Genomic DNA, 119,973 nt, shown 5'->3' with positions numbered 1-119,973 from the left:
GCGTTACCCCGCGCTGGGGCAGCGGCGCCGCGGCATCGCCCCCGCTGCCTGACCCGCACGCCCCCGGGGCGCCTGGCATCCCGCGGGGACTTTCGCTCTGTTATTCTGGCGCTCGACGAGGTGGCTGAGGAGCACACCTTGACACGCGGGAAAGGAAGCAAAGTGACTTAAAATCCCTCAGCCCTCAAGTCCGCGAGATTTCACTGGCACCGAGGGTCCTGGTGCTCCCTTGCCTGAAGCCTGTGCTACAGTGGGAGCCTTGGGTGCGCCTTGATGGCACAAGCAAGACTACGTGTTACATTCTGCCAAATACCCGTGGCTCTGCACGTCACACTAACGTGTGTGTGCACGGACTGTGCCCTTTGCTGATTAATACCACTACCCAAATACTCAGTCCTTCATCAAATGCTGTGGTATGTACACCGCTGCTCCAAAAAGCTCCCACAAGTTAAATTTGTATTGCGCCACCAGGGGTGTAGAAGTGACCAGATTCTGCACACAAATGGAGCAACTTTCAGTGTCCAGCAGGCAATAGATGGGGTCTACAACCAGAGCTGTGTAGGTGCTTTACCTCAGGGTATGGGACAGATTAGACAAAGGAAGAGGAGAAAGAGGAGAACCCTGAACAAAGCCACAGAGTTTACATGCGTGTGCCAACTTCTCCAAGTGCTGTAAAGTGCCTGTTTTTCATTTAGTTTTGCTGTGCAACATCAGTGAGAGCAACAGTCTCTGCCTCTTGCCCCAGCAAGAAGTCTGCTGTGCTCTGACACTTTCTTGCAGCAGCTCCTTGCAGCATTTTGTTTTATTCCTCACTTTTAGCTTGTTGTTTACGGGTATTCAGTAACCACAGGCTACAGCACAAGATCCTCGTGTTTGGTATGTTAACATGTGTTTGATACTGTGCTGATGACCTGCTTTCAGGAATCAATGGGATTAGAGAGGTCCCAGGGACCTGGTGAATCTCATTCCACAAACAGGTTGCTCCCTCTAAAACCTGCTGTGCTTCTTTGCCCCCAACCTCAGTGAGGTGCTGCCTGAGCAGCTTCTTCACAGCTTTTGGGCCACTCCACACTACAGATGATGCACAGGTAATGAAGTAAGAGTGGAACGTGGGAGCAGCAGCCACTTTATGCCACAGCTGATCATTTGCAGCATAAGGTTTTGTTAAATTCTTCGACAGGGCAATGAAGAGACAGAGAAGAAAAGTGCTTTTTCTCTGCTACAGCACCTGCAAATCTGAAGCTGAAGATTTGTGTCAAGTGGCGGTCAGCCTAATAAATCTGGACTATCACAGCCTGGTAGCTGGTATCAGCTTTTGCTACTGCAAGGGAGCTGCTTGCTGTGTTACAGATAAAAGGGATCCAGTTACAGATGGGATCTAAGCTTCCATGAGGACAGAGAGAGGTCCTGGCCATCCACATCCCAGCTGCTGCCACTGCTTGACTTTTAGAGGCAAATGAGCAATCCTAAAACCCATGTTTTGAATCAGTAGTCAGTACAAGTGGGGAAGACCTGTGAAGGGAGGAAACAGAGGAGTAGTGAGTAAATCATTCACATCCCGGTGCTGCCCCAGACAAGGGAGTAAACCTGGGCTTTTGAAGGAAGCATTACTGCAATTTACACTCTGAAAGCTGATGCTGTGTTTGCTAGTCCAGCTTGTGCCTTTGCTGGCATTAAGATGCCATACAGATGCAAGGGAGACTGTAAGGCAAACCGGTTGCCCCGGGAGTATTAGAGCAGCATCCTAGTCAGATGTTTAACATTTGTGCAGCAACCATCCTTCTTTTGGAGAGCAATCTTATGCTCTGTTACACCTGTTCTGGATGCAGTGTTGCTTGGAGGCTGCAAGGGTCCAGCGCACAGTGATGCCTCCCAGGACACAGCACAGAAAGCCTCAGCAGCAGAGCCCGCGTGCCTCGTGGTGTGTCGGATACAGATCCCCACAGACACCCTGGCAGCCTTTCTGTCCTACTTATGAACCAGATTTTAAGATGTTGGTTATGACCTGCTTAGCACTGACCGGACTTGACCATTTGAAAGGTGTAGGTCCCAATGTCACATCCTAGCAGCCAGAGTTTAACAACAGCAAATAAAGAACATGGATAAAACACAAGTTCTGTACCTGTCCCACACCGTTGACTTGATAGTGGTGATCTGCCAGACTCTTTCCTCGGGGTTTCAAAGTCGCTTGCCAGCAGGTATTGAATCCAGTTGGCCAGGCAGTCTGGTAGCCAAGCTTATCTGCAGGCAAAACAGCAAAGAGCATCTCTGCCTTTTCCCTGACTGTAGAAGGTGGCAGCATCCATTCCTCCAGGGAAAGTGCACAGCCTCACAAGGCAGCACTATTGCCTGTGGCCAATGACTTGTGTTAGAGAGGCTTATTAGCCAGCAGTAGCACCCAGGAACCCAAGCTGCAGCACATTGTCTGGTGGGGGGTATTGCTTTCTGCTCCTGTGAATCACAGGTGCTGCAATCTCTGACTGGTTCCTGAGATATGGTCTGGTGTTCCCACTTTCGCCTCAAAGGTCACAGGTGGTGCCCACTGGACTGACAGCTACCTTGCTGTCTTGCTCAGGGGAAATTGGAACGCAGCTCTGCACCTTTGCTAAATTACCACATTTTTCTTAGTGGGGAAAATAACAGCTAACAGTCATACACCCACATGCCTGTCTGGCTGCAAACACATACCAAGTGCGGCACAGTCTGCAATAGTCGTGCCTCAGATACTAGATCTTGTTTTGCTCTGCTTGATGTATGTTAAAGTATTTTTATCTGTAGTCTGTTCTAGTGCAGCTGCCTAAAGGTAGACAAAATAACAGAATCAAATGAGTAGATTTTTCTCGTTAACACAAATTAAAGCCTACTTTATTATACAGCAAGCCAAATTTTTCATCTGAAGTCTGCAGATGGATTTGAGAGCAGAGAGGTACTAATAAAATCATTCGTGTACCTAGATTCTGTATGTCGATATGAAGACTTGATCTTCATTAGGTTAATCTATTATTTTTTTCTGTAAATACTTTGGGTTCATTGCACCTTTTTAAAAAAGCCTGTGGTTAGCATGGTGAGCTGCCTGCAGAGCTGGGGGCAGGTGTCAAAAACCACAGTCTGAACCCCAGTGGTTGCAATGGGTCTTTGTGGAGTCCCACTGCAGAACCAGTCTCATCTGTATTTTGGCTGAGCACTAAGCTTCTTAAAAATCAGAACTTACGCAGAATGCTTTGCCGCAAGTTCTTCTTTCTTGTACTGCTGCCAACTGGGTTTGAACAGCGGAGCTTCACTTGCCAAATCTCCCCTGAGGCTACAAGAAATTGGGCCACTCATCTCCTGCGCTGGTATCACCCATAGAGTCTACTCACTGCCTCTCTCTGTCCCAAGCAGCCAGAGTCTGAGCAGCACAGAGCTTTTAACGGCTCTATTAATTGGATACAGGTAATTTTTGCAGGTTGCTCTGCCTGAAGTGAAAGCATCTCATTGTGCCCATGCAGTGACCAGCTATCCCCACCCAAAGTGACACCCCTGCTTAGGTTGGGCTCTCGCTTCATGTGCTGTCAGGGCATCCTACAGTGGTACAGAAATGCTTTCCTTCTCTTCAAAATATCCCAAACTTCCTCAGCCCTTGTCTGCAAGAGACGTAATTTAGTAGGGTTTTGTGGTGAGGGCTGAGTTTATGAGAGGGTGAAAAAAAGGCTTTTTCATCACTGGCAGATCCTTCTGAAATAATCACTGACTGCTGTCAGGATTCATTTTGTTGTAATATTAATGATCTCTCTGGGCAGCTTGAGTTTCATATACATGTCTTTTTAACTATTCAGATAAAAATAGCCAAGGTATAGCTGCAAAACGGTCATGCTGTGTTTTGGTTTGAATTTAGAAAAGAGGTTAATAACTTTAATGACATACAAATATACAAATACATAGGAAATGCAAAACATCCAGAATCTAAACTACTTCTGTGCTATACATAAATACCTATATCTAAGTCCACATTAAATGCAGTTCCAGCAGTTTCCCAGGGTTTACCTCGCGCTTTATGGTAAACAAAGCCACTTTCTGAGGTGACACATGCTCTGAGGCTGCCCCAAATGATGTAAATAACTCAGGGCTCCTTGCTTTTGCCCCCCCCCCCCCCAAAAAAAAAGGAAAAAAAGCTTTGCATAAGACCTGCTTTCTGCAGGTTGCAGTACTCAGACTGGCAACTGAGTATAGCTCTGTGCAACTCGGTTGACAGACCTACAGTCTCACAATTCTTTAGGGTTTTTTTAATTTTATTACACATTTTTACAAGCTTTTTGGACAACTAACAACCCTCATAATGTCATGGGGGCAGTTACAGCCTTTTATAGTCAGATCATTCATGTAAAACTTTCCCAGTAGCACAATAGTCTTGGGAACCAGTTACAGATTGCAATGCAGTGGCTCCCAGCTTTGTCTGTTCTTAAGTGCTCTCCCATTTACAGCATCCACAGAAGAAGTAAGATTTGCAGTACATATTGCTGTGACATGCTTAGCATCTCAGTTCATGTTTGATAAATCATAGAGATGCATGAAGTTTTTGCAGATTTCCTTATGCAGATTTCCTTTACTGTATTTACTCTTTTCAAAAGATTATACACAGTCTTCAGATTTTACCCCGTTAAGTAAGAAGTGTTGTTTTTTGTAGGAAAATGAGTTGTTTAATGCATCTGTCCTAGATTAGCTAGCAAGTAGCCTAAGGTGGTAATGACAGATAAAAGTGCTAGCTGCTGCAGACCCTGAAAAATGGAGCAATGTACCATTAGCGAGCACAAACCCTGTCAGTCCAGGGAAACAGGACCACAAAATGTGGAGGAGATCATTCCAGTGTGACACATTTGTCTGCAAATCAACTCCCAGCTGAAGGCAGTGGCAGGAGAACCCTACCAGAGGCTGTGTCCCTGAGGCCAAGGCTGTGCTTTCATCTCCCGAGAGCTCTGGAAGTAGAGGGAGGGGAAGGACAGTGGCAGAGCCGATAGCCTGCATCCTCTGAGAAGGCAAACCGTTGAACACCATAGCTGACAGCAGGATTTTGGTTTATTGTAAATTGGATTCTGGAAAAAGGTGCTTATCAAGTAGTCCTGTAGACAGAAGTGGTTTTTTTCTTATCTGCAGATAAGATTCAATAAGGGAGAGATGCTGCACGACATGCATGGGAATGCTGTCCTGCCTGGACAGGCCATTTGAAGTTTCTTCCATTACCTGCCATGAAGTCCTTGAACCCACGTAGCTTATTCCCTTTCTCATCCATTCATGGGACATCATCTCATCTGACTACAGTTTCAGAAACTCTGGCATCTAGGTTCATCTAGGGTCTCACGCTTCCTCTGGAGAAGGAAAAAAACAAGGTGTTTCCAGAGTACTTTGTCAGCAGCCATGCTGAAATGCAGGGTGAGCCAGATCTCATCATCCACACATGCATTCCTCCTTAGCTGATGCCTTTTTGTTGGCAGCTTCAGCAGGACTTTTCTTACGATGGTGTACCAAGAAATGCATAGCAGAGGCCTCCAGGCAAGCCCATCATCAGGAAACAACCTCAGTGTTCAAAAGCTTTGCACCATCAAGAAGTTAGATGGTCTCACTATTAGGATTGGGAGGAGTGGTGAGAGGGGTAATGAACAGGAGGACACCCCTCTTTGAAAGGAAATCTGGTACTGCTTTGTTTAGAAAGAACAACATTGGGGTTTACTGGTTTTGAACATCCCGGGGTGTGGCAGAGACCCAGTGCTGTGTTCCTGCAGGTACTCGGTGGCTGGTGATGTGCCCATCCAGGTCAGGACCTCCTCAGTTACAGCTGGGGAGCAGGACAGGGAGCCCCCTTAAAGGGCAGATCCCCCAGGGCTCTGGGGTAGCAAGGTCCTGTTAGTTTTGTAAAGCGCAACTTCAAGGTGGGTCAAGGGAGGTGAGGCACTGAGCTGCCGCTTCTGCAACAGCCGGAAGGCACAGCTGGGAATTAAACCCCAAGTTTCAGTGCTGGGGCTAAGCTTCATCAGAGGGTGTTCAAACTACATCTGCTAACTTTGACCATTATTTATTCCAGTTGGATGCATTCTTCTGGTGTCTCCTTTTTATTTTGGGGGGTTTTGTTGGTTTTTTTTTATGTTTTTTATGTTTTGTTTACTTTCCTTTTGATATGTCTTCAGGTTGTAGGTGCTTCTTCTAATTCAGTAAAATAAACACCACATTTTTTTCTGTGTCTTTTTATAATACAACTACTGTACAAGGCAGTATTAGCAGTTCAATCTCCAAGTTGTTTCAGGGTTGTTGTTTTTTTTAAGTTAACACATCTCATGAGGATGCAACAGAAGTTTCAGATTTATTAATGGAACACTAATGGTCTTCACAACCCTTTTAAGCCGAAAAAAAATTATTTTAGAAAAAGTGAATATTGATTATATTGCTGGAGTCACTCCATGAGGGAATAAAAGCACAGTAAAATGCAGATCAAACTATATATCCTGAACTCCTAATGCATTGGGAGGTGGCTGTGCAATTAATGCATGTGTAAGTCAAGACATGTCAGGTGATTTTACAGCCTAGGTGAAATCCCAGCCCTTCTAGCTAGAACAAAACATGACATCATTTTATATTGCTTCAACGAGATGTGTGTCAATACAAATAAAATTACTGTTAGCACAAACTTTGAGTAGAATTTTGTCCTATAGGCTGGAGGAACAGGCTGATTTTTATCATAAAAACATAATCTGAAAATAATGTTATTTTTATTCAAATTTATAGTACTGTTCAGTCTAAGCAGAATGAAATTATTTTGAAAGGGTTCTAAAAGCAGCGTTCTACTTTCCATTGGCAAAGGGGCTGGGGAGAGGTTGTAGTTATGATGGCAAGACAGTGCATTACATAAAAAGAACTATTGCTTGGTCACTCATCATGAAGTAGGAGACAATGCCACAAAATTCACCCTGAGGTGGAAAAATAGAAATTTATTCTGAGACAGCACAGAACCGAATAAACCTGCAAACTCCACTTTAGAGGTACTGAAGGGTGATACTCCCTCACAGGCTCAGCAAAGCCCGGCAGAGGCAGTATGGGAGAAGCAGTGCTGTCCAGCAGTGCGAGGACTTCAAAGGGGAAGTGATGGGAAAGAGAAAGTATGCATTTGGGGTTCTGCATTTTCCCTTTAACAAGATAATGTTAGTAATGTTATTAAATAAACTGACTCAGGTCAATGGTGTTGCAGTTTTAGGATACAAGTTGTTCATACCTGTGGGCATCTTGGAATAGACAGTGAAGAAGTTTTGCTCTAGCTTAGGCTCCTGATAAAAGGGAATTAAATGCAAAGAAGTATAGTGGGAATACATCTGCATGCAGCAGGGTACAAGATCCTCTACACAAACATGGGGAGCACCATGAATGAGGGAGCTGGCAGCAACTTAGTAGTTAAGCAAACCAGCACTCAGTTTGAAGTGAGAGGAGCCCACCTTTCCTTCCCAGGAATTCACCGAGGGTGTAGGTGTTCGGAATGGGGCACTGGAGGTTAACATGCAAAAGCAAGTGGGAGGCTGTGAATACCTGTACTGTTACACTTCAGTCTGACACAGAGCCACTCTCCCAACCATCAGTAGTTCCTCTTCAAAGACACACTTGAATGCAATTGCTCTCTATACCTTTGCTTCACATTTCTTACCTCTATCAGAATCATATTTATCTTACAGGTATCACTCTTCTTCCTTCTACAATTTCTGGCTTTTCTATGTTGTCCCCCATTGCAAGGTACTCCTGGGTGCCTCTCTAAACCCTGCAACTACAGTATCAACAGTCACATGATGACTCATGGTCTGTCCCACTTTTCATCCTCCAGTCTGCTTCACAAGGCTGGCTAATTACAGAAGCTGAGCCTTTTGACTTCAGAACCACCAGACTGCATGCAATTATTCTTTTCAGGCATTTCTTAAAAGTGTGTGGAAAATAAGCTGCTTTTTTTAAATTAAAGCTGAGATTTCAACAAATGAGAAGCCATTTTCAGAAAAATTTTATACAAGATAGTCTTTATTCTTACCTCTACTCACAGCCATTACACATTTCCTTTACCACTACTTTCTCCCTCCTTTTTTCAATTCCTTAGGAACCTGACACAGGGTGTTTGTGGAAAACTAAGTACAATAGTTTTTAAAGTCCTTCAAAAACAGCCATGAAATGTCACTGGACCATCAAGGAACAATGGGCAACGAGATAGTGTAACAGGACATCATGGAAATGTTAAATTCTGGTTTTACTTAAAAGAGATTAAATGCAAATCTCCACTGAGGTTCTCATACTACTCAATTGGGCTTGAGTACAATTAATGTTTCAATTATTATCTGAAAGTGCTGTTCCGCAATAGAAACAACAACCTAAAAGCCTACTGCCTCTCAAGGGGCTTTTCTGCCCCACCTTCTCCCTGGCCATGTGCTCCCACTGCTTACCTAGTCCTCCACCATGGGAAAATTCAGCTCCCTGAATGGCACAACCACCAGCAGCATCCCATGGGGAAAGAAGGAAAAAAAACCCCAAACGTTCACAACTCAGACAAGCATCAGTCTCAGCAAAAGGCTGGGACTGGGACCATGTGGAGCCATAGAGGAGAGATGAGACAACATAATGAGCCACAATAGAGCTGAACAGCTGAGACCACCCAGAACATCGTTTGGTCTGTGGGGTTTTTTTTAGCCAGATCAGCTCCTTGCTCTGGTTTGTTGTGTTGCAGAAACAAATGGCTGGGAACAGGAGAGTCAAGGGTCTACAACCATAAATAAACTGAGGCTGAAAAAAAGCAAGCCTCAAATATAACTTTTTCCCAGTCTCAAGGCAAGAATCATCTCTTGCCTCACCCCCAGTCCCAGGTGCGTGCCTGGTGCTGTAACATTACTTTTCATACCTCCTACCACCACTATTCCTGTAAGCACCAAAGTTATGGCTCCATACTCAGGAACAAGCTGCAACAGGAAAGCCAAAAGATCTGCAAATTTATTTGACTTAAATTCTGTTCATTTCACTAGCACCTATTAAACTTCCACAGCAACTGGGTTAAGAGAAGTGTGAAGTCTGGACTGGTTTCCTATGCACATATTTTAAGTTCCTGCAGCACAAATACGTAGTATGTATTCAGTGCACCATGCTGAATTTGATTACACTGTGCCACAGATGCACATTTATGAATAATGCAAGGCTTTAAAAAAAATATCTAAAAAACAAGGTGTAGGATATTCTTGCGGTGTTTGTTATCTCACTATAATTCTCTCTAGCGCAATCATTTACTTTCTAGCTTGAAAGGCAGTTGTTCTAAGCAGAGGGATGAAATACAGCCAGAAGAGTTAGGATACTTCACCAGGAAAGAAAAACTGAGGGCTACAGACTTGAGGACGGAGCACATCAGGACATCTGAAGACATGCCATGGGTAAAAGGACCTGCTCAAGTAGTCCTCACATCAGTCACTAAACTCTCCCAGATTGACAGGGCTCCTATACATGTGTAGGAGCAGGTGGTCAGGTGCTTGCAATAAGGTTTTTGTCAAAAGCAGAGCTATCCTTGGACAACCATGTGCTTGTTGCTTAAATGTCAGTCATTGTTGATTAGGTATGTATCCCTCTTGCAAGCCTGGGCAGAGAACTCAAGCAGCATCAAAGGATTTTTGTGCTAAGCACAATAGAAATGGTAGTGAAAAAACCAGTCCCTTCCCTAGGCGGCTCACAGTTTTTCATTAAACTGCAAGCAAGCAGGAAGAAAGGAAAGGATGAGAAAGCCAGAATAACAACACAAGTATCTGGATTTAGGGCTTTTAACGTAAACAAAAACCAGCTGTTCTATCCCAGTTTTGTCTGCATGAGGTTTATCTCACTTGACAGGTATCAAAACATAGGTGAAGGGGGGACTGTGACCCTCAGGGGATGTTTCTAGTGGACTATCCCAGGAATCTGTCCAGGTGTCAGTGCTATTCAGATACGGTTTCTCTCAATCCACTGTTGGCAAAATTTGGAACAAACAGTCATACAGCTGTAATAACTTAAGATTGAAGGTGGTAACTTTGTTAGGGGAACTTAGTCAAGCCTGATGGTTTAACATGCCCAAACACAATAACAAAACCTGCTGATTATCTGCTCTGGTTCCACATTTTTCCCAGTGTCATTCCTCTCCTGAACACTATGCACCACATTGCATGCATGACCAATGGAGCAGAGACTCCCATGAAGAACAACATCAGGCAGAAAGAGAATTACGTATTCCTCCTGCAGACAGCATTAGTGAAGCCATTACTGAAACGCTGCATCCATTTCCATTGTCATCTTCAGAAAGGATGCTTACCACAACATTTTATATGAACAGCACTAGGTACTAAGAAGAAAATTAACTGTATCCCAGCTGAAACCAGGACAAAATATTACACTGGGGTGGTAATAACTGTAGAGACAATCTCTGCCCGTTTACCTGAGAGAAAATTAAGGGCTGACTTAACTCAAACCTACAGCGGATAGAGAGGTCCTTAACCTAAAAAATGAAGACACTGAGACATCACTGGCTAGGATCTGTTAGACTGCTTCAACTCATGAACTTTTGGAACAACTTAGTGATACAGTGGCTTCTCCATCACTGAACACTTCACATGAAGACATTTTCTTCTTAAAGCCAAGCTAATAGCTCAAAAAAATATTATAAAGCAGAATTTACTGTCATAGAAATGATCACATTAGGTAATACCTTTTAGTCCTAATACCTACGAATTACTATTATTTCCATTACAAATTAACTACATTCTTTTGGGCATCATCAGATCCATCATGGAACTTGGATCTCAAGGCAACACACAGATACAGCAAAGCAGCAAGAATGTAAATGTGTAAAACGGTAATTTAGCCCACCAAACGTCTACAGCAGGATAAACACACAACAAAAAGGAAAAAAAAAAAAGGGAAAAAAACCAAAGTTTAATTTTCATCCCTGCAAACACTGCCAGGCCACCCCTCTACCTATACATAAAGCCAAAAGATGAGAGGAAGGAAAGAGATAAAGCCACAGAAAGACACACATGACATTTTATTTAGAAAGTTCTTTTTCACTGTAAATAAACAATTTTCCTTACCCTGGCACTAGGACTTTAAGACTGATCAGGTATGGCACTTCAGTCTAGGACAGACTGCTAACGTATCATTGTTCTAGCATAGAGCTCTGGTTGCTTAGTAAAATTTTACCTGCAGCTTAACTTTCCTTTATTTGGGCAGAGGGAGAAAGTTGAAATAATAGGCACAGATACAAGTGCCTTTATGGTGAAGAGGCTTCTGACAGCTGAGGCACTCTGGTCTGGGAGACTCTTCTTCCACTGCACAATTAGCTCACATCAGCTGTAGAAATAGCATGACCCGACAGAAAAGGTTTGCTGCTCTTTTTGTTTCTTCCTCTTGGGGGGAAAGGCATAATATAGAATCATAGAACTGTTTAGACTGGAAACTACCTTTAAGATCAAGTCTAACCACTCATAATAGTAGATTGGCCTGCAGCGAAGAAAACCAGTAGAGCACATTTTGTTGAGCACCTTTTAAGATGGGCTGATTTCAGAGGGAAATGCATATATAGCTACTAAAGACAGGATGAAGCCAGCAAAAGCCAGGAAGCAAGTGTCTGTGGTTCTTACGTGTTGCACGTATTTTAACTGAGTTGAGTAACTTAAATACCTAAGGCATTTTATTTACCATACATCGTCATGGTTTTTACCTCATTCTACATTCAAGCTATTATCCTACGGAGATCTGAGTTTTCTTGGTAGGACTGAAAGTGTCATCACATACAAGAGCTTCCTCCAAGCTACTGACACAGTAATTTGCATTTCCCTGTCCAACAACTTGAAACTACTTTCTTATAAAAGTACTTAAGTACTTACTCTTTAAAAGCTTTGCTCATTTCAATCTTAAAAGATTCTTGAGATAATGGGCACTTTTTTTTCTGAGACTGCCCTGAAATATCTGGCCTAAAATAGCATAACCGTTACTAATGCAAACAGCAAGCTTGTTGTTACAAAAGCTTTTATTATGTCCATCTGGGTAAAACCTTCTTTTCTGTTCCTGGAGACAGTCCATCACCACACATCGCCGACAGTCACAGGGCAGTGCCAGCTGTGGCTGAGCGCTGTTCACTTCCCATCTCTGACAGGGCATCTGTTGGGCTCGACTGTCCCTGAGCCCCAGACTTCACAGCGTGCAATGCATAGTTAACACTCCTGCTTTCCATCCAGCTCCACGACCCTGAGAGGGGATTATACAACATCCCATTCACAGTCTTGACTGAAAAGCCATCTATAAAAGAAAGAAGCCATAAAGCAACCAATGTTCTTAAATATTGTAAGTCACCGCAACATCAAACCCTTTAGAACAGCAGGTCTGAAACACACTTCTTCCTCGGAGCTGCGGAGCAGTGCTTCACAAGCCAGCCTTTGTCAGACACCACAAGCAGTGGCAACAGGCATCACCGGTGACAGTGGGTCCTGCTAATGGCAGCAGCAATAGCTCTGTGCCAGGCCACATACTGTTAATGCTAAATGGTGAGCCACTGCAAAGTGGTATGCTAGAAACTCCAACCTCACAACATCACACTTGGGTGACTGGTAACATTTTCTGTCAGTGCAGACATTCTTCAGATTGACATCACACGCTTCAAAACCAGAATCTGAGCATATCTTTGGAAGGATTCTGCAGATTCCCCTTAGGAATGGAAAAATATAAGAAAGAGGCAGAAGAATGCCATCAAGGACTCAGTGCAAGTAAAGAGTGATTGAGCATTCCCTGCTGAGCAGCTCTCAGTTCACTGCATGGCTCTGCTGTGTCCCAGCAGGATAGGTGACAAGGCAGAAAACAAACACCCTATCAAAACAAATCACTGCACTGCACCTGCTTCTTCTTTTGAAGGAGGAACAGAAAGAACCACCAGCATGTGAACCGGTATTAGTCATGTTCCTTACGGCATCACTGCAAAGTGTTAGGAAAAGACCTTGCCAAGAGAACAGCTCAACTCATACTTCAGCTTCTTTACAGTGAACTAAAGCAAAGTGAAATATTCAGTGAGAGGGTTTTAAAACATCTGCATGGAAGGAGGACAATGGACAGAACTCTTCCTAGCTTACGAAATTCCTAGCTCAGGATTGCTTTTAAAAGCAATCAACCAGGGCAATTTAATTATTTCTTCAAATCAGTATCATATGGTTTCTCAAGAATTAATGAATTTGTGGCTTCACATTTTTTAAAGAAATCTTTTAGTAACATAGTATGAATAAACAACATGAAGCAGCAACCAAAAATAAAAACATCTTGTCCCAAGGGAAAGATGACAAACAATGCAGTCTCAGAAGTGCAACTCTGGAGCGCCAATACATTTATTTTCTCAAACCTGACCTACTGTGTATGAACCTCATTCAGAGCATACATTCTGTCACCGAACAGGATGAAAAACCTTGGAATTTTCATTTAGGCTGTCAAATGGAGGGCAGCTGTAACAGTGATTTTGTCTGAATCATCTCTGCATTCTTTGGGCTCCACTTAATTTATTGTATGCAAAATCTAGTAAGCAGCAGTGTCTTTAAGCCAGAAATTATATTCGTAATATATGATGGGTAACTCACACAGAAAAAGCTGTGTGTTGTTGCTAGAACTCACCCCACCTAGCTTATCCCCTCGCCATTTCTACAGGGACCATTTGCATAACTCTGCATTCCCACCATCTGGCCTGGCCTGGAACTTACTCAATTCCAGGAGATGCTCCAGCTCTTCAGGAGGAACAAACTTCTCCCATTCATGTGTTCCTTCTGGTACAATGCCCATTATTTTTTCTGCAACCACAATTCCCAGGACATAGGACAACTGTGTTTTACTGATTGTAGTAATGAATAAAGAACCTTCGGGCTAATTAAAAGATCAAAATGTTCAGTTAGAAGAATATTTAATTTTTTAAAAAAACTGTAAATTTAATCACACTAAAACACATCATTTGCCTATCTACAAGTCCACATGTTGCAAGAATAAGAACTAATTTCATCCCAGGATAGGTATTTACAACTATACCATTTAAACACAATAAAGAATATAATGTTCTAACAGTATGACTCAGTAGTCCTCAAAAAGACAACATAATCAAGGTCCTGGGCAGTCTGAAAATCATTTCCTTGCCCAAAAAACATCTAACAAAAGTAATTTATAATGTAACATTGCCCAGAAAATGGGTAAATAAAAGGTACTAAGGTGTATCTGTTGTAAAAAGAAACACTTTTTTAATTAAAACCAAAGTAAAATGTGCAATACTGCCTAATTTTTTGAGACTGCTGAATGCCATGCTTGTTTTAGTGATTATGGGTTCGAAAAACAAGGCCAGAAATGAATTCTAAGTACTTAAGAGCCCGTTTGGTAGAAATAAAGGATAATTTCTATGGCCCCAGCAGGCTGTAAATTAGTTAAGCATTCCATTCAAATAATCTATATTCCTTCTAATGAGCAGAAAGATAAATCAAGAGATTAATGGAAAGCTGCTGCTTGTATACTGGGCCTACCATCCTTCTTTACAAATGAAGTAATATCAAGAGGAATAAACAATGCTTTATGATCTCCAAGCATAACTATGACCCTTTAAAAGGAATCCAGGAGCACATCTGATGTGATGCTAGAGCTGCAACAGAACCTTGCGAGACAATAACATCATTACAGTCAGCTTCAATGCAGTCTGAGCCACAGCTGTCCAGCAGCAGCAGCACTGCCATGTTTTCTCTCACCTGGGTGAATCAGACAACCAGATTTCCTAAGGTCTTGATGCAAAGCAACATTGCAATGCTAGGTAATGCCATTCTAAGGCAGGGTTGGGGAAATAAACTTCCTCTAACTTTAGTTATTGAAGTTGGGAAGATGTACTTGCATCATGGAAGAGAATGGAAGGCACCACCAAAGCATGGTTCAGACTTCAAGGTGGAGAAATGAATGCAGATGTAGGTGTTTTCACATTGCTTCAAATGAAAGCCTTAATAATAAAAGAGAATAAATATTCCCAATAATGACAGCAAAAGCTCTCTTACCTTTAGCATCTGAGAGCAACACTTGATAAACATTTCAAGGTCAGCCACATGCTCCACTACTTCAGAAGCTACAATTACATCAAAGGTTTCCATAGACTCTTCCACAATCTCCTCCAGCGAACTGAACTTGTACTGTATTCTCTTGGCCAGGACCGGATCAAATGACTTGTGCTGCTCTGCTGTTCTAATGTTGTCCTCCAGAGGATCAATTCCGGTAACTGAAGCTCCCAGTCTACCTAAAGGCTAATAATACAGAGTATAATTTATTCTCTGCATGAAAACAATTTACTTAAAGGCATCTGCAACTTTGCAATGTTATACACATGATGCAGAAAACATCCATTGGAGAATAAGACAAACAGTAAATTATGAGCTCTGATCCAGCAGGTTTTTTTAAAATGTTTATTAAAGCAAGGAAAACCTTCGATTTAGAGGAGTTGGTGTTAATTTGCTTAGAAAATCAAATACTGGAATATACACATTTAAATTATCTTTTAGAACAAATTGTTCTGAATCTATTTTGTTATATCAAATAAAGATTTCCTCCATTATTACCCTCCAATAGAGGAAAAACAAAGGGGGAAAAACAACACAGCACTCAAAGGGGGGTGAAACAACGCCATATTTAATTACTGTCATTACTTTCTTCAACATCCACCTGTAATGGTAAATCCTCATATCTTTTTAATGGTTACTTAATATATTATTATCTCTGGGACTTTCACACTACTGAGAACTAAACACTGATGTTTTCTAGGATAGCATCAGGCTTGGCTGTCACTCAGGTTTCTCCAGTGTCTTCTTACTCATAGGTTAACACCTCACCCATCACCTCTTTTGAAACTGAAACAGGCTGCAGAACATGACCACATGTATGTTATTCCAACCTGAAATTCACCAGTTGTTCAGCCTGAGAAGGTGACACAGCACACCAGGTTTGTGTCAGCCTTGTCAGAGAGTGGGCTCTCACAAGGCTACAGGATCTTGCCCAGAATAAAAGACCACACACACAGAAGAACACAGGGAGAGATTCAGGTCCTTTTGTAACACCTAGTTTCAGGTGCTGATGAAGTTCCCAGGGTAACTCAGCCAGATCTGTAATCCTAAATTCACAAACCATCCCTGGTCTACCGATAGGATTGAGCACTGCTCAGAGCCTGTGTGGGCAAAGGGTTCCACCACAAGCAGTTACTTCTCAGTCTCAAGTTTGTGCACACTCCTCAGGATGCAGCTGTAACATCAGCCCCTGTACCTGGAAAATCTCTCCTGACAGGGGGGAGGCATGTCTCAGGTGTTTGACATTATTCCGTGCTTCTCCTAGTGGTCAAAGAAAAGGCAAGAATTTGCCCCATCCCCAATATAAAAAATTAAGATAAGCAATTCAAAGAAATTAACAAGTTTATAATAGAAAATAGGTTTTTTGGTAACAAGGACTGGCATGATTAAAGCATTTGTGCCTAGTCTCAGAAGTAAAAAAAAAAAAAAAAAAAAAAAAGAAAAGAAAAAAAGAAAGTGGTGTCATACCATGACTACCCAGAGGAATACTTGAAGGGAATACTTGAAGACTTTTCCATTGTTCTTCCCCTCTCCATTTCTTTACAATGTTCGAAATCTTATTTTTCTGATGAACCTCAGAATTTTAGTATTTCTCATTACCAGCTCCCTCCTTTTCTGTAAACCACCACCGCTACGCTAACAAAATATTCTAGGGCGTTTTCAGAATGCACTGCACTCCAAAACATTCAGCAACTAATGTATCACAGAAGAGAAAAGCTCCTACTTGGAGGATTAGAAATGAAGCAGTGTAATAGTAAAGCAATTCAAATACTTTGCATGCTTTCTAACAAGAGATACTAGAGCACACTGTTTCTTACCTCACTTAGCAGTCCACCACCACAGCCAACATCAAGAATCTTTACTCCAGAAAGTGGGCTTCCCAGATCATAATTACTACTAGTGTTCAACAGAGTATCTCTGAGAGAAAAGGGATGTGATTAAGGGCAAACACACAAGGTGGTTTATAGATGCAGTATCTTAAGTACTGGTAACTGCTTTTCTTTTACAATGTTTTCTGAGGTTATGCAGAAATAGTACATATAAAAAATGCCCGTCTTCAAAACCATACCTAATAAATGGCACTCTGATATCATTCATAGAATGAAGAGCTGAATATTCTCCTTCTTCATCCCACCACTTATGTGCGAGGTGCTGGAATTTTTTCATTTCCTTTGAATCCACTGATGAGTGTGAAGTGCAGAAAAGTCTCTTCACAGTGAGCCTAAAAAATGAAACCTGAATGTCATGAAATACCACTATTTCATGTCATCTGAAATACGGGAAAAACAAATTCTGCATCAGAAAATGAAAAAAAGGATAAAACTCATGTTCCTTTAGAGACTTCAGTTATACTTGATTAGTAACAAAGATTTTACACAGTTTGTGCAATGTATCTTCCAAAACAGATGGCCACATACTTCTAATTCTGCAGTAAGTAATTAACAAAAATAAACCACATCAAACATTTAAATTTTTGTGAAACTTAAAAATTACTTCATGTGACACTGCCACAAAGTAAAATTAAACTGTTACAGAAAATGATAGTCCTTGTCATGCAGGATTATTTTAGATACAATACTTACATGCTGCTTTTCATTTCAGGCAGAGTACTACTGGATTTCAGCTGTATTTCACAGCAGTAGTCCTGAAGGGTACCTCTGAGGCCTGTCTGAATAGACAGAGCAGCATGGTCACCTGCATAAATAAAAAGAAAGGCAACCAAATAGAAAACATCACCTTTATGAAAAACCCAGTTTCATAATGCCACTCTATAGACACTAATTGATGGTTAGTGACACTAACCATCCAAATCCTTATGCATTTATTCACTATCGTACTTAAGGAGTGCACGGGGAGTAAATAAAAGAGCATGTGCTAGTTCACCACTCCAGTGCTTTGCAGATTACATATGATGACATTTTTCAGAGCCTGAATGAAAAAGAACTTCTTGTGCAGTTGAAATGTTTCAGTTAGCAAGAATTTCACCGCAATGCTGACTCTGACCACAAGTTGCTCACAGGCGCGCGCACACACACACAGACACACGCGTGCGGTCATCGACACGGCTCGGATTCCTGCTCCATTGCATATCGAAATAAGAAACACAGAGCTGCACGCTCGCTGTGCGTGGTATGAGCCGGTGAGGAGACGCAAGTAAGGAAACCTGACGGCCGGTGCGCAGACAGCCCACGGGCAGCGCCTGGCAGTGCCCCCGCCGCCGCTCTGCCAACGCGCGGCTCGGCCCATGTGTGTGCCTGGGCCGCGGCGACCGACGGCCGGATCTGCAGACACCTCTGGGCCGAGGGCTGCAAGGGGAGCGCGGGGGGAGTGCGTCCCAGGGAGAGCCCTGCCCGGTGGGTGGGAGTCCCCCGGGCCGCCCTGAGGCTGGTTCGGCATCGCCGGCCGGCGGGCGCAACCGCAGGAGCAGAGCGCCGCCGGGCAGGCCGCTCCCGCCAGCGCTGCCGCACGGCCGCTGGGCCGGGGCGCAGGCCGCGGCCGGGACGCCGAGCCCAGGCCGGCCGGCGAGGCCGGGGGACGCCGCCAGAAGCAGCCGTCAGGTCGGAGCCGGTGGGAGGCTGGCTGGGGCCCTGCTGCGAGGGGGCCTGTAAAGCGACGCCCCGTTAGGCCGCCTCAGCCGCGGAGCCGAGGCGGGCCGGCCAGGCCCCGCCGCCCAGGGGCACGGCGCCGCGCCGAGGCCCTCCCACCCGCGCCTGCCTGCTCACCGCCCGCAACCCCCGGCGGCACGGCCGCTGCCCGCGTGCGCCCGAGGGCACGGGTGAAGGCGCGGGCCGCTCCGCCGCCGCCGCCCCACATCGCCGCGGCCGCTGCGCCCCGCTCGCCCCGCCCCCTCCCGGCGCCGGGCGTGCGGCGGCCTCACGGTGCCGGCCGCCGCCGGGGGCCGCGCCGGGAAGGTTGGTTCCGCCCCGCGCCGCGGGCCGGCCTAGCCCGCAGCCCAACGCCGCCTTTTACAATATTTTCTAAAACCTATTCGTAGATACCTATAATTATTTTCTACTAACATTTAATGACTATTTATTTTATAAAATGTAAGGGAAGCCGAACAAAACGGTGCTCAGACGGTTGCAAGCGCTTATTCAAGCTTGTTTAAAAAAAATAATCCAGTTTAAGGTGCGGCACAAGCAAAATCCCCATCCGATTTACCCCTCCCTCCCCAGCAGGAACGCACCGCCGCAGCAGGCTGGGCACCCCGGGGCTGCCGGGCACCGCCAGCCCCGCCGCTTGGCTGGTGCCCCTCGCTGTGGCCTCGACTGGGAGCTCTGCTGAAAACGAAGACAGCAATGTTATTTTAATTTATGCCCCTTTACACCTACAGGTGGACCTGATCCTTGCACATCTTGGAACAAGAAAACACTCCAGTAGCAGAGGCTTGCAGGGTGACGCCGTGATTGCCTGTCAGCTTTCACGCCGTTTTATTACCGAGCAGGGACTGGGCTGGCAGGGCAGGGCCCAAGCTGCGGGGCTTCTCGCTCCCGGAGAGGGGAGGCCCAGGAGGGAAGCGGCACCCAACAGCTGGTGCTACACATCTGTGGCACAGACCAGAGCTCTTGGGGCCCCCAAGGTGGCCAGGCTGGAGCCAAACTCCCAAGTCCTTCCTCTTGGGAACCCATCCAAGCCGGTTTGCTGCTGCTGTGGCCTGTTGCAGAGGCCGCCGTGTCACAGTTTACAGGCAGAGGCCAGGCTGTGGCCCAGGAGGGACAAGGCTGCCGTCCCTGCTCCCTCGCCCAGGCACTGCTGCCCAGGGCCCTGAACCGAGGCTCAGCTGAAGGACCTGAACCCCTGTGCCCCAGCAAGCAGCTCCCAGTGGTTCAGAGCTGACACGGGGAGCTCTTCTCCCCCTCCTCTTTCCCCTTGGCAGGCTTCCACATTTTCAGATCCCCATGGTGAGCTACATGCTTAAATGGTAAAGAATTAACCCAGTTTTTAAAAAGAACCATCTTCCGGCACTTCATTGAGCTGCAGGTCTCCTGAGACAGTGCCATGAAAACCAAAGCTGGCTGGCTGGAAGCACTGTGCAGCAAGGCTGGGTGAGCCATGAAAGCAGCAGCCGGCACACACCCATGCCTTCTGGGCATGACTGCAGCAGCTGGCTTCCCTGCCCGGCCATGGAGATGCAGGTATCCACAGGCAAGAGCCGCAGCCTGCACAAAGACAGGAGCAAGAACATGCTCAAGGCAGTAGGAGGGTTGGAGTAGCATAACCAGTCACGGTTTGACTCACTCTTCTAACCGATGCCACTCGCTATTAACTGACCTTGCTTGATGCTACAACCCTCACTGCTTCAAAACTGCCCATTTACAAGTCTCCCGCAAATATAGTGTAATTCACCTAGTAGTTAAAAGTTTGGAAATTTTATTTTTTTAAATAAAAGCTAAATAAGGACTACTGAAAGGTCTCAAAGCTTGTCTCGGCAGCAATTAAATGTTCAGCAAACCTGTTTGTGTGTGTGCGCACCACTTCTCTGCTTACCTACTTTCCATCCAGTAAAGTTTATGTAGCAGACTTAGGAGTCATTAGTAACACCTCAGAGCTACTGAAAAAACAGCTCAAAGAAATCCTTTATGCTAAGACACATGGCCTCCTTAAGACACAAAACTAAGCCTTCCTTCAAAGTGTGCTTCTGTATATTACTTAGAAACATCATCTATTACTTTTCATTTATTTAGCAAAACAAATGCAAAATCTGGAGAAAGCAAGCCAATCCTTATATTGCCATCACTTTTATATTTGTGACTTAAAAATTTAGTGACAAATACATGCACACTGGCAAGTATTTTACTTAACAGGATAAGCTGGTTTTAAACTACAGGTGGCCATTTCGTTTTTCTATTACTGAACACAGGCTTTAGGAAAACAACAGTTAAAAGCAGCAGCCTAGACTCTAACCTCTCCCACAAGACAGGGCCTCAAAGACACAAGTAACAACAAATATTTAAAAAAAAAAGTTATTACGCCATATTTCATAAAGTGTGTAGCTGTTCAATCTTAAAGTTAGAATATTTTATTCAACCACTTTTTTTTGTCCTATCCATGGCTACAGCCAGCTCCTCTTTTTAGGCAGCGTTAACAGGTACCTTGGGGTACATATTCACAATGGTTTTGTTCTATTCATCTTCAAAACCATTTGCATGGAAACCATTTTTCACTTGATTCCACACCATCCCTTATTAATTAAAAGAATTTTTTCAAGAGAACTGCCTCTGAATGTCATGTTGCTGCATGACATTCAAAATTGCATGCCTTGCTCTCCTACAGTGCACTGAAATATTTTTGCAGTTTATTGTAAAATGTAAAATACAGCAACAACCCAGTGTAGACTTTTCCAAGATGATACATTCCCATTTCCGTATATATTTGCACGTTCTAATTTAAGATTACTTCCAATGTATGGAATTAAGGACTGGATGTTACTTTAGCCTTTACCATTAAAAACATTCATAATTAGTTACTAAAACACAAGGAAGTCTAATGTATGTGAAGCTGACATGGTACCCATATATTTTTAATTATTGGTGTGCTGAATATACTGTTTAGTAAGATTTCTGAAACAGTTAAATACAGAGATCGTATGCTCGTTTTATTGGCATACAGTCACTACCCATGTAAGTGCATCTGTGTCAAAAAAATAATTTTCATATTTACAGGAAGTGACAGAATTCCAGGTGTTGGCAGAGTATATAAAGTTTTTCATACACAATCTTTTGTTATTATTAGAGAATATAAAATCTGAACTGAAAAATCAAATTAAATGCATCATGGAAACTGTATTCCTCAATAGCTTTTCTTAAACTTAGTTCTACTTTCTTTCCCTAAAAAGTCATCCCTCTAAGACAGCTGAACTCTTCTGCTACCTGTTTTTCAAAAAAATTCCTCACTTTACCAAGAGCCAATAGTGTACTGAGATTGGTTCAATACAGTTATTTATATCCATACACATGCAAGTTAAAGTTTATGTTGCAAATTATGCCTTATTTTGCTCACAGGTATGACTACTTACTCTGGGTAAGGACTTACCTGGTGAGGCAGTTATGCTATTTATAACTGATTAACTAATTAGTTATCTGTAACACTGCTTTCATAAACATGCATGTATTCACCAGCCATTAGCTTGCTTAATAAACATGGAGTTTAAAATGTGATTCTTTGCATGGAAGCAGTTTATCCCTGCATCTAATTTATGAAAAAAAAAAGTAAAATTACACTGGCAAAAATGCTGTATATATGAATTCTAATTTTAGTTAAATGGATTAATCTGTTCATGAAGACATTCTTTGCAAGTTGCCTGTACGTTTTTTTCTTAGAAGATACAGCCATCAAACAGATCTTACTTTGATGTTAAGCCTTTTATCTTTTTCACAACTGGTATCATACCAGACCTTCTAGGCACAGATCTCCAATCTTTGCCTGAATTAATGTTCTTCTGTAATAGTCACTGGCCTAGGGGTGTATACTGCTCTTTTGTTGTTGTTTTTTAACTAATACTATTTCACACTCATGTTACTAACAGCAGTAGTTCATTTCCGGAAGAAGGAGGTAATCAGTGACCTCTTCCACTTTATGGTGATAGTAACAACAAAAATTTTGTTACATCACTGTCTAACAGTGTATTAGCTTTACAGGAATCACAATTCTCATAACACTAACAAAAACCCCAGCTTTTATGTTTACTACACATTTAATGCATGTGCCAAAATGTAAAGTTAATCTATTGTCAGTTTTCATGTGTGTACTGAGTGCCATCTGTAAGTATATTCCATAAAAACATCTAAAATATTGAGTCTTGTTCCTGTAATATACCTGAACATCCAGAAAGTTCTCTCTTAAAACTGGGTGAGGAATATAGTTCCAGAGCTTAACACTGTCACACAAGATCAGTTAGTTGCACATATTCCTAATGGGGTTCAGTCTGTTTAAGTATAGCTTGTATTACAGTGACCCATATTTTACACACACAGCATATATTACTTGCTAGTCCAAATAAAAAAATATTAAAAATCTATTACATATATCTAAAGAAAAAGTAAGGTGTCTTTGCTTTGTTCTTCCACACACCCCCCTCACTTCATCTCATCATGTTCACGGATTACATATATTGACAAGTGTTTTACGTTAAAATCTTTTTCAAGTACTTTTAAAAATTTGCTATACCAAAAAAAGCTGCCTTTTTCTTTTTTTTTTTAAAAAGTACTTTCTACAATTTAACACAAAATTCAGGTGCAAGAATTTTAAACAAAAAAAATGAACTAAAGAGCTTTATTGACATCACAGTACATTCAATAGTAATTTTAAGAACATTACAGCTGAAAGAGAATGGCCTGTTTTATATTCTTAATAAGCACTACCGTTCTTGAAAAAATGTAATACAAAGAAACCCTATTAGGTATTTAATTCTGAGCAGCATTTGGAAAAAATACACCTATTTACAGATTAAAAAAAGGATTCTGGTTTCACCTACATAGCCACAATGTGCCTCTATAATGAGACAAGCCTTTTATAACTCATGGAATTTTTAAATGTCATAGCACTGGTGCCATAAATTCCTCAGCGTTTACGACGAAGAGGAGTCATTGATCTGAAAAATAAAGGAAAAGGGAGGAAAAAGTTAATGGGGAAAAAAGAGAAGACCCCCAAACCCACACACACTTTAGGCTTAGTAATTAATAGTTTTTAAAGATTTTTCCAAAGTTACTTTTGCCTAAGACAAAAAAATTAATAAATACCATACTTTATTAAAAAAAATCATATGTCGTACACATGAAGATGAATATCAAAAAATAATAAAAAAAAAAGTCAGACAAAATACTTAAAAAGTATACTACCTTGATCGTGACTTAGACTTGTGTTTGCGGCTTGCCTTCTTACCAGACCTTTGAGATTTCTCCATGGAGCATGACCGAATATGCTTCGATTTCTTAGCCTTCTTTTCTTTACTGCTTCCTGGTGATTCAGAACTACTCCTTGCACTAGATTCGGAGCCTGACCGTTTTTTGCTATCTTTGGTAGTAATTTTTTTGCTTTCTTGTCTGGAATCCTGTCTTATTATTTTCACACATATGGAATCACTGCGAGAGAAAGTTCTTTCGCTGTCTCTTTTTCTCTTTAATCTACTGTCGTCATGATTGCCAGCCTTACTTTCTTTTTCCTCTTTTTTGGGCTTCTCTTTTCTTTTTTCCTGATCTCTCTCCCTTTCTCTGTTTTTTTTTCTGTCTTTATCTACACCTCCGCCCTGCTCCTTCTTCCTTTCTTGATCTTTACCCTCACTTTTATGTTTGTGCCTATTTCCAGTAGGGCTTCTACGTTGGTCTTCAGTTTTACGCCTATCCCTGCTTCTGCTGCGGCTTGCACGGTTAGCTCGCCTGTCTCTTGAACGGCTACTACTTCTACGTCTATCCCAGCTTCTCTCTCTCGAAGGACTCCGGTTTCTTCGCCTCTCCCCTCTTTCAGCACTGTGATTTCTACTAGATCGTCTCCTTTCCCTCATTTTCTCCCTGCTCCTACTCCTCTCTCTCCTATTTCTGTGGGAGTAACTCCTGCTTCTACTGCGCCTAACTTTATGTGAAGGCGTCCTACTGCGACTGTGTCTCTTCTTCCTTTTAGGAGAGGAAGAACGCGAAGAGCTGCGACTACTACCTGAGCTAGTGCTATAGGATGAACTAGATACAGTGCTGCTGCTGCTACTGCTTCTGCTATTGCTGCTAGTGCTACCACTGCTAGAGCTTCTTGACCCACTCCTTCCTAGCCTCTCTTTACCCTCTTTTTTGAGTTCTGCATCAAGTATAATTGCATTTGGAGATCTTTTCTTTTCATGACCTGTATCTGCTTCAATTTCTTTTGTCTCCTGTGATGCTGAGTTACTGTTTTGTTCTTTGTTGATAAATTCATTCATCTCTTTTGAAACTTTTTCATTTTGTAGCTTTTCTTCTAGGAAAAAAAAAGTATACAAAAGGAAAACGCAATTAATTTGGAGTAATATGCCAACAATTTCCATCTTGTTACTTTTGGCAAAACCAAATTTTCAAGTACCTTTTGTAATACTTGTAATTAATACATGGCCTGCCATCATAACAACCACCTACCAAACAACTTGGTTTTTTCTTTTTTTATAATTCTAGAAAATTTGTCCTCCAGGTTTAGAAAAAGTATACAGCCCAGACACTTTTAGAAGTCCTTGATGTTATTTCATCTTTCAGTGGTTTAAGACAAATTTCTCAAATATCCTGGAGCACCAGAATACCGGAATTCATCTACACACATACTTTTTTCCTCCTGCACCCTTTCCACACACCTAATTCTCCCCTTCTCCTTCCTACAACACTCCTTTAGCAGTACCTACGCTTCCTGCCTGCCTTCCAGCCCTGTTCATCCAGGTCTGAGTAATCGCTGGCTGGTCTGAAGAAGTTGTATTTCCCACCCTCAGAATAATGTTGACTGACTCTGTATGTTTTGTAGGCCTCATTACCCAAAAATTCTTAAGAGTAGTACCTTCTGCTGTAGTGACACATTTGGTTTTTGTAAGGAAATACTGGGTTTATGGCATTTTTCAAAGATAACTTAGATTAGTCCTAAATGCTAAACAGCACAAGCAATTCACATTTTTCCTTCTTCTTAACAGGTTTTATAGCAAACTAATTCCAAGCAAGTGAGGAGTAGTATAAAAAAAGAGACTCATAGATAGTTCTTTGCTTAACACTCAGCTCAGAAGTTAAGACCACAGCATTTAATAGAGATAGCTGGTGAAGCTCTTAACAAAACAAAAAGTCGATGTCAGTTGAGAGTATATGTAAGCTTGGTAGTCAGCAAATACTACAAACATGGTAAGAAGACAACAGAAGACATAAAATACATTTCTTTAAAGTAACATAGTGAGTATCAGGCCAAGATTTTCATACAGCAAAATAAAGCACCAGAGTATTTTCCAGAGGTTACCAAATTTCTTAAAGTTCTACTTATTTCTATTCAACCTAGGATCCTTTGCATCATTGGCCAAATTCATCTCCCCTTCCCATTTTAAATTGAACCCAGAAAAACTAACTGACATACAATATTTTTAGTCAAAAAATGGCCTTTTGATGTGGGTCATCAGTTTCTGAATTAACTTAGGGAATAAAACTGCATCCAGAAATACACAGTGATCCAAATGGCAACTGATGGTCAAATCTAACCCAGAAAATCGTTCCATCTGGTCCCTAAGTTATTAGGTAATACAGGCAGAAGCCAGTGTATGTTAGAAGATGCTGTATTGTATATTAGTAATTTTCTGCCTTTCCTAAACACTACTGCAAATGAGACCCCACATTTAGTATTCTTTGGTATTTTGCATGTATAGAATCAGCTTCTTTACTCCAGATTTGTATTTCTGTAAATAGCCCCATGGAGATGTCCCCAGATGGACATCTGGCTTCTTGCACTAGGAAGACAGAGATCACAGGCCACCATTTAGTCACTCCCCATACGGCCATCCTTGTATGTATAAATCTTAAAATACTCAGGAGTATTAGGGGAACCAAAAGTTTAGCTAGTTCAGCCTTTTGTTAAGGGATCCATATGTCTTATTTCTAAGCTTTTGAAATAAAAAGGAGGAAATCATCCTTTTAATCAATCCATCTTAAAATAAGAAAATAGTATGCTATTGTAATAGTACTTCCTTTCTCCTCCAGCTTATGAACTTAGATCCCAACTTCTCACCATTGTATTCATCTGTTGATCTAGACTGCCCTTCAGCAGTGCAAGGTGACTTGACTGTGATACCCTTTTGACCTATATTACTGCTACAAAAGGACAAGCCTTACCTGGTATGAAGATGCAGAAGTAAATCACAGATTTATTTTTGGTTTTTTAAAATCAAGCCTGCCACCTTCTCAGAGGCTAAGTGTGAACTGACTGTGTTCAGTAATCTTTTCCCAGTGTTAGATATAAAAACCCAGTTATGAAGATGCAGCGTATGGAAACAAACCTAAACTAAAACTGAGAACAGTGAGTTCAAAGAAACTGCAGCCTCTCACTGCACATTCTGAAAGGTGCACTGCTCAAGATTATGTAACAGAAAAGCAAGTTTTTCAGATGATATGAAATAATACTTAAATACTTAAATATGAAATATACTTAAAAGTATACAACTCCAAGGAATCAGGTTTATATAAACGGCAGTCTGGTGCAGAAAGGTGACATCCCTCAGTCACAGCTGAGATACTAGTAATTTATAAAAAATTATTACACACAAACATGCATTTTTATAAAGCAATACTATTATTTATACAGTACAATATCTACAGCATATAGATATGTATGTGCCATGTCTGCTTTTTTAACACTGAAATAGAACAGTTTATGGAAAACGCTACAGGGATTTTGTTCTTATTAGGAAAAAAAGCAAACCCCATTTTGATCAAGTAGCTCAAACATCTTTTTTTGTTAAAACTTTTAATTAAAAGTACATTATTTCTCAATTTGGCTTCATATTTTGTGGCTTAAAATGCATTTTCTCTCCCACCAATTTACATATACTAAGTAGTAAACTCCATATACAGCAGCACAGTAAGAAGATATGATTTACCTTCTAGCTGTTTTTCTAGTAGTAGTTGCTGTTCTCTCTCTTTTCTCCAAAATGCTTCCTGTTTTTGCCTGATTCTGTGTCGTAATTCCTCATCATCAGTATCAGATGATTCAGAGCCTCTGTCACTCCTCTCATCTTCACTGTCTCCTGATCCATAACCACCCAGTCCACCTGCGTGCATAAAGTCCAGTCTATCACGAGGAAAGATTAAGCTTTGTTCTTAATATTTCTGTAGGGCAAAGAGGAGAGTAACATTGCCCTTCCTTCACTTCCTCTTCTCTGAAGAAGTCACTTAATTCTGGTAATTGCCAATGTTGTTTGGATGGTGTGATCAAGGCCCCCCATATCTGCAATGACACTCACTGTCTGGTTCTATTCCTTCTGGAACAGGTCGTCTATTTTCGGCAAGCAACCATTGTGATCACAGTACTTTTTCCATTGTATGGAAGGGCCAAAAAGCTCCCTGTGGAGATCGTTAACAGTGCCTGCCTCTGTATCAGCAACGGACAGAAAATTCCTGGGACCTTTCCCAGAAGACATCTCTGAATTGACTTCAGCCGCTTCCGTAGTCCAAGGCTACAGAACTTCTGAATGCCATATCAGTTTTTCTATATTGATTTAGAAAACACTGCACTTTGACAGGTACGGAGATGTAACAGAAATGGGCTTTCTTCTCCCCTAGAAATATCAATAACTACTGGACTGATAAGAAAGATAAAGTCAATTTAAACACCTGACATGGAGATATTTTACTTTCTTTCAGTCTGCGATTCTTAGGATCTTTATTGAGTTAGTTTTAAAACATGTCAATACTTGTGATGATAACGTTCCATTTAATCCATTGGAATTCCACGTAACAAACATGTAACTGATCACTGACTACTGTATTATGCTTTAGATGATAAAAAGCATATTGGGAAAAATCTTTTGCTGTTGTGTCTCAAACTGGAATTTCAACCTTTTTCCTGTGTTCTTTCTGGTAATATATGATATGAGAGCCTCTGTGCTTATGTAGCTTTGCAATAAAATAATAATTCTAAACATTATACTTTTATTTATAGACTTCCATGTTACTCTTCTATCAACTTTCCCTTCTTGTTTGTATGGATCAAAATAGGAGAAAAATATAACACAGTACTCCTCTCTCTGAAGACTGTAGTATGCTTCTGAAACAGTCATGCTTTGAAAAGTAAATTTATCTAAAGTTTTTATGTATTTTCAAAATTAGGGCAAGACTGTCATACACTAACTCACGCTAACCAGTCCTTTACTCCAAAACCTATCCCACTTATATCAGTAGTATCACCTGTGGAACAAACAAAGGTGCTGATAATGATAAAGTTATTGGAAAGTGGCCCAAACTCCTGGGCAATTAAGATCTAGTTTCAAAATGCAATTTCTAGAAATGCAAGGCAAGAGTGAAACTCCCCCTTTAAGCCCTCTCAAAAATAAGGAACATACTTACCGAGTCCAGTGAGGGAAGCCAGTGCACTGGACTGTGCCAGCTGTTTTGCAGGAGCTTTGTATCACATCAACAACAGGAACAACATGTTAACACAAATAGCCACGATTTCATAGTCATGAGTCTATGGTATTGTTAAATCTACTACTATTGCTGTTCTTTGGAGGGAGAGAAGAAACATTAAAAACGCATCATCCATTTAAAACCACTTCTAGATTTTCTGACCACGAAGATTTAGAATTTAACTGCAAATTAATAGTGAACAGAAAAAAACCCTATATACTCATAAATCACTTTCCAAGTTACAGCATCTGCACATAATTTTCCAAGTTTCAGTAGTTACATATTTAGATTAACTCAGTTATGTTAAAAAAAAATCTGTTAAGTACGTACAATACATGTTAATAGTGAAAGCAAATAATTACTAATTGAGGACTCAAAGTTCATCTCTTTTCACTGCTGAATAGCTAAGAACTTGAGATAAAGATGACAGCATTAAGAAACAGCTACAACTCAAGAGCCATTGACACACAAGTACCGTTTTAACTAAAATGAATTGTATGAGAGAAATGGAACAACTGAAGTAACTCACAATACACTGCACAGGACAACAGTACATGATTACTGGATTTTAACTCTACCAAGCTGGATGCATTATATTGTAATTGTTCTTGGGGAATAACTATGGAGTTTAAATGTTCTAGAGACATGCAAATATAGAATATTCACAGAAGAAACAAAACAAAAACAAAAAAAGAACCCGCATACCTTTAGTTGCTTTACGGTGAACATCTTTGGCCACATAATAAATTTCTTCATTTGTGACATCTAAGAGAATCTCTGTCAGCAGCGTTTTTGTCAGCATCATCTGAAGAAAATTGTACATACAAGTAAAGGCCAAAACCTCTTTAATAAATGCTGCATTCAAATTACATCCATGGAGGTTCATTTCTTCTGATGGCTATGAAAGTGCTCTCCAGAACATTTTATTTAGTGACTTCTTTCAACAAACATGACTTCAAACAAACATTAAGTCTGAAACTGTTTAAATTTGACCTGATTTCAAAACTTTCAAGAGTTGATATTTTGACTGTGAACTGTAACCATGTGTATTACACACAGCTATACAGGACACTGATCCCAATGTCCAAGATGATGTAACAAATGAGTGTGTAAATCAGAAATGTACTTAGACTGATCCCATTTATTCTTTCAAAAAATAAAGAGCACATTTCTGTCTGGTATGCTGTCTCACTGACCCCAATCCTGCAAAAATAATCAGAAGTTACTTATATACGGTATTATAATTATGTATTTACTACAAAAATAGAAATGTTGGTAGCTAGTCCTCCAAGCTTCTCAGTCTGGCCATGTGCTTTATAAAAATATATTCACAGAACTTTTTAGAATTCAGGGTCTTCAATAACAAGGTTTCAGCTGTATAAGTAACATACAACTGTGATTTTAAAGTACAAGGTTTCTGCAGACACAGTGAAATTGTTGCTAGTCTTTAGGACTTAGGTTTCTAGCACTTGCTTGCAAGAAAAAACTTCTTAAATTCCCTTTCACAGGAACTGAGGTTGAAGCATAGATTTCAGATGGCTGCATTTAAGCATTGTAAGTTTTCAGAAATTTGACAAGTTAAGTAATGTAAAGATTACAGTCATTACAGTCTTTTACTATTGTGCTAAATATGAGTTATATAATCTGTATCCTTGTCTATATGAGAAAGACAGCATTATAAAGAGACATGCAACTCTAACTTTGCTTTACTGTATGATGTGTAATATACCTCTATTGACTGTATCAGGCAGAGGAGAAGTGTTTTACTTCACTATGTCCCAAAAATATGAGCAAATACTTAGAACCGAAAGAGAGAATACCAAAATACTTAGTGAGAACTACATTACTAATACCATTTGATACTCCTTTTCTTCTTCTGTCATTTCTGGTTCACTCTGCTCCTCTTGGGGAGCCGGGGATGGACTCCTACTGATTTTCCCAACACTTACAGCTTCTGTGTTTTCAGCATCTTCATCTTCCTCATCACTGTCCTACAAGAACAGCATCATACACTTCAGGAAACACTTACGTGTCAAGCTCATTAGATGTCAAGGTATTTATGGTAGTCAACTTCATTTACTTTGTACTGGAATCTGTAGTACAGTTACCATAAAACCCTTTCTTTTCTCCCCTCCTAATAAACATGCAGGTACCCCTCTACCCACACAAGAGAGGAAAATACATAGTTGTCAGTTCACTGCCAGACAGGTACTTAGAACTGCAAACAAATGAGATAACTGCTAAAGTGAAGACAGCACAAGGTTTCCTAATGGGCTCAATTTAGCAAATACATGCATCTGAATTTGTTCAGCTACTGATTTAGGATTCAAACCTTCAAAGATCATGCACATTCCCTAATTGCAGAAAAGAAAAAACCCCAATTTCATCACTGTTTCTTTGCTACCACAGATCAGATAATATACTTTTACCTCTCAGACATTAATTTCAAAACACCAAGTAAATATCAACAAAGCAGTAGCTTAACCTTACATTAAGCAACAGAAACAAAGAGATAACCAGGAACAAATAGCCTCTCTTTCGAAGAGACCAAAACAAGTTGATACCTTCACAGAAATACAAACCTGAGCAAAAGCAAACCCTTCTACTTACAAATTTACTTTTCTGAGGTAACCGTGGGCCATCCCCTTCTTCAGCCTCACTTTCCTTTTTTTCTTTTTTAGACATCTGTGAACGTTGCTGTTCCATCCTCTCTTTTTCCAATTTTTTCTGTTTTTCTCGTTCCATCTTTTCCAGGCCCTCACGAATCCAGGCAGGCAAAGTTCTACGCTTCACAGCATCTACATAAGCAAAGTTTATAGTTTTGTAAGAAGAAAAAACCTTCTCCAAAAAAGATTTAAAAAAAAACATAAAAAAGAAGCAAACACTCTACTCCAATCCAAATAAGCCATACATCTGATTGTGGGGAGAAAAACATTTATAATGGCTTTTCTTTCCCTTCTTTTTTACTTTATATATTAGAAGAAAACAATGAAAAAAAAATCTTCAAATTTTGCAATTATTTTTAAAACACAGTTTTTATGTTTTTTTCATTAAGGAGTGGTTAACATGTACCAATCTGTGGAGGCTCCTGCTTCACAGGCATCGCAATAGGTGAACGCTGTCTGTCTCTGAATGAGGGTCTTTCCCTTCGATTTTGAGGAGGTGCAGGAGGTGCTGGTGGACCTGGTGGCCCTGGTGGTCCTGGCTGCCAATAAGGTGGATGAAATCCACCTTGAGGTGGACCAAAAGCAGCCCCATGCTGAAAGAGTAATGCAGTTTATTTTTCTTCACATGGTAACACTAAATACAGCATGTGCGCAAGTCGGTCTACAGAAATCCATGCAAGTAGGAATCCACAATTTCTAAGCTACTGAGATCTCTCAATTTTTTTTTTCTGTGGTCCCCAAGAAACAATTTTCCTTAAATATTTAATGACTAAACTTAGATTTAAGCAGGGATACTAATGAAGCTGAAAGAGCTTCAGCCAATCTCCTTTCACATTGTGCTAAACATTAATTTCTATAATCATCACCTATCTCCAGCAGTTCCTTGCCAGCTTATCATCAGCGCATGCAGTTAAATGAACAGTATACAAAATGAAGGTTTAAAAGTCTAGCTATGTTATCAGTCTTTCCTTTTAACTGCAACATGAGGATAAAAATGAAAAGTTCAAGCTTTTATTAAAAAGTAATTTTGCACTGTGCACTTTCCAGTAATTACTCACAGATGTTATTAGTACTTTTACTAGTAAATAAACTATTAAATGCATAAATATGGAAGGTTATTACAGACTCTGGGTTCTGAGCAAGCTGTATGCAATACAGAAGTCAGAAGTCTTGAGGCATACACGAGGGGTTTTTTGTTTTAATACTTGCTGCTCAGAAATACCTAATAAAACTATTTAAGAGTGTTTAGGAAGAAAGCTATGGCATCAAATACTTTTTTTTATATTCTATTGACTACTTAAGTCACTAGTGCTAACAGCACTCTTCCACTACAGTTTCAGGTCAAGCATCCCTCTGTTATTCACTGCAAAACAAGTTTTCCGTAGCATTTAGAGAAATTAATTTTAAGAGTTGATCCCACAACAGTAAATAAAGTAATTATAAACTAGTGTATTTGAAAATTGGTTCACTTCCTAACAATACTGCTGATCAAGAGAATTTAATAACAGAGAAAACTAGGCCAGAACATAGAAGACATTTCTGCATGTCTTCCCTCAGGTTTGTTTATGAACAGGAGGTAGGTGTTTTAAAAGGTATAGTTTGTCATTTATATCAAGAGTTTTGAAAGAAAAATATTAAAAACAGGGGGAAGATCCCAAACTTTTTTGTGTTTAAAGATTTGTGCAATGCTCCCTGCTATTATTAGTGCTAAAACCACCTACAGATTTATTATGCTATGCAATTTATATGCTAGAATGAAGAAAAAAAATTATGTGAATTTTTTAGAAATACCATTGTTTATTTGAAGAATCACAGTAGATAGATATGGAAAAGATCAATGGATCATCCAGTCTATCTCCCTGTAAACACAGGACTGTTCCCTATGGTACATTATCTAGTGTATTTAAGTATTATTTCTGAACTTCTTTTTTTCCTCCTTTTTTTTTTTATAAACACAAGACTACATAATGTTAAGTTATATACTGGAACACAGTGATCCATTTTAATACTGCAGACAACAGCCATTTCTAATTACTAGTATAGAAAAAAAAGCCCTTTAGCCTCAGAACAGAATTGAAAACTCTAAAGTCTCTTCCGTAAAGTATTTGGCAAAAATGTATCTTAGCAGATAACAGATTCTGTAGATGTTTGTAGAACTGAAGAATGAAAGTCGCCGCTAGATGATATTAGAGGAACACATCCACGGAAGGGACTCTGCGCGTCTACAATATTAAAGCAACAAATATGTTTCACCTGATAGTCAAACTGGTTCACTGGCCCCATTGCAAAGTTATCAGGAGGTCCCCCAAAGTTGTGATTGTTCTGGTTAAATATATGCCTGTTGTCAGGAGCAAATTCCCCACTGTCCTGACTGTTGCTGTCTTCAGATGGAGGAACGATTTCCATTTGACCTGGGGTTGGAGCCATCCACTGCTGATCTGGAGGTGGGTGAGGGGGTTGGTGAGGCATTCCCCATTCTGTTTAGGATTTAGAATACAATTCAATACCAAGTTAGTATGATTTACAGGAGCCACCAATCACTCAGTGTTCTTGTATTTATCACAAGGTTCCTCAAAACAACAAAGATGATAAAATTATGAAGAATCAATCTACAAATTGTATTATACTATCTCAATAATTTCTTCAACTAAATGAAGGAAATACAAATAGCTGTAGCTGACCTAAAATAGGGGGGGGATGGGACAGAACTGGACAGAAACAGACATGCTGTAAATTGTTTTTTATAAACGTCTAGTGATATTGAATCCGCCACAGCAGTTACAAATTGTGTAAACTGTTAAAGAACTGCTCCTACCTCTCAACTTTCAAGGTAATGAGCTATTTTATTCCTTTGCATAGTAGACTTAAAAGACCTACTATGGAAAGCAAATGGTTTTGTGAGCAGCACAACCACTGAAACTTGCTTTCCAAAATCTTCTGTCTTGAAAATGGATGATTTCCTGGATTCTTCAATATCCAGTAGAGGTCCTAGCATAAGCTACAGTCACAAGCCATCAAACATAAGTTACAATTGGCTATAAGGGTGAAAAGTGTTTAAGGAATTAATTAATAGCTGATGTAGCCATAAGCTTTGTCTTCATAGGAAATCAGTCTATTAATTATGTCTACTAAACAGGTATTTATAAACTGTGACAGAACTACCTTGTAACTCTCACCAGTAACAAAATTAATACCACTGAGGTTAATTCCTACCTTCCAACCAGTCCCTTAATGATTCTTTCAATTTTTCTGGTTTTTACTATCCTTCCCACCATCTGCATCATAATTGGATCCATTACTATAGCAACTAAAGAGGGTTAACATAGCTTTTGTGCTGCATTGTTGTGGGTTTTTTTTTCTCTATGTTCAAAGACTGTATCACTCATTTCGCTCTCACTGTCTTCCTCCTAGGTCATGTTTAGCTGATTAATCAAATTTTTTCCAAGAGTCAATGCTCTTAAAATATTCTAAAGTACAGAATCCTTTATCCTTTAAGTACAGCTTACAAGAGTTATTGTTTGTAATGGGTTAACATTTGACACTATTTAAAAGCCCCGTTTACTTCAAGTTAACTGACTTGAAAGCTTGCAAGTTGCATACAACAGATGCTGTTTTCACTTGTGGAACATGAATCCCTTCAAAATTAATTGTCTTCTAGTTACAGGCATGGTTTTCAGATTGCCATTTTGCTTTTTATTAGTGGTGCATAAAGGACTTTTGGATCCAAAAAGAAACTTGGAAGGATATGGAGAAAGATGAAGCTCTGTAGAAACAGAGTAGATATGTACAGAGAACTTTGGCTACCCATGCATGCTATGATTTAGTTTATCTGCTGTGACTACTTTTATACATTGAGAACGACACTGACCAAATTAAAGGAAGCTAGGCTGTTATCTGCATCAGCAGTCTTTATTAGCGTCCCAAAACCTGGGAAAACAACATATTCTTCGACCAATATATCCAATGATAACGAAAAGCATTGGTACATTGTTTCTTGTTAACAAAAAGGTGTTACATTACTCTTACTCCTAGACCTAAGATGTTTTCCTGTTCTGTATTTTCTAGGTGAGCTTGGGCACCAAACATTTATAAATATCAGCAAAATGTTTTCCTCACTTTCACCATTCTGTGATGACTTGCTACAACCACCATTTATGATATTAGTTCACCTCACAGACAAAAAAGTGTAAGAGGAAGAACTCATCACCACAGGATTATAAGAAAAACAAAGTTGTCCAGTAACGATGCAGTATTTCTGTGGAAAACCTCTACTTACTATACAGAAATACAGCTAGAATACATTCTATGTACTGTGAAATATAAAGTAAAAATTCTTACATGTGGCTAAAATAACTTAGAGCCCAGTGCAGGCAAGTGAAATCTGATGGCTACCTCCCTTTTGTTATGCAGATGTAAGAACCACCAATGACATTTAAAGCCTACTTTTATTAAACGTTGCACTTACATCTGAATAGTCACAGTGAAAACTGGAGATGTTATTCTTTCAATCACAACTAGAATCAAGCATGAAGTGCTGTCTTCACCAAGATAACAGAAGGCATGCATGCAGGCGTACTAACCACCTTGCTCACACATTTCAAACATAGTGTGGTGACATAACAAACATTTCAGAAAAATTCTTAGCCAAAAATACCCAATCTCTACCCCATGCTTATTGCCCAGCTTATTTTATATGAAGTCTTAGAAAGAAAATGAATTTTCAGCCGAAACTGAACTGTTGAGGACATTACAAAGAGCTGAAAATAATCGATACAAAAAAAAAAAGCATTCCACCAGCTTTAACTGACACTAACCGAAAACTTATGCAGATGACAATCAGATACATAAGCAAAAAAGGGCAAATACTACGTATGTCAAATGTAACAAAAACATTATTTTACACACAGAATTTCGCTCATCTTTTTCATGATTTTAAGATACCTAAAGTCAGCATCTGCCAGTTACATTGTGAACTCATTCTACATGTCAAGATCATGCCAGAAGCAGGTATTACACTTCAGGAGAGGGCAACAGATGCTCTTTAATTCTGAGGCATCCTGTTGCCTTCAGTGCTGTTGTTCCTAGTGCAGTGGGATAAACAATAAAACATGTAAGATTTAAAAATAAGATCCAGGGAAATAAATATATGACTGCAATTCACACTTTACCTTCCTACAACGTTCAGGGGCAGGACAAATCTTTTGCGCATGTATATTATAAAACCAAGTTATTTATTTTATATAGAGATTACTGAGTTGTGTTATCTGACATCTGTGCCTGTACTGTTACCCATTTTGTGTAACACCTGATGGGAAAGTAGCAGCTCTGATATTCAGTTAATTAATTGATGCTATTGGAAGTTTTGCATCTTGAAACCTGAGGGACAGGGCATATTCACACCCAAAAGTGTCTGATTTAAAAAAAAAAATCATTACATGAAAAAAAGGAATTAATAGGAAGGAAAACAAACCTGGCTGCCACATTCTGTTGAAGTTGGGATCCCCCTGAAAATTATTATGGTTGTTTGTACCAGACTCTATTCCTGAAATATCCTGTCCATTTGGCATCATTCCTTGTTGTTCCACTACACTCTGTTGCCCTGAGGCTTCTCGCTGAGCAATCCATGCTTGAGCTAATGCAGCCCAGTCAATCTGGCCTAAAATAAACATAGGAAATTTAAAAGGTTAATATTCACATGTCAGAAGTTTAACACTGTTTCTCAATTACATGTCTCTTTGCTCAAGAGAAACAGCCAACGTTTACCTTCAGCAAGTACCATGAGCACCATTTAAACTCATTCACAGTGTACAGTAAACCAAACTGAAAGCAAATGTCAGTGTGCATACTTGCTGAAGTAGAGTTTCTCTGCATATGTTCAAAATGCCATAAGGCAGATTACTTTAGGTTCACATTAGCACTGAATGGGCGGTAGTAATACACTTTTCTCATAAGCGAACTAATTTTGGTATCAGCAAGAAATATATATATAGTCTTAAATTCATGAAGATTCAAGCGTAAGAAATACACAGAAACTACATTTTGGAATGTATAATCTTTGTATAACCCCTGATTTCTGGAATACTGTTTTATGTTACCAGTTCTCTCCCCCCATTTTTTCTTTACCAGCATTCCTACCAGTAAGTAAATAAATTGCACTCTCAAGACGAGGACACTAGTATGTCTTCTGCTTATTGCCAAGTCAGGCAATAAATTCTTCTAGTGAAGTTACAGAAGTTGAAGTGACAGAAAGCAATGTAAAATCAGTGTGCCTGATGACTCCGCCTGCATATTAAATACATGCCTCCACTCTCTTTATCCATTTCTGTATTTCTCTTGATACTTTTGTTGTCACCTCACTCTCAATTTACAGTATATTATGTCCTACTGTTTAAATATTTCATTTTTTGTGGTGGGGAAAAAAAATCCAAACAAGAGATCAGGATCACCATTGCTGCCATAAAACCCAAATATACTAATCTTCCAGTGAGAATTTTTCTGTGTATACATCTGCATTAGTACTTCTGCCACAAGGCACTGAATAAAAAGCTGATTTTCTCAAACAAATAAATGACTCAGCTTGGCTAAAGAACTGACAGGGATATAGATTCTGTAAAACCACATGAGGTCTAAATGTATCTAGTGATCTGTATGTCTGGTAAAATGTTGATAATTCGTCCAGGATAACTCAGGTTGCTTGCCTGTATTTTGCATATTAAATATTAACTATGTCAAAACACATCAATATATGTTTTCCATTCTTTCTAGCTGTTCAGAAAAGCATCGTAAATGTATTATCTTGAGAGCAGCTACAAAAAAAACCAACTGTCAGTCATGCTCTGTAACAAAGTTACAAAAATTCAAATGACAACAGATTAAAAAAAGAATCCACAAAGCTTTCTATATACTTACTTGGGTCTTGCTGGTGCTGAAATGACTGCATCCACTGCTGTTGGTTCAAAGGCCATTGCTGCCAAGGTTGTCCACCTTGATCCCACATCTTTTAAGTCTTTATATAGTCTATATTTCAACTAAAAATAATAGTTGTATGTTTAAATAGATGCCCATGAAATATCACATAACTGAAACTTACATAACTGCAGATATAGTTAAGCCTTGCAAAGCAAGCTGAAGCAATGCTGGCTTAATATTTTAAGCTGGAGGACATGGTTCATCCTTTAGAGTAATATCTGAAAATATTACTGTAAGATTTCAGAAGCCTAGTATGCTTTCTCTGTATTTTTGCAAGGAAATTAACTACAAAATGACGTTCAAGGAGAGATATCACAAGTTTCTAAGACAAGAACTCATCTGTCAATAAATACAATTTAAAGTAAGTAAAAATATAGAAGATATTACTTATATCCTTGACTTGTATTTTAGGGGAAAAATGTGTATTTTTCTATACAAGTGCCATGCAAGGCTGTGAAGCGAGACAAAGGAAAATCACTGAATGGTAAAACATTGTTAATGACTGCACTGGAGAACTGCACAGGTACAAGATGGTGTCCACATGCATTTTATGCACTGTAGAGGCTCATTGTAATTTCTAGGTAACATATGCCTTCAAATCTAAGAAAGAAAAAAGTATCTCCGCATAATTACACATTTACCACATGGTCCTTTAGAATTGCAAGAAACATTTTTTGGTGCCATGTTGTATATCCTCACAGAGCAGGCAGCAGCAGCCCTAGGACCTGACGGCACGGGAGCTCCACAGCCTGCTTTTACATGAAGCTCCAGGACCGGCTTTGCAAGAATTTGATGAGGCACAGCAGTCCACCAGGTAGGTATGCCTATAATGGCATACCGATTCCGGTCATTTGTACCTCCTGTGTACACCTAACCTGCTACAGACAGAGGAACAGAGAGCGGCCACCTACACTGTTCCAAACAGCTTATCTGAAGACAAAGCCTGGGCACAGTTTTGGGAACACTTCACTCCAGGAACTGTTCCCAAACACCATTATGGGTAAGACTGCACCGTGACTCCCTCTGTCCTACCCAGTCTGTTAACAACTTCTCAAGAGGCCTTCCACTCTCACTGGATACACCCTCACAGCACTCAACACATAACCCTTGATTTTATGCCATAAAAAAGTCACCCATGTAAGCTGTTTCAGACACCCCAAAAAAAAACAACACCAAACGAGAAAAATTCATTCCCTGAGGTCACAGGAGCAGCCCACAAGACCTAGTTGTGGCTCACAGCCAAGTGCAATACAGAACAGATGAACACAGCCTGTCCACTTCAGAGGAAGCTAGCTCCAAGCAGCCAGTGCCACTCGGGGGCTCAGCCAGCAACACAACCCTAACCATTCCGAGTAGGACGCATGCAGCCACACAGAGCTGGCTTTCAGTAGATGGAAGAGCAGCAATTACAGTGGATCCTGCTTGCAAAGGGATCTCCTGCTTAGTGCTTATACGTTCATACAAATAATTGCATGACTGCACAGGAAGAGAGCATCACACTACAAAAATGCACAACAAAAAATGCCGTACATAACATCATGCTGTGTTGGGTCACACAGAGATGAATGCAAGCTCATATTTTGAAAAATAAGATTTGCCAGAAGTATGCATCTGAAAAAATGTAGATCACCTTCATTTTGAGATTGAGACCACTTATATTCAAGCTAGTACAAAAATTACACATGCATGGCTTGGAAAAATTCAGTTGCAAAAGCTTGGGGGGGGGCTTTAAACAAGACCAGAGCAACTTTGGTAACAGGGGGGAGTATTGGACCAAACCTACTTTTCACTATTTTCACTATCTTTTCTTGCAAATTAAGGGGTGTGGTGTGGTGTGTGTGTGGTGTGTCCATTTCAATGATATCTTTATGATATCAAAACCTATAGTAACTGAAGTCAGTGAGCTTTTTTTTTTTACATTTTGATCTTTACCTAGAACATTAACTTTCTTATACCACTTCAGTCTGAGTGGCTAATAATGCACTTAATGCAACGTTTCACCTGGCCCTGCCATACCTAGCTCTCCAAGCATTCATATATAAATATTTCATACACTAAGCATGAAGAATTAACCTCACATACCATTTTCACCCTAAAGTAAGAAAAAGGGAACTGTTTCTTCCTAGCCTCCATTCATCTTTCCATACAGAATCCAAATTCTTTCAATTGTCAAACCTGTTTACATCTTAGAACAATATTGTTAACAACTGCAGTTCAAGTTAACCACTAGCCTTTAGAGTGCTGCACAGCCTCACAGTGCCACTCCGTTTCCAGCTGTCAAATCACACTAGCAATAATAAAAATATATTTCAGTAAAATATGGTAGCAATTTTTACCTAAATATATCATACCTTGGAAGAAGTTTGTGAAATTTCACTAAAATAAACTCAGCAAAAGATTTAGAAGATTGAATTGTTTCATCAATAATATAAGTGACACTTGGGCATATAACTGAATGCCCAAACCCCCAAATTTTCCAAGTTACAGAAATATCAATTTATCTTATGGAAGTGTAATAATATTAAGAGCACCTCTACAAAGTCAACTGAATTGGAACCTCCTACACACAGTTTTTACTTGATAGGATTAGATGAGATTTATTTTTACTGGACTGGCTATATCTCAGTCCTAAACTCTTGGACATTACAGATTTTTACATGTTTCAGCTCACACAATTATCTTATAAGAAACTTTTGTACCTGTTAAAATGCTTATCAATTATCTGTTTCTCACAGTTTCTGCACTGAAAAAGATGTTTAGTGTTCTAGACTTTTCTTTATTCTCAGGCCCTGATCCTCACTGTGGGCAAAGCGAAACATTAGTTCAGAGTGTAAGAAGGTCTAAGCTAACAAATGCCTCCAGATGTCCTCTGTATAACCTGCCCCCAACATAGCAACTACCTTACTATTTTACAAGATGTTCAAAGAAATAAATTCAACTCTTTTTGTAGGGGAGAGAAATTATTCTGCTGCTGTATCAATTGGTATATGAAAAAGTGAGCAAGGGACACAGAATTAAATTCACAGGCAGTCAATTTAAGCAGCAGCAGCATTCATTCCCCTCCTGGCTTCCCTTTCAGCAAGTTATCACGCCCTAGAACACCAAGGCCAAGTCTGCACTCCTAAGGGAAGTGGTGCCGAAGGACTCCACCATCTGCCCATTAGAGAGCAGCAGCAACCCAAGCCACCTAGCACTCCTCCAGACTGCTCCCAAGCATGTTTTGTGTGTCAGCACAAACCTGGCACCCAGTGGGCAGTTAGGACGTGGCCATTCTGGTTTGGAAGGTCAGAGACTTTCATTCACCGCCAGCTGGCTTCAGGGCCACAGTAAAAAACCCAGTCAGGTTTTCGTTGTTAGCATACATAGCTGCTTATCCATGACTCTGCAATATAATATGGCCTAGAGTCTTCAATTTTCTCCAGAGTGATTATTTCACCTTATTATTGCTATTTTGGGGAGAGAAATCAGCTGGGAAGTGCAAAGCAAGAGGTCAAAACATGGAGTTGATTTCTATTTTGATGCACAAAAGTATGACAAGACAGCAACAACTGCGTAAAACCTTGAAGAACCTCAACATTTTATTAACGCAATTTATGACATCCAGAGCAGACTGATTTAAAATCACTGCCATTTGAAACTGCTAACTTCAGTCTGTGAACTGTATTTGAAAGCTTTAAATTCTGTATTGCATTTGTACTTTCACTGTTTTCCTGAAGAAATGTTGATTTTCATAGGCTGGCGACTATAAAACATGCTGGATTTCAAGTACACAGATTTGTTACCAAATTCAGTGTAAAAACTTTACTAATCAGAAATATGTACTCCACAAATACTTAAACAACTACATCACTTCCTTCATGCAACCGTATATGCAAACACCCTTTTTTAATTATCATATGAAAAGTGGCCAAAACTATTTCTAATTTTCTATTTATTTCAACTCATCTTTGTTGTTGTGCGATTTTTTGGACAGAAACAGGAATGGGGTATGGAAGGAACAAAATTAGCACCTTAAAATGTTTATAAAACTAACCTCAAGATACACTGACTAAAAGAGAAGACCACATTTATTCAGATTCTTTTAGTATTGGAAACTAAATGATATATTTTAATATGCACTACTCAGAGCCAGTGCACACAAGAGGTAAGGCCTCTATCTATATGGTGACCTGAAACAGCAGGACATCATTACCTTCTGTGAAACAGACTTCCCTCCCCGCTTGGGTTTCCTGCACTTTTTCCAAGTCTTCACTAAATGGTATAAAGTAAACACAAAAAAGGTATTTGATATAAAATTTCACTTACTACAAGGAGGCTACATGCATTTAAAGGTGGTTTATTGTCTTCACAAATTGTTTTGCTAAGCACTGCAGTGCTTAATGGTTTCATCCACTTTTAAGTTTCAGAGGCAAACTTGCTTTAGCTCTTTAAGTTATATTCTGAAAGATAACTAAATAAATCTTATATACAGACACATGTATTAAATGTCATGCATGTAAGCTATTTGATGTTACTCTTCTTTACATAAAAGTAACATGACTTTGTGTATCACTTGTGATACTTTGCTGAGAAGAGTATGTAAGAACTTTTCAACAGAATCCCAATATTGTCCCATCAGACATCCTGACATTTTCCTTTGCTACTGATGCTATTTCAAAGATGCCAAAAATAGAAACAGAGGAAAGTCTCACAATAATGAACAAACCAGATGTGAGTTACCAAAATCACACTTTTGAACCTCAGTCCCATAAACTAGAAAGGGCACAAACTACTTCTAAAAGAACTCACAAAACACAATGAAGAAAATGTACCCTGCTGTTAGTAATTTTAAATTCATTGCAAGGGATTCACCCCCAATACTGGGGGGGGGGACTGAACCCAACACCAACAAACAATGCCTCTCCCCCACCAAATCAGTAACTTTAAAAAGCTTGAAACAGCTGAAATGTCTTGTACTAATATATGTGATGAGAAGCAAACATTATTTTCCTGAGACACATCAAGTAGTAATAATGGAAAAAAGAGAATCAAAGTCCTCTCCCACCTAATTAAAATCTGCATTGCCAAAACTAACTTAGGATGCTGCCACATTTATTATAAACAAGTTTTAATTTCTTACAAAGTGCCCAAATCAGCATCACCTCAAAGAAAGAGGCTTCACCTAACACAATAGACAGCTCTAAGCCTACCTCCCGCTAGTGACACAAGGCCAAATACACAACAGAGCATCCAAACCGCAGTGAAACAAGCTTTATTCTCCACTGAAGGGTGGGTGGGGAAGGAAGATGAACACTAGCTACAATCTACTAAATTCATGCATTAGCAAGACACTAACAGAAGGAGTATATCAACTGAGAAGACACTAAGACACTCTGGTTCTGATGTCACCTGTGCATACAAGAGGTTTTGAAAAGCAGAGAGATTCAAAGAACAGATCCATTTTACAGGTACCTGCCTGCAAAGGAGAATGCAGATACTACCATCCCTTACGACGATGGGTTAAGGTTCTTTTACTTAGCTATTCTGCTCCCCAATTTAACTGGACATAGCCTTTCTGCTTTCTCTCTCTAGCAAAAACAAATAAACAAAAGAACATTTATTGGTGCTTCAAGAGCTGTTCACTGATGTCAGATCACAGAACAGGAACCTGAATCTATTAAAAATCTGTTTACCAGTGAAGAAACAGAAGCCAATTCAGGATTCTTTTTGTTTTGTACTGAAATACAATCACATGAGGGAAACTGCCCATCAATTCACATTTAATTCCAGTTACATGTACTTAGATTATAAAAAGTTACTGTGGCATTTCAAAATTTTGCTATTTTTAAGAGCAAATATGTTCTGAAATATGTTCTGTTGTGTATTTAAAAAACTAAAAGATACTCCTATTCAAAGGCTGGACCTACTGAACTTTATTCAAAGACAGGATATGCTGAAGTTTTATTGTAGCAAGTTACTGGTACTAAAATGTGTCGCCTTTGAGAGGACTGCTGGTGAAAGCTCCCCTGCTGTCAATAAAAGCTGACATAGTGGCACAGATAGGACTTACCTTGTTTCCCAGCAGACAGCAACCTCTGACAGCCAACAGCACTCAAAAAAATTTAAAGCTGGTGTCAAACTCTCTACTATACTTCAGTATTTACCCAAAAAAATACTAGGTTAAGACAGAGAAAGAACAGATATTTTAAAAGGCACCTTTCCACTCCTGAACTGTGATGTGCATCTCAGCTACAGATTATATCTCAGTGTTAACCTCTTCTTTTAGGAAAAAAAGGTATTTCTTTCAACCTTCCTATCTGCAAAATAAGATACCTTCCAATACAGTTGTATGATGTGTCCAGACACACCACACGTGGTGAAAAGGATACAAATAGAAGCTACTTACCAGTAACCAGAGCTTTGAATGATAATTCATACGCTCACCTTTAAAAAACGCCCCCTAGTACTCCCTACAAAACATAGTTACCTTGAAGCAAATTACAGACCTTCACACCAACAGGAGTGCCACTGTCAAGTAGAGCATGGCTTCCTGATGATTTCCCAATGGCACACTACTTGGTGAAGGCCCCCGTACTTAGTTGTCCACCGATGTAAAAGATGGATCCATTTTTTTATACAAGGCCACCAAAAGAACTTGAGCTCTAGCAGACTCGGTCAGATTCCTCAGACAACTCCAACTCAGCAGTTTCATAGCATAAGCTCATAAAATCTGTTATCCAGTTCAACAGCGCTTGTGCAGAGGTAACTATGCTCACACTTCTCAACAATGGAGAGGAGCAGTCTCAGGCAGTGAGGCTCAGCCCTATCAATGTCAAAAGACAAAGCCCACTTGTCACTCTGGAGATGCTATCCCCTTTACATACCTTATGACACTGGCTGCAGCAGAACTGAAAAATACCAAGAAATTTCCCCTGGAAAGATAAGCAAAATCTGCCCCTAAATAAAATAGAGCTAAGAGATAATCTGAATTGCTCCAAATCATGCTGATGGCCCAAAGACAAGAAGCACTGAGACTTAGGAAACTAGCTCAGCTACAGAAAAGCATGAGGAAGACAACTACCCACCATCCCTAGTTGGCCAGACGAGTACATCTAGCAGACTCTTTCTTGCTCCTTCCAAGAACCTTCCACCACTGCAACAATATGCTTCTGCCCAGTATGAATGTCACACAACATCCAAACTATGCAAAATACCTTACAGATCAACAGCTTTTGCAGAAGAAAAGATCTGGAGATTCTGAATGGCTTGTCCCAGGAAATTCATGGAAGTGAAATAACTTGGCCATGAAAAACAAGCATTCTTTGGAAGATGAAATTAAATAGGGTTATTTGTTAGAAGCAAGATTACCTCAACTCCAAGAAATCAGAAGACAGCCTAAGACTCGGGCTGTCGCTAAGGAGGAAAGTAAAAGGCGTCTTCTGCTGTGTCAAGCTGAACAGATCAAGGTTAGGACCTCCTACATCTGACATCATCATTTGACCAGATCTCCAGCTCACAATCTAGCAGTCTGGTTTACTCAACCTTGTAGACAGGTAGACTAGACAGGTGATTCTGGAGCCTAGAGAACCAGAGCCAATAAACAAGTGCTTTCTGATGCAGAACAGAGGCTGATGCATCACCTTTCTGATGTTACTCATCATCCCTGAACAGCAGGTCCATATGTTACATGAGATGGCCCAACAAGTTCTACTTGCAATCTGAGCTCTAATACACAGCTGCAGAAGTTCTTACGGCAACCAAAGATTTTGTTTTGCAGGCCTTCCAAACAGGCATTGCATTTTAGCAGAGAAGTATCCACTATCTAAATAAGCAAAGCTGAAATCGCAGGACATCATGCATACTTTCAGAACCCCTACACAGCCAGTCTTTGGGCCCCAGTGTTTAAAGACAACACACTCTTTTTAATACTCCATTCATAGATCAGATATCTAGGTAAAAAAACAGATGTTCCATCTCTTCTAAGATAACCTGCCATTGCAGCCATGACTTCTTGACTATCTTTAGGTCTACAGAGCAGCTGGAGGGAAGGACTCCAAGAGGTAGGGAGTCCTCGTTTGTAATAAACTGCAAATACTGCTTTTGAAACAAACTAATATTAAGTAATCAGTGTCACTAGCCAGGCAATCTTTTGGCATGAGGTCAAGACAACACAAGCAGCAAAGGTACATCAGTCTCTGTTTGATGCTCTTTGTGGAATTCCTGGGCTGCAGGGAGTCATCCACGTCACACCTTGAGAAGGATCTCAAAAGCACCACATAATCTGTGGGCAGAGCTTCTCTGTCCCATATAGGTTTAGGCTATGGAGGTGGACCTAAAGGAAAATAGAGATGTTTCAGAAGCAGAGGTCCTTGAAAAGAACAGCCTGATCTCCTGATCTTTTGTGCAAGCACCTTGTTTTAATGTAAGGTTTTTTCCTTTCATTCAAGGTAGCTGATATTGACTCCATGAAGTTTTAGCACACTGACTTAAGGCTTACGGTGAATTCCCATGATGAATTTTGTGAAACCATTCAGTTGCAAATAGCATTAATCTAACCATACATTCACAACAACTGGAGCAAAAGCAGTTGTTAGAAAGACAGGAATCAGACCAATGCCACCAAGAGTTCAAGCTCAACAGTGTTGAGAGCCGTTTCCTCCCATGCCTTCCTCCCACTATGCTATTGCTTCATCAGGGTCATGGTAGCATAGACCTCACTGATGAGGCTGGAAGGACTGGGGGATAAAACCCCTAGGGATACAACCCCAACAGTTCACAGGTTTCTCCCAAGGAATTACACAGCGCAGCTCACCCATGGTATTGCTGACATCTAACTGAGCTGGAGTCCAAAGTCAATAAAGGACACACTGTGTAAACTCCAAGAGTATCTATCTCAATGTACTCCAAACCGTAAGGAAATGTAAACTGAGCACTTCTTCCATGACTGCGTCACTGGAATAAGGAATACTTTACTGTAAGAATCTGTACACAACAGGTGTGACTGAAAGGAAACATGCAAAGGAAAAATGGCCTTGCACACCCAAAGGACCTCTTCCACCAAGAAGAAAAATTTAATGCAGGAAGAGTACCACAAGAATCATCAGTTGGTGGTGTTAATGTAGGAGACCCAGGTAAGTCAGAACACCTCTGCAACTGAAAAGATTTGGGAGTATGGAAAAGCACTGCAATCTATGCACCCATGTAGGAACAAATGCTAGAAGTCACTACATAAGTGCTGCAGACACACATTCACTCAGTCAGAACAAATGTATACCATTACTCAAACTAAAACATACCAGCTTTCACTTTATTGGAGAAAAAAAAAATTAGGACTGTATTATACTCTGCTGCTGGTTAGAAAATGAAACATTTATCGGGTGAGCCAAGTTTGCAAAAAATCAGTAAAAACAGTTAAAGTAACTATCTTGACTGCTACTGTCTTTTACCCATCCCACTTTTAGTTGGCAAAACACTTCTTTCTATGCATCACTTGAGACATCACCCTAAGCTGGTACAGATATTTAATGCCCAGATACCATGCATCTGTTCTCTTCCCAAGAACCAGAAGCTACACCAATGTGCCTCCTGGGATCTGTTAGCAAGATGTCCAGTCAAAAAATGTGCAAAATCCTTCCAGGCCATTTACAGTTGTATATTAGTAGAATGCTGGAAGTCAACTTTATTACTCCACTGCATTTTTTAACATGAGAATTATTCTTTCTCAGGCTTTCCAAACACGTAACCAAGATCCAAAAGACAGAACCAGAAAAAGAACTGAAGAAAACAGCTTGTATGATATCTGCAAAGTTTTCCAGAACCTGGTTAACGCTTCAGCATGCCGGACTAATATTTACAGTGTCACCAAAATGAAGCAGGCTGAACAAAGGCCAAATTAAAAAAAAAAAAAAAGGTACTATGAAAACTTCTTCAGTGAGTCATTCAAGCAGTATAGCTTCCAAGGTTTGTTATTTTAAACTTAAATCTACATATCCACCAAGCTGAAGCCAACACTTTCAAAAGAACAAAAGGACCAGATATTGGCAACTCAGGTATCATTTGCTTTTTTTTTTTATATTACTAAGACATAAGGCCAAACACATACTTTGAGTATAATAAAGCACCAAACTGCTGCTAAAATATTTACTATACAGAAACATCATAGTAATTTTGGCAGTTTGAGTCAAAACTCTACTGGATTTGGGGGGATGGGGGCGGGGGGGAGTCTGGTCTGATTATTTTTTGCATGTAATCATTCCACTAGAAGACACAATGTGAAATTTTCAATTAGCCATGTAATGCAGCATTATTTTTTTTCTGAAGTGAACTGTCCATTTGCAACTTCCTCCTTGATGAACATGCTGTGCACAAAAAAGGAATCGTACCAATAACTAAATAAACAACTACTCCCTGCTGGTCATGAGCAGATACTACCCCCAATGATAAACAGTTATCATTTAAGGAAGAGATATCAGCTAGTGATGGAAGTAAAAACATTTAATAAAACCTACCCACAGTATTATTTCTTGCGAAAGGCAGACTTATGATCATCATTACTTCAGTCATGAGAAGGGAGACTGGACACTCCTGTCTCCATAATGTATTTCCATAATCCTGCACCTAACTGTAAACCAAACACGGTCAAGACTCCCCTCTACCACTACAGGTTATATGGTGAGTTGTCCACTAAAAAATTGCAGAATGCTAAATTTGTGGACTCTTAAGCCCTGTAATACCTCTGAGCCCCAAAGGGGATAAACCACTCTTTCAGAGCAGGAGTTTGCATGGCACATGTGACAAAAGACAACACTGGAAGTCTCTTAATGGCATAATAGCAGAGATGACACACAAGGGTCGCTGCTGCCTCAGACAAAAATCAGTGCCTGGTCTTCTGATTTGCCACTGATTTGTCGGTAATGTTAGTGACTTGTCCCTGGACAAAGCTGAGGCTCCCAGTTCCCATTGTGTTCTACAATCAGGGGGGGAGCTGCAGCATCTGTCACCTCTCCAAGGCACCATCCCTCAGCAGAGCCTGACTTTAGAATTCAAAAGGGGCTTCTTACTCCAGTTGGACTTCAGATGGACTGGCGTGTTATTTGTAACCCTGTCTTTGTAAAAAAGATGCTTGAATATTGTCTGCTGGTAGACATGCTTTATGCTTTGAAGACTACCATTCCTCATCTTTAAAATGTGGCTTACCCCTGGCCTTAAAACAAATCCTTCAGAGCATCCCTTGCTCCCTGTATCCCACGCTTTTCAATATTGTTTGCATATAAGCATTTACAAGTATAACCCTAAGAGAAGAAATGATGGGCAATCAAGGTGGCTGAATACTCTGTATAGTAATTTGTTTCAGAAACTTGGCAAATTTCAGCTGGGATAGCACACAGAATGCTGAGGGTTGGAAGGGACCTTCCAACACCATCTAGTCCAGCCCCCCTGCCACAGGCAGGGTCATCTACCACTAGACCAAGTTGCTCAAAGGCCTATCCAACCTGGCCTTGAACACTTCAGGCATCCACAATTTCTTGGGGAAACCTACTGCGCTGTCCCACCACCCTTATCATAAAAAAATTTCTTCCTTATGTCCAAGTGTAAAACCTCTTTCAGTTTATAAACAGTTGCCCCTTGTCCTGTTCCTACAGGACCTGGTAACAAGCCTGCTTCGATTTTTCTAATAAGCCTCTTTTATATATTGAAAGGCTGCAATAAGGTCTCCCTGGGGCCTCCTCTTCTCCAGGCTGAATAATACCAACTCTCTCAGCCTGTCTTCACAAGGAGAGATGCTCCAGCCCACCGACCATTTTTGTGGCCGCATCCTTAAACGTAAAGCCTAGCACATCCCATCAAAGTTTAGATCAACACTGAACTTTGAGGGATTGTCTACAGAAGTACCGAGAGTCTGTGTGGGTAAATGCTTAATGGAAAAAGGCTTGCAAACCCGTTGTCTGTTTAAGCATCCATTTAGAAACACCCTGTGTTTGCCAAGCTGCAGAACCAAGTTCAGGTATCTTACAAACGTTACTGCGTGTGATGATATTGTTAACTTCAGTTCATTGGAGCCCTCCAGTGGAACAAAGTCATGAGAATTGCCAGGAAATCCATGAAACAGCACAAACATTCCACAGAGACACTGTATCTGCAGAAGCCACAGTCAACTACGAAATCCTGGTGCACGTGTTGCTTCCTAACTAGGTTACTGGCTAAATAAGTAGACATTCTCCCCTGCGCATTAAGAGGCGTTGCTTTCCTACAACGAGCAGCGCTCCTTCAGCAGTCCGGGGTCAGCTGCGCGCTCCCGCCGCCGGCGCGCTGCGTACGTGCGCTCCTCCCGGGCCTTGCCCGGCCACCCCGCAGAGCCAACAGCACCCGCGGCCGCTTCACCCCCGGCAGAGGCGGCGCCCGGCGACCCCGGGCCCCCCGCGCGGCCCCGGGGCATGCGCACTGGCAGGTAACGGGACCCGGCCCCGGCGGACACCAGGGACCCCCAGCGAGGCGGCGGCGCATGCGCGCTGGGCGGGACGGGGTCCCGAGGGCTCCCCGGCGCCGGCCGCCACTCGTCCCCCCGCGCCCCCGCCGCGCATGCGCAGTGGGGCACCCGGGCGGCGGGGGAGGGAGGGCGAAGAGCTCGAGTCGTCCCTTTTCGTCCAGGCCAGCGATTTCCGCTGGCTGCTGCGCGGCGCCGCCGGCTCCTCACGCCCGGCCAGGAGCTGCCGCCACGCCGCCCTCACAACGCCTCCCGGTTCGACTCGCCTCGGCTGGGGGAGGAGGAGGAGCGAAGGGGAAGATCGGGTCAGCTCGACGCCCGCCGGCCCCCCGGGAGCGCTGGCGAGCGCAGCCTGCCCCGCTACTTACACTCTCCCCCGCCTCCCGCCGCAGGCGCCGCCGTTGCTACCGCTCGGCGGCCTCTTTCTCCCCTCTTTCGCTCCCCGTCTTCACGAACAAGACAATATGGCGCCTACTGGCGCTCACCCGGAAGTTAAACGCGTCACAGTGCTGACCCTTGCCTTCAACACGCGAACGCCTCTCGCCACCATCTTTGCTAAGGGTACGCGGGCAGGAGGGCGGTGCCTCCCTTCCCCCCTTCCCTCGGCGGGAAGCGGCCGCCCGCGGGCAACGCCGCGTCGCCGCCATCTTTATTGCGGGCAGCCACACAAGTTCCTGTCGCTCGCCGCTCTCCATGGCAGCCGTAGCGGGGGAGGCAGGCGGGGCCGCGCTGCTGCCAGCCTCCCCCTGCGCGGGGAGAGCGATCCCAGCCGGCAGCGCCGCCCTGCCAGCGGCCGCCGCTGAGGGGCGCTGGGGCGCCGCCCCGCAGCCTTGTGCCGCCGGCAGGGCCCTCCCCCTCCTGCTTCGCCCCACGCCCCCCTGCCGGCGCAGCGCACCGGAGGGCCCTTACGGCGGCCGCGCCGCGGGGCTGGAGCGCAGCCGGGAGCGGTGGGAAGCAGTTGGGATTCACTTTCCCCCTGCGAGCGTTACCGCGGGGGCAGCCGAGGGAGCTCACCAGCGCCGCGGGCGACCGCGAGTCAGAGGGCAGGAGCAGCGGCTGCGGCGCGGAGGCTGAAGTCCGCGGGAAGAAGTGTGTAAAGCTGCTTCGTGAGGCGGATGTAAGTCTAGGTAATGATGCTGCCTTAAAATATGTAAGTAACTTACATGTTGCGTAGCGGCAGATTGTCGTGTAAGTTAGGTCAGTGTATGCATATCTGGAGCGTTCGGGGAGCAGGACAATGCTTTAAGTAGTTTGTTCAGAATAGCCAAGTTAACTTTTACGTTGTCATGAGGTATACCTTGAATTTATCATTATATTTTTTATGTGTGAAGATAAACCAAAGTCATCATTGGTAAATAGCTCTCGTACCGACACTGGGGTTGGGTCTGTGGGCACGGGCTTGGTGGTTTCGTGGCTTTTTGCGGAAGGGATTGTCATGAGGCTGTCATCACTGCCCGCCCTGCCTTCAGCCTCACCTGATGGGAATGCCTAAAACATCCGTCATCTTCTTGATCACTGGATAAAGTAATATTAATACCCACATGGAGTAACAGAACAAATTAACTTCTATAAATCTATAGAAAATTGAAAGCTTCAAGAAACTTTACTTCACATAATGATTTCATTGTAAGATTTATTGGTGCCACTTATGCTACTTATTACTGTTAACTGAAGTGTTCTAGACTTTTCCCTTTTTGTGTCACAAGGAATGACTGGACTGAGAATGCTTTCTGTGCGGAGAAGTGGTGTGGAACTTTTAAGTCTGTCCAGCATCAACCAACACACAGCTGGAACCTGGGATGCGCAAGCTTTAAGCTACTACCGAAACTGGGGATGTGAGTGGGACCCACTGATGGTCCTGGTCTTGTCAAAGAATTACAGAACTTGGTTCTTGTAAAGGGAGCAAACTGTTTTCTTAATCTATGACCTATGGCATATGTGTAAGGCAAGGGAAAACAAGTGGTGTAGCTCAAGTGTTCAAGGATATGGACTCATCTCTGGGTAGCTCTTCCAAGTGCAGTGAAGTGACAAAAGATAAAAGGAAAAAATACTCTCTTTTTAGTTGGGAAGAAAATGGAAGCTCTGTGAACTCAATTATACAACATACAGCTTGTATTTAAACAATATAGTTTTCCAAATGGTTGGATGTTTTATTTATACATTTGTCAAATAATATATAATGTAGATGAAAAGACAAAAATAATAGAAGAAAATAATGGAAGACAAATGGCAATGTTATTCTGAGAAACTTGTTAAAGCAACTAAGATAGATTGGAAAACTGATCAGACTCTTGTTTTTTAAATACAGTTTGTGTTTAAGGCCCTGTTTTCTTAGTAATATTTGGAATTAAAAGCTACAAATAAAGCGTACAATCTATCAGTACTGTAGTAAAATTCCAAAACTATTATTTAAATACCTGCAAGGTAGAGTTAGACTATTAGTTCAAAGATGAAAAAAGTAAATAAATGAAAACAAGATGAAACTTTAACATGCTTGATTTATTGCCCACTAGTATTTCGGACTTGGCAACAGGTTTTTTGATTACTTGAATTGGCTTTTGTGTAAGCGCAAGCACATATGAACATATTTGGAATTATCCCCATGCATAAGTAACAGTAGAATCAGAACTCAGCTTTGTGAAATGGCTAAACAGGGAATGGCAGCCATTGACATGGTGGTTTCATTAGAGTTCACTGTAATGAACCCCAGGTTACACAGCTTAAAACCAAAATCTAACCTAGCAAAGCAATGAGGTATGCGTTAAGAAGTCATAAACCTACTCAAAATAAATGCTTTTCTTGTTTTCTTTTAGCACCTTTATATTTTGAACTAGAAAAATACTGGAAGCTGCAATAGATGTAAGAAACGTTCTTGACACTTAAAAAATAGGTTTTTACTCTTAAAAAATAGGGGGGGTTACTTATATCAATGTAGACAGAAGTATTTATAACTTCATATAAATGTAATATATCCCAAGTAGTCTTGAAGTAGTTACAATGCATTGCAATTGTTTTATTATAACAAATAACTTAAGAATTTCTGTATATTGTTGTGTAAAGGAAGTGTTTTGACGTGCAGTTCTGTCTGAAAATATATAATCTAAGTTTACAAAAAAAATAATTTTGAATTATTCTGAATAAACACTTTCCCACTGTTTCTGTAGTTTATATGCCAATGGGAGAGGTACAAACAGCTAAAACAGCTAGCAAAATTACATGCTAAGACACTGTAAATAGGTACAGAAACCAAACTAAGCCATTCTAAAATAATTAGACTGAAACGGTTCTACAGAAAATTAGTGGCATCTCTTTTACGTAGATATATAAATCTTTTTACAGGTGCAAAAATGTGTACAGGGCACAGCAAAAATGTTTCCAGCTGATGAAAACTGAGGAATATCAAATTTTTGTTTAATCAGGGCTGCTATGAAGCCACTTTTTAATTAAAATTGGAATTGTTAATTTTGCTAACAGAATTGTTGTAATCAAATTCTTTCTTTGTTTCCATTTTAATATATCTGAAATTTTCTCCTCAAGAAATTGTTACTTTCCAAAGCTTAGTTTTTTACTAATATGTTCAGATAAGCTTTTCATAATGGGTTGAGAACGTAGATGTGTTAATTTCAGATCCTTTTATTATTCAATTTGTGTTAGCATAAAAAAGTTCAAAGAGAAGCAAATGACGAAGTTAAGACATTCCAGACTTTTAATGAATTTATAAGCCACTGTCACCTGGTACCACTTGAAATCCATAAGCAAGAGCACTTAACTGATACACACAGAGGGTGCAGATGGGAATAGAGGAAGGTTTGGCAGACTGCATGGATTTCGTTTTCTAAACAAAGATGATTACAGCACGTACATTTTGGGCAGGGAAGGTTAAGGTAGGTTTGTTTGTTCTCCCTTCACCACTGCATAGCTGTAGTCCTCTTAGGAGAACAGACTTACACAAACATGATGTCTGTACATGTATTGGTGTAGATAGTATAATAAACCTTTTCCCCATCACTTTTTGAAGTATTTAGTGTAACTTGTATGTAAATCCAGATAACAGAGTTCTTTTTGAGGAGAAGGACTACAATCCAGACTAATTCCTTAGCTGATACAGCTGTCTCTGTTGGTGCCTCTGCTCTGTGGAAACTTTTGCATGTGGACAACTGGAACCCCCTGCAAATCAAGTACTTCTCATAAATGAGGTTTACTTACTGTGGAGTGAGGAACTATTTGCTTTGCTTTCTCATTGTTTTAAAGGCACTGTCTTGTGATGGGTCGGCAGGTTGCTGCTCAGGAGTCACAGCTTTTCTCGGATACCTGTATTGTAGTCTGTGTGGAGAAGCAAGACTGTAGTTACAGCACCTCTTCCAGTAGAAGTTTTGTTAGTTGATGGAACACAAGCAATGGGACTGGGAAACATTATGTCATGCTTAAGGATCAATGAAAGAACAGACATTGACACAGAGGCTTGTGGAGACCCTGGAAACATAAAGAATAGATGAGGCTGATGAAACCAGTGGTGTCCTTGTAAGAAGAAGAGAGGGGTGGGGTGAAAATAAAGCCATTTCTAAGCTATTGCACGTGAAGAAACAGGCTACAGCACTTTCTTGGGGTGGGACCACAATGGTGTGGGGTAGCTCTATGAAGAGCAGATGTTGTAGGTCTAAGAAGATTTTTGGTTGGTAACAGAAGATATTTTAAGGACAGTCTTAACTTCAGAGCCCTACAGTTAAATTCTGAAAACATACAGCTTTTCAGTAGTGTACACACATCTGGCAGTTGCAGGAAACTGCAAGTTCCTTATGTTTGCAAATAGCCTCTAGAATCATGCTTAACATTTTAGCAAATACAGGATGTACACCCCTGTTTTCCTGGAACACTGACCATCTCTTGCAATTCCTGATAAGCTACTATAACATCTGAAGTGTGCATATTTACATACAACCACTTGCTTTGGAGCCAAATTTTGCCCCACCCACAGCCCCCACGCCTTAAAGGACACACTGAGCATGACTTGCATCTAAAATTGTGACATTGCATTAGTCATCATTTCTTCATTCTAAAGCTTTAATTTCACTCGTTGCCCTCATTTTTAGAGAGTTTCCCCTCCACAACATTTTCATATCTATTCCTGACTCTGAACTTGCTGGAGTTGCTGCTAACACTGCTTTTTATTTAACTCAGGAAGCCTCATCGAGGAGCAACAGTGATGGCTATGTCAGGTAAAGGTGTTGGCTTTTTTTCACACCATTTTCTCTCCATGTTCTATAATATACTTTAATAGCAAGGAAATTTTCCCTGGCTGCTAATGAGGAAATGATCCTGCCAGCATCTTTCATGGCATCCTAGTCAGAATGTCCTCTTGGGAAGACTGCAGTGGTACAACCTGTATTTGAATTCCAGTTAAAGCTAAGAGAAGACCCCTTCAAGAGTTTCCTGAAAACAGCACTAAAAATAAGAACAAGTTAAGACCCTTGTTCTGTTCTCTCCTAGTCTTGCACTCTAGGGAGGTAGTTCTAGGCTAAAAAGTAGAAGATTAATGAAGGTATTTTAAGTTCAAGTTTCACAGAAGTCAGCAAAACTAGGAACTTCAGACCTCATGTAGTCTGTCTGCTTTAAGGTGGATGAAATAGACACCATCTGTGGTCTCCTAGCAGAAGTGTATCACAGAAGTGAAACTTGGTTGGTATTTGCTGTGACTCTTGCACAGAATTAATTTTGAGTTTTGATCAGCTATATACAAAGAGGGGGGAGGTGTGTGTAGGGAGATGAAAGGTATGTGAAGATAAGGAGGTAAAGAGAATTAACATATTTTAACCAATTCTAGTCTAAACATGATTATTTTATTTTCTTTCTTTCTTAGTGTAGACTCAGATTAAGATGTGTTTGCTTGGCTAAAGTTGACTGCTTGGTTTCTCTGAGTTTTACTACTTTTGGGTACACTGAGACAATTTCAATCTGTGGAGTGAAAAAATGATTGTTTGGCAAAATGCAAAGCATAATTTTGACCAAATAGGAGTTCTCCTTTGGAAAATAAAATTCAGTGTGACCAGAGGCTCACTGTGTTGTGACAGTCAGTTGTATGGCCTAACAATTCTTAGTGCTTGCACAAGTATGTACAAGTAATGTGGCTATGAAATATACCTCAGCAGTTGGAGCAAATGCAACTGTGGCAGGTTTTGCTACTTTTTATGCAAAAGAGTGAATGCAGGTGGGATGCAGCTCTGAAACAGAACTAGCAAATAGGAAAGTTGTGCAAGTAGGTGTGAAGAAACATAGCAGAGATTGGGACAGCATGTTTTTTCGCCAAAAAACATTTCCATAAATGAAAATGGTAAGCAGAAATAAACATAGCTTTCCTCTACCAAAGACCAAGTTGGACAGGATGGAACATTACAGAAGTAATTTTTATTTAAGTAACTGCTTATTAAATAAATGAATTGCCATATAGCGTCAAAGTAGTAATCAGATTTTGACCTTAAAATGTATCTATTACTCTCTGGGATGGAAATGAGAATTTACCAAAAGAATTAATAACTCAACACAGGGCAGTCAAACAGGATACAGAGACAAGTTCTGCCAGCAGGACACCTGCTGTCCTCCGCTGATGACAAAGGGATGTCCAGACACATATCAGAGGGCAAACATCATCATTTACTGTCCAACTCACACACACAGTGCAAAAATAATTTATAGTTTATTACTCCTGTGAGAAAAGTATACAGGACAGATAAACAAATTCATATTCAGAACCAAAAGTAACAGTTACCTAGTTACACTTAAACCTCATACATATTCATACACAAGCTCATATGCTGTACATTGTCATAATTACGAGGTTGAAAATTTACTAAATACAGAATCATTTGCAATTTTCTTTCCTAGTAGGTAAAATGACAATATATATTGATGGGTTTATGGTGTGCGTATATACACACACACACATGTATATACATATGCACATGAAGAATATATTTATAGGAAACAAGGAGTACATTGCTATACCAGTGCCAGATAGAGACAGTTGAAAGGGTACTGGGTTATCTCAGGGTTCACTGTCACTTTGTAGAAGCCACATTTTCCCAATCTATTCCCAGCTCTATCAGGAAAGTGCACTGCAGCATTACACAGAGACAGCTGTTACTCCATTCTGGAAGCACTGTGCTTTCCAATTACTACATGTCGAAGTGACATGATTTGACAGGTTCTTGTTTGCAGAAATCTTAACAGCTGACATTCAACCCAGCAATGGGAAGGATCTGGGCTAGATCACAAAAAGTTGAAATACTTTCTATTGTTACTGTACACCAGCAAATCCAGGCACTTAACGCTACCAGTATTTTTATTCTCAACTATTTTAGAACTATGGGTGAAAGCTTATCTTTATTAATATCAAAACCTTTCCATAGGCCTCAGTAGGACAGGTCATCATCTTACATTCTAATGGTACTGCATTTTAATGAATCCAGGAATTTTAAATGTTTGGCAAAGTGCGTACTTTAAGAGCCATTCAGATATTTTTAACAGCTTGACTGAACTTCAGAGTCAACATATGATGAATTCTCTGCAAAATAAAGGCACAATATTTACAGGTACTCTTACCACTGCAGCTTTAAGTAAAATAAACTAAATAACCACTACCATCTTTTAAATTAAACTGTTGAGAATTATAGTAATACTCTTTCATAAAAAAGTAGATACGCTTGTGCATTTAGTACTCTTGATTCTGGAACCATCTGAACATGAGCATCACTAACATACACCCACTGTCCTCCTGATGCTCCCATGGCTTCTTTTAAACCTGAAATGCACAAGCAAAACAAGTTATTTCTCATCTTTCACATCATCATCAAACAAATACAGTGGATATTTAAAAAAGCAAGAGAACCTTCTAACCCACAGGAATAACTTATGACTTAGGTGCAATCCAGTATTTGTAGTTTGAAATTTACATGTCAAAGAGTACTGTAAGAGAACCCGGTGGAAGACAACACTTACAAATGTACACCGCCATTGTGTTCTTCATATTTTTTTAAAAAGCTTAAGACATTTCAAGTACAGCTTGCTGAGTTCTAACAGTAAGTTATACTAGCACACAACTTGAAAAAAGTCATATGTCAAAAGATGACCAGTGTGAAATTAACACAAAAAGAAATCACTGCAAGGGAAGCGTAAGACTGAGGGGTACTCCCATTTCAAAGATGATAGAAGAAATTGTCCTTCTGGGAAGTAAGTTTCAAATGCAAAGTGATGTTACACAGGATAGAGCTTGGTTCTCCCTCCATAAAGGGAAACAGTAAATATGTTTACCTTACTTTGACATCTCAACATTCTTGCCTCTACAAATCATTCACTATTTCATTCTGCATATCCAAAACATATTAATAAGAACTAATGTGCTGTTCTTAAAATGCCAACAGAAACCCTACCACAAACGTCACACCCTCCATGACAAATTTTATTGCTGTTCACATTAAACCAGAATATTCCAGATACCTTTTTTAAATTAAAAATTTTCCAGTCCTAAAATACATAAAATGCTCAACTATATAGAAGATTTAAACCGTCATGGATTCAGCTCTTGTACTAGAACATTTTCAAATATTCAATATGCCAAATAGTTACATTTTACTGGGCACAACTACTCATATCTTGGCATACTATTTTGACTAGGACTAATTTTCCATCAATTCTCTGTTTAATAACTGAACCAAAATTTCATTATTCATTCAGGTCTGTGGGGTTAATACAGAAGTAGGTAATTTACTGGGTGTAACAGAAAAAAAAAAAGTATTTATTTATGGAGCCCTAAAAATAACTAATATGAGCTAAAACAATTATTTGCTATAAATCCTCTTAAGGGTAAGGAGCTGTAGCCAGGGGTTACTTTTGGTTTTACTCACAGAGAAAGGAGGCTTTGTTTGTACATACCCAGAACATTTTTAGTAGTAGAAATATGCTCTAATAATTTCTTGGAGGGTGTCCTGACTTTCACATACGCCGCATAATGACCACCTCTCATTGACCCACTGTGCTCCACTATTCCATAAAGACTATACAGCACTCTTGCACCATCCGTAACATTCTGCATTCCCAGAAACACAGAAAACAAAGGTAAATTATTTTATCAATTGTACATATATCTTAACTACATATCAACAGTTTACTTTAACAGAAGCAAACAGATATCTACAGCATTTCCAATGGTGAAATACATCTATTAAAAATACTTAATAGTCTATTAATAGAATTTAGTTACCATGGAAGCAGCAATACTTGTCCTTAATGCTGTTAGATACGCTAACACCATCAGGGCACTGATTAGCTTAATGATTACTAGTTGACATCCATGATATTCTTTGTATGAATGGAATTTCAATTAGTTAACATTCTGATCTCAGGATACTCTTTGAAAAAATCACTCTGTAATTTCTCTAGGAGAGGAAGTAATAATAAACATCAGCATCATCTTCGTCAATCCAGTGTAACTTCAGCTCAGGACAACTGCTGTTGAAGTATTATTAAAAATAAGATTTGAAATGGCTACCTTGCAAGATGCAGCACAAAATGGTGCTAAGTCTAGTATCAGCGGGAAATCCACATGCCTATTCACTTTCCGTAGACTCAAACCAGCCTTCAAAAGAAAAGACAAGACTGTAAAATAAATACTTTTACTAGGAAGCTTTTTAAAGCTAAGGTGCATTACTATACTATTAAAATAAATGAAAACAAAGAATAAGATTGTAACAGATTTAAACATTCTTTGTTATGTTTTCAATACAGTGTCTGCTACACATAAGCATGATGGAGACTTAAGAGGTTTCCCTGGATACATCAGAATGGCTAAATGCACACTGAAGGTATTAGTCAAAAAAACATAGGCACATTTCAAATAGTGGTTCTACCAGTTCTCCAATATAAAAAGCAAATATCAGTATGCACAATGACTCTTAAAGAACTGCCTGTCCACCAGTGGGGCAGAGGAATTTACAAGAGGGTTTTGGCCTTTTACCTGGTGGAATCTTTTCAGGTGGAGAATAAGAATAGCAGGAACCGAAGAAATAAGCAGCTGTTTCCGAGCATTTGTGTAGACACCTTCCATCTTCTTTTCTGTATTTATATTAAAAAAATTTGTAAAGTGAAGGCACTCACACAGAATTTAAGTATTTTTTAAACATCTGACAGAATATATCTATATTGCAATTATTTTTTACATGTTATATAATATGCTAGGGAAACTTTGTGGAGTAACAGAAAAACACTTTCTCATTTTTCTAGTTTTTAATAAACATATTCTGCCAAATCTGAGCGTTATTTTAGCCCATCCTTTGCAACTCAGATCAAAAGTTGGAAGCACAGACGCTATCTAGGTCAGCTTGCACACTGACATACCTACATTTTCTGTCATTATAGCACCCAACTTTCCTGTTAAAACCATTTCACCTGAAATAAATGATCACTGGAACAAAAAAATGGAAAGCACAGGTCTATCTGTGCTAATGTCCTAACCATTAAGACAGAGATTAATTTACTATTCTTCAGTTCTTTCTGAATGACTACATACTTTGTGCTTATGTAAGACAAAGGTCTGAGGAGGGGTGTCTGCTTCAGGATGCCTCATAACCTGCTGGCTTGAGCACACAGGATTGGGACATGGTGCACTGGGAATTGAACACAGGGCTCTTACCAAAAGTAGCTCAGTGATTAGCTATACGGTAAAAGGGAATGTGCCACCAGCATTTTTTTCACTGAAAAAAATCTAACTGATTTACTGGTTTTACACATGTGCAAAGGAAAATATTTCATTTGAGGTAGAATGGAGTACTTAATGTAAAAGTAGGTGACTTCAACCTTTTGTTTCAGAAGGAAAAAATAATGATTAGTTGTAAACTCGTTTTCCTTTTCCATTTTTTATGTGCCCATGGAACCAAAATATTACTGTCAGGCCAATAATGATAAATGAATGATTACAAAATACTATGTTTAAATTAATTTTCCTGAATTTACTTATGCTTAACTTGTATCTCTCCAGATATCTACAAATGCACAGCAAATGGGCATTTTTTTGTTACTGTAAGACGTCCCTTTATATTTTATTTACAAATAATCAAAGGAGCTTAACTTTTTCATCCTTCTGAATTACTATACATCAAAAAAATCCTCTAGTCCTTTTTAAAAGTTTATATTTCGTTATATTTAAATTGTTTTTCTTACTCAGTGAACCCTAATGGTCTGCTTGGGCTATACAAACATTGAGAAAAAATATTGTCACAAGAAGGTAGTTCGCTCTCTTGTATCCGTTCTCGCAAATCTTTGTGAGGTGCCCTGTCCCTACCCATCCCCCCTCATTACAAGTGTCTTTTTTTGCCCCTCTCACATACTTCATTACGTTGCTTCCCTGAGAATGTAAGTTACTAGAGCTGAGTATTACACCATTTATTTCAAAGCTTCTAGGATTGCAAAAACAGGAACAGCAGCAAAGATTAATATTGAACGATGCACCTATTCAGTTTATGGTCATCTTTAAGTTATCTTGGAAAAAAATAAAGAAAAGATGCAATTCTAAGTTACATCTAACGATGATGTTGTAATACAAAATTCAGTCTTGCTGCCTTTGCAGGATGAAGTTTTAAATTGTCAGAAGCAAGTTCTGCTTGGGGAGACATTTTCTATTTAGCCACAAGGGGAAAGCCCATACTGGCGCCATGGAAGAACAGCGCGTGCACAAGTTTGGGGAGGCAATTTTATAAAGTTCAGACAAGATAAAAGCACTTCACCTGTGGAGTTGGTTTTCTTCTGATACTTCTGTTTCCTTTCTGTGCAGCTCTCACATAAAAGCTTGTTGTTCCCCATTAGGAGCTCTACAGAGGTGAACTGGTAAAGGCAGGACTGAACAGAACATTCCTTGGAGCTGGTTATGTAGCTTTGGGAAAGTGTCTGGAAAGCATTTTGAGGGTTTTGGGATAGCGGGCATTTGTCTACTGAGAACATGGAGTTATTTGATAAACCTAATGCTGAATCTCCACAGCTCAATTTTTTATCTTCATTTATAGCATCACAGAAGCAGAGTTTGGATATGGAAGTGGAAATCATCTCTTCACTACTGTCACTTGGTTTGTTGTGTGGCATGTTAACGTTTATGTGGTTGACATGCAAACCAGACATGTTGCTGGACGGGCTGAAAGCTGTTTGTTTAGGAGCACTTTCACTTTCTGAGGCTTCACTGTCTGCATCAAAACTGCTTTCAGAGCGGCTGGCTTCCTTCTCGCTGCCATCTGTCTGACTTCCATTTATAGCAGAATCAGCAGTTGTGTCTTTGGAGTACAGGATGCCAGAGCTACCTTCCAGCTCAAGCTTTTTGTTTTTTTCCTGCATGATAACAGGACTTCTTTCTTCTTCATTCAAGGAAGCTTTTCTGGCAAGCCGTCTCTCCTGATTCAATTGATTCTGTGAATTATGGCATTATTTCAGTAATTTAGGGGGGAAACAGAAACAGATCTGTGATCTAACATAGCTTTTGAAACATGAAAAAATCAGAAAGCAAATTAAACCCATTGTTTTATATTCTCCTGCTCTCACGTGTTCAAATTAGTTGATTTCCTTAAGATCTTTTTAAGTCAATTTAGGATTAGAAACCTATACCCCAGTCAGCTAAGAGCATTATACTTAGTGTGAGATCAATACCTCCCACAACTAATTACATTCACTTCATGACAGCTGTGGATGGCACATTTGAAGTGGCATTTCACTTAATCTAACTTAAGCTTCTGAAAGGTCCTCAAGTTTAAGCTAGTCCCCTAGCCTCCCATCACAGGCCTTAGCTGATGAGCAGCTCCAGAAGAATATTCAACTCACCTTGTAGGCACTTGTCTTAAAATTAAATAAAGCATCCCTAGTAGTATGTTTGCTAATTTGTATATTATCTGAAGTTGATTTTTTTTTCATTTTATCAAGATTGCAAGAAAAAAAAACTGCTGCCACAGAATACTACTACTATAGCTTAAAAGAAAAAAAACAAAACAAACCAAATGAAACAAAGCTGTGATAATTTTAGATGATTTATAAATGTTCATGATTCTTTTCCTTCTTTCATTTGGCTGCTTTCCGAAAGAAATTAGCAACTTTCCTTCCCCTTTGCTTTTTGCCTTTATCTGAGCTGGATCAAAATTCCACTGATGCCAGTGGGAATCCTTCCTTCCACCTCAACAGTTTGAGTTTTAGGCCTTTTCTTCTGTAACAATCACCGTCTGTACCTTCTTCTTTCCATCCTTCCCTTTGTTTCTACCACAAGTCCTTTTTCTACTTCTGTCTCTTCTCCTATCAGTCTTTTTACATGGTTATTCTGTTGTATTTTTTCTTTGCATGTATTTAGTGTGTTAGGACCTGATTCAGGAGAGGTTTTATGGCCCCCAGCAGGATAGAGACCCTTTCAGTAGGTCTTTGTCAGATACCAGGTACAAGAATCTAAAATTGCCATGACCTCATAACCTGATAGTCCAGGCACGTTGCATCAGGAGCCCTGCACTTGTATCTTCCACTTCCTGGTATTAATAAAGTATCTTTAAACAAACAAAGGGACACACAGCATGAGTTAAGCTCATATCGGTGCTTTCACAGAACAAACTACAGAAACTAATTTCCACAGGTTGCTTCCATAATGGGGAACCTAGCCGAGGGGCATACCTTTCTGCACACCTGATACGTGCCTAAGCAGCAGTGAGGGTGTAACTTCAGACATGGTCTTGGGTTTAGTGTTTCCTACTGACTACCTTTACATAGCTTCTCGTTTGGTAGAGAGGGTTTCTGGACTGTTTTTGTTTTGGATCCCACTCCAGGTCATGGGTACCAAAATTCTAGGCACTACAAAAACTGCCTAATTTTCCGACACTGAACTTTGTTGAGCATATCCCTTAAATATATACCATAGACTTAATTAATGAAGAATTCTCAAGCACACACTCAGTTTTAAACTTTAAGCAAGAACTTAAGTCCAAATTAAGTCCATGTGAAAGAGAAAAAATATTCCTGAATCCTTTCTTAAACAGGATTCCTAAACATGAACTGAAACTAACTTGCAGATGATTTTTTTTCCTTACAAATGAAACCCAGTAACTAAAACTAAATGGTTCCCAATGACTGTCATTTCTCACACTTCTAATAATGACCTAAATATTTTAAAACAAGTCTCTGTCAGCTGTATGTACACAAAAAAAATTCCCATTGATAGGTGTCAAAATTCCCAGACCTGTAACCCTATAAACTTCAGAATAAACTCAAGATGACTGGTTAGTGCAAGTATTCAAGTTCTTACCTTATCTTTTGTTAAAGCGTGTTTCTTGACAATTTTGGGTTGATTATTCAGTGTAGTGATAGAACAGTTATACTGACCAAGATCTGCCTCTTGTACAGTTTTACCTTTACCTGTTCTTCCCAAAGGCACAGGTTTTGCAACCTAAGAAATTAGACAGGAAATTAGGAAAGGAAATATGCCAATTTTGTATTGCTTTGCAGCCTACAGAAAAGATGAATGTAGGTGGATTTTTTTTCCTTTAGAAAACAGTAACTTAGATAAATCAAATTAACTGGTCCCTGATTTGTGGTATAAGACTACCTTCTAATTTTATTTATCATAAACTCACTGTCAACATCTTTGAAGGATCAACTGAGAGCTAAAAGAAATAGGAATGATACAAAATTCCTGTACAGAGCATATACCAAATAATCTATTCTAGTATTGTATAAACACATGCATTTATCAAAGGGGACATAGCTCCCCATGAGTCAGTCTCTGGTGCAGCCTACCACCTTATGACGTGGTGAAGGAGCTGCTGCACATCCCCCATCACGTTAATGGCAGCAGCATATCTAGACTCTAAAGGAAAGAGACAACCAATGCACGTCCTCGAGTAAGTGCAGCGATTGCTAGAAGCCAGCAGACCTCTCTCTGACAGAACCCATGAAGTTCCCATGTTACACATGTCTGCCAAGAAGCAAGCACAGGGGCCCAGGTACTCAAAATGCTCTTAAAAGCCCCACAGACATCTGCACTCAATGCAGCAACAAAGATGAAGAATTAATTATGAGCAAAAACTGGCGTTTAGAGAAGAATACATTTTATACAGGATTAAGCATTACAATGAATACTCTTCCCTAAATATACAGGAACAGATGCAGGATGGGGGAAGAACCACTCCCAGCCCACCCCCATTACTCTCAAATGAAAACACCAAGTCCCACAAAACCCAGAGCATATGCCTTCAAAGGAGCACAGTTCCTCAGCGGCTAATGTAGGCACTCTGTGAAATGCTGAAAATGCCAGAAAAAATATATATTAAAAGTCTTATCAGTTTTTAACACTGTCTTATCCCATAGGTCACTTCAGCCCAAGGGACTCAGGTTCTCCAGATTCAAAACAATAAGCTAGAATGTCATTTTCTTGACCTTCAAAAAAGTTTATAATCAATCTATTCATCTAAGTATATACTAAACCTACTACTAAATTAAGCTCATCTCAGACTGACATATACTGTAAATTACCATGGCCATTTATTCCGATTCAGACTAATTTAAAACACATGCACTTGTGATCTTGTATGCCTATATATATATATAAATAAAATCATATAATGAACAGATGTGTGGCAGTACATGTATTTATGGACAAGCATACATTTTTTAGACTTCAAATGAAAACTGTGTGTGTATATATATAAGTATCTTCATAGAATCATAAGAGTCATTTAGGTTGGAAAATACCTTTAAGATCATCGAGTCCGACCATTAAACTAGCACTGCCAAGTCCACCACCAAACCATGTCCCTAAGTGCCACGTCTACAAATCATTTAAATAGCACCAGAAATGGTGATTCAACCACCTCCCTGGGCAGCCTGTCCCAATGCTTGACAACCCTTTCGGCAAAGAAATTTTTCCTAATATCCAATATAAACTTCCCCTGGCACAACTTGAAGCCGTTTCCTCTTGCCCTATCACTTGTTATCTGGGAGAAGAGGCTGACACCCACCTGCCCACTTGCCTTTCAGGCAGCTGTAGAGACCAACAAGGTCCCCACTCAGCCTTCTTTTCTCCAGGCTAAACAACCGCAGTGCCCTCAGCTGCTCCTCACAGGACTTGTGCTCCAGACCCTTCACCAGCTCCGTTGCCCTTCTCTGGACACGCTCCAGCACCTCTACATCTACCTCTAAGTGAAGGGCCCCAAACTGAACCCAGGATTCAAGGTGCAGCCTCACCAGTGCCCAGTACAGGGGGACAGTCACTGCCCTGGTCCTGCTGGCCACACTGTGTCTGACACAAGCCATGATGCTGTTGGCCCCCCTCGGCCACCTGGGCACACTGCTGGCTCATGTTCAGCTGCGTGTTGACCAGCACCCCCAGGTCCTTTCCCCCCGGCAGCTTCCCAGCCACCCTTCCCCAAGCCTGTAGCGCTGTGTGGGGCTGGTGTGACCCATGGGCAGGACCCGGCACTGAGCCCGGTTGGACCTCATACAACTGGCCTCGGACCATCAATCCAGCCTGTCCAGATCCCTCTGCAGAGCCTTCCTGCCCTCCAGCAGATCAGCACTCCCCCCAACTTGGTGTCATCTTCAAACTCACTGAGGGTGCACTCAATCCCCTCATCCAGATCATTGACAAGGACATTAAGCCGAACTGGCTCCAGTACTGAGCCCTGGGGAACACCCTTGTGGCCGGCCACCAACTGCATCTAATTCCATTCACCACCACTCTCTGGGCTCAGCCAGCCAGACGGGATTCTACCCAGAGAACAGCACACCCGCCCAGGCCATGAGCAGCCAGTTACTCCAGGAGAATGCTGTGGGAGATGGTGTCAAAGGCTTTAATAAGGTCCAGGTAGAAAACACCCACAGCCTTTCCTTCATCCACTAAGCAAGTAGGTCACCTTGTCACAGGAGGAGATCAGGTTCGTCTTGCAGGACCTGCCTTTCATAACCCCATGCTGGCTGGACAGCATCACCTACTGCTTGTCCTGTACGTGCCACATGACGGCACCGAGGACGACCTGCTCCATAACCTGCCCTGGCACCGAGGTCAGGCTGACAGCCCTGTAGTTCCCTGGATCCTGCTTCCAGCTCCTCTTGTAGATGGGTGTCACATTTGCTAACTTCCATTCAACTGGGACCTCCCCGGTTAGCCAGCACTGCTGATAAATCATGGGAAGGGGCTTGGTGAGCACTTCTGCCAGCTCCCTTCAGCACCCTCGGGTGGATCCCACCCGGCCCCATAGGCTTGTGTGTGTCTAAGTGATGTAGCAGGTCACTGACCATTTCCCCTTGGATCATGGGGGCTTCATTCTGCTCCCCAGCCCTGTCTTCTGCCTCAGCGGGCTGAGTTCCCAGAGAACAACTGGTCTTACTATGAAAGACTCAGGCAAAGGTGGCATTCAGCACCTCAGCCTTTTCCTCAGCCTTTGTCTCACTGTGTTTCCCCCTGCATCCAATAAAGGATGGACTTGGCTCTCCTTCTGTTGCTAATGTATTTATAGAAACATTTTTGGTTGCCTTTTACGGTGGTAGCCAGGCTAAGTTCTAGTTGGCCTCTGGCCCTACTAATTTTCTCCCTGCATAACCTCATGACACCCTTGTAGTCCTCCTGAGTGCACTGCCCCTTCTTCCAAGGGTCAGAAACTCTCCTTTTTTCCTGAGTTCCAGCCAAAGCTCTCTGTTCAGCCAGGCTGGTCGTCTTCCCCACCAGCTCATCTTCTAGTACATGGGGACCACCTGCTCCTGCACCTTTAGCATTTCCTTCCTGAAGGATGTCCAGCCTTCCTGGACTCCTTTGCTTTTTAGGACTGCCTGCCAAGGGACCTGACTCCGTCACCCACACTCCTAAACAGGCCAAAGTCTGCCCTCAAGAAGAGCAAGGTAGCTGTTGTGCTGATCGCCTCTCTTCTCCAATAATTGAAAACTGTAATTTCATGATCAATATGCCCAAATGGCCTTCTACCATCACATCATCCACAAATCTTTCTCTGTTCACAAACAACAGGTCCAGCAGGGTGCATTCCCTAGTTGGCTCTCTCACCAGCTGTGTCAGGAAGTTGTCTTCCATGCGCTCCAGGAACCACCTAGACCCTCTGCTGTACTGTATTTCTAGCAGACATCTAGTAAGTTGAAGTCCTCCATGAGAACAAAGGTTAGCCACTGTGAGACTTCCCAGCTTCTTACAGAATATTTTGTCTGTCTCTTCATTCTGATTGGGTGGTCTATAACAGACTCCCACTATGATATCTGCCTTGTTGGCCTTTCCACTGATTCTTACCCATAACACAACCCTATTGAAACCATCATTAAGCTCTAAACACTCCCTAAACACACAGGGCTACCCTGCCAACTCTCCTTCCTTGCCTATCCCTTCTGAAGGGTTCACAGCCATCCGTTACAGCACTCAGCTGTGTGAATCATCCCTCCATGTTTCCATGATGGCAACTACATCACAGTTTTCCTGCTGCACAACAGCTTCCAGCTCCTCCTGTTTGTTGCCCATGCTGTGTGCATTAGTGTAGATGCACTTCAGTTGGGCTATTGATCCTGCCACCTTCTTGGGGGGAGAAGCCCTAGTTCCTGTGTGAGCATTCTCAGGCCGTTATGTAGTTTCTAACACATCAAGAACCCTTACGTCTTTGCTGTCACATGGATCTCCATTCCCTAACTCCACTGAGATGGCAGACTGAATCACCTTGCTAGCACAGTGTCCCTCAAACATTGGCGTGCTGTCCCCAGGCTTATCTCTAGTAAGCCTGGTTTTATCCCTTTCCCCCTTCAATCTAGTTTAAAGCTCTTTCAATGAGCGCTGCTAACTTCAGTGCAAAGATCCTTTTCCCCCTTTAAGACGGGCTGACTTAACCTCAGTGACACCTCCAAACTAGAGCAACCACAGTCCTCGTTATTGTTCAGTTCCTCTTGCCGATCCTCAGCTCTAGGATGCCCAGGCACCCAGGAGGGTGGGCTAGCCACAGAGGGGATGCACCTGCCGCACCAAGCAGGAACTTGTCCCCATTCCCCCTATCCCTTTAGTCACTGTGTTTAGCCAGGCAGAGATCAGGTACAGAATCCTGGGTTACCATGGGTCCTGTCAGCCTGTCAGGCCTGTCCCAGGGAAGGTAGGGTGCAATTCCAGTAGTCCATCTCTCTCTCTCGCACTCCCTAGTACTTCTCAATCTACTCACCTCCTCCCGGAGCTTCGTCACTAAGCGGAGGAGTTCCTCTGCCTGGGTGTACCTCCCACAGCTCTGCTCCCCGCTGCCATCCGTAATGGTGTGAGAGCAGGGCACACCCTGCAGCCTGGCACTTCCATAAAGGTATGTAAAAACAATCCACTAGAAGCAGTAGTTATTTATTACATATTCTGTTTCTTACCCTCTCCTCTATTATAGGTAGTGAAAGATCAATGAAAGGTTCTTTTACTGTTGAAATCTTGAAGAAAAAGAGAAAATGCATATTCAATGCAAAGAACATGATAGGAATTTATCACATAGCTCCCTTTTTAAAATCAAATTATTATCAGAAACTATACAAAAAGCAAATTAGATACAAGATGTAACAAACTACAATGAAGAACTTCCCACAAACATTTTTTTTCAATGTATTTTAAGTTAGATCTGATTTTCTTCCTTAACACTGCAAAATTTCACCATACAGACACAAAGGGCAAGGCTGTTCATCTGGGCAGGAACTGGACCTAGAAGCAGTATGGTGCTCAGTTTCTCTGAGCTCCAGATGGATTTTTAAGTCATGTGGGCCTTCTAGATGGTACAGTTCTGCAGAAAGCCAACTTCTAGGGTTTCCTGGACACTTCTGTGCAGGTGTTTGACCTCATACACTGCTAAGCAGTAAGGACTGGCTAATGACAGTCAGATGACAGGTTCTAACCCGATGCTTTCAGAAAAGTTTAAGTCAGCCTTACTGGTTACAACCAAAAGCTTTATTAGAATTTTTCATCCCATAACATATATTAGTAATGGTTAAAATAAAATCAATTGCTGGGCAAAAGGGGATTGGAAAAACAAAAACCACCTTGTTTTTCTGTACTTTTAAGTTTTAATTTGCCATCTATAAGCCATACAAAATCTAAGCTGAAACTGGAAATATCTGCCAAACCACACCTAAAAACATTCTCTGTCAGCACTTTTCATCTGCCTTTATGACTAGACCATCTCATCCAAGCCTGTTCCTTAAGCTCTCTCCCTTGCCATTCTCAAATTCCTTCCAAAACTGACTCATCTTACCTCTGGAAAGGCTGTGAAAAATAAGGCCTTAAAAAAAATACGAATCATGTTGTGCACGTAAGTTACCAAACACAGTCATGCCCTCACTTACTGTCACTGTTGCCCTTCTCTTGTATTTGTGACCCTATCTTCCACCTGCAACATTTGATATGGACCGTAGGCTTAATTTTTACCTGTTGTGTGAAGGACTTGGCACAGTTTAGGTTCCAGTAAGGCAATAAAGATCAAAAACTATTTGAGAGCAAAACTATTGTAACTATGACTGACTGCCTGATGAGTGATGTTCAAACAGGGGTTCCTCTAAAGAGTGAGTCTGCGTGAACAAACTTTAATCAAATATATCTTTGCCAATGCAGCCAAAGGAAAGTGAATGCTAAACTCTCCCTCAAAGGCTTACAGCTAGCGAAGTCCCAAGTCCTGTGCAGGCAGAATATAAAAATCCAGCAAAAATAAATGGGACACACAAAATACATACAACCTCTATTTTTTATATAGTCAAAGTTCTTCATTGAGACCAGCAGCACATAAGTGTAATCCGCACATCACACACAGGAAAGTTTACCTGGCACTGCAGGACTGTGCTTAATTATTCAGACTGATTGACTTACTTAATCTCTATAATATGAAATATAATGTTTTAAACCAAACAGAAATGTAACATTCAGTTAGAAAAGTCATGCAAATAAGATTTTTCTCTTCCAAAGTTAAAGAAAATTATAAGGATCATGGAAAGCATTTATGATGAAATGTCAGTAATATTAATTATGAAAGGAATATGCTGTTCATTAGGGTTATGTTAATTATCAAAAATACTTTCAGTGAAAAAAGAAGTCATTTTAGCATTTCCCCACTCACACTAATTCAAAGTAAGTAATTCCCAATTTTCAGGCATATCCCAGAAAAGCAGACAGGAGGATTTGTTTTAAGATAGGTAGATGTTTTAAAAATATCAGACAAAGTTGGGCTATAACACAGATAATTATAGAATTTGGAACCTCCAGCCTTAAGTCAGATGTAAAATCAAGCCCAGTACTTGAATCCTTTTGGAATTCAAAGGACTCCTCTTCTTAGGTTTGGGAGGATAATGCTTTAAAGAAGGAATAAATCATTCTAAATGAGAAACTTTCAATAAAGTCTTGTTTTTACAAACAAACAAGTATAAAATTGGCAATACAATTTTATACTTTCAAGACAATGTAATCAAACCAGTATATGATCTATTCCACATCAAACCAAATTCCAGAATACCTACATTTTCACATTCCTCACACATGACAGTGCTAGTCAATTCACCAACAAAGATCCTATCTATGAAGTTCATCTTCACACCCTCTCTTCCATACGCTGAAAAAACATTGCCTTTTTTAAATGTGAAAAATAACAGATCCAATGCCACACTGTAAGTACAACAAAATTCTAAGATATATTATGAAAGCACAATTTTTAAATGTATTCAAAATGTTTTGAACACAATAACTAATACATCGTATACTGTATTATCTCAACATTCAAAAATATTTTAATGAGATGGTTCCCTTTTATCTTTCCCTTCCCGACCTACTGTAACAAGCTAATAATACTGTACCTCTCAAGAAGAAGCCTTTTAAATAAAATCTCAGTTTTCTTTTGAATAAGTAATATTGTATTGCCTTGATATAGACACTAGGGTAGCAGACAGGTTGTCACCCTTTCTGAATGGTTTTTGAAACTATAAAACTCTAAAAAACATGACAAAAGCCTGTTCTAATACATCTCTATGACTTAACTGTTGCAGATTTGGGAAGGGTGACTTTCAAAAGAGCTTAATCATTATTAAGACTTTAATTAAAACAAAATCCCCCAAATTAAAACTTTTGTATAAACATACACACACAGAAAAATTTAAAAACCTCTTGTTTTGAAAAAACATGCCTTCTTTTGAAACAGCTTCCTATCTTGGCTTTGTAATCATATTTAAAGTGCTCGCAGTATTAGTCAAATCTGTTTTATTTATGGGAAGTGGCCTCTCTGAGTGATACAATAATTGTGGCCATACAACAAACCTGAAGATGCAGCAGGCTATTTTAGAAAACAAAATTAAATTCTATCTATCATTAGAGGAGACATTATAAATACAGTGGAATCCTTTATCCTGGATACAAAGATGCAAATCAGCAAATACTAAGCTCTCTGAACTTTAGATACACACTAGGTGGCACCAGAATAATACAGAATAAAAGTCTTTCAACTACATCGGGATTGCTGTTGCAATAGTTATGAAGGAAATGGTATTTAAAAACCTGTGCATTTTTAAAAGTTTTCAATAAAGCATTGCATACCTTTGACTCTTCTTCTAGTTTCTTCATCTGCTGTCTTAGTAGTTGGATTATTAAATGCTTTTAAGATACCAGTTTGTATACGCTATAATTAAAAAAAATACATTCAGCAAGTATTTTAAGTGTAAACATTCTAAAAACTATGATTATATTTTATCTACTCTTATTTCCATCAAATAAGCATAACAGTATTTTAACAGTATTTTAAAACTACTGTTGTTATTCACTAGCAGTGTCAAAACTACATGAGCTTTTCAGTACATAACCATCCAAAAACTTCCTGCCCTTAAAAAGGGAGCCACTGGAGAGCACTCAACAGGTTACCAAGAACTACGAGATTTTTAGTGAACAAATACCATCTGTTTCTTCCACTGTTGGGGGGTGCTGGGGGGTGGAATATACTGAAGAACGGACTGTTACTGATTGACTAGGATACAAAATACTTGAAGGCAGCTTTTTAATATCTTTCAATAGCCAGTTTCAATGACTCCATTTGGGCAGTATTTTTATTACTTACATTTATTTTCTAACACTGCACATTTTGGACTTATGGTAGAAAACCTTAGGAGAGATAAAAAACTTTTTATGAATCCATATAAATATCATCACATTTGCTCAAAACCCTGTAAAAACTACATTTTTCGAGAGAAGAATCAGGAAGAAGCAAATTCATGCCGGTGAGCTGTAGCTGCACCTCAAGACAACTATTTCTCAGTTGCCCTGGGATGAGGAGATGCTGTGTTCCTGAGAGGTGTCCCCTGGCAGCAGAACTGCACGGGCCAGGACAAAAGGCAGCTCAGCCCAACCTCTGGTAAGCAGCACAGAGGGAAGCAGGAGGATGAATGGCACAGGGGACCACTGTAGCGTGCATGACCCAGGCTTCCCTTTTTCCGGGCAAAGGTACTGGCTCTCTAATCCACAAACTCCAGTAACATGTCTGAGTCTCCCGTGTCACTGTGCAAATGGCATTTATAGTTAAATGTGTTGCTGAAGTCACGCTTAGAGCAAAGTACCAGTCTAGAGACAAATGGCAATACCAAACTTTCTGCAAGTAAGTGAAACCCTACGTCATAACATGAAAATAATAATAAATAGCTCCTGTTTGCAGGCAGCAAAGTACACTTTCAAGCCATATATTACAAAAGTGTCAGGATGACAGACAGCATTAGAGGTTTGATTTCCAGTTCAGGCACCCATCAGACCAAGTCATACTCCAACCTTATGAGTATGTGACCTAGCTTGTGAATTAACTCCTGCTGCCCAGAGCTCAGCTTTGTTCATCTTAAAGCCAACAATATACTAAAAGGACTAATCAATAGGTAATTCATGAAGTTGAGCACCATAAATGGGTTTAGGGCCATAAGCAACCCTTTTGTTGGGATTAGCCCGTTGAACCATTTATTTAGGTCAAAGAAAGACATAGCCTTTGAATGGGCAGGGTGCTGCGGACAATGGCAGCAGACATTAATCAATTAGCAACAGGGTTCAGCCACTTCAGGCCCTGGTATGAAACCATCTCCAGCCCACATTGCTGGAAACGGCAGAGCTATGTCATCCTTCTTGCAGTATCAACAAGCTTTTATCTTAAAAATCCACTTGTGTACATATGCACATTCTAACTTCCTTTACAGGGATAGGAAAAAGTTCAATGCTGGTGTTGGCTACAAGATACAAAAACACAGAGAAGCAGCAAAGGTGCACTGTGGTTTTTTGTTAGTTACTATAACTAGTACCATGTTATGTGTCATATGTATTCCTCATCAAAACTCTTAGGGTTTAAAATAATTAATCCCGGTAGGAACAGGGGAGCAAGGATGTCCACGTTCAGCTCTCTTGCAGGTGGATGGCAAAGCAGCTGGCTGCCTTTTCAGCAGGGCTGTTCCCTCTTGGGAGAATAAAGTTTCAACGTGGCATGAAAGAGAAAGGTTAGTGGCTGTAACCCCTGCTACAGGATTCTGGTGGCAGACATGCTGCTGCAGGCTGTCCCCAGCCGGAGCCCACGTGGTGGGGAGGCCATGGGGGCTGCTCCTGCCTGTGTCCGGCCGGCACAGCAGCCAGCGCTCACCACCTGCTTGACGTTTGCCATTTTGGCACACCATCTACAAGCCCAAACCACAGGATAATCACAAAAACAAAGCAAAACAAACGAAACAAAAAAAAAAAAAGGAGAGACAAAGCTTTTACTAGTACTGTCTGTGGCGGAGGAGCAGCCTGAGGGGATAAAGACTTGTCTGCAGTAATGCACCATTAGAGCAGCAGAAGGGTGTAATTGCAGGGCAGGATGGGACCAACTTCTCCCTGCCTGGTGATGGGGAAAGCAGAAATACTGCCCAAAAGGTCACTTAAAATTCTCACCATCTTCCATTACTCTTTTGCGGTAGCTACGGTAGCTGTCACTGCTCTCTAATAATAACAGATTCAAAAGGCAAAGACAAATACAGGAGACTGACTTGAGCAGAAAGCATAATCACCTACTAGAGAAGAAGTTTAGTAACTGTAATAATCCTGCTTTCAGTGAATCCTCATTTGTGAGGCAAATATAGTTTCCACCTTTTAACACATGAAAACCAACAAAACAGAATAATAAACTTTCCCCTTGCTGCAAAAACATGGTAACTCTTTTCTAACAGAAGTTAGCTGCTTCTGGTTTGTGCCCTGTTCAACACAATTTTGAAAGCCTAACAGTGTCAAGGTTTAGCTGTTTCTCCCTGTAGGTTCAGTTCTGTTTACGATCAAGTATACTGCTGACAAGACCAATATATATTAATATAATCTAGGAGGATGGGGATTTGTTCAGCTGTGCTCTAGGGCTAGGCTCAGACACAGCTTTGTATCTTATCTGCAAGATAATTCAGCCCAGAATCATGGCATTCATATTACTAAATGAGAGGGAAGAGGAAGTATGCTGGTCAGTATGAGATTTAAGGCCCTCCTTTTGAGGAGACTTAGAAAAAGCTATTTATCAAAATATCATCTGAAAAAGAAGGGTCCAAGACAGAAGGGTCAGGCAGATGAGATCTGATATGGTCAAAATAGTTCAAGCAAGCAAACACTCTTTCTTGCATTCAACAATGCAGGAGGCAGAAATAATGAAGGAAAAGAAACAAAAAAAAAACAAACAGGGGCATATTTAATATAATGAACTATATACTTTGCAGGCTTAGCTGTAAATTTTAAGGAATGAAAAGCAGCACCTTATTTATAAAGCAAGTAGTTCTTCAAACTTTCAAGAGATACATACAAGAGCTTTGCAAGATTTTATTTTTGTCCTTTTTTTTTTCCCGTTGAACTAGATTTCAACGAAAATTGTGGGCAGGCCCACAGCTAGGAGCTGCTGATTTCCATCCCAAAGCTCTAAAATTCACTTTGTCAGCTAAATCAGAAGTCCTACTTCTACCTTCTTGACTCCTCGGAAGTCCTTTTGTTTGATCATTTTATTCTTTTTTAAATAAAGGCAAACAATTCAGATTCCTAAAGTTACCACGATCCAATTACCATACTCTTTCTATTGCTGACTGAAACTTTCATTCCAATCAGCAATTTTAACATATCAACATGAACATCATTAAAACGTCTTTCAAAAAAGTCATTATTTTTCTCAAGGTAACAAAAATAGCCACTCTTACTTCATTAAGTATATCTCTAAAACATTAAGAACATGAAGAACATTGATGCAATGACTAGGCAGCTCTCCATACAGTCAAGTAAGTTTTTTAAAAACACGCACAAAGACGTTACCTTTGTTTCTTCAATCCTCATCGCATCCAACAGATAATGAAGAAGCTCCTGGCTGTCCTGTTGCTGGAACCCCTTAAATCGAGGAGCCCTGTGAAAGAAGAGTAAGGAATTTAGATTTACCTTGGGGGGGTCTTAATGAGACAGGGTCTACAGCAGACTCTTGCTGGATGCTGGCTGGCAGTACAGATAGGTACAATCCCTGCTGGACCTCGTGGGGTTTTAGGCTGCTCCTCACGTGGCAGCAATGTCATCAACCAGGCTGCACTTTAACCTGGGAACCATTTTGACCCTGTTGGGTATGGCTTGACTAAAATATAGCTTTGCCAGTAGAGTTTCATCCATGATAGCAGCACTGTCCTGACAGACTACACTCGTGCTTCTATATCACCAGCTATTCCCAATGTCATGGAGGAGAAAAGATTTTCAAAGTGCTTAACCTCCCTTGCTATCTCACCCTTCTCTCTATCAAAGAGAAATCTCAAATGTACATAAAACAGTCTGTATACAGTAAACCAGAAACAGCACTATAATCTGAACTGGAAAATCACGAACTTGAAATGGAAGTCACAAGGCTATTCAAAAAACAAGCAAACAAAAACTGTGCATCAGAATCCAAATGAGAATTTCTTAACTTCTTAAACAAAAGTATGCATAATCACCCCTTCCAAATGGCTCCACAGTCAATCAATCCAGTAATCTTTATCTTACTGAACAATGAGTAAGTCAATGAGCAAGGTGGTAAATATCACATAGCATATGAATTTTAAATGCTATTAAGAAAACTTAAGAGAAAATTATGATATCCTGATATATGTAATTTACACTGTATTCACTTTTATTTATGCTATATTTCTTCAATTAATATTACATATATAGGCAATAAATGCTCTAAACATGGGATCTCCATTCTAAGAGCATTTCTAATCAGAAAAGTTAGGGTTTGGGGTTGGGTTTTTCTGGGTAGGAAAGGTTAATCACTCTTACATTATTAGGTAAGAGTTACTCTTCAGAGTTGCTTCACAGAAGTTTAAAAACAGACCTTTTAGCATCATGAATTATCAACTCACACAGTATCCACAACCAAACTCCTGTTCTACAGTCTAACTACAATACTTCACACTGAAATTCATACTAAAACATGTAGTATTACCAGAAGCAAACAAAACGTAGCTTCATACCTAAAATGGAGAGAGCCTGAAACCAATGAGATAATCTCTTTACAGTGGTTTTAATTGCAACAATACATTTGAATCCAGATTCTAAAAACTATTGTGTTCGCAAAGACAGGTCATAAATTGGCTACGCACTGTCTGATTCCACCACCCGCCACCCAAAAGCTGTTTATGGGAATTGTATTCCCAACTGGTTTTGACAGCAAAGAAATCTGAGATGACAGAGGTTCAAATTTCACAAGTCTTCTCCACTAATTTAGTGGAACCTTCCTTACCCATCACAACAACAAAACATATCAAGTATTTGCTCTCAGTGCACATTGAATACAAAAACATCACAAATTTCAGCTTTTTTGCAATAACCTGAGGGCACCAAAAACAAGTTACCTGGACAACCCATGAAGATCATAAATGATCTACAATGTTACTGTAATTTAATATTGCTACTTTTCCTATCAACATTCATTTACTTTACTAATCTGAATAACCAGCATTAAAAAGAAAATCCAGATACAATGCTCTTTTCTGGCGCTAATCAGGTTTAGAAGATGGGTAATAGTTTGGTCCATTCCATCCAAACTTTCTAACACTTGGAAGAAGCTTTTAAAGCCTCATTCCCATACTGCATCTGTAAGCACAGGTAGGCAGATAAACCAGCCCCAAGCCCCTCAGAACTGCTCCTGCACAACAGCCCCTGCAGGGATTTCCCTTGCCATCCCCACAACACCAGCACAGCATCTCGGGCTGAGCATGTGACGTGGCCTGCAGGAGAAAGGCACAAGGCTGTAGATCTCCAGTTGTGATTTTGTTTGTGAGGTGAATGGTAAGTACCTCTTGTATAACTGTGTGCCACAGTCCTCCTTTTTACAATAAAGTTGAATGAAGGAGGGTTTTTTTGTTTTATGAAATCCACACAAGCTAAACAGTATTAGGGCTGCAACTGAAAAGATACCGCTTCTGCATAAATAGTAACATCATTACTTTTTGGATATGTGATAGCAAATGACTGCCTGAAACTCCCATACTACAAGCCCGCCTTAAAGAATAATACATACTGGCTACTCAGGTTAAGCAGACATCTAAATTGCCAAAGACTGCAACAACTTATTTAAAAAAAAATCAGCATACTTCCAAACTTTCCTGTCTATAAATTAAAAGTCTCGAAGGAAAGGGTCTACATGCCTTAGCAAATACACATCTGGTGTCACCCTTGTTCTCTCAGACTACACCCTCCTTCAAGCTGTCGTCCTCCATGGTATCTGGCCACAGCACCAGCAGAGATGAGCCAGCTTGTGAGTCAGCCCAAGGACATGGAAGGGACACTGATGCTGGCTAAGTTTGTACCCTTGCGCTTTACTATGTAGGACAAACAAAAACCAAGGGCTCCACAGGAAAGGTGATTCTTTTTTAATCTTTTTAGACCACCAGCAGCATCTGTATGACTCTCACAAACCAAAACAGGAAAAACATCTGTTTCAAACTACACTACCATTTACACCAGTGATGTTTTAATCAACTGCACAGGGGTGACATTGCATCTGTTCATAAAACAGCCATTCAGTAGTCCCAACCACTGCTATTTAAAAACCACAGACTCCTTCTTTACTACTGACAGCATCTAAATATACTTTAAATACCGTATTTTGCAGCACAGATTACACAGAAATTAAAAATACACCTATGAATATATGGACAGATCCTTAAGGTGTTATTCTTACTAAGATAACCATGGCTAGAAGGCTTCTCCTAAACAATTTCAATCTCCAGCTTCCTGCAGCCCCAAGTGAAACTGCGTAAATATTCAGTATCAACATATCTCTATTCACATTACCTGTAACTTACTGGCCAAACCATACCTGTCTTTCCAGGCAACTTACCCTTTAAATCTTCAATTACAGTCCTAGACCAATTCATCTAAAATAGGATTTGAAAGGATGTTTTTTTTGCATTTCCAGTAATGCCACCAAATGGCAGCTGTGACTCTCACTGCAGACTGAGAAGAGCACACGGAGGTGTAACCCTGTGCACCTCTTTCCAAGATCTAGCACAGGAGACAACTGGCTGAGCAGAGCTCACGCAGGAAGTTTATCAAACTGGCAGAGCAGCCAAAAAACCCAAACACACACTTACCCCATTTGATTAAACGCATAGTTTAATAGCTAGTTTTCATTTTCAACCTCACACTGTGTGCTCTGGCTAACCAGTACATCCAACTGTAAATATGTATCAGTATTTTCTCCAGGCACAATGATCTTACTTGCCCAGCCATGCTCCTCAGCTGTTCTAGGGTTCCTGAAGGTGAAGTTTCTTTCCCACTTATACACTAAAGCTGCTCAGGTTCACCTTGGAAGTTTGTGCTCACAGACAGGAGAAATTAAAGGCGATCAGAAAATGCATCAGACGTGCAACGTGCTTACAACAGTAGAACTTAAAGCTGGGCAAGATGTCAAGCTGCCAAGCTAAGGCACAGCAGCCCTGGGCTACAGGCAGGATAGTAACACAAAGGTCTCAGTTTTGAACTGCTCGCTGGAGGCGCTTTGGGATGTAACTGGAGAAGGATCTAAGGTGACAAGGCTTCTAAGGTCAGTGCCTAAAATTAAGTGGAATAAATCTGGACCTGCATATGCAAAACAACATATTCACATTTACAAATATGATACTTTTACATTTGTATTTGTACCTACTTTTTGACACAAAGTTGACAACATCCCTAGTTAAAAGTGATTTAACAGTGCTGCTCTATGAGGCTTACTGAAAATCTGGAATCAGCAGAGTGGGTGATTTTTTTTTAAAGCATTCTTTTTAAAGTCAAAATTTTTTTGCATGCACAGGTCAACCTCAAAAATCGATTTTAAAATCTAAAAAATATTCACATTTCAAATTCGCCTCTTAAAAATTAAATATTTTGTTTAATATTATTAAAATGTGAATTTTTGCTTCTATTAATAACAAATGTTTTGTTTCCAATTAATTGTAAAACCCAAATATATTCTGAAAAGTACTGATCCAATAAAACACTCAATATACATTAAAAAAATAAATAACACATGTACCTGCATGCACATGTGTACATGCATGTACAATTTCACTTTTTAATTTGCTAAAACAGTTTTGTCATTGTTTCTTTCATTGAATGGCCAGAAATCTGAAAGAATCCTTTTTTTTTTTTTTTTTTTTTAACCCAGATGCTGAAATTAGTTCAATTCTGAGAAACTTAATTAGCTACCCACGGTATTATCATGAGTTTTATTTATGAGAAATTTCTAGTCTTCATGAGAGAGTGAGAATCAATGAGAATATTCAACCTGTCTCCTCCAATATATGCACATTAGTAACTCCAGTGTAAGGCAAGAAAACAAAATCTTGCATTTACACAACCTGGATCCTGGTACTAATAGGGATTTTTATATTTTTCTTTATTGCCACAGAAGCAGCGCCACTGCAAAAGACATTATAGTAAAAAAAGAAAAACAATAATTACTTGAGAAAGAAGCAAGCAAAAAACCCATCACTGTTACAGGAGGTTTTTTTCATAGCAGGCACACCTCACTGAGCTAGATCTTCCGACACAAATCAGAAAAAAGCCCCACGCGTACCTTTCGTAACTTGTTTATGGTTTGCAGTGTAACCTCTCACTGATGAACAAGCAGTAATCATTTCAGATGGAAATTTACAAGTTATATTTAAAGGGAAAATAGTTTACTCATGTTCCACATAGGTTTATTAGCTTAAATGAAAAGGGGGGAAAATTAACTCAGCCATGGCAGCTTTTTGTTTCTCTTAAGTCTTCATTTTATTAGCACATAATGAATCTACAAGGGCAAGATTATTTAGGATTCTCTGTGCTTGTACTATATCTTCTTCCAATCTCACATCTACATGCCTGAATTTTAAAGGCAAAAAGGATGATGGGAATGTAACAGCTACCACTTTAGAAGTGAAGTGGCAAAGAAAGTGACCTGTAAAGATGCTGTGTAAGGTTTAAGTCATTTATTTGGACTGACAAATGATGTCATTATTAACACTGCTTAACATGTGGTTAATCTGTCGTTCATGTACATAGCATTCTATATAATGCTGTGTATAATTCTAAATATCTGATGTTCTGTGGAAAAACATTTGAGATCAGTGAATTTGTTTTTGGGGGGAAACCACAATAGAAAACCAAAAAAAAAACCATAAACAAAGGGGAGGGAGGGAGGGAGGGAATTTCACACCAAACAATGCATTTACTGGAAAACTCCTACACTTACATACCAGTATTAGGGGGAAAAAAAAGGAATTAAAACATGCTGATACACAGAAATCTGACAACTAAAAGATGTGCGCTCTCGTCTCCTTGAAAATATGCTTCAAGCAAGATCCTTGGCAAAAGTGGGGGACTTGAAGATGGTTGGTTGAGTTGACCGCTCACAGATGTGCTGACATATGGAAGCCAGTGCCAATGCAGTACAACCTGTTGTACAGTGTCAGCAGGATAATGACAGAACAGGTTGAACTCCTGCTAATGGCCATAAGTGGTGAAGGACAACTGTGACATCTACATGCATACACTTATCTAGCCTCTCATTACTCATCTGGAGACCAGTTATAATTGCTTGACTGTCAGTTGAAGAAATACTTTTCATTATGATCTGCTTCCTGCAATGTTTTAATAACAAAACCTACACAATACCGTACTTCTTAAAAGGAAAAAAAACCCAGTCCTCTAAATATTAATACTTCTCATTCCTATATAATATTAATCTGAGGGAAATTAAGCTGCTTCAAAAGCAAAACTGGGATACAATTACAGTCATTCAATCATACTGCACAGAACTGCCATACCTTTACTGTCTAATAAAAATCCTCTCCAAAACCATCCTTTCAATCAGTACCACCTTTCAGCAGAAAGCAGCCTAATACCTTGGAAAACTTTAGGAACAATAGTAAGTGCTTGAAAACAGAAAACAGAACATACTATTTGATTTTTTCCAGTGGTACAAAATGCAGAGGAAGCCCTGTAATACTACGGTACACTATAGAGAAGCAAACTAAAATGCTTACTTAAGGTTACCCTAAGAGAAGAAATTTTGCTTATCTGCAGATGGAGATGTTCACCTCTCAAGACTGAGCAGTTACCAATGAAAGTTCCAAAAAAGCATGCAAAGGGCCAGTCTATAAAAGCTACCACAATTCACAGGACTTACCTTTCCAAGTGACATTATTGAATATGTATTCACTGCCATTACAGAACAGCTAGAATGTAAAGTTTTGTTCTTCCTAAAGCAATCACTCTCATTAGTGATCCCAAGTTATATGCAGCACTATACAGAAAAGAGAGCTAAATTCTATATCTGCCCCACAGACATAAGAGCTCTGCTACCACGAGGTACTTGGCAGGAAAAAACCCAACCAAACATGGGCTTGCCCCCTCATGTAACTAACAAATAACAACACCAGACATGCCTGTCCTATCTCAATGGCATGGATAGACAGCACTTAGCTCTCGTTTGGATGTGCTGGCTGATTAATTCCATCTTTTCCTGTCTCACCTTCTCCCTGAAGATAAGTGAGGAAACATTACTCTCTTACGATGCACCAGAACCCTGGTACCTGAGCAAAAAGCACTTCTTAGAAGTAGCTCTGAACCGACACAATAGCTGACATGCCACAGCAGAGCTATTTCCCACTTGACCATCAGGAGGAAAATACAGGTCTTTTTAACAAGTAATGGAAATAACTGTCTCGGGAAATTTCTTCCTACTAGCTGGCAGCCAGGTGAAGGCCTTTAGGCGTGAAGTCTTGCATCCCTATAAAAAAAGATTTCTCTTTATATGAACATCTAACTTTTCTTTCTTCCTTTAAGTCTTGCTAAGATTTTTAATAGTGCTCTGTGATGGCAAAGTTCTACAGGTCAACTCTATATAATATGTTTTAAAAAAAAACACTTTTTTTTTTTCCCCTGGCTGTAAATCTGTTGCCCTTCAGTTTCACAGACAGCTCCTTGAACTCTTATGAGGGCAGTTAAATAAGCACAGCTAATTTATCTTCTATCATTTATTTTCTTCTCTTGCTGTCATGCCTCCTTTTCATGTCCTCTCCTGCCTAAACTCCCAATATTCATGTCCCTCTTGACCTGAAAGCTTCCTATTTTTGTTACCTCTCCCTAAAGCTCCAACCTGGCTTTACCTCGTAACACGCTATTCTGGTTAACATGAACATTGGTACTGAGGATACACCTCCAATGTACCTAATGAAATTATTGGTTTTCTCCTTCATTGTATCTACAAGCATTGCTTACATAGCTCACCAATACCACACAGATTGCAAATACTTGGGTTGTCCCAAATGTTGTACAGGTTTTCCTCCTGAGTGGATGAAATGAACAAAAAACTTAGGAGCAAGTGCAAATGATGCCTGCCAATGCACACTACTTATATATGCAATTAATCTACTTTGCACTCATAAACCTCACCCATCCAGCTTGTTAATTTGTTCCTAAAATTAAGGGAACTCCAACAAAGCTAACTGAACTAAAGATGTACAATCCCTCCACTGCTGCTGCATGAACAAGGTTCAATCTCCTCTGTCACAGAGCTTCTGAACATGTCACAGCACCAGCAGCAAGGCACATGGCGGCACAACAGTGATCCCAAATAATTCTTCACAATTGGTCAAGGAAACATCAGCTGTGTGTTCTGCTGCTATTATCTTTAAATGGTAAAAGCCAAATGGGAAAAATAAGCAAGCTGGAAATCTTTTCCAAAAAGAGATTTTTCTCCACAGCAATATCATTTTAAAGTTAAAAGCTCAGGAAGACTCCTAATTAATAAGAAAAATCCTGTTTCCTTCACCCCCTAAATCTGGTACAACATTACCTCAGTTTCCCTTAGCATTTCCTCTTAGAAGTAATAAATGCAGAATGCTCCAAGCATTGTTTAGGCTTCCCTCTAAAAGCAATCGATAGTCCTAACTGCACATGACCTCTGTTCTGTCAGTCCCAACCTCTGTCTTGACTTCTGCACCTGAGAAGGAAGGATGAATACTCCTTGAGGAAGGAAGACCTATGTATATTTTGTGACCACCAATAAAACCTTTGTTAGGCAAGTATTTTCTCCTGCATGTTAATGTAGCAATATAATGCCCCTCTAAATACTTGTTTGGTGCAGGTTTGAGCATCTAAATTCTGTAACTACTTTCTGGACTCATCACTTATATGCTGCAATATTTACTTGCTACACAAATCTAAGGCTTCTTCCACCAATAAAATTATTCAATCATAACAAATAAAGAAAATAAAATTTCTGTCCTCTTAATACATCAGTATTGCATTAGTCACTATGTCTTCAGACAAGTCAGAAGTCTGCAGTCCTGATATTCAGCATAGTGGAAAACCAACAGAAGGGCCCCATAGTTATGCTCACAATCTGTCCTCACAAAACATCTGACAGCTGCAACATTAACAAAATTAACAGTGGATGAATTAGTACCAGACGCTGAACAGTTGCTATAGAAAGACTCATCCATTTCTTTTCTTCTTCTCCCCTTCTTCAACCTGGCTACCCCACCACTTGATAAAATTAACACTCAGTATCATTTTTTCTTTTGTTATTTAATAAAAAAGGGTACCACAAATACCCTTTCATACACAAGACTATGAACTTCACACTGTGATCTCCCTAGACTCTTAAAGCAGCAGTTCACAGTTGAAAGAACTGTGTCCCAGTTCTCTTACAGCTTTTGAGCAGTAAACACGTATCCACTTGCAATTTCTCACTTGCAGATTTTGGGATCCCACCCAGTACCATGACAGAGCTGCAGCTGACCAAGGCAGTCCTGGCTCCCTTTCTTTACAGGCTCTTTGCCCACAGCTAGCTGCATTCCTACATGCCTACACACACTCCTTTCTAGCTCTTCCTTCCTTCCCTGCTTTCTTAGGTCTTTTTTACTGAGCACTTTTCAATTTTTGACTAAGGATACCCACTTCAAATGTGAGCATTCAAACTCTTGCATACTAAAACATCTGAAGCAGGTGGAGTCCTGAAGTCCTACAATGACATTAAAAAAAGCAGCTCTGGACATCAAACTCGGAAGTGTTATTCCAGTACTGAACTCCAAATGAGGGCAAGTGTCAGGTGTTAAATTATACGACTACCCTTACTATATCTTGCATAGACTGATCCAACATGAAAATATGTCACCATTCAGTTAAAAGATTAAAAAACAAAAAACCACCCAGAATCGTCAATACCAATTTAATCAAAATCTATGTGTATTTTTATATATATAATCCAATTGTGTCATCAGGGAAAAGCAATCATTTTTAAAGGACCAGCCTTCTGCTACACATGAGAAAAACACTATTAGGAAATTGCTGTGTTACTTTGTGGCTAGGCAGCACACTGTAACAGTCCTGACAAGTAGATAGATCTAAGTATATAAAGAATAGCAGCATACCATCAGCTGCTCACAGCTTCAGCATTTCAACCATTCACATTTGTAAGAAGCCGAGTAGGACTGGGAAGTAACTACACTAAGTATGAAGCAAAAAGTCTGTATTCTGCATGACTACTCAAGCTACAAGCAACTGTTCAAAATAATCTTATGGTAAAGACTGGGAACACAATTTCTGGGTCACTAAGTCCAGCTCATCACAAACAAGTACATCCCATACTATCTGCACAATGTGCTTCATAAGTTCTTTACTGAAGAAAGGTATGATCATATACTCTAGAGTGGTAATGAGACAGCAAGATCTGTGAAAGGGAAAGAATTTAAAATTTAATTTTAAAAAAAATTAATTTTAAAATTTTAAAAAAGACAAAAATAAGATTGCAACTGGAGTCAGAAAACTTTTACATAAAATATATGAAAACAAAACATTCTAAGCCCTTCCCCATGCCTTTGTCCCCCACAGTTACCTGTCTTTCTCTGACATCTCTCTGAAATACAAACAATTTTTTCCAGTGTAGTTCTCCCTTATACACATTCATCCTGCCATCTCTTTAGGAAAGATGCTGTCTAAAGTTAAGAGTTTGTGCTAATACATGTGAAGGCAAGTAGTATATTCATTTAAGATTACTTTACTAACACAACTTCTTGGCAGGATTCAAAAAGCAGTTTACAGAGAATGCTGCAGTAACATAGATTTCCTAGTTGGGACTCCTGCAATCATAGAATCATAGACTCATTTACATTGGAAAACACCTTTTCACAAAGTCCAACCATTAACCTCGTACTGCCAAGTCCACCACCAAACCATGTCCCTAAGTGCCACATCTACAAATCATTTAAATAGCACCAGAAATGGTGATTCAACCACCTCCCTGGGCAGCCTGTCCCAATGCTTGACAACCCTTTCGGCAAAGAAATTTTTCCTAATATCCAATATAAACTTCCCCTGGCACAACTTGAAGCCGTTTCCTCTTGCCCTATCACTTGTTATCTGGGAGAAGAGGCTGACACCCACCTGCCCACTTGCCTTTCAGGCAGCTGTAGAGACCAACAAGGTCCCCACTCAGCCTTCTTTTCTCCAGGCTAAACAACCGCAGTGCCCTCAGCTGCTCCTCACAGGACTTGTGCTCCAGACCCTTCACCAGCTCCGTTGCCCTTCTCTGGACACGCTCCAGCACCTCTACATCTACCTCTAAGTGAAGGGCCCCAAACTGAACCCAGGATTCAAGGTGCAGCCTCACCAGTGCCCAGTACAGGGGGACAGTCACTGCCCTGGTCCTGCTGGCCACACTGTGTCTGACACAAGCCATGATGCTGTTGGCCCCCCTCGGCCACCTGGGCACACTGCTGGCTCATGTTCAGCTGCGTGTTGACCAGCACCCCCAGGTCCTTTCCCCCCGGCAGCTTCCCAGCCACCCTTCCCCAAGCCTGTAGCGCTGTGTGGGGCTGGTGTGACCCATGGGCAGGACCCGGCACTGAGCCCGGTTGGACCTCATACAACTGGCCTCGGACCATCAATCCAGCCTGTCCAGATCCCTCTGCAGAGCCTTCCTGCCCTCCAGCAGATCAGCACTCCCCCCAACTTGGTGTCATCTTCAAACTCACTGAGGGTGCACTCAATCCCCTCATCCAGATCATTGACAAGGACATTAAGCCGAACTGGCTCCAGTACTGAGCCCTGGGGAACACCCTTGTGGCCGGCCACCAACTGCATCTAATTCCATTCACCACCACTCTCTGGGCTCAGCCAGCCAGACGGGATTCTACCCAGAGAACAGCACACCCGCCCAGGCCATGAGCAGCCAGTTACTCCAGGAGAATGCTGTGGGAGATGGTGTCAAAGGCTTTAATAAGGTCCAGGTAGAAAACACCCACAGCCTTTCCTTCATCCACTAAGCAAGTAGGTCACCTTGTCACAGGAGGAGATCAGGTTCGTCTTGCAGGACCTGCCTTTCATAACCCCATGCTGGCTGGACAGCATCACCTACTGCTTGTCCTGTACGTGCCACATGACGGCACCGAGGACGACCTGCTCCATAACCTGCCCTGGCACCGAGGTCAGGCTGACAGCCCTGTAGTTCCCTGGATCCTGCTTCCAGCTCCTCTTGTAGATGGGTGTCACATTTGCTAACTTCCATTCAACTGGGACCTCCCCGGTTAGCCAGCACTGCTGATAAATCATGGGAAGGGGCTTGGTGAGCACTTCTGCCAGCTCCCTTCAGCACCCTCGGGTGGATCCCACCCGGCCCCATAGGCTTGTGTGTGTCTAAGTGATGTAGCAGGTCACTGACCATTTCCCCTTGGATCATGGGGGCTTCATTCTGCTCCCCAGCCCTGTCTTCTGCCTCAGCGGGCTGAGTTCCCAGAGAACAACTGGTCTTACTATGAAAGACTCAGGCAAAGGTGGCATTCAGCACCTCAGCCTTTTCCTCAGCCTTTGTCTCACTGTGTTTCCCCCTGCATCCAATAAAGGATGGACTTGGCTCTCCTTCTGTTGCTAATGTATTTATAGAAACATTTTTGGTTGCCTTTTACGGTGGTAGCCAGGCTAAGTTCTAGTTGGCCTCTGGCCCTACTAATTTTCTCCCTGCATAACCTCATGACACCCTTGTAGTCCTCCTGAGTGCACTGCCCCTTCTTCCAAGGGTCAGAAACTCTCCTTTTTTCCTGAGTTCCAGCCAAAGCTCTCTGTTCAGCCAGGCTGGTCGTCTTCCCCACCAGCTCATCTTCTAGTACATGGGGACCACCTGCTCCTGCACCTTTAGCATTTCCTTCCTGAAGGATGTCCAGCCTTCCTGGACTCCTTTGCTCTTTAGGACTGCCTGCCAAGGGACCTGACTCCATCACCCACACTCACCCACACTCCTAAACGGGCCGAAGTGTGCCCTCCAGAAGTTCGTCTTTCCATTCTCTCTTTTTCATTTCTGCTTTTTCAAAGAGGAGAATGCAAACTTTAAAAAATGAAAAAAGGCTTTATTACCATGGCATGACAGAACACTCCATTCATATTGTTTAAGTTAATATATAGTAAGCGTATTCAGTCTGCAAAGGTAAAGATTTCCCATTCTCTTACTTCCACCACTGCAGATTGCTTAATTTGCCAAAATTCTCCCTTTCTTCTCTCTTGCTTATGTCACCATCAATAACAAAATAATCAAAAGACCAAAAAATTCTATCATACATATGCAGGCACTTACTGCCCCTGAACACCAGGATGTGGCTGAGACTTTTGGTTTTGATAGAAGAGCTAGTAAAGGATTTGTATCTAAGTTGTGTTCTGCAAGGCTAACAAATGTTAAGACATAGGGATGAAAGCAAGAGATGGCAGAAGCTGGCAGATACATGTCTAAACAGCAAAAGTCTGCTGTTTACTGAAAAACATGTTTCAATTTTAGCTGGTAGTTGAAGCGTATGTCCATCTCACAGACCAAAAAACAGCAACAAACAAAAGAACATCTAGGTAACTGTCATTGTGTAGCCATCACTTGATGACTACAGAAATACAAACACACACACACAACAGCAGATACCGAATAGCTATCACTACAAAAATACAGTGCCATCCGAAGTGCACTGCATCCTTTTTATTTTACAATGATTTTACTAAAGTGGTCTTTAAAACATGTTTTACATCATCTTTTCCTTTCTATCCTTAATACTTACAGAGAAAAAAAAACCCTACTACTCCTATTTGATCATTTCCCTTCTATTTGTCATCCGAATTTTGTTCTTATAACCACATTTTGGACTCAGCCCTGAAACAGGAGTAAGAGTGAGGAAACGTATTTTTCTTCCCTATACATTTTTCTTCCAGGTAGATAATACTAAACAAAGAACACTGCTGTTTAACTCAAAATCACTATAATGACACTTAATACACATTTCCTTTTATAGCTCAAAAGAATCAAAAAGAAGTAAAGTGCAATAGAAAAAATATAATATCACGTTTCTGAACTTGAATTTTGAGGATAAAGAAAAATTAATAACCAATTTCTTTATCAGAATTAGACTAGAGCAGGGACAATTTAAAAGCTTTTGTTTCTTTATAACATATTTTAAACCCATGCTTGCACAGTGAGGTTGCCCTGGAATGCCATGGTAGGAGGCTGCAACTTTTCTTCTACTTAAAATTCCATACAAGAATACTGTAGCAAATAAATTAACATGCATTATTAATATTTTTAAATGTAAGATTCAGCTATATCATCCTTCAGTTACTCTGCTTCTACAGCTCCTTTTACTTGTAAAGTCAATATTTAAATATTTGTATCAACTTTTAAATAGGTCTTCCACAGGTGTTTTAAAAACCAAGGTTGTTTGCATCATAATTGAAGGCACCTACAAAGCACCACTGTAAACATTTTCCACACCAAGAAACAGGATTTTCTTTAGGGCTTGGAAGCTCTTTGCAATCTGGAGCCATATGCCATTTCAGTATTGCTTCAAGTACTTACTTGTTAGACTCTTTTTAATTCTGAAATTGATGCCAAGGTCATACATCATAGCAGAGGTTTTCCATTTAAAAGCTTACCATTTTTTTTTCAAAATACCTACATAAACTTTGCAGTATTAGCACAGCTTTATGCTAATATACAATAAAACTTGAAAGGTAATTCTACTTCCTTCAGTTTTACCATGCCTTCTTCTGCCCCCTCACACTCTGTTCAAAGCCCACTGAAAGTCATTGATTATGGACTGGGCCATATATTTCATGAAGAGCAGAGCAGGCACAACCCTGGAGCACAAGAAGGAGCCCTGCCACTCTAAAACATGAAGATGACATTTTCTGGACTGCCCAGTAAAAATCTAATGGCACCTCAGAAAAGGCAACAGACATGGCACACTGAGAAACATATCACTGGAAATTAAAAATAAATAAAGTAAAAGATACCGGCAATACATACTTTTGACAAAGCTGGCTGAACAGCACTTTGGGAGAAAGAGGGCCTCTTCCAGCCTCCCTCATGCTGTGAAGGAACAAGAACATTGCTGAAGTCAAAGGTCCTGGACTGGAGAGGTTTACCACCAAAGGATCCTTCAAAGCAAAGGTAAATTGCACATCAGATTTCAAAGTTAATGACACACAAGACTTATTTCAAGTTAGTACATTTATGACAAAGAACAACATAACTTTCATTCTTAAAAGTATTTGGTTTGTTGGGGTTTTTTAATGTTGATGTCACCTACATGATTGGAATAGTTGAAAAGGAAACTTATTATTTAAGCAGTAATAGTTGCAAAACCAAACTATTTCTGTCAAGCAAATTGGTTGGTAACCAGTTTTGGAAACAGGCATGCCAATGAGCCAGTCTGTCTCACAAGAACAGATTACCTCCTGTATTACCTGCTTTACTCTTACTACCACGTGCACTGAAATTCAGTTGGAGAGACAACACAGGTGACCTCCTCTGTCGGCCAGCATCAGACAGAGCTCAGTGGCACTCAGTCTACTTAACCTTAGGAAAGCCACACACCAAAGTTTCCACACTTCCTACAGCCACTGGAACATATGCTGTTCCTCCAGGAGCCAGGCGCTGGGAAGGCCGACCAGCCGTGGTTCACAGCAGGAGCCAACAGCAGACCCCACAGATCCGCCATGGCAGCGGGGGACAGGCACGAGGCGCATCCCACACAGCCCCTCCCGGTGTGAGATTCACCCTGGACAGCAGGTCCTGGGGCTGGAAGGAGCCAGCCATCAGCCATCTAAGCCAGTCTTCGAGTAGGAGATATTCCTGCACTGCTTACATGCCACGTGTGCCTCAACAGAGACACAAGATCGCCAGTCCTCCCTAACGCTCCAGGTCCATAAATGACCACAGTGCTTCCTGCGAGCTGGCCCGACTCTTGCAAAAACAGATTACAACTGCCAGACAAACAGTTAGAGAAGCTGCCTTATCCAGAAAGCAGATCCACGCAAAACATAAGCGCTATGGATACACACAAATATGAAGTATTTGCATTATACAGACTATCAGAAGGTGGAAAAATGCCCTTTACCAAGTGGAAAACTGGGAGTTTCTACATTACTATTAGACTACTGCTGCCCTTTAATTTTGTGTTGACATACAAAAACTAGAAAACACAGGTTTTGCTCCAAAGATCTTACTTATATTGCAAGCATTGTCATTAAAGGAAAAAATAAATCTTTCAACCTTATGGTTGTGCAAGTTTCACATCAAGTGTAAGCCAATGTACCACTGGCTTTCTAAGCCTCTGAGCACAAACAAGCTCCAGACCTCTGCTGTGGCTCAGGATAACTTAGTGAAACATGCTGCCGCTCAGAACTGCCACTGGAGGAAATACAGACAGCAATGCTGTGAATTTCACACTGCTCTTGCTGGGAGAAGCTACTAACATCACTAACAGCAAGATACAGAAATCATGTTCATTTCAGAGGTATCCGGAACAGAATCCCACCCCTCAACCCTCACTGCCACCAGAAACTCCCAGAAACAGCAGAAAAAGAAAAAAAGAGGAAAAAGAAAAAAACATCCTCTGTAAACTGCTCGCTTTAGCTAGCAGAGGGACAAGGGTATTATCTTTATTGCCAACAACATATTATGAAAACCCAAGTCTCTAAGACATGAACAGGAACAGCAGAGTATTATTTTGATAATAACCACAGCAGTCTCTTTCCCATATGCCTGCAATGAGCTTGAGGACAAGAAATGTGGTCCTCACTGAAATTTTGCTTTTCTCAGTTTAATCCTCTAGACCTTAAAGCACATAATAAATTTTACAAGCCTTATCTATGAAGGGCTGGGACAGACTGGAATAAAGTATTTCATGAACACTTTCTAGAACCAAATATACTATTTCCTGTATCACACATTCGTACTGAAAAAAATGATATGGGAAACAAAAATAATCCAGCCACTCTTTCTCAAGGTCAGGCATTATTTGCTACGTCAATGTCACAAAATGTGAAAGGAAGTGATTACTACTCCTCCTCCAGAGCTGAGTAATTAAATTTTGTAAAAAAAGTGAGTTCACTGGTATCATAAACCAGTTAAACAATTAAAAGGCAAAAGAAATGGAATGGTAAGAGTGTGTCTTTAACAGAGATGCAGTTTTCCATCCTACAGCTTCTTCCCCCATTTCCCCTGATTTGTATTCCTCACTTCATACTCACCAATTGGGAGTCTGAAGTATGACAGATTTTTAGCTTTGTTCCTTTCTCCTTCATCTCATACATCAGTTCATTTAGTACGTGAGTCTGTGCCAAGTTCTTAAAAAAAAAACAAGAAACACAGGATGACCTTTCAACTATACATTTTTCTTTAGTTACAAATTATAGCTTCAGGGACACACAAAACCAGATATATTTCATAATGTACAACTGAGGTTTAAATCAGACCACTAGAAAAAGCAGGTATAATCCTTATAAGAGCCAAAATCATTGATCTCGCACTCTTTCTAAAATTTTATCTACTTCTGTTTCTGTAATTCCAAAACAATTTCCTAGTAATAACTTTGTTGGTTTTGTTGAACAACAAGGTTCGGGGTTGAGGGTTTTTTTTTTTTATGGTGAGCACATTAGTATCAGAAATATTTGTTTCTTTTAAGCTCTGCAGTCCCCCTCATTGTGCCCCAAGAGGCACAAAGGCTTTGGCACACTGAAAAGCATTACCTCTCTGAATTTAAGAGAGAAACCAACTCAACATATCTCAGCTTTGTTTCTTTATTTTTGGTTAACTTTGACTGCAGATCACTTAGGTTTCTACAATGCCCCAAGTATGGATAGAGGACAATGTGCAGTAATTCTGCTCCTTACAAATTTACTATTTCTTTGCTGAGGTTTGTAATCACCACCATAAACACAAGGTAAAGAGTGCCACTTCAGAACATCTTTGTAGCAGTCTTCTCTCCTTTGTTCACTCCTGCCTGCAGACATACAGATGTCTCCACTCAACTGACAAGCAATAGGATAGTCCAATACAAAACCCACTAAGGCTGCTGCCTTTTTTGAGGACGTTGGATTAATTATACACTCAACATCAATAAAAGTCTATTAGTATAGCTCACTCCTCTTATTCTGGTCAGGAAAAAAAAACCCAACGTAATCAATATAAGTACTTTTATAACTGCACCCATTGCAGGGGCTTAAAATTATCACAATGCACTGTGCAGACATTTACATTATGCATAAAGTACCACTTTTCACACCCACCAGTATGGTAAATACTGTGCATTACTCATGACTGCCTAATGCTGAACTACAAATAAAACCATATGCTAGAGTACAACCCACACACATATGCAGTGTGTAAAACACTTGACATTTTCATTTGTCTCATTACTGTGAAAAATGCTACTGATCCAGGAATTCTTTTTTTGTTATAACAAGAAATATTGCTTGGATAGCAAGGAATAAAAAAAATTTGAAAAGGTCCTTCAGAAAGCAGAATGAAAACTGGTAACAGCCAGAACCTCTTCTGAAGTTCACCGTTTATACAGATCACTTCTGAAATCTATTACAAGAAAGCTGTATGATTTTTCCATCTTACCTGCATGACAGCATTAAAAAAGCATGTATTTCCTAAATTATTTATTCCTTTAACTGGAACTGATGCACCATTAGCAGAACTTTTTCCTTTCAGTATTTCACTTGTTTCACTGTTTTCTTCACGGAGTCGTATGATTTTTGATGAACCTGTAATTAAACTACAGATTAATATTACTATATAATTACACAGTTTAATCAATCAAGTCCTTCCATGGGTTACATTTATCATTTTTAACATATGCAGAAAGATACTTTGATGGTACTCTAAGCTGCTTTACGCAATCTTTTAAACAAAACAAAACAAAACAAACCATCAGCAGTTAAACCCCTGGGGAAAAAATATCCCCCAACAAGTGCATATACCCAACCAAACCTTCCACAATAATCACACTGTCCCATAAGACTGTAACTTCTTCAATTACCCAAGCAATAAATAACGTAAAACAGGCTCTGTTAGTTTATTAACAACAGGCAGTTAAGATATACAGTCGTTCAACACACTGGAAACACCACACAAGGACTGCTTTTTGGTGCATTTGATGAGACATAAGCAAAAGTTACCACCTGAGTGCCGCAAGTCTTTCTCAATTACGGTGCTGTTTGAATTGCCTCATCCAACCCAGTCAACAGTTTCTGTTAATAGTTTTCCCTAACACCACATTTGCTCCTTGACCCACCTCCCTTTGTCACAGCCTGAGGAATTGATAACACAACCCACATATATGCAATGCTAGTGTTTTAATTTCAAACAACAAAAATTTTATGAAACTGCAATGGAATATGCTACCAGTATAACATCCACATATCTCCCTATTTCCCTTATTATTTAAATAGATAAGGGGCAGCAAAGTTAGACAGTCATTAACTTGTAGCCTAGAGGTAATGGGAAGACTTGAGATAATAATATTTAGCCTCAAATTCTACTAGCAACTTTCATATTGTCATGGTTGCAGGACTAAATATGAACACTACTGACATCTGCAGTGTCTTAAATATTGATTAACAATGCATGTCAATGTAAACGAGTTATGGACTTAATAGATGCCAAGAACTGCGATGCTGCAATCTCTGCCTTGACATATGAATTCATATATTTGTTCTAATGAGTTTCACATTGAAGTCTCATTAAAGTGTTCTTGAGAAATAGCTAACAGTCTTATTTACATTAATGAAACGCTCATGCCAAAAGGTTCTTTTATGTACACTCCTAGGTAGCTTCTTGCTTAGAAGATGAAAAAATATAATTAAATAAAAAATAAGTCATTAAAATATCTATTGTATCTAGCAACAAGCTTTGATGCAGTCTGTCTGCACCCTGTAGTGCCATCAAGGTATAATTATTTTTCCAAATTGTATCCGAGTTTGTCAAAACATAGTTAAAGGTGCTTTGCTGTTTAAAAACATTTTTACATGTTCTTAGTAATACTGCTTACACAGCTTTAAAATACTCTCCTTTCCACTCATGTGGAAAATTAAGACAGTACAAGGGCAAAGTAAGAGACCAAGTTCTTCTTCAGAAAGCGAAGTGGTTTTGAATGCAACAAACGACAAACAGCTTGGGAGCTGCTCACACCCTGAAACAATCACTGTTTTATGGGCTACATGCAGCAACACCTTTTAATTGACAGGCTTACAAGGGGCACGCTACAGTGTCTGAGACTTGCCCACCCACAAGAGCTCCAAATGAACCGCAGCAGGAGAAAGGGAGCTTCAGTTGTCTGCAACTCAAAGGCACTGCTCACTCTCAGAAATTTAATTATGTAAATAGAGACTTCTTCACCTCAGAAAAGTGTGCCACACAGAGTGGTGCTGTGGAGAAGAGATGGTTAAAAAGGAGGGGGGAAAAAAAAAAAGGGGGGGGGGGGGAAGCCAAAATTGTGTAAATAATTTGTGTATTAGTATACCACAGTTGTTGCATTTATCCATCGGCATTCAAAAACATCTGGGACAGCATCTTAAAGTAAACAATGTTCACAAGGCCATCTGGACAAAACTGCAGGCAAAAATTAAAGCATAAGCATATGGAAAAGCAGATTTTTCTCTTCCCTTTAGCAGTACAGGATGACAAATGTCAAACCTAGATCTGTCCACGCTTCACTGTGCTATGCTTTACAGCACCACCTGGCTCTCCTTGCACAGCCACCAAATATGGACAGCACTGCCACAGCGGACCATATCTGCAGGGCAAACTCGATAAAAGCATTTCACTTCATGGTTAAATGGCAGCTTCACACAAGTAGCGAGGTTCCATTTGCTGAACCTTACATATAAATTATTTAAGGGAGGGAAAACAAAGCCAAAGCATCCAGCTTTGCAATAAGAGCTGGATGAATATGCAATTATAAAACACAATAAATGAGAACAAGACATCCAACTGCCACAAAGCTGAAAATCAGCAGAAGGATAAGGAGAAGTAGCAGTAAATTAAAAAAAGGCTTGCATGCTGTTACTCAAGTCTAGGAACCTCCTTTCATTCAGGAAGTTTTAATTACTGCCTCTTGATTTTTTAATAATTTTACGCATACAATCCACATGACATTTTACTAGGTGTTTTGTATCCATGAAAGTCTTCACAGGAAAGTATTGTTTTGCCATTCCAAACGTTATCTGCTGCCTCACTCACTCCATGCAGATATTTTTTAAGGACATATACAGAGCTACAGGAGGGACAGCAGTTTTAATTTAACGCTGCTCAGTGTCCCCAGCTCTGTGATAAATGACAGACAGGCCTGAAGCTGAATGTTTAGTTGACATGTGAAGAGTTGGTCAGTCTTATTAGAAGATGCTGGTAATGACTGCAATAGCTAATACTTCTACAGATTGGGACCGGAGGGTCCTTCTGCAAGATTAACCCAAGGCTGCAAGCATGTTAGTAATCAAAAGGCTAATATGTAATTTTTTAAAGTGAATTTGCACTGTTTCATGGACTCTCGCCGACTTAATCTTGCAACCTGCAAGATTTTAATAGCTGGGCTTTTGGATACAAAAAGTGACTTTTAAGCCAGTATAGACACAACAAGGACCCCAGCAGAAGGATTCCACTGAAATGACTGTCATCTGCTGCTGCCCACAAGGGCCTTCAGCTCTTGACCAAACAGGAGATAACAAGTAGTCCAAGCCATCTGTCTGCATGCAGTAATACCAGTTACAAAGGACCTTGTTAATGTTAATGACAGCAAGGTGGGTGAAAAGCATAAAAGTAATTAAAGTCATAGATCAGTTTCTATCCATAGCTCACCATTACCTCTTTTAAAGCATTGATATGGTGACCCTCAACCTCTCTGCCCTTCTCAGGCACTACTGGTATCAGCCCCAAGTAGGCCTGTCCCTCCACACTGGGGACAGCACATCTGACTGCAACTTGTTTTGGGGCTCACCCATTCAGACTCTGCCTCTTCAGACTCCTGCAGTTCTGTTGTAGAGGTGGCCTTTCTAATCCAGTCACACAGGGAAAACTCTCACCCAAGCTGTGCCTCGATCACCACAACCTTCTTTTCCCTTGACAAAGTGTATCTGGCTGCAGAGACAACATGCTGGTGCACTCTGCAAGACCCACTGTCCAGCTCTCCATCCAGCTCATCACACCCTACTAACCACCTCTTCCTAGGCACCAGGTCAGTGCCTGCCTCTGGTCCCACCACGACATCCACCTCCACTGCTCCCTCCTTAAGCTCTCTGACAGCTGCATTTGCACATAGGCACAGCCTTCATGCTCGGCAAAGCTTCCCAACATCACTCTGCTCTCTCCTCCATGCCAGAAAACCCCCTCTCCACCAGACTCACAGGAGAGGACAGTAGTCAGAGACTGGTCCTCCACTACAGCTCTTGCCTGCAATGCACCCTTTTCTTGCCACTCTTCAGCATATTTTTTTACCTACTTCTGCTCACCTGTAGTCTTGTCTTGTAAGCTCTCTGGAGGCAGGGAACATCACTTTGTCCCACAGCTGCACAGCACCAGCCTGATAGGTATATGATTGAGATTCCTAAGCCAAATGTTAACATAGACATGATACAGTCCATGAATCAGAGCAAGTCACTGTACCAGGTGTACAAACACACATGGTGCTGACACATCCACTTGTAAAAGACGTTCAGAAAACTTACCACAGGTTCCCTATCAAATTGTTTTGCCAGTATTTCAAACATTTGCAGTGCACATGGACTTCTGTACCACCCTTGCTGAAACTGAGCTGTGCCGGGGGGGTGCAGATGGTATGCAAGCAAAAAGATAAATTACAACCAATTTTTATTTCAGACAGGGGAGGAAGCATTTTTGCTCATCTTTTCAATGCAACTTTTTTTTTTTTAATTAAAAATGAGGGTTCCAGAACATGTACTTTTATTCTAAGGTCAAGGCTTTTACATTGAACACAACTCTGGTAATTCAGCTGAAGGTCTTCCCAGTAAAAGCAAGGTTAATAGATTGCCTTTCTTTTACCAAGTTCTCATCATGCTGTATTATGAAATGCTACTAAATTGTCTGGCACTCCTTTTTTATTTACAAAGTTTTTATTTTTTTACAACACTGTATGACAATAAGAATCTACCTCTTAGAAAAACAACACAGTTCTCTTCTGAAATGGTCACTAGCTTTATGTTTTAAAATCCCTATTTCTCTTGCAGTGTTACAATCCCACCAAATTAAAAGACTACAAACTGCAATTTTATTTCTCTGATTCTGCCAGAACATTATAAACCAAAAAAACATGTCTGCACAGTGTGAAAGAGCAAGCTATTCCAGCACCAGTTTCAATTCTCATCACTCAGATGACTTACGCTACACTTCACAAGGAAGTAAGTATGCGGACAGGAAAGAGAAGAATTCATGGATAAAAAGGATAGAATGTCTAAAAAATTTTTTGCCAATGATTCACTTTTCATTTCTTTGCAACATGTATAATTAACAGCAGCCCCTAACAAGTAAGTAAACTTGAAAGAAAATTTATAACCAACAAAAAAAATGTCTTTTTTCTGAAGTGTATCTCAGATCTGGAGAATCAACACACTCTGCTTTGTTTTGCGAGTTAATTTTCTTTTAAGTAGACAGAAGGGACTGATATGATTTCAAGCTCCAAACTACACTTAGTGAAAAATCAGTTATGAAAGAACACAATTCATTTTTACAGTGTGATCTTTTGTCAACTGCTAATATCCACAGACAAATGCAAATCTGAAAAGTTATTCATCATACTATTTGTTTTTCCATACAAGTTAACACCTATTACTTGTACTGTATAATTACATATCTTTTAGTCTCTATTTTACATCAATTATGTCCATTAAAAAAGAAATCAAGTTTCTAACTGGCAAATCTGGGCAGCTGAACTTACTAGCAATTCCCCTGCTTGACCTTCCCAACAATAAATTTAACTACAAAATCTGAGAATAAATATTCTTCCTTCCCATTCTATTGCCACACAAACCAATTTAACTGCTCTATAAAAAATAATTAAGTATGCAATCTTATGTCTCCACCAATATCTAATTTGGATTTTATAAAGGAAAATACGTGTAATATTCACATTTAAGACTGCAAAACAATTTATTTTCTCCAGAAAATGAGCAGACATGCAGATCGCAATGTCTCAGCATGGTTTCTGTGTACTACATGTGCATTATGTCCATGTGAAGTTCACAAGTGTGCCACACAGACAATACTGCACCTGCCTTTCTGTGAAAATCATCATGGCCTGCTAACCTTTTTCACAAAGCAAATTTCTGGGTGGTATACCCTAGAAAGCAATCTTGCTTTATTCTTCCATCTTGTGCCCAACATGACCTCTTAACCACACAGACGCCTCTTAAAAAAAAAAAAAAAAAAGGAAAAGAAGAAAAAAAAAAAAAAGCAGGCATTGCTGGGTACAACAAACCATAGGATCAGATGCGAAAATCACACAGCTGCAAGCATTCTTTTGGGAACCCAGCACTGGGATTTATCTCAATCGCTTAATGTAATTACAAAAGTCAGTCATGTAGTAGTAATGTAATTTGCACATTTTTACAGCTGAAGTGAACTTGAATCTTTATAAGAGACCGAGTGAAAAGCAGGGATCCTGCTGCCACACTATTCCACCACATTAGTACCAAATGACAAGCATTTTGCTTTTGTTTATTTTCCAAGATGCATTAATTAGGAAATCTATATAACCCTCCCTTCCATGTTTAAACTGATTATTTTATCTTTAAATGACTCCTGCACTTTCAAGAACTTAAAAAACCCTAGCAGCCCTCATCTGCTAACTTATATCCATGCTCATAATGCATTTCTGCAGAAATTTCTACACAATGCTATTTGAATTTTAATGATGCACCATGCCAACCAGTTGTTACAATAGAAAGAGATCCAGACATAGGATGAATTGTTGCTACAGTGCCACATTCTGATATGAAAACTACGCATCTTCACTTTGGCTGCTTTTTTAGAAAGAAACAGAAAAGCAAAGGGAAAAAAGCACAAGAAAATTTTTAAGTGAGAAATACAAAGTATTAATTGTCAGTTTTACACTAATTGTTTCTCACAAGTTATTTTCATTTATTTAAAATTATTTTATATTTAAAATATAAATATGATATGTATATACTTATTTATACTTCTTATATATAATATTTATATATGCATATAAATAAAATAAGTATATACTGAATATACAAAATATTTTTTAAAAATTCGAAACCAACTAATAACTTAAAGGATGACAGTTACATTGAAAATATCATTGTAACATGAAATAAAATGCTGTACTTTAAAACTCAAAACCTAGGTTATCAATAGTAGAGATGATTTTCACTGTTAGACTTCATGTCCTTTGTGTTCTGGACAACAGCATGAATTACATTTTGATTTTATTTTTTTAAAAAACTTTAAAAACCTTAAAGGCAGTCTAATTTAAAGAAAAGAAAAAAATCCTACTTAAGTTACATTCCTTTAGGGGAAGCAGCAAGTGTGTGAGCCCAAGTATTTGACATAAAACAGAAAAGACACTGCAGTTACATTTATCAAAGTGAAAGAGGAATGCCAACTCTGGTTGGGAACTCCCTCTCACACCACTTATTTATCAACACACAGCTGTTTCCCAGCCTCTTCCAGCGAGAAGCCTGGCCCAAAGCAACAGACCATGCCAAACAGCTTTTTCCTTTTTTCCTTGCCACTTAAGAAAACCCAACAAATTATCTTTGGGCCAACGTTCCCAGAGCTCTCAAAGAACGGCAGCCAAACCACTCAGCGCAGCCATACTCTGCCACATGAACAGGGTCACAGACTTCCACCTTTAAAACATTACCAGAAGTACATGCACACACTTTTTGCGTGAAGCTTGCACATGAGCCTCAGCCCTTGCCCAGCAAGGAGCAGGAGACACGACTGCCCTGCAGAAGCAACCTCCGTACGCTCAGACCTCTCGCTGCTGAGGCGGCCACCCTGCAAGGCTTGTGCATGACTTCTCTAGCTTTGAAGGACACTAGCGCAACTGTCCACACACTCAAAACCAAGCACATGCATGAACTTGAAGGAAGAAGCATAACCACGCAGACTGGTAACACGCGGTCCCAGACGCTGGGAAAGCAGACTCCTCAGTCTGTCATCAATGTAAAACTGTCCTGCACGTCCCACCGCTTTGCAGGAGGACCCTCACACTGCCCACAACACTGCTCACCTGACATCACCACTGGCACCCAACCACCTTTTACATCACTGCCATGAACCTCCTTTTCCAGGGCACCAAAGCAAGCAGGGCCAAATCAGTGCACTGCTGCCACAAAATGTGCAACCACAAACTGAAGCTAGCTAGTTTTTCATTTCAACACCTGTTTTCAGAAACTGAAGGGAAAACAGGTTTAAACAAAATAGGAAAAAAAAAGGGGGGGAGGGGGAAGAAAAAATGTTCATGCCCTCAACAGTACAATTTTGTTTCCAGTTATAGAAAAGAGTTTCCAGTCTTTATCAGGTGAATACTAAAAGGACATATATGCATTTTCAAAACAGAGAATCAAAATGAAACACAAAAACATACACAGCAGCAGTGTATTCTGCCCTGCTCTGCTATAAACATCTGATTTTTAAAAAATCCTGCGCCTAATTTAAGCTTACTTTTCCTGAGTTAGTTTGGAATTTCAGTTGCTTAATTTAAGATATTTCACAGAAAACTTGTAAGTGCTATACTCTGAAAACCAGATATTTTTAAATGTCACAAATTAAGAATCTAAACTATGAAGCACAGAGTCATAGCAAAGTCTTATCCAGCAATACACAAACAGAATGAAATTGTTTCCATTAAATTAACTGAAACAAACACTACAGCATTTTCATCTACAAGCAAGCTGCAACACCCATTTACTACACATAAATGTGAGCTGTGAACAAAAGTGAAATGAATGACATACTGTATTTTCATTACTCTAAGCAAAAAGAAGCAATTTACCAATTTATTACAATTAAATAGTTTAACATACAACTTGTATTTCCGAGCGACCCTTCATTTTTTTCCCCTCAAAAAATATGTAACACCTCTTAAAACCAATTTATGCACATGCAGCTTGAGGAATACCACGTCTAATTCAAGTAAGGCAATGCTTCTCCATACTTACCTCTAAGTAGTTGATTATCTCTGCTAAAAACTGCAACCAATTGTTCTAGAAGTTTACCCTAAACTGTGTTTTGTCAAGAAAATCTGGAATCCAATGCACTCTCTAAGTCACAAGCCAGAAATGCTGCCGAGTGTGTTACAGCAAGGATGAATATCATCAACATTATCACGAGTAGACAGCTGAGGGCCACAGTTACCAAGTTCTATCTACTATTACATACATTGAGAAGATATAGTAGGCTCCTAACATAAGAAAATAACTTAATAATATTTTCTATTAATAGAAATGTGCATACTACCAATTAAAACCCAGTAACATAAATTAACAGAAAGCATTACATCCAACAACAGAGAACTAGAAAATCCACTTAAATCTCACTACTGTGGAAAACAAATTTAAATCAGAAAAATGTAAAGTGTGACACATCCATCTGAGGAAAATTCAATTTACTTATGCTTCTATATAGCTTTTGTGCATTAATTTCTATGGCATCTTATGTAAGGTAACGTCTTCTGTAAAATAAACTTTCTTCATTAAAGACAAAATTTGAAGAAACTGTCCTACAATGCCCAAAATATTTTTAAAATGTAATCATACTATAGAAAAGAAATGACATTATGTTTTGATAGACATTACTTGCCCAAGTAATTGTGCAATTACAAATTGCATTATACTCACACCATACATAATTTTTCAATTTTATGTTTAACATGACTCAAAACCTGAAATGTTTGTTTTTAGACAGTACATTACAGATGTCTCCAGATAAAACTATTTGTGTAAACTTACTTGGTTCAGCCCTGGAACCATGTTTTTGAAGAAAGTCAACTATCTGAGCCAAAACCTTTTTGTTGCAATGTGTTGACAGCTCTTCATCACATTCATAACACCTAAACAAAAGAAGAAATGAACTAGAATTCAGGATATCTGGATGCACCTCCCAGCTCTAACAAACCTCTCAAACAACCTTGTACAAATTACTTAAGCTCTAGGTTTCAATTTTTCATACTAAAAAGAGGAATAAAATTGAATTCTCTCATCTCATATATGCTCTTCGATAAATCAGTCTCAATTCACTGTGATACTTAGAGACTTAAAAAATCTCAGTCTATAGTCCTGCAAATAATCATACAGAAACAAGCAGGAAGGACAAGCTCCAGCCAACTCTCCACAGAGCACAATGGACTCAAACTTCTAGCCTAGGACTGATCTGTGACCCCTGTGAGAGTCCTAAGGACAAAGTAATTTTCTCTCCAAAAAGCCTGCCCTTCCTCTCTATAAAGTATTCATTTTATCTCTCAGAATCGTTCTTTATCATGAGAGGACACTGCTTTAAGATATGAGTAGTCCTTATATACAAGCATACACAAACACCTGCGCACTCATTCTTACCATATGATCCATGTGCTGAGGTTGATAACAATGCAATGGGGTTCTGTGCGTGCTGTTTGGAAGTGTTTCAGAGAATGTTGGCCTTCTGAGTTTTTACTACATCCCTAAAAACAGACACATCAACACAAAGGGGAAAAAAGGGAAGCATGAAAAGAGTGTATTATTAGTAAATAAACTACAAAAGATTCACTTTTCAAAATCAGACGTAAAGCTATATTGCCCTAAATACTCATTTAGCATTCTCAAGGATTGAGAGGGTTTAACATTCTTTATAATCCAGTGTGACAAAGATATCAAATAACTTTTTTTTTTAAATGAACAAATTTTCTTTTTACTAATAAAGGAAAATCCATGACAACACAAAACCAAAATCTCATCTTTTCTACTTGGAAAAAATCAGTTAAAAGTATAGAAAATTATTGGTTTAACTTAACAGAAACAATTCCTAGCTTTTGAATAAGTATTGAATAGGTATCAATAGAAAATTATGCCATTCACAGAAGTTAGAATTCTCTAAAAAGATGTGAATGAAATGAATATGTAGAATATTTGGTCCACAAAATATCAAGGAAAGGACAGCACAGGTAACACCCACTGCTCCAGACTTCCAAATGCTTTCCAGACAGCAAACACAAAAGGTACATAAATTGTTTTGTACTAAAAAGCTACTCAGAACACACCATTTATGCACACCAACTTCAAGAGAAAGTATTTGCTATTTTTTCAGTATCTACACAGTGGGACTTAGAAGATTCAGGACTGGCCTCTAAATGAGGCATGAGCTTTGGAGGCTATTAACAGCAAAAACATGAAAAAGCACACAGAGTTAACTTGTTTTAAAAGCCCTCCTTATCTATAAATTTTCAGAGACAAGACATGAGAGTCCTCCTCAGATCTATTTAACTATCTTCTGAAGCCTGCAAATAGCATGTTTTTTTCCAAAATTAAATCTGTTCAGATAACACTTGTAGGAGTTTGCTTCTGTCCTTACTACACTAAAACCTACTGAAAGTCTAACAAAATTGTGAAATGCTTTGTTTAGGCAACTACTAGCTGAATAAAGTGTAACACTGCCTGTAACTTGATTTCTTCTGTATCAGGCTTTACTTCACTCACAGGGTAGAAACCTGTGCAAGCCCTTGGGGTCAGCACCTGTGTCATCTTAAACTCTGAGGCCACAATTTGACATCACAACTGATCCAATCTAATGGCTAGCTGCCACAAAAAGCAGCACTCTCACTCCAGCCCAGTCCTTTCTCCCTGGTTTCAATCAAATCTAGCAATTGAGCGTCCACAGTACAAGTTGATTCTGCAATATACTTATTTGTTTTTTCATTAATTTGCATTTGCAGAATCCTCTGCCAGATGAGCCAGGTGAATGGATGCATTTGCAACCACACAGTTCCTGAAGCCAATTCTCTGTAAGTGGTAAGAGCATGCCGATGAACAGAGAAAAGGCAGGACCTTCACTTGCTACTTGCGATGCCAAACCACACCATCACACATAAAACTAACCAAAAACGAGATGTAAAGCCACATCCCACTCCACTGAAGAAGCTGAAGCATAAACTCTCACAACTAAGCACTCTGTCACACTGTTCACTGAAGGTAATGGGATACCAAACAGAGAAGGATACACACCAGTGATATCTTTTAGAAAATCAGGGCTGATCCACCTCTGTAAATGTACAGTATATGCTCACCTGAGAGCCACATTTGAGACACAGCCATATGTCTGAAGGTGCCACGGGCTCACCATCACTCATCCGCCTCTCCTTCAGACATTCTGCGCATATTGACCAGACACTCTGAGCTACCGCTCTCTTCACATGGTGCACATCCACTGCTTGGCTCACATGCTGGCAGGTTAAGCCTAGAGAAAACAACACATACTCACTTTCATACATTAAAAATAATACCCATGAAAGGGAGCACCTGTACACTAAAAGCAGAGTCTTCAATGAATTCAGCAATAGGAAAAAATAGCAAAGAACTAAAATACAAAAAATCAGCTAGCTGCTCCCTATATACTGAATTTTACGAAGGATCTATTTCAGTCTTTCTATAATGAAAATCCTTTTCAAGTCAATAAACACTACTTCTTAAAAACAGATAAACTACTTTGTACAAAAGTACAAAGATTACTTTTTTACAAAATTAATTTCCTTGGTTTTTTGGTTTGTTTTTTTTGTCACAGTAAAATACTACGTAAGTCTATTTTTGCCTATAACGTTACAGGCAGCTGACCTCCTTTTCAATCCATAAAGATTTTCAAATACCCATGCACCCCTACTACAACTGCCCATTCTGAACACGAATATCAATGAGCTTTCTTCTTTGTCGTATTTTTCACATAAATTCCACTATAATAGCACAGAATAACCTATGTTTGAAGGAACCTCTGAAGGCAATCTTGTCCAAATCCTCATTCAAAACTGGGCCAAATATAAATTTAGTTCTGGTTGCTGATGGGATGGCTTTGTTCAGCTGAGTATTGAATATCTCCAAGGACAGAGGTTTCACCAACTCACTAGAAAATCAGCTTTCTGTCTGACCATGCTCAGGGTGAAAATAAAGTAAATTTCCTCACACCTAGCCAAATTTTCCTTGCCCTAACTTTTGTCTGTTGCCTTTAGTCCTTTCATTGTGGACCTCCTGGAAGAGTCTGGCTCTGCCTTCTCTATAACCACCTATCGGGCAGTCAAAGAAGGAAACCATACTCTCACTCCTTTGGCTAAAGAAAATCCATTCCCTTCAGCCCCTCTTCATGCATCATGTTCTCAATCTCCTTAACAACATGGAGGTGGTGACCTGCTGTTGGACTCACTCCGACAAGTCAATGTCTTTCTTGCAACAGGGAGCCCACAACTGAACACAGTACTCCAGATGAAGCCTCACAAGTGCTGAAAAGACGGAAAGAATCACGTACCTCACCCTGTGCACTAGTTAATGCAGTCCAGCATACAGTAGGCACAAGCCACACTTTTATTCAGCATGTGCACTAGGACCACCAGGACCTTTTCTGCAAAGCTGCTTTCAAGCCATTGATTCCCACCCTGTAATTGCACACAGTTATTTTGGCCCAGATGCCAAACTCTCCACTTGCCATTACTGAACTCTTGAGAAGCTCCTGCCAGCTCACTCCTCCAGCCCATCTAGGTCACTCTGAATAGCAGACCTAGCCTCCAGCGTATCAGTTGCTCTCCTCCATTTGTTGTCATGAAGATGACAGAGTGTAGTCTCACAATGACATCACCTAGCTCACTCAGTATCTTCAGATGCATCCCATCTGGTCCTATGGACTTGTGCACATGCTACTTGCTTATCAGCTCTCAGTCTTCTACTCTGGACAATGCTTAAATCCCCCAGTCTGCCATTAGGCTCAGGGACCAGGGAGGACCGAGTGCAGGGCTTACATGTGGAAGCAGAGGCAAAGGATTGAGTCCTCAGCCTTTTCCCCTGTCCTGTGTCCCCAGGTCCCCTGCCACCTCAAGCAGCAGGTCTGCACTTAGCTTAGCCTTCATTTTACTGTCACAATATCCATACAAGCCCATCTTACTCTTCACACCCCTCATCAGATTCAGTTCTAACTGAGGCTGGCTTACTTTATCCCATCCTTGCACACTCAGGGGCCCTGCAAGAGCAGCCCAAACCTGCACCCACCCTCTGCCATTTCGTTTTGCCTCTGAGCTCAGCTGGAAGCTTCCCACTCAGCCAAGCAGCCTCCTGCTACATGTCTGACCTTCCACACACAGGCAAGGACCATTCTCCTGCTCTGAAGAGGTTGTCATCGAAGATCAACCAACTGCCCAGCCCTTCAGGGCAGTCACATAGTGTAACAACCAATCATGTCATAAACACTTGACTGGGGATATTTCTGTTACAAATTCAAACAAGGAAAGTATTTCATGGTACCACTGATTTGTGGTTTTCATCAGTCATCAAGGAAGTCGTTAGCCCTCAACCTCAGGGCTAGACATCGCCTAAAGTATTTACCTGAAATATCGTCTGAAGAGTCCTCATCCTGTGGCCTGTTAGGCCTTTTGCTTCGCTTTGGTTTCTCGGGGTTGGCTCTTGATGGATCTTTCACCCGCATCTGTTACTCACTAGGAAAGAGAAACAGGTTGCTTTATTGTCTAAATGCTTCATCAAATGTAGTCAGTTTGAACTCTTAAAAGCACAAGATCAAATCACACATTCAAATCTCACCAACACAGTTTTAGGCTTTGACTAATGTCAGTTCCTGTGTAACAAGGAACATGAATGTGTCAGGCATAAACTCTTAGGAATGCTGCAACATCAATTAGTTACAATTCATAATATGTAGTATACCTGTAGCTACAGGGGACACACACTCCCACGTAGGGGTGTTAAAATATTTGAGATATTGAGATTTTCTTTGTAACATACTCCAGAGCTCCAGCCATACCTTACCAGAAAAACTTCATCAAAATAAAAGCTTTTCCTCCTTAACATATCTCCCTTATGAAAGGTTTTAGTCACCACTTACCCTTGCACATTCCCCAAAAGCTTTTGAGCAATTTCCAAACGCTTCAATAAAATAAGTCTTCCAAATCTCATGATCTCATGAAAGTGCCCTCTCTTATGAGTGAGAACAGACTGGCATGCAAGCTGACCCTTCTATTAAACATCAGAGAATCCATACGGATGAAGTTTCTCATAGGAAATTTGGGTCACTAATCAAGGAGTCCTATGAGGAACAGAATCAAAGGATAAATATTTGCCACTAAACTTTAAAAAAAAAAATCCTCAGAGATTTCATCCAAATGCAAATTCACTGAAGGAGTATAGCTGTGCATCACACAAAGAGCTTTTGAGGTTTAGTTTACAGGTTGTCTTTTAACAATGTGCTTGATTAAAAAGAAAATGTTTTCACATACGAAGCACGTGAATGTAAGATAGTCAAATATTCATACATTGCAACCCTGTGAGCTACTCTGTTCAGGAAAAAAAATAACATCTTGTTGTGTACCACAAACAGCTTAATAATGTTGCCTGAGCTACCAGTACCAGATGTTTTCAACTGTGAATCCACATTTATGTATAGGAAACCTCTAAAATGTCCAACATTTCAGAACAGCAAAAGATACATTCTTGCTGCAGATCGAAGAGATAAGTTTGCCAAAGTTTAGACTGTTTGTCTAAGTTTTTAAATCCTCTCTGCATATGCATTTAGACCTTTGTGTTACTGAAGCTCTGAGAGACATGGAAATTGACCTCTATATTGAACTCTGTATTTCCTCTCCTTTCTTATCCATTAAGCTGATCAGCAGAACAGTCGTCAATATCAATACTGGAGCACCACCATCACTGGTATCTGAACAGCCTTCACTGAAGTGAAGCAGGTAATCCATACCTCCGAACTCCAGTTCCAGGTTCCTACATATCTGGACAGACATCTCTACATCTGCCACACACTGTTAGTGCTGGAGGTTTTCTGCATGAACGTATCAATTACAGATTTACTTTGGACAAGTCAAATTTCTATATAGTATGAAAGAAACCTTTACTCTGCTTCATTGCATCAATGGCTTCATTGCATCAATGGCTTCATATCTCCTCAACCTTTCAAAATGCACTTCCATTTTTTTCAGAATGGTACATTTACATAGCAATCAGGTTACACTATATTAAATAACATTATGTTCTTAAGTCACAGATTTCAAAATTTCCTGCACTTAAGAGTATAAAGCTTCAAATGTTCAGACATGTAAGTGAATGCCACTGAATTCAGCTTTGCTGATTTTGTAGGTTCAAAGTCATGTTCATACAGTAAGATCTGAATATTCCAGCTCTTGACTATTTATATTCAACAAATGTTAGCACGCCTTGACATCAACATCCCTGCATTATGGCATCCCTAGAACATGACAAGGTGCTTCAGACCCAAACAACTTCAACTGTGCATTTCTGCCTTGGCACCTTATCATATATACCCAAGCTTCATGTGAAACTACCTATCACTGCTTGCCACAGTGCCGCTTAACTGAGCACAAGATTCATCAAGACATTCATCAAATAGTAAGGCTGATACATCTTCTGTAGAAAACCCATGATTTTTAACTAAATTATGTAAAGAGTCAATAGCAAAGACAGCAAAAACATCCTCCCTAAAGGAATGTAGTTGTGTTTAGGTTATTCAACATTGACATAAACAATCTACGAGTTCATTTCAGCACAAGAATTTTTATCTCTTTGGACAGATTATGTAAGACTGTCCAAACCACAGATTTCACCCCAATGAAAGTCACGTTTGTATCAGTACATTTTAAGATCTTGGGTAACTTCATGGAAGAACAATTATGGGCCTGACCAGCTGAAATACAAGGAAGTCTTTACCACCTGTGAAATCCTGTGGCCCACAGGCCAGGTGATACAATCCAGATCGGGGCACACACAGCCCACCACTGAATCCACTCTCTCAGGTCCTTCAGGACACGTGGAAAAGACAGTGTCATCTGATACCCGCAACAACTGAAAAATGGTGTTTCTAGCCCAACATAACTGACATGGCATTTGAAATGAAGACTGGGATGAGAAGCAGGCATTCACACTGCAGGTTTGGGAACCCACCAAGCAACACAGAGACTTTTGAGTCTTATTTCAGTAAGAGCAGCCAAAACAAAAGGTAACATGGACCATTAGACTGATCAGTTCTCATGAACACACACAGACAGGCATCCATCAGACAATGTTTACTGACCTGTGAGCTCTTGGAAAAGCCTCAGCGTATCAAGGACCTAACCAGACAGGGTTTGTGCCTGATTTTGAAAAGCATGGAAGTGGGATCAAAGAGTAAGAGCAATGAGCTACTCTGTATGCATCTACAATGCAAGCAGCACAGTATATATGCAGTACTATCTGCATTTTTCCCATATATTCAGACACAGAAAACACTACAAATAAAAGATCTCATATAACAGTTTAAAACATGATCAACATTTCAAATCGAAACATTTATGCCAGGAATTGGATCATTATATTTAATTGAGATAAACAAGGAAGAAATCTAAGGTGTTTCAGAAATTACTTCTCAGAAATATTTCAGTTTATGGGAAATAAAAGATTGAGATTTTACTGGAATGAAAACCCTGAAGAAACACAGACCCAAGAAAGAATGAAATACAGCTAAGAAAAAAGCAAGAGAGAAAATCAATAGGAACCTTCCTGTTGACCATAGGGCACAAGCCATTCAGAACAAGCAGGCAGAGGAGAAACAAACTATTTGCACAAAATGAACTCAATACACTTGAGATTAAAAACCATGGCAATATTCCCATGGTTTGCCTCTTTCCAACCCATTCTCCTAATTTTTGAATGTGTTCAGTGAGTAATTTGTCACTACAGCCATCAACTGCAGAGTGACGCTCTCTCTTTCCCTATGCAGAAAGCAGTCTCCATGAATCCTTGCTTTGAAGTTTCTTTTTGTGATGGAAAACCAAATTAAATGGGAAATTTTTCATTTTGTAGACACAAAATCAAGTCACAGTGCAAATACTTGACTAATGAATCTGACAAAAAAACCCTGATTTTTGTGGTAGAAAAAGCTGAGTTCAGTAGGTATGTTAGCTCCACCCTGATCTCCATTTGGCACACAGTAAAAATCTTCAAGTAGAAATTACACAGTTTCATAGGGAAAAAAATAAAAATATAAGGAGCTAAATCTCTTCTTTTTAAACAATCATTTCATACAAAAATAAGAACTAGTCCTTGCAAAACATGTTCAGATTCTCTGACCTCAGCATACAAGAGTTTGAAGTGTAATCATCATCACTTGTTATTCTATTTACTTTTTCGCTTCTTAAGACTCCTAATGCCAGTTTACCTACAAAAAGCTGATTAAGATCAAAAGCTCCTCATAACTGCTCACTTCAATCTTTCTAGAAAGAACAAATCACTTCAAAAGCAGCAGAATGATCTGCCTACCTAATTTTAAAAGCTTCAAATTTGACAAAATGCCAGAAATCAACACACTAAATTTTTTAAGTTAAATCTAAGTTATGCCTAGACTATTTTAAATGTAAGGTATACCTGAAACAGTCTATATTTAACAGCATTAATATTTCTATATTTAGAAATGCACCCTCTTCATAAAGTATATATTTAGAAACTAAAAATAGATGGGTGTAGCTCCCAAAATACATAATTGGTATTTTTAAAAAATTTCTATTTTACTGGAACTCCATAGAGCTAGGACCAATAAAAGATACAAGGCTAGTGTGAACTAGAATTCACTTTTCTTTGGGGGGGGGAACACATCACACAAAAAAACCCCAAAGAGGTCATTCCTCTTCACAGCATTTTTATGCAAGAGAGGTGGAGAAGCAAGCTATATCTTCACTGTCTGGACTCCCCAAAACCTATCCCCATCTTATCATCTTGCACTCCTTCCTTAGAGGCTCAGTCCTTCCTCCTACAATGTGTGCAGCTCACTTGCTAAATTTTGAAATGTGCCACCTTAGTGAGTTTTCTCATGATGCCTTCGCTACAATGCTTATTAGAAACCCAAACCAGATCATCAGTACATTAGAGAAATAACCTGCTGTGCTACTACCACATCACTGTATCCATCTGTCAAGACCCACTTTTGCCCTTCTCTTGTAACTAGGGTGCCAGCTCTTTCAGGCAAATGCCACGTATTTTTTCTTATCTGTGTAATACTTATCACAACATTTTTCCTGATTCTTGATTAACTAGGAGGATTACAGTTGCTTTGCTAGAATGCAAACAAGAAAAAATTGGTGTAATAACCACCAGCTCATGTAAGCATCCTTACCTCATGAAATATAGTCAAGTGAATCTACAGGTAGTCTCCAGGCACTATTTTGGATACGGGTAAGACTCTCCCAGTAGGACCTCCCATTAACTGTGAAAATAATATTGTTAATTACTTATCAGTGAGAACCTGAATTCAAAGAAGCTGGGGCAAATACATTAACCTCAGTCCCTCAATTCATCTGAAGTACTCTAAATTCCAGCTGTCTCACCATTTGTAGTCCTATGTTCAAGTTAAAATGATACCATTTTATGTTGCTAATGCAAAAAAAACCCTGCATCACACTGAAAAGTCACAGCATGCACTAAATACAGTGAAAAATTATCACTTTCAACTAATTTAACAGAACTGTCCAGCTGTCAACAGCAGCCTAGCACCAAAGCAAGGGGCTGAGGAACAGCACTGATGTGCAGATTAAATGCAAAGGCCAAGATGCTCCATTAGCACATCCATGAAGGGTCTTTATGAGCTTCCATGAAACTGTAAGAGTACAGAAAGAAGAGTCTTGCACAGGTCAGTAATGCCAGATCCTCTGCAGAATTGCTACATGTTTTGATATAAGCTACAACTTAATATATTTTGGATGTCTGTTCCGAGCGTTACCTGTGGCATTTTGGCTGGCTCGCCGCTAGATCAAATGTCACCCAATCAGAGCAAGAACTGCATCCATCACAGTGTAGCAACCGGGCAGTGTCACCCATCAGAGGGCCAGGAGGCTCAGCACTCTTGACAGCCACCGAAACCTTTGCGGCAAACAAGCCCATGCTGCCTGCTAGAGCAGTAAAAGGACCAGAACTGCTGACTGGTAGTGGCAGCAACACTTCTTCCTCTGGAAAATGTCATCTGAAATTCTGAAAGTGTCATCTCCAAGATTTCCTAGCCCAAAGGCACATCACACATCCTACACCGTCACTGGAGCTCAAACGCCAATCTTGACATTATATTACAGTCCTAAAAGGGTGAGACACTGATGTACTTTCTGCGCAAAGATGAGACGGAGCCCTCAGACCACTAGATACAACTTTTCAAGTGACAGTAAAAATCCCATAGCATTTCTCACTTTAATTAATACTTCCATCCAGCCACCCATGCTAAATATGGCCTGTCAGCATTCATGTTTTCAGATTTCCTACTGAAACCCATTTGCCACAGAAAAATTACTTCTAAGGATGAACAGAAACCAGATGTGTCCAGAAACAAGAATGAAAAGACCCTGTAACTGGGCTCATGACTAAAGTAAATTAAAGGACTGAGTGGGTAAAAGGAACAGCATTTTGATGACATATTTTTGCTAATATCTTACAGCAAAGGTCTTACGGAAAATTATCAGGGATACCCATCAATACCCAACCTCATACAGCAAACAACTTTTGCTTATGTTCTCTATTCCACCTTAAATATAATTAAAAATAATATGAATAGACCAAGAGGGAAAAATTAACATGGATTTTCTTACAAATCCATGCTTCAAAAAGCCAAACACATAAGCACCATAAAAAGAGCTGTGGCTTGTAACTAATGATGTTGGCCCACAAGTGAAAACGCAGTCAGATGGCAGAGCTGACAGACTATGCACTCACATGATATGAACACCAATACAACAGTGCCATCGCCACAGAAAATCTGAGGGTGTAACAACTGGAACAGCTGGAGAGTAACCAGTGAACTCACAGTATCTTGGCAGGATAACCATGTGGACAAAAACTTGGAAAAAAGTGGTCCAGTTGTCGTAAGACCACATAAAGGGCAACATGAGCAAAGGATGAACTTCAGAGAAATACTGATTGTGTCAAATCTAAAAAAAAAAAAAGGAACTGTGGTTGCAGCACAGCATGTGAGACAGCAGGCCCACACAAGATAATACGTTACGCTAAGACTCACCTTGCATCCCTGCCTAAAGGGCCAAGTTGGTACAGATGAAGGAAGGCAACGGCTGCACTTAACATCCCATCTCCTCTGGAAGGGTGTTGTGGGAGTCAGCTAATTAATGGGGCAGAACAAATGAAACCATCAAGGGCTACAGAAGACTAGTCTGAGCTCTCTGAAAGTCAAAGTCTTGCCACCCAGAACAAAACATTTCATTCCATTTTCTTCCTCCATACAAACTGCCCCAGTTTGCTTTGGTGATACATCTAAAGTGGAACAACTTGTCCTTGATCTACGATTGATGCTTACAGCAGAACCCATGAGACACTAGCTGCATTTCTGTGAACGTCGCAGAAACAAAACTACAGAGCACCAGTTCTTCAATATTTCATGAAGAAAGCTGACAAAATATTTACAACCGTAGCAAACTGCAGAGCGATTTCACAAAGGCATACTCTGCTACCAATCTGGCACATGTTCGTTCCACTACTATGCTTCCATTTGAAAAGCTAGAAAATGAGAGTGGAAAGAATCCTTTAAACACAACCTTGCTATATATGCTAGTATGAGAGGATTATTTAATGGAATTGGGAAATACTTGTAGCTAAAGATGACCAACAAGAATACAGTGCGCCACCTGGAGTTATTGCCATCTGCTTCTATGTTCTTGATGTCTTACTTTACTCTTCGGTATCTGTGTTCAATTTGCTGTCTTGCGCATTCTGTTTAACTGCACAAGTAGCAACATACCTATAGCAAGAGCTGGATGAAGTCCTAAAGCAAAATACCATCAACAGCAAAAGGTGGAACGACAATCCAGGAATCAGAGAATCAAAACATTAACTCAAATACAATATGCAGAGTTGCAGACAGGGGTCTAAGATACCACCTCTCTGATTAATCAAGAGGACTGTCACCAGGCTGTCGTCTAACCACCAGGAACATACCAGTCTGCATTCACAGAAAACAAAAGTTCAGGTAGCAGAGTGCCAGCGCTGCAGCCACACGAACCGCCTGCTGCAACACTTGGCACGGGGAGCCCACAGCCTGCCTTCACGCGGCCACGCAGCAGTGGCAGCAGGCCGGCAGTGGCATCACCAGGCCAGCATATGCCACGCTGTCAGAGCGGGGCAAAAATAACCACGCCAGCCTCATGACACAGAGCAGCAAGACCGTTTCATAACAGCGTTCACCTGCTAACTTGCCTAATGCAAAGTGATCAGAGCTTATGTTTAAACCCCACCAAAGGCGACGCTACCGACCCTCTCTGACTTAATAGACAGAGAAACTGCGGGTCACGGCGAGAGCCCGGTGCTGCTGCCCTCGTGTTACGGTAGGGCCAACCTATTTTAGACCGAAAGCGGCCGGCCGGCACCTACCCACTCCGCGTCCCCGCGGGCTGCGCTCGGCCACCGGTGCGGAACGTCGCGGGAGGAGCGCCGGGAAGCGGCGGGGGCGGCCCTCCCGGCCCGGGGACACGGCGAGGCAGAAACACCCCACCCCCCCCGCCGGGCACAAGTGTCGCGCCCCCTCCCCGCGCCCCGCCCGGCTGCACCTGCGCTGCGCTCCCCGGGACGCGGCTCCACAGGCCGCGGGCCCGGCCCCCGTCATGGCGGGGCAGATCGGCCCGGCCCGGCCCGGCACGCCGGCCTCGGCCGCGCGCGTCAGCGCCGAGGCTCCACGGCCCCCCGGGCTCCGCAGGGGGAGCCCGCCGCGGACACGGCGCCCCGCGGCCTGTGCCGGCGGCCTCCCCCCTCCCCGCCCCGAGCGCCCCGCACTCACGGCGCGACCGGCGGCAGGCAGGCGAGCGCGGCGGCAGGAAGCGGCAGAGGAAGCTGGGCCTTAGCCAGTCCCGCTCCGCTCCGCTCCGCCCGGCGCGGCCCGCCCCCGGCCCCGCCGCGCCGCTCCCCGCCCCAGCCTCAGCCTCAGCCCGGACGGCTCCCCGCAGGCCCCGGGCGGCCGGGCGGGCTGTCCCCGGCGCCGTAGGAGCTGGCAAGGGGGGGGCGGCCGGGGGCAGGTAGCGTGGAGGGCGGGTGGCACCGGGGGGTGGTGCCGGGTCGGGGATGAAATGCGTCTTCCCGGTAGGAAGGGCGGCGGGGCGGGAGCTTGCCGTGGCCCGCCGAGGGGCGACAGGTGGCGGCGGGTCCGCCTGCGGGGCGCCCTGGGGACTCAGTGCAGAGAAGGGCAGGGGGTGCGGAGGGAGGGGGACGTGACGGGGTCACCTCCGCATCAGAGTTTGGCTGAAAGACCTGGGGACACCGCAGTAGGTTTGTGGGCGAGGGGAGCAGGCCAGCAGGCTCGTCTGTGCGCAGGGGTGCGGATGGTCGTACCTAGAGGCTGTGCACAGGGGTCTGGGCCCTGCCTGGGGTTTCAGGGCAGCCACTGGGGAGTGACTGGAGGGAGGTCAGAGCCAAAGGTGCTTGTCCCAGCCGAGGGACTGGCAGAGTAGAGGGGGTCCAGTGTGAAAGGGATGAGGAGCTAGTGGAAACTGGGATGGAGATTAAACTCAACATGTGGCTAAACAGCAAGGGAGGCTTTATTTGGACAGAAGGCAAATCTGAATTAAGGATTGAGAGATGGTTTTATTGGAATAAGCTTATCCAGTGGTAAACCATAGAGCAAAAAGGAGATGTTTGCTGTGTTGCCCCTCAAAAACCAAGGATGGAGAACCTGTAGTGGATCTGCTGACAAGCAGACTGAAAGAATGGTTAGAGAAGCACGTAGAAGTCATTGGACCAAGCAAAGGCAAGATGTCAGGAAGGGTATTGTTGAAAGAGGTTGTCAGATTAAGCAGGATTTGATTTAGGTAGGAAGAATTCTTTAGGCACTTCAGTGACAGTGGTGACAACCGAGCACAAAGATCGGCAGGCAGGCTGCAGACTATGTAACAGAGGAGCCCAGACACGGGTTGTGAACACCATGTTTGTGGGGTCTGTATGTGAAGGGGTGAAAGAGTATGGGACAGCAACCTGAAACAAACTGGATCAAGAGGTGGGTCCTTCCTTCTCTGCACAGGAGAGATTAGAGAATTATTGCACGGCAGGAGTAGTAACTAAAAGGTTAAAGAGAAGGAGGGAAAAGTGAACATGAAGGGAAATATGCTAATTTAGCACAGGAGAGGAGACTAGAAATATGTGGAAAAGGTAGAACATCAGGGCACTGGCAGAAGGGGAAGGCAAGCAAGGGAGGTAGAAAAGATGTGACAAAATTTTTCCCAAAGGAAATGGTTTGACTTCTGTGCAGAGAATAAGGACAGCAGGCTTTATGCATAGTTTCCCATCATGTTGAGAAAAATGGGATATAAATTAGAGTTGCATGTTAGGAAAACAGATATGTCACAGGAATCAGCCAGGTCCCCAGTTTTCCTCCAGAAGCACTCAACAAGGCAAAAGCAGAGCCAAAGAAAGCCAAAGCTGAGATAGAATCATGTTTGGGGTTTGGTAATTAGAGACAATGAAGGGTCAATGGCAGAGAAGAAAGAAACACAAAGAGCATCAGCAATCAGAGGCATGAAAGGAAGAAAAGAGAAAGCAGAGAGGGACAGCCAAAAACAAGTCGTAGAGCATGATTAAAAGTACTGTGGGAAGGCTGAAAAGTTGGGAGGGGAGG

At 40.6% G+C, this 119,973-nt stretch overlaps 3 protein-coding genes and 3 long non-coding RNA genes across 25 annotated transcripts; 3 read left to right on the top strand and 3 right to left on the bottom strand.

Moving 5' to 3' along the window:
- Nucleotides 1-6,146: 6,146 nt before the first annotated feature.
- Nucleotides 6,147-10,690, top strand: LOC114014246 (uncharacterized). Its single transcript, XR_008733012.1, has 2 exons — nt 6,147-9,593; nt 9,632-10,690. It is a non-coding gene; the product is annotated as an uncharacterized LOC114014246 (long non-coding RNA).
- A 1,320-nt stretch (nt 10,691-12,010) lies between these two features.
- On the bottom strand, nt 12,011-18,970 carry COQ3 (coenzyme Q3, methyltransferase). 2 transcript variants are annotated; one of them, XM_055714977.1, is made up of 7 exons: nt 18,833-18,970; nt 17,693-17,804; nt 17,179-17,331; nt 16,928-17,027; nt 15,054-15,296; nt 13,737-13,896; nt 12,011-12,297 (listed from the first exon to the last, which is right to left on the bottom strand). In XM_055714977.1, the coding sequence occupies exons 1-7, from the start codon at nt 18,921-18,923 to the stop codon at nt 12,101-12,103; spliced, it is 1,056 nt and encodes a 351-aa protein (XP_055570952.1). In that variant the 5' UTR covers nt 18,924-18,970; the 3' UTR covers nt 12,011-12,100. The 2 variants fall into 2 exon arrangements, with proteins under 2 accessions (XP_055570952.1, XP_027653050.1); XM_027797249.2 differs by lacking the exon at nt 18,833-18,970 and adding an exon at nt 17,940-18,519.
- LOC114014247 (uncharacterized) lies at nt 18,155-23,730 on the top strand. Its single transcript, XR_003557666.2, has 2 exons — nt 18,155-18,263; nt 19,444-23,730. It is a non-coding gene; the product is annotated as an uncharacterized LOC114014247 (long non-coding RNA).
- PNISR (PNN interacting serine and arginine rich protein) lies at nt 23,368-51,854 on the bottom strand. 2 transcript variants are annotated; one of them, XM_055714962.1, is made up of 12 exons: nt 51,673-51,854; nt 38,782-38,900; nt 37,343-37,528; nt 34,126-34,349; nt 32,279-32,465; nt 31,817-32,004; nt 31,060-31,197; nt 29,912-30,011; nt 29,147-29,200; nt 27,682-27,852; nt 23,948-25,049; nt 23,368-23,700 (listed from the first exon to the last, which is right to left on the bottom strand). In XM_055714962.1, the coding sequence occupies exons 2-12, from the start codon at nt 38,867-38,869 to the stop codon at nt 23,670-23,672; spliced, it is 2,469 nt and encodes an 822-aa protein (XP_055570937.1). In that variant the 5' UTR covers nt 38,870-38,900; nt 51,673-51,854; the 3' UTR covers nt 23,368-23,669. The 2 variants fall into 2 exon arrangements, with proteins under 2 accessions (XP_055570937.1, XP_055570938.1); XM_055714963.1 differs by having other exon boundaries at nt 23,948-25,046.
- Nucleotides 51,855-51,972: 118 nt separating this feature from the next.
- On the top strand, nt 51,973-63,472 carry LOC114014248 (uncharacterized). Of its 3 annotated transcripts, none has more exons than XR_008733009.1 (4): nt 51,973-52,421; nt 53,011-56,520; nt 61,082-61,158; nt 63,352-63,472. It is a non-coding gene; the product is annotated as an uncharacterized LOC114014248 (long non-coding RNA). The 3 variants fall into 3 exon arrangements; XR_003557670.2 differs by lacking the exon at nt 63,352-63,472 and adding an exon at nt 62,919-63,082; XR_008733010.1 differs by lacking the exon at nt 61,082-61,158 and having other exon boundaries at nt 63,352-63,369.
- On the bottom strand, nt 57,977-118,279 carry USP45 (ubiquitin specific peptidase 45). 16 transcript variants are annotated; one of them, XM_055714966.1, is made up of 20 exons: nt 118,147-118,278; nt 114,499-114,588; nt 112,426-112,483; nt 109,698-109,807; nt 107,405-107,574; nt 105,702-105,805; nt 105,099-105,199; nt 95,728-95,873; nt 94,353-94,448; nt 92,125-92,255; nt 77,613-77,700; nt 73,878-73,959; nt 72,812-72,918; nt 70,691-70,747; nt 65,610-65,750; nt 63,076-63,745; nt 61,311-61,408; nt 60,846-60,932; nt 60,230-60,383; nt 57,977-59,099 (listed from the first exon to the last, which is right to left on the bottom strand). In XM_055714966.1, exons 4-20 carry the CDS (start codon nt 109,795-109,797, stop codon nt 58,966-58,968), a joined length of 2,466 nt encoding a protein of 821 aa, XP_055570941.1. In that variant the 5' UTR covers nt 109,798-109,807; nt 112,426-112,483; nt 114,499-114,588; nt 118,147-118,278; the 3' UTR covers nt 57,977-58,965. The 16 variants fall into 16 exon arrangements, 14 of the variants coding, with proteins under 14 accessions (XP_055570941.1, XP_055570940.1, XP_027653051.1 ...); XM_055714965.1 differs by lacking the exon at nt 118,147-118,278 and adding an exon at nt 116,079-117,711; XM_027797250.2 differs by lacking the exon at nt 118,147-118,278 and adding an exon at nt 115,102-115,272.
- Nucleotides 118,280-119,973: the final 1,694 nt, after the last annotated feature.

The sequence above is a fragment of the Falco cherrug genome, chromosome 6 (genome assembly GCF_023634085.1).
Source record: "Falco cherrug isolate bFalChe1 chromosome 6, bFalChe1.pri, whole genome shotgun sequence".
Taxonomy (NCBI): Eukaryota; Metazoa; Chordata; class Aves; order Falconiformes; family Falconidae; genus Falco; species Falco cherrug.
Note: the sequence above shows the minus strand (reverse complement) of the source record. Positions and strands in the feature narration are given on the sequence as shown.

Coding starts and splice junctions, on each gene's coding strand:
- COQ3 (XM_055714977.1), bottom strand. CDS start 18,923: ATGTGGGGCGGCGGCGGCGGAGCGGCCCGCGCCTTCACCCGTGCCCTC. Junction 17,805..18,832: donor GCCGCCGGGGGTTGCGGGCG/GTGAGCAGGCAG, acceptor TTATTTATGCAG/GTGACCATGCTGCTCTGTCT. Junction 17,332..17,692: donor CCTGAAATGAAAAGCAGCAT/GTAAGTATTGTA, acceptor TTCATTTTTTAG/GCTCACTGTGAAGAGACTTT.
- PNISR (XM_055714962.1), bottom strand. CDS start 38,869: ATGTGGGATCAAGGTGGACAACCTTGGCAGCAATGGCCTTTGAACCAA. Junction 32,005..32,278: donor GCAGGAGCCTCCACAGATTG/GTACATGTTAAC, acceptor TTGCTTATGTAG/ATGCTGTGAAGCGTAGAACT. Junction 25,050..27,681: donor ACTAGAAAAACAGCTAGAAG/GTAAATCATATC, acceptor TTTTTTTCCTAG/AAGAAAAGCTACAAAATGAA.
- USP45 (XM_055714964.1), bottom strand. CDS start 109,797: ATGCGGGTGAAAGATCCATCAAGAGCCAACCCCGAGAAACCAAAGCGA. Junction 92,256..94,352: donor ATACTTCAGACTCCCAATTG/GTGAGTATGAAG, acceptor TTTGCTTTGAAG/GATCCTTTGGTGGTAAACCT. Junction 65,751..70,690: donor TACCTATAATAGAGGAGAGG/GTAAGAAACAGA, acceptor CTAATTTCTTAG/GTTGCAAAACCTGTGCCTTT.